General features: G+C 44.8%; 1 protein-coding gene across 1 annotated transcript; it reads right to left on the bottom strand.

The window, feature by feature from the left end:
* Nucleotides 1-17,286: 17,286 nt before the first annotated feature.
* Nucleotides 17,287-122,353, bottom strand: AGPAT4 (1-acylglycerol-3-phosphate O-acyltransferase 4). Its single transcript, XM_066590719.1, has 9 exons — nt 122,095-122,353; nt 93,316-93,553; nt 64,755-64,924; nt 41,643-41,804; nt 38,169-38,322; nt 30,536-30,638; nt 25,609-25,684; nt 20,299-20,497; nt 17,287-17,607 (listed from the first exon to the last, which is right to left on the bottom strand). Exons 2-9 carry the CDS (start codon nt 93,491-93,493, stop codon nt 17,516-17,518), a joined length of 1,134 nt encoding a protein of 377 aa, XP_066446816.1. The 5' UTR covers nt 93,494-93,553; nt 122,095-122,353; the 3' UTR covers nt 17,287-17,515.
* Between the last annotated feature and the right edge of the window lie 10,760 nt (nt 122,354-133,113).

Below are 133,113 nucleotides of genomic sequence, written 5' to 3'. Positions count from 1 at the left end.
GCCATAGTGGCTGAAAGTCCACAAATAAAATGTTCCTTTCAACAGGGTTGTATGGTATTATGTCTTGTGACTTCTAAGCTGAATAGCTGTGCACGGAAAGATTTCAGAAGGATTGTGCAAGCCCCTGATTACACTGCATTTACATAACTAACAGGTTTTGTTTTGTTGTGTTTTTTTTTTTTTGCATAAATTGCGCAGTTTACACTCAGAAAAAATTGTGCAACTTGAGTTTCATTAGCAGTGTGACGAGGACAAAGCAAGCTATTTTAGCTCTCATGAGTTGTACCTGCAAAAAAGTGTATCATGTTCATGGAAAGGCTTCCCTATAGATTTGTTATTTAGTACTACAGACTTGGATATATACTTAAAAAAAGCAAAACAAGAAAGTAGATCAATACATTTTAAATGATTAAAGTATCATTCTTTTACAGTAAGGCCTTAGTCAGACCTAAGTTTCATGCGCATTTTGATGCGCATGGCGATTTTACTCCGGTCAGACGGGCGTTTTGCTGGGACGATTAACGTGGCTAGGTGCAGATTTTTCCCGCGATTTTTCGCCCCCGGTCACGCGATTTGCGCATGCGCATCCGACATGCGATCTGCAAATCGCGCGAAAAAACGCCCGTCTGACTAAGGCCTAATCCAGCATTACATGACGACAGGTTATGTGCGAACAGACTGCTCCATGCAGCAGCGTGTAAACGCCGCTCGTCTGACTTCTGCCTGAGGCTTCTTTCCCACGAGCGCGTATCGGCCGGCCGTTTTTTCGATTTGATCTGATGCATTGAATTCCAATGCATCAGATCAGATGGACATATTTGTGAGATGTAAAAACGCCCGGCCAGCCAATCTAGTACCGGGCATCTTTACGTCGGACCCAAAACATCCTGGAACTATGTTTTGGACTGGAATACGTCGGCCGCTGCATGGGCTTCTATGGGAGCCCATGGCAGTAGGTAGGAGGGAGTTTAGCAGCGTGGCTGCTAAACTCCCTCCCTCTGTTCTCCTCCCCTTCCCCGTGCAGGCTCACCTTTCTCCCTGCTCGTTCTGTGCAATGAGGGGGTGGAGCTAAGCCCTGATCTGCCCCGCCTCCTAATGATGGCTATGGGCAAGGGGCAGGACATGGGCGGAGCTAAGCACATACCCTCTCCCCGCCCCTTGTCCATAGCCATCAATGGGAGAAGGCGGGCGGACCGGTGTTTAGCTCCACCCCGCCCCCTACCATTGTACAGAACGAACGGGAAGGAAGAGGGGTGAGCCTGCATGGGGAATGGGAGGGGAAATGGGAGATGGCCTGGTGAGGTCGGCGCATTTGCGCCGGCCTCACCAGGCCATATGAACGGGCGCACAAACATTTGATTTGTGCGCCCGTTCACTAGTTTTTTTCGCCCCCAACGTAGCGTATATTTTCATGGCCGGCCAATATGCGCTCGTGTGAGAGAAGCCTAAAGGTGCATTGCCATCTTAACCCATTAGTACTCTTCCCACAAAACAGAAGCTCTCATACAGCTACGTTGATGGATAAATAAGGGAGTTACGTATGTTTTTGTTTTGGTTTTTGTTTTGGTTTTTGTTTTGGTTTTTGTTTTGGTTTTTGTTTTGGTTTTTGTTTTGGTTTTTGTTTTGTTTTTTGTTTTTTAAAGGGGAGGAAAAAAAACAAAAATAGGCTTGGTCACTATGGGGTTAAAGAAGCACACTTTTTTTTTTTTTTTTTTTTGAGAAACCGATCAAAGTGTGTCTCGCCTCTACAGTGAGGAATCTGGTTTTGTAGCTCGTACCCTTCCGGCTGTGTAATCTGCACCTTTCTTTCGACTTCCAATCTGCATGACTAGTATTCTGACAGTGTTCTGTGTTCTACAGTTAATGGGCAGATTTATAACTGCTTTCATTAAGAACTATCTTTCTTGCTCACAGCAACCAATCACAGTGCAGCTTTCATTTTGAATTGTGCTTTTGAAAATGTAAGCTGCTCTGTGATTAGCTACTTTAGGCATCTTGACTTCTGTCAGCCACACTAACCTTCCTCTGTGTGGTTCACTAACCCAGACTTCACATTGGCCAAACAGCTAGACCACTGGATTGGCTGATCGATCAGGAACTCTGATTGCTACTGCCATGCAACTTTCATTCTGGAAAGCTGATCGCTTGACCAAAGATGGGCGCACAAGGAGATAGCTGTGTTACGCCTAGTATCTAACTCGTACCTGGTAGAAAGGACACAAGTGTTGAAAAAGAGTCTCTGGTGCCTCAAATAGAAATATGACCTTTGTCCATATTTTTTCTAATTAGGGCAACGAGATACTAGGCAATGAGCTGTGTAAACTCATTCTCTGAACATTTTATTGCTTTCTATCATGATGCTATATAAATTTTAGTCAATGTATTGCTGGTAAACACAAGTTAGAAAATAATTTCATGTTATGACATTGCAGAACACTGTGGGCGACTAGACAAATTCCTAATCCTTAGTTACACGTAATCAAGTTTTTGCCTTCACTTATGACAAAACCATGTTAGAGAATCCTCCCTCAAGGATGGGAAACCTGCTAAGTGAAAAAAGATGGAGCCTCTCCATCACATCAGTGGTTTCCTGTTCTTTGAGGGAGACCTGCACTCCTTGACCCACCAGGGTGAAAAGTAGATCATCTTAATTTTCTCTTGCCGGGCTGTTGCCAGGTAGCGGTTTATCCACAAAAAGGTTCCCAGAGACTTTGCAGTGCCGATAATGATTATGAGGGATCTTCCAGAGAGCTCCTCCACGCTCTGGGATCAGAGGCAGTAAAACAATGCACGGACTGGTTCAATGGCAGGCAGTATTCCGGAAGTGATGCGGATGTTACTTCTGACCCTAAAAACAGAAAGGTGCATGGAGTGTGACCAGAAGGAGAGGTACTTCCACCTTAAGCTCCCACTGGCCACATCACTACTGGTGGATTTCTGGTGATGTGGCTGGAAGAAAAGACCGGATTGTGAAGGGCATAGCTGCGTCCAATACACAAAAATTTGCCCATTGCCCTCCCCTTTACAAACATTTCTGCGGTTTGACAGTTAGCCTATGGATTTCGGCACACAGAGTTAGTTCAGTGTTGGACGGCCTTGACTGTTCAGTTAGTCACCGCTAGGATAGAAGACCTAGATGAGATGTCTGAAAATCATGATCCAGCTCCTCCCACTTGTGGTTTCGGTTAAGTACGAGAGTATATATAGGTCTATGACCCTGATCGTTTATGGGTGGTGGTGTCGCTTAGGTTTTGCTACAGCAAGAATGAGTGTGCATTATGTAAAGACAAGTTGTCTGTCGTTAAAAGAAGAGATTGTCACACATGTATTAAAGACAGAGCTCTCTTTAAATAAAGAGGGGGACTCTTCTGATATGCATTGTCTGAAATTAAGAGCTCCTGTAATCTCTTACGGACCAAGCTTTTTTCGTTTTTCCATTTTTATTTCCCCCCCCCCCCCCCCCCCACTCTTTAAAAAAAATCATAACTCTTTTATTTATCCATCGACGTAGCTGTATGGGGGCTTCTTATTTTATTCGTTTTGCCTCCCAAAAAAAAAACACAATAAAAGTGATCAAACAAAATGGTACCAATAAAATCTGCAGGTCGTCATGCAAAAACAAGCCCTCGCAGAGCTCTGAGTATGAAAAAAATAAAGCTATGGAACTTTGAATGCAGCAATGTAAAAGAAAAAAAACATCCAAAATAGAGGGTGTTTTATTGTGCAAAACTGGAAAAACCTAAAAAAAATAATGTTGGTACCATTGTAATCTTACCACACTGCAGAAGAAAAATCAGGTTGCTAATTTATGTTGAATGATTAAGGCATTTTATGCAGACACCACATGAAACTTAGCATGCTGTTTTTTTTCCTCCGTGAGTGGAAAATCGTAGTTGATTTCTGCTCATGTGCAGGAAAAAGTGCTTTTCCATATGCTATTGACTGTATTTGCTGCAGAGCCCGGAAGCAGACGCCCGCCTCGGACTCTGCAATGCAAATATGCCCGTGTGCAGCCGGCCTTCCGCTGTTTAAAAAAAAAAAAAGTCACAGAATTCGTGTTTTCTCTCCCTGCCCTCAAAAGAACAAATGTATAAAAGTTTCACAATACATTATATGTACCTAAAAATGGTAGTAGTAAACATAGCCACGCAAAAAAACAAGGCCTCATCTAGCCATAGCAACTAAAAAATAAAAGTTTTGGCTTTCTGAAAAGTGTTGTGTCCTTTCGGCCAAAATAGGGTATGTCCCTACTATAAAATTACAAAAGGGGCAATTCTTTCCTCTCTTTATGTGCCCCCACCCTAGGAAACAGCTGAGGGACCCTGGTGACTATCTTAGTATGTACATCCAGCAGAAGTCAGGTAACAACTGCAGCTGGTTAGAGAATGCTGTCAACTCTCAATGTATGAAAAGACAGTACCAAATTACGTGGTTTGAAGTAACCGGAACCGACAATAGAAGCAGTAGAATCTTGACAACGTGTTTATTGGAGATTAAACCAATAAAAAATATGATAAAATAAAATAAATTAAAATAACACAAATATAAAAAGTGGATGTATAAAAACAAGGGCAGATTCCGCAATGTGGTTTTGGGGGTTAGGGCTGCCCACCCCCCCACCCGTTTTATCAAGCAGTAACTGAAATATCCATATGCCACATATATAGAGTGGAGGTAATGTGGCCATCAAATGAGCTTTTGGCAGGTAAAATAAATTGCCAGAAGTGACGTCATGGAACAAGCGTGAGTGCCAGCGAGCAGAAGTTTCACTAATTCAATCCAAAAAGTGCAAGCATTATAGAAGGGATCTCAGAGTTATTATTTGGTGAATTTCATGAGATTTGGCACTTGGAGATGCATGGTTCCCAAGTACAGATGAGGAGAAAAATAAATAAAATGATGAAGGTAAAATGGAATGATAAAATATGTGCACGCACAGAATAGATGATAGCAATTAGAGATGAGCGAACGTACTCGTCCGAGCTTGATACTCGTTCGAGTATTAGCGTGTTCGAGATGCTCGTTACTCGAGGCGAGCACCACGCGATGTTCGAGTTACTTTCACTTTCGTCTCTGAGACATTAGCGCGCTTTTCTGGCCAATAGAAAGACAGGGAAGGCATTACAACTTCCTCCTGTGATGTTCCAGCCCTATACCACCCCCCTGCAGTGAGTGGCTGGGGAGATCAGGTGTCACTGGAGTATTTAAATCTGCCCCGCCCGCGGCTCGCCACAGATGCATTCTGACATAGATCAGGGAAAGTGCTACTGATGCTGCTGCTGCTATAGGGAGAGCGTTAGGTGTTATTTTAGGCTTGAAGAACCCCAACTGTCCTTCTTAGGGCCACATCTGACCGTGTGCAGTACTGTTGAGGCTGCTTTTAGCAGTGTTGCACATTTTTTTTTGTATATCGGGCGTGCAGAGCATTGCGTCCTGAGTCTGCAGTCATTGTACATAGTATAGGGACAGTGGGAAAGGTGAAAGAGATATACTGTCTATATAGGCAGTGGGCTTTTTCAAACAAATTTGGGAAAAAAAATTATATTTGGGCTGCCTGTGACCGTCCTCAGTGTACTGCGTGTCTGCTGGGGGTAGTAGTCCTAATTAATACGCAGCTAAGTGTTACAGCAGGCTTGCGCAAAACTGTTTCCTGGCTCTGCGTTGCCCGTGACATCACCGCCGTCATCCCGTCCACAGTGAAATAGTATACATATATACGCTGCCTACAGTATCTGTCTGCTGTCTCAGCTCAGCCTTTCAAAAAATAGAAGCAAAACACTTAAGGCCTACTAGTGGCATTTGGCCACTTGACTGCTTGAGCGCTGTGAATTCCAATAGCTCAGTCATACGCACCTACGTCTCACTACAGGCGTGCGCTAAATTCTTTCCTGGCTCTGCGTTGCCCGTGACATCACCGCCGTCATCCCGTCCACAGTGAAACAGTATACATTTATACGCTGCCTACAGTATCTGCTGTCTCAGCTCAGCCTTTCAAAAAATAGAAGCAAAACACTTAAGGCCTACTAGTGGCGTTTGGCCACTTGACTGCTTGAGCGCTGTGAATTCCACTAGCTCAGTCATACGCACCTACGTCTCACTACAGGCTTGCGCAAAATTCTTTCCTGGCTCTGCTGTGCGTTCCGTAAGCGAAGTCAGCCTCCAACCACAGGCCAATAAGCGGCACATTTAATTACAGCGTTCTGTTTCTGCTCTACTCGTAATACACCATGCTGAGGGGTAGGGGTAGGCCTAGAGGACGTGGACGCGGGCGAGGACGCGGAAGCCCAAGTCAGGGTGTGGGCACAGGCCGAGCTCCTGGTCCAGGTGTATCGCAGCCGACTGCTGCGAGATTAGGAGAGGCACGTTTCTGGCGTCCCCAGATTAATCTCACAATTAATGGGTCCACGCGGTAGACCTTTATTAGAAAATGAGCAGTGTGAGCAGGTCCTGTCGTGGATGGCAGAAAGTGCATCCAGCAATCTATCGACCACCCAGAGTTCTATGCTGTCCACTGCTGCAACTCTGAATCCTCTGGCTGCTGCTCCTCCTTCCTCCCAGCCTCCTCACTCCATTACAATGACACATTCTGAGGAGCAGGCAGACTCCCAGGAACTGTTCTCGGGCCCCTGCCCAGAATGGGCAGCAATGGTTCCTCTCCCACCGGAGGAGTTTGTCCTCACCGATGCCCAACCTTTGGAAAGTTCCCGGGGTCCGGGGGATGAGGCTGGGGACTTCCGGCAACTGTCTCAAGAGCTTTCAGTGGGTGAGGAGGACGATGACGATGAGACACAGTTCTCTATCACTCAGGTAGTAGTAATTGCAGTAAGTCCGAGGGAGGAGAGCACAGGATTCGGAGGAAGAGCAGCAGGACGATGATGTGACTGACCCCACCTGGTTTGCTAAGCCTACTGAGGACAGGTCTTCAGAGGGGGAGGCAAGTGCAGCAGCAGGGCAGGTTGGAAGAGGCAGTGCGGTGGCCAGGGGTAGAGGCAGGGCCAGACCGAATAATCCACCAACTGTTTCCCAAAGCGCCCCCTCGCGCCATGCCACCCTGCAGAGGCCGAGATGCTCAAAGGTGTGGCAGTTTTTCACTGAGAGTGCAGATGACCGACGAACAGTGGTGTGCAACCTTTGTCGCGCCAAGATCAGCCGGGGAGCCACCACCCCCAGCATGCGCAGGCTTATGATGGCCAAGCACCCCACAAGGTGGGACGAAGGCCGTTCACCGCCTCCGGTTTGCACCATTGCCTCTCCCCCTGTGCCCCAACCTGCCACTGAGATCCAACCCCCCTCTCAGGACACAGGCACTACCGTCTCCTGGCCTGCACCCACACCCTCACCTCCGCTGTCCTCGGCCCCATCCACCAATGTCTCTCAGCGCACCGTCCAGCCGTCGCTAGCGCAAGTGTTTGAGCGCCAGCGCAAGTACGCCGCCACGCACCCGCACGCTCAAGCGTTAATCGTGCACATAGCCAAATTGATCAGCCTGGAGATGCTGCCGTATAGGCTTGTGTAAACGGAGGCTTTCAAAAGCATGATGGCGGCGGCGGCCCCGCGCTACTCGGTTCCCAGTCGCCACTACTTTTCCCGATGTGCCGTCCCAGCCTTGCACGACCACGTCTCCCGCAACATTGTACGCGGCCTAACCAACGCGGTTACTGCCAAGGTCCACTTAACAACGGACACGTGGACAAGCACAGGTGGGCAGGGCCACTATATCTCCCTGATGGCACATTGGGTGAATTTAGTGGAGGCTGGGACCGAGTCAGAGCCTGGGACCGCTCACGTCCTACCCACCCCCAGAATTGCGGGCCCCAGCTCGGTGCTGGTATTTGTGGCGGTGTATGCTTCCTCCACTAACCCACCCTCCTCCTCCTCCTACGCAACCTCTGTCTCGCAATCAAGATGTGTCAGCAGCAGCACGTCGCCAGCAGTGGGTGTCGCGCGTCGTGGCAGCACAGCGGTGGGCAAGTGCCAGCAGGCCGTGCTGAAACTACTCAGCTTAGGAGAGAAGAGGCACACGGCCCACGGCCCACGAACTGCTGCAGGGTCTGACAGAGCAGACCGACCGCTGGCTTTCGCCGCTGAGCCTCCAACCGGGCATGGTCGTGTGTGACAACGGCCGTAACCTGGTGGCGGCTCTGCATCTCGGCAGCCTCACGCACGTGCCATGCCTGGCCCACGTCTTTAATTTGGTGGTTCAGCGCTTTCTGAAAAGCTACCCACGCTTGTCAGACCTGCTCGGAAAGGTGCGCCGGCTCAGCGCACATTTCCGCAAGTCCCACACGGACGCTGCCACCCTGCGGACCCTGCAACATCGGTTTAATCTGCCAGTGCACCTACTGCTGTGCGACGTGCCCACACGGTGGAACTCTACGCTCCATATGTTGACCAGACTCTATGAGCAGCGTAGAGCTATAGTGGAATACCAACTCCAACATGGGCGGCGTAGTGGGAGTCAGCCTCCTCAATTCTTTACAGAAGAGTGGGCCTGGTTGGCAGACATCTGCCAGGTCCTTGGAAACTTTGAGGAGTCTACCCAGATGGTAAGCAGGGATGCTGCAATCTTTAGCGTCACCATTCCTCTGCTATGCCTCTTGAGAAGTTCCCTGCAAAGCATATAGGCAGACGCTTTGCGCTCGGAAACGGAGGCGGGGGAAGACAGTATGTCGCTGGATAGTCAGAGCACCCTCATGTCTATATCTCAGCGCGTTGAGGAGGAGGAGGAGGAGCATGAGGAGGATGAGGAGGAGGGGTAAGAGACAGCTTGGCCCACTGCTGAGGGTACCCATGCTGCTTGCCTGTCATCCTTTCAGCGTGTATGGCCGGAGGAGGAGGAGGATCCTGAAAGTGATCTTCCTAGTGAGGACAGCCATGTGTTGCGTACAGGTACCCTGGCACACATGGCTGACTTCATATTAGGATGCTTTTCTCGTGACCCTCGCGTTACACGCATTCTGGCCACTACGGATTACTGGGTGTACACACTGCTTGACCCACGGTATAAGGAGAACCTTTCCACTCTCATACCCGAAGAGGAAAGGGGTTCGAGAGTGATGCTATACCACAGGACCCTGGCGGACAAGTTGATGGTAAAATTCCCATCCGACAGCGCTAGTGGCAGAAGGTGCAGTTCTGAGGGCCAGGTAGCAGGGGAGGCGCGAAGATCAGGCAGCATGTACAGCACAGGCAGGGAAACACTCTCTAAGGCCTTTGACAGCTTTCTGGCTCCCCAGCAAGACTGTGTCACCGCTCCCCAGTCAAGGCTGAGTCGGCGGGAGCACTGTAAAAAGATGGTGAGGGAGTACGTAGCCAATCGCACGACCGTCCTCCGTGACGCCTCTGCCCCCTACAACTACTGGGTGTCGAAGCTGGACACGTGGCCTGAACTCGCGCTCTATGCCCTGGAGGTGCTTGCTTGTCCTGCGGCTAGCGTCTTGTCAGAGAGGGTGTTTAGTGCGGCTGGAGGAATCATCACGGATAAGCGTACACGCCTGTTAACCGACAGTGCCGACAGGCTTACACTCATAAAGATGAACAAAGCCTGGATTTCCCCAGACTTCTCTTCTCCACCAGCGGACAGCAGCGATACCTAAACAATACGTAGGCTGCACCCGCGGATGGAAGCATCGTTCTCTATCACCATCAAAAACGGGGACCTTTTAGCTTCATCAATCTGTGTATTATATTCATCCTCCTCCTCCTGAAACCTCACGTAATCACGCCGAACGGGCAATTTTTCTTAGGCCCACAAGGCTCAGTCATATAACTCTTGTAAACAATGTTTAAACGTTTCAATGCTCATTAAAGCGTTGAAACTTGCACATGAACCAATTTTTATTTTTACTGGGCTGCCTCCAGGCCTAGTTACAAATTAAGCCACATTAACCAAAGCGATTAATGGGTTTCACCTGCCCTCTTGGTTGGGCATGGGCAATTTTTCTCAGGTACATTAGTACTGTTGGTACACCAATTTTTTTGTGCCCTCGCCTACAGTGTAATCCTAGTAATTTTTAGCCCACCTGCATTAAACCTGACATTACCTCAGCTGTGCTGGGCACTGCAATGGGATATATTTATGTACCGCCGGTGGGTTCCAGGGAGCCACCCATGCTGTCGGTCCACACGGAGTTGTAACTGCATGTGTCCTCTTCTAAAGAACCCCAGTCTGACTGGGGCATGCAGTGTGGGCCGAAGCCCACCTGCATTAAACCTGACGTTAGCTTTGCTGTCCAGGGCACTGCAATGGGATATATTTATGTACCGCCGGTGGCTTCCTGGGACCCTCCCATGCTGTCGGTCCACACGGAGTCGTAACTGCATGTGTCCACTTCTAAAGAATCCCAGTCTGACTGGGGCATGCAGTGTGGGCCGAAGCCCACCTGCATTAAACCTGACGTTAGCTTTGCTGTCCAGGGCACTGCAATGGGATTTATTTATGTACCGCCGGTGGCTTCCTGGGACCCACCCATGCTGTCGGTCCACACGGAGTTGTAACTCCATGTGTCCACTTCTAAAGAGCCCCAGTCTGACTGGGGCATGCAGTGTGGGCCGAAGCCCACCTGCATTAAACCTGACATTACCTCAGCTGTGCTGGGCACTGCAATGGGATATATTTATGTACCGCCGGTGGCTTCCTGGGACCCACCCATGCTGTCGGTCCACACGGAGTTGTAACTGCATGTGTCCACTTCTAAAGAACCCCAGTCTGACTGGGGCATGCAGTGTGGGCCGAAGCCCACCTGCATTAAACCTGACATTAGCTTTGCTGTGCTGGGCACTGCAATGGGATATATTTATGTACCGCCGGTGGGTTCCAGGGAGCCACCCATGCTGTCGGTCCACACGGACTTCACAATAGGGAGTTGTACCTGCCTGTGTCTACTTATAAAAAACCCCAGTGTGACTGGGGCATGCAGTCTGGGCCGAAGCCCACCTGCATTTAATCTGACGTTAGCTCTGCTGTCCAGGACACTGCAATGGGATACATTTATGTACAGCCGGTGGGTTCCAGGGAGCCACCCATGCTGTGGGTGCACACGGAATTCCCATTGCAGAGTTGTACCTGCCTGTGACTATTTAAAAAAAAACCCCGGTCTGACTGGGGCATGCAGACACCTTGACAGAATGAATAGTGTGTGGCACATAGGTTCCCCATTGCTATGCCCACGTGTGCAGCTCCTGATGGAGGTGGCACAGGATTGGATTTCTCATTGCTTCTGTACAGCATTGTGGGCTATCGCCCAGCCCCTTTTAAAGAGGGTCGCTGCCTAGCCGTGCCAACCCTCTGCAGTGTGTGCCTGCGGTTCCTCCTCATGGCAGACGCACTTATAAATAGACATGAGGGTGGTGTGGCATGAGGGCAGCTGAAGGCTGCGCAGGGACACTTTGGTGTGCGCTGTGGATACTGGGTCATGCGCAAAGGGGGGGGGGTTGGGCAGCATGTAACCCAGGAGAAGTGGCAGCGGAGTGTCATGCAGGCAGTGATTGTGCTTTGTTGGAGGTAGTGTGGTGCTTAGCTAAGGTATGCATTGCTAATGAGGGTTTTTCAGAAGTAAAAATTGTTGGAAGGGGGGGGGGGCCCACTCTTGCCGCTATTGTGGCCTAATAGTGGGACCTGGGAACTTGAGATGCAGCCCAACATGTAGCCCCTCACCTGCCCTATCCGTTGCTGTGTCGTTCCCATCACTTTCTTGAATTGCCCCAATTTTCACAAATGGAAACCTTAGCGAGCATTGGCGAAATACAAAAATGCTCGAGTCGCCCATTGACTTCAATGGGGTTCGTTACTCGAAATGAACCCTCGAGCATCGCGAAAATTTCGTCTGGAGTAACGAGCACCCGAGCATTTTGGTGCTCGCTCATCTCTAATAGCAATATATTAAGATAAAAATTAAATGTGGCAATTTTTAAAATTCCTTTTATTTTTTTATTTTTCTTGTGTATATTTGTTATTCTTTCTATCTACTCTCTCTCCAATATATGCTCCTGATAGTTTATTATGGGAAATTGTTGAAACACCTAGAGCAGGATAATTATAGTATATTGGTAGCGCTAGAAACAGCTTAGGAGCAGAATAGCAAAACTGATTATATCAGTAGAATAGCAATATCAAGTTGTTAGATTGGAGCCTTATTAGTAAATTATTTGAGATAAAGAATTCAAGCAGAAGTGTACCTATACTCCACTCTATAAAGATATTCTGTGGGGGGATAGGGAGAGACCCTGATGAGGATGTGAGGAGTCTAAGGACTAATTCAGCTTTTACAATATGTTGCACAGGTTGTCCTAGAGATAATCGTCATCCCTGTGCTTTTACACAAGAACAATCATCGCTAGTAAATGAAGACAATGCGGGCCGGGGATTGTTCCTGCCCGCCCACTTCCATTTGCAGTAATCAGAGAGGCCAATTTATCGTTCAGTGTAAATGTGTTAGAACTCAAACCCGGGACCTCTTGCACGCCAGTCGGCAGCTCTTGGGACCCCTGTGTCATTCGGTATCTATTTGTTTGTCCATATTGACTCCTAGTTTTCATGTCTGCAATAAATATAAAACTGCAGCCACAGTATTTCACAATATGATGATTCCCTGCACACGCGGATTGTTCTCTTATATGAAAGTAGATTACAGTTGCAGTTATAGCCGGTGACAGTGATACAGGCTCTCTCCTCTTATTTAGCTTTGTGAAGCAATGAGAGGAGCTAGATGATGATGGGTTTAGTGGATGGGATTTAGTATGTGGGAGGAGAGTACAGAGTGAACAGGCAGAGATACAGCCATGGGGATTATGGGAGATGTAGTAGAGAAGCACAGGAGGACTGTGAACAGGAAGTAACGATGTAACCAGCAACAAAAGACAGTGGGCCAGCACAATGAGGAGGAGAGCAGAAAAAGGAAAGGAAAGGTGATAGATTTACTATAGCACTGTGAGATGATTTAGGACTATTTTAGAATTTGGTCTAGCAATACCTCTTTAACTAAGGCCTCGTGTCCACAGGCTTTTTTTCACAGAACAGATCCCTAAAATCTAACTTTTATTTATTTCATTTAAAAATGGCTCAAAAGAATGACAAACGCATACATATGGCTCAAAAGAATGACAAACGCATACATATATCAGTTTCACTACTACGTCAAATTCAATGTGACCGGCACACCAGCGTACAGATGGTTTAAGCACTTGTAAAATTAAAAGTAATCCAAGGTGTAAACGCTCACCCTGGATAGATACTGGTAATAAGTTCCCAACAGATATTAACTGGGAGTACCAGCCTATATTAGTGAAGTCCACTCCAGAAAGGCGCGAGTCACCTACGGCCTGTGCCCAACACCAATATTATTAGTGTAGGACTAAAGATGGTAAATAGAATCCTATTCCATACATCTAATAGGGAAACAAGACAGGGATATGGGTCATTCCACTATCCAGATGTTTGTTATTTAGATTTTTACTTCACTGTTGGGGAATGATGTATATAAATCCCTCATATGCATTAGCATAGATGTAACACAGATATAGGTTAATGGATAGATTCGTATATTCGCTTTCTGCGACTGAGTTTGAGGTGGTGGTGACACTGATATATGTATGAGTTTGTCATTTTTTTGGGCCATTTTAAATTGAATAAATAAAAGTTAGATTTTAGGGATCTGTTCTGTGAAAAAATTCTTGATATTTTTGACCTCATTGCCCCTGTGAAAAATCATGTTTCAACGGGCGGCTCGGACTCCGCATGCGGAAGCCCGCAGCGGAATCCGACCCTGCCTGCAGCCGGCAAGCGCACGTACCTGCCCGGGTCTTTTTTTTCTGTACTGCGGATGTGTGCGGAATTGCTGGCACACATTGGCAGTACTTTTTTTTTTAAACTCCTGTTTTCTGCGGACGGCAGATCGGATGGCTTCCATTGACTTCAATGTCCGGGAACCGTACTGAAATGGAGCATGCTGCACTTTGTTTTCCGGACCAAAAGATCTGCAAAACAAATCTGCATCCTTTAATTCAGGTGCGGACGCCCATTCTTCCCTATAGGCCGCTTCCATTGTGGATCTTTCACAAAGCAAATCCGCCCATGGACATTGGGCTTTAGTCTTCAATTGCCTCACGAAGCCTCCATTTGAACCTACTGAATCTTCGTTAAAACTCTAACTCTTAAAAAACTATCCTTTTGACAGCATTACCATCAACTAGAAGAGTAATTGAGCTGCTGACCTTGCCTATCTATACTCTCTTCACATTAATTCTGGAAGATAGGGTCATTATCAGACCAGATCCAGTCTTTTGACTGAAAGTTTAATCCAAATCTTACCACTGCCAAGAAATTACTTTGTCATCCTTTTGTGCTACTGGAAATAATCAGAAAAACTAAAATTCCATTCCCTACATGCCAGATACAATATATTCAGGCTACAGCTCCATGGAGGAAATGTAGTTCCCTTTTTGTAATTTTTCAATGCCCAAATAAGGGAAAGCTAGCTACAAAAAGTTTCTTGGCATTAGGCTAGCAATCCTTCTTGCATATTCCTCAGCAGGCCAATCTCCTCCTGCAAGGCTAAAGGCTCATTCCACTAGCTTTAGCAGCAATAGCAGCTTTTTGAGCTGAACAGGCTGATGCATCCACTAACCAGTTCTTTAAGGCAGTGACCTGGTCTTCTTCAAACACTATCACCTAGACTTAAATTCTGTCTCCAGTCTGTCCTTTGGAAGGAAGGTTATATTCAGGCATTAGTCCAATCCTAGTGTGATTCCTATTCTATTCTCTCACTTGGTGCCATAATAGGTGAAGGGGAAAAAAGTAAATTACACTAACTGGTAATTTGATTTTCCAGAATCTTCTGACTGAACCCATTGATTATAATGGGTTATGTCTAATTTGCCAGAAAAAAGAAATAGCACTGCACGCTGTGCTATTTTTTTGAGAAACCACAAGCAAAAGTGTCAAGAGTCTTAAAGCATATCTAATTTTTTAGACATCTTACAGTTTTGTAATATACTTTAATTAAAAAAAATTGTTTTACCACTCCAAATCAAGCCTAAAATGCAGTATGTCCTGTGACCATGCAAACACACAAAACCTAGTAAAAGCAGCTAATAAAGATCAATCCAATAAGAATTATACTCCTTTGCCTACAACATAATAATAAATGTATAGAGCAGATTAGGTAAATATAACATCAGGAATTGACGAGATTCTTTACACACTGACTGCAGACCTGGGAGCTATTTGAGTACAAAAAAACTGAGCCTGTGAAGACAGCCCCTCCCCCACAGCTAAGAAGATGTCCCTACCACCCTAATGGCTAGAGAAGCTGAATGCCTAACAACAGGCAGTGGACTGTAGAGGGGTTACACTTTAGCCTTGATTTACAGTGGTAACATTAAGAGAAAAACAAATTATGAAAAGTATATTACAAGATTGACGTGACACCCACAGGCCAGAAGTTGCATGAAAAGCTAGGCATGTTTTTTTTAAATATGATGTTGAATTGTTTAAAAAGTTGTTGCCTCCTCAGATTGAAAAATTATTTTCACATAGGTTTGTGTTTACCTTGAGATTAAAAAAAAGTTACAGGCTGCAAGCTTCATTCATTTTCAAACCCCTTGATAAGCAGTTTGCAACCTGCTCATACAGTAGTTTCAGACGTTACTCATTTTTTGAGGACTGTCCCTCTCAGTAATACAAGCTAGATATGAGGATTGTGTGTCCAGGAAGCTGCTTTTCAAACTCTCTCATGTATCAGCATAGTTTTTTTTACTGTACAGATTTCTCCTTTTACAGCCCATGAGGGATCTCCTCTCCCTTGTGCTGACAGACAATGATGCTGGGGTGTGTGTGATTCTTCCTCCACCCTGCAGGATTTGTTGTGGAGGTTCTTTTTCTCTCCACAGCCTATGTGATTACCCTCTATCGCTATATAACTGCCCTGGGATCTCGGTCGATCTCCTGAGGCTGCTGCACAGGAAGCATAAAGCACAGACCATAGCGCAGGTATTGGTATTGGTATTGCAGGCATAGCTTCTTTTGTATTCAATGGGAGCTACACTGCAGTACCAACCTGGGCTGCAATGCTTTGGTCAGTGGTTCCTGCACTGACTGCAGTGACGGTGGCCCCAGAAATCAGCTGATCAGTCGGTATCTGAGCAACAGGTCTCCTCCATTTATCTATTGGTCATGGAATCCCCACTAACATTAAGAGAAGGGAGGGGCAGCTGACAGAGCCAGAAGCAGGGTGTTGTTGGCTCTATGTAAGATTCAGCAAGATAGCCAGCTAAGTTAAGGAATTACAATGGCTGCACAGCAGCAAATGCTAGGAAATTTGGATGAAGAGTATTTAGAAAGTTGCTTAATTTAATTGCATTTAGGAAGCAGAATGGCCAACAAGTAATACTACTTCCCCTTGGAGTTGCCATTTCCTCCAGCAAAAGTAGCAATTTTTTTGAGCCAGATCTGTGGCTCCAGATTGAAAAGAATGGTCACTGGTGAGTCATTTTAATATAACTTTTTGAGAGGGCAACTATAGGCAAAAGTCCTAGACCACATGGTGTTAGTACAACCAGTTAGTAAACACCAGATACATTAAAAAACTTTTAGTCTATTTGAATGGCTGATGCGTGATGATACATTTGGTGCATCTTTACAAACTTTTGGTACAAGTTTTATACATTTAAACCATGCCTTTTCCCGCTAATGTCTCATTTATACGGGACGACAGTATCGCTAAGGTCATTAGCGCTTGTGCAGAGCGTTTAGACAGGCAGAGTCCACCGCTGGATCACTGGGTTCTCGCTCAGCGCTCCACATTCTATTTGAAGCGCTGACCGGGGAGCGTTTACACGCAACGAGAAGCCAGCGATCCAGCCATGTTTTTTATGCTGACTGAATAAATAGTAAACGATTTTTTGGCATTTACGCGAGATGATTATCGCTCATATTTGTTTTTTTGAATGAACTGTAAATGATAATCATCAAGAGTAAATGGCCCTTAAGTCAAATAAGGCACAGAGGATTACTCTTTTTGGTGCACTTGCTTCATAGATAGGTCTAAACCTTCATGCCAGAATGTGCCACGCTCAGGTGCATTTTACAACAAGGTTTAGCTGCAGTCAGATTAGTACATCTGCCCCACAGTTATTAAGCATTTACTGCAAGGAGCAATTTAATAAAGGATGACAAGTGGGATATTGTAAATGTATAAAACAATGCATAATATGTGAAAAAAAGAATTTACGAAACAAACTAACAACCACAACTTGTCAACATTTTATTTCTTTATTTAACCTAGGCTATTCCAACATATGTATGACTTTCCAGTGTTTCCACAGAATGGCGCTGTCACGGTTTAAAAATAAAATACATCAGTTTTCATCTGTCCTGTCTGAAACCATGTATGATTTGGATTTTCACCTACATGAGGGTTAGAAGCACCCGTAAAACAATGCAGGGGTTTCCCCTTCATCCAAAAGGCCTTGGGTCAGTATTCAAAATGTTTCCCTTTCTGAGGAGGAGCAAATACTGTTAAGTTTGCTTCTGCTTGTTTTCATTGTTGCCATAGGTGGAGCCTCTGTCTATCTCAGTCACTCCAATCATGCGACGCACTCCGACAGAAACTGAAATCAAGAATATACAATAAACAGAATTATTTGTTCTTTTGATCAAACCACCTCAACAAATAATGACATTAAAGGGGTTGTCCCGCGAAAGCAAGTGGGGTTAAGCACTTCTGTATGGCCATATTAATGCACTTTGTAATATACATCGTGCATTAAATATGAGCCATACAGAAGTTATACACTTACCCCCTCCGGTGTTGGCGTCCCCGTCTCCATGGCGCCAACCGAAGCCTTCTTCTGCCTGGATTAGACGCGCTTGCGCAGTCTGCCCTCTTCTGTCCTGCTCCGGCGTGCTCGCGCCGCAGAGGTCTTCTGCGCATGCGCAGAAGACCTGTGCGGCGCAAGCACGCCGGAGCGGCCCCTTCAGCACAAGCGCGTCTAATCCAGGCAGAAGAAGGCTCCGGTCGGCGCCATGGAGACGGGGACGCCAACACCGGAGGGGGTAAGTGTATAACTTCTGTATAGCCAATATCTAATGCACGATGTATATTAGAAAGTGCATTAATATGGCCATACAGAAGTGCTTAACCCCACTTGCTTTCGCGGGACAACCCCTTTAAAGCCAGTATACAACCCTGATTCCACAAGTTATCTCTAAGGCTCTCCCCTTCGCTACAGTCAGTTACGCCAGCTTCGCTGCATTATCTGATGCACTCTGAAATCCATCGGCTTATTTCTCATGTATCTCTGCTCTTTGTAGGCCTCAGTAGTTTGACATAGCAGCTGATGAGATGGCCGTTTTCTCGCCCATTCACACGACCGAGAGCGACGTTTTTAGTGAAAAAATACATTGCACCCCGGAAATCCTTCGCTCAGCAAAAATCCTCGGGATGCCTTCCAATGCCAATATAGAGGCACCGGTGAGCTTTTCGCAGTGCTGAATGCTGCTAAAATGTCTATGGGAGCCACTGATGTATATTGGGCAAAAGATAGTTCCACAACTATCTTTCTGCCCAGCGTATATGTGTCAGCACGCATTTCTGCCGCGTATGTTCCATTTTTCACGGTTTGACGTTTTTATGTGCCATATTTTTGACCATGTGAATGGATGCATTGAAAACCAATGGCTCAGATGGTTGTGTATATATCGGTCATGCATAAAAACCTCACCGTTTGTGTGCTCGTGTGAGTGAAGCCTGAAGCTGCAAAAGTCTGTGGCCCCCTGATTTTGTATGGAGTCAAAGGTTTTTTTCCTCTCTTATTTTTTTATGGAGTCCTTGGTAATAAGGCTTAAGAAGCTGATTTCTTTAAGTTTTTTTTTCTCTTTTTGTAATAGCCACGTCTTTATTATTGGATTCTAAACATAAGAAAAGTATGTTTTTGGCTGCAAATAAGGCTATATCCAAAAATTGGGCAAAAATCACCCCATCTGAAGCACTGGATTCCAATGGGTTACTTCAGATGAGAAATTTTTTCTTTCAGACCAAGAGTCTGAGATCGAAAAATTGCATCATGTCCTAACTCGAATGTGAGTGCAATGCTTTTTTGCCATTTAAATGATTGGAAGCATATGTGATTTTTTTCACTTATATAAAAACGCATATATAGAGATTGGGTGCATTTTTAGCGCCAAAATGCATTGCAATCTCAGAAATATTGAGTGCGATGTAAGTCAGATTAGCAGGAACCTACATCGCACTCGCCTGTGTGAATACACCCTAAGGGCTCTTTCACACGGGCGCTGTGGTGTTCGGATGGCCATGTCATGGCCCCAGCGTGACCGAAAATAACATAAACGAGAGGCAGTTGCGGCAAAGTCATGGCTGCATATCCCATTTATGTGCCTGTTCAGACGACCGGGGTCTGGCGAGTATCCGCCGAGCTCAGGATACCGTCAGGCAGGGGGAGAGAGTTTAGCTCTGTTAAACTCCCACACCCTTCCCTCCCCCTTTCCGCCCCTCGAAGGCTGCCTGCATTGGGAGGGGGCAGGAGCTGGAGTGCTAATCTCCTGCCCTGTCCCGCCCCCTCCCTTTGCCAACAGTCGGCAAGGGGCCGAGAGGGTAAGGGAGTTTAGCAGAGACACCGCTAAACTCCCTCCACCTCCATTTTTCGGCAGCTCCTATAGGCTCTCATAGGAGTTTATGGGACCTGCTACCATATTCCGGCCGGAATATATTTCCAGAACTATCTTTTCCGGCCAGCATAAAAACGGCCGACCGGAATGCGCACGATATGCGCTATTTTTTGCCAACTGGCCGTTTTTATGCACCCCAAAAACGGCCATCTGAGCTGAGGAAACCAATGCCTGAGATGGGTAGCATATATCGGCCAGCCATGAAATCGGGGCCAATATACACTCATGTGAATGAAGCCTAAGGTCTCTGGCACACTAGCGTGTTTTGGTCCATGTTAATTCACGACCAGCGCACAGATCCATTATAGCCTATGCATTTCCTATTACGGTCTGTGTATCGTGTGGTGTGGCCTGCAGTCCGTGCATCTCGTGTCCTGGCCTAACAGGGATGACGGTGATGATAGAATGTCTCATGCAGGAGGTCCGGTCTCACACACCACTATAATTCGTTATTGCTTCTGTACTTTAGCCGATCCCTGTCAATTCTAACCAGCTATTACGTATTTTGTAATGTTCGAACATACTGCACAACATTGGACCAGTCTAGTCTGGGTTTAGAACTATTCCCTGATGTGAGATGCACTGCACTGATAGAGACGTGTACGATGACTTACCTATAACCATGAGCAGTGCGAACACGGCCAGTGTGAGGTATGATCCGCTGCTGAGCAGGTTAGCAAGAACTTTGCATAGAGGATAAGATAACAGAGAAGCCCAAAACAGCCAGTTGAGTAGAGTCCATGGTCTGCGGCGAGGTATAACAGCGGTGCCAGGGTAGGTCCCCGTCTTGTAGTACTCTTCCTGCAAAGCATCCTAGAAAGATAAAATAACCAGTAACAACGCTATACTTCGATACGTTAAAAAATAGTTCAGTTACCATCAGGTGGAGCTATTTTGTCCAGCTAAAACTCCACACAGCAAGAACGCTTGAGTTCTTGGGCTCCTTTACATTGATATACAGTGGGGAAAAAAGTATTTAGACAGATACCAATTGTACAAGTTCTCCCACTTAAAAAAATGAGAGAGGCCTGTAATTGACATCATACGTAGACCTCAACTATGAGAGACAACATGAGAAAACACATCCAGAAAAATCACATTGTCTGATTTTTAACAAATTTATTTGCAAATTATGGTGGAAAAAAAGTATTTGGTCAATAACAAAAGTTCATCTCAAAACTTTGGTATATATCCTTTATTGACAATGACAGAGGTCAAACGTTTTCTGTAAGTCCTCACAAGGTTGGCACACACTGTTGCTGGTGTGTTGGCCCATTCCTCCATGCAGATCTCCTCACGGGCAGTGATGTTTTGGGGCTGTCGCTGCGCAACACGGACTTTCAACTCCCTTCAAAGGTTTTCTATAGGGCTGAGATCTGAAGACTGGCTAGGCCACTCCAGGACCTTGAAATGCTTCTTACGAAGCCACTCCTTCATTGCCCTGGCGGTGTGCTTGGGATCATTGTCATGCTGAAAGACCCAGCCACGTTTCATCTTCAGTGCCTTTGCTGATAGAAGGAGGTTTGCACTCAAAATCTCACGATACATGGCCCCATTCATTCTTTCATATATACAGATCAGTCGTCCTGGTCCCTTTGCAGAGAAACAGTCCCAAAGCATGATGTTGCCAGCCCCATGCTTCACAGTAGGTATTGTGTTCTTTGGTTGCAACTCAGCATTCTTTCTCCTCCAAACACGACGAGTTGTGTTTCTGCCAAACAGTTCTACTTTGGTTTCATCTGACCATATGACATTCTCCCAATACTCTTCTGGATCATCCAAATGCTCTCTAGCAGACTTCAGTAGGCCCCGGACATGTACTGGCTTAAGCAGGGGTCACGTCTGACACTGCAGGATCTGAGTCCCTGGCGGCGTAGTGTGTTACTGATGGTAGCCTTTGTTAGTCCCAGCTCTCTGCAGGTTCCCCCGTGTGGTTCTGGGATTTTTGCACACCGTTCTTGTGATCATTTTGACCCCATGGGGTGAGATCTTGTGTGGAGCCCCAGATTGAGGGAGATTATCAGTGGTCTTGTATCTCTTCTATTTTCTAATAATTGCTCCCACAGTTGATTTCTTCAAACCAAGCTGCTTGCCTATTGCAGATTCAGTCTTCCCAGTCTGATGCAGGGCTACAATTTTGTTTCTGGTGTCCTTCGACAGCTCTTTGGTCTTCACCATAGTGGAGTTTGGAGTGTGACTGCTTGAGGTTGTGGACAGGTGTCTTTTATACTGATAACAAGTTCAAACAAGTGCCATTACTACAGGTAATGAGTGAAGGACAGAGGAGCCTCTTAAAGAAGAAGTTACAGGTCTGTGAGACCCAGAAATCTTGCTTGTTTGTAGGTGACCAAATCTTATTTTCCACTATAATTTGCAAATAAATTTGTTAAAAATCAGACAATGTGATTTTCTGGATGTGTTTTCTCATGTTGTCTCTCATAGTTGAGGTCTACCTATGATGTCAATTACAGGCCTCTCTCATCTTTTTAAGTGGGAGAACTTGTACAATTGGCATCTGACTAAACACTTTTTTTCCCCCTCTGTATGCGCTCACAAAAAGAAGAAAAAGAACCCCTTGGTAATGCTCATTGAAGTGTGCATGGGAATTATGTATAGCTGAGCACGTTATAGGCTCTTTCCATAACTGCCATAGACTTAGAGCATACCCGAGTTTTCAAGACGTTTTCTAAAATACACCCGGTTCTCCTTACTCTATTTGCAACCTGTTTCAACTAATGCCTATCAGTACCAATTAGCAGCGTGTGAGCTGCCAGGAGCTGAATTTATTCAGAGGACCGCCTGCTGTTCTCCTTTTGTTCTGACGCGGGGCTGACAGCTGAGGACAGCTGAGACAATGCAATCAACAGTCCCCGGGCAGAGCACAGCGCGCGGTCCATCTCATCAGCTGTTCTGCTGAATGACCGTTTTCAAGCCGAACTGCAGACCATTGCTCAGCAGAAAACTGAAAGATGGGGACATTTACATGCAATGATTATCGCTCAAAAGACGGCTTTTGAGCAAATTTTAAGCGATAATCGTTGAGTCTAAATGGGCCTTAAGAGTAAGTGCAAAACGCTCTCTGGGGAAGGAGAGATGTTCGAATGAAACTTTCTCTGTGTTATTGTAACGCTGATATAAGTAAGTGATTACAATATCAGAGCAAGAGGATCATTTACTGTGGAAAACTAACCCCTTGAAGGGAGGCTCTAGTACCCTGTTGTACCACCTCTAGCTTAGATACAAGATGTGATACAGGTGGCGTGGAGGTCCTAGTATCCTGTTTTACTGCCTCTATCTTGGATACAAGATGTGCTACGGATGGACATGGAGGCTCCAGTACCCTGTTATACCACCTGTAGCTTGGATACAAGATGTAATACGGGCGATCATGGAGGCTCTAGTGCCCTGTTGTACAGTGCCTAGCTTGGATACAAAATCTGATATGGGTGAGCATGGAGGCTCTAGTACCCTGTTGTACCACCTCTAGCTTAGATACAAGATGTAATACAGATGGCATGGAGGTTCTAGTATCCTGTTTTACTGCCTCTAGCTTGGATACAAGATGTGATATTGACGGGCATGGGGGCTCTAATACCCTGTTGTACCGCCACTAGCTGGGATGTAATATGTTATACAGGTTGGCATGGAGGCTCTAGTACCCTGTTGTACCACCTCTAGCTTACATACAAGATGTAATACAGATGGCATGGAGGTTCTAGTATCCTGTTTTACTGCCTCCAGCTTGGATACAAGATGTGATATTGACGGGCATGGGGGCTCTAATACCCTGTTGTACCGCCTCTAGCTTGGATACAAGATGTGATACAGATAGGCATGGGGGCTCTAGTACCCTGTTGTACCGGCTCTAGCTTGGATACAATATGTAATATGGTGGGGCATGGAGGCTCCAGTACCCTGTTGGGCCATCTCTAGCTTGGATACAAAATGTGATAGAGGCAGGCATGGAGGCTCTAGTACCCTGTTGTACCGCCTCTAGCTTAGATTCAAGATGTGGTAAAAGTGGGCATGGAGGCTCTAATACCCTGTTGTACAACCTCTAGCTTGGATACAAGATGTGATGAAGGCGGGCTTGGAGGCTCTAGAACCCTGTTGTACCACCTCTAGCTTGGACATAAGATGTGATGCGGACGGGCAGGGAGGTTCTAGTACCCTGTTGGACAACCCTTAGCTTGGATGCAAGATGTGATACAGGTGGGCATGAAAGCATACAGCTGTCATTGCCCCTCATACCACTAGTAGGCATGACCGACTGTCATAAGTGATGGCCCCCCCAGACCATCACACCAGCTGGCAGAGGGGGCAGTATGCCACTCCCCAGCACAGGCAGGATTGAGGCGCTCAACCCTGGGTCTCCAGACAAGACAGTCAGTGCCCAAACTATACCTGAATTCATCACTGAAGAAAACCTGGTTTCACTCCATAGAGGTCCAATTTTGCCATTCACAACACCACTGCAAGTGGAGGCGATGGTGAGTGGGTGTCAAAGGCAGTACACTTAATGGGTGCTGTAAGACCAAATGTCCTTCGCCAAACACCTGGAAATGGTTCTGACAGACTCAGGGGTCTGTAACGATGGCACCACCTACTCTGGATGGTGGACAATGAAACAGTTGAAGCTGCTTAAGCTTGTTGGACAATTAAATGACCCTATCTACTTGTGGTTTGTTGAATGCTCTGAGCCCGGTGGCCTTGTGTGCGCTCTCACACATACACTGGTCCCAACACCTCCTAACAGTCTGGTCAGAATGGCTCAGGTGGTGGAAAATTTATTGATACGACAATCCGGCTTATCACATTCCAATAATACACCCCTTCTCAAATTCTGTTCACTGGACAAAATCTCTTTGAATATTTCATAGACATGTCTAGTAGTCAACAAGCTCTACATGAGCAGAAAAAGAGGTCACTACACCCAAGTAGCCTCTGAGAGCCTTTTGTAGGCGAAGGGTAGAATCACTTTTAGAGCCTCAGGTAACAAGACGTTTATCCAATCAACTCCACCACTCTCATCATTTACATATCTGCCTGAGATAAAACTGCATTTTTACAGCTAAACGACAACTCTTTCTAGGTGTTTTTTTTTGTTATAAAGAGTTTATTTTGTGGAGAGCGAAGGGGAAGGGAGATGTTTAGCCACATGTATACTGCTGGGAAGGGGGGAGAGAAATGTTTGACCACATGTATGCTGCTAGAGAGGGGAGATAAAGTTTTGAGGGTTGTTAAAGTGCTGGATGTGATTAAGATGTGACAGGGAGGGACAGTAAAGCGCTAGTTGTGACTATACTGCTATAGGGAGTTGTTTTTAGCCATTTTTTGCCCCCAAAATTTGGTAAGGGTGCCCCAAGGCTAAAAAGGTTTGGAGACTGCATTACACCATGCCAATATGTCATGATTTTAGCAGCAGATCAGGGGTTTGATATATATATATAAGCTTAGAACATTGGTCTTTTACATTTAGGGCTAATGCCCATGGCCGGATTTCTGCAGCGTTTCACGCGACGGAAATCTGTGGCGTTTCACCGCGGCTATTAGGTTCTATTGAACCTAATAGCTCAATGTACATGCTGCGGAACTCCACTGCGGAATTCGGCAAATGAATAGGACATGCCGCGGCCATATGCGCGGACGGCTTCCATTGTAGTTAATGGAAACCGCCAGTCATGCTATACTTCCGCTGTGTTGTCATATGACACCACCGGCGTGTCATGCGCTGTACTGCGCATGCGCGCCGGCAGTGTCATGCAGGAGCCACGCAGTGGATATGGAGGTGAGTATGAGGTCTTTGGGGGGGGGGCTGTGACGGACTTCGCTGCTATATTCCGCTTGCGGAGCCCATCACGACCGTGGGCATTAGGCCTTAAAGTAAAACTATAAACAAAAGAAAAACATAGGGAAATTCTTACTTTTTCCTGATAGACTTTATGCAGCCATTGGGCACATTCCTGGTCATTTTCAGGTACTTCTTCTAATGGAATCCGCCTGGAAGAAAGGTAAATACAAGCACTATGAATGAACAGGAGAAGCAGCATTTCTAGTATCTATCATGATATTACACACACGGTACAATCTAATTTATTGAGTTCCACATAAAATAGTCTTTTTTCTAACACCTTTTGCATCTGTTTTTGATGAGGTTTTTTTGACACAAAGCCAAAAGTGGATCTTGCAGGAAGGAGTAGTTTAAGACCTTCCTTCAGATTTACTATTCCTTCTGAATCCACTTCTGGCTTTGGCTGATAAAGACACATCAAAAACTGTGTTTTGTTTTTTTTCTAAGAGGTGTATTTGAAACTTCCCTTAGACCGCCTTTACATGGGCAGTAAATGCTGCAGAATTTCCATAGCATTTACCGTACAAGCCATGTGGAGGAGATTTCATTCTAAGGATGCGTTCACACCTCACTAATTTGCTGCGGATTTTGCATCAAATTTTGGTGCAGATTTCACCCTTCCTATTATCTTTAAATAGAAAGGGTGAAATATGCTATAGATCAGCCCGTAAATCAACTGCATGTTAACGTACCCTTAGGCCGGCTTCATACGGGATTTGTGTGTTGCAAGATGCAGGAATATGAACTCCATTCCTTTGAATGGGGTCGTATACATGAGCAAAATTGCCGCACGTCCTATCTTTGGGTGTCACCCATTATTTTCAATAGGGCCGGCGGCGGCATCGCATCATGTGCTGGGTGCACGCGGTGCAATGCGAGGTTTTCCCATTGAAAACAATGGAAGAAACTCCACAACCCTCTACTGTGGCTATCAGCAGCGCTGGAGGATCGCTACTTCTCCGAAGTGATACAAGGTTGTTTTAATATAAAAATGCCTCAAATCTGTGGAGAAATCTCACGTTGGCGAGCGTGATATGACACTCACCCTTGTGAAGATAGCGTAAGGCGTCCTTCACACGACCATATGCGTTTTTTCATTTGCCCATATGCAGCATTTTTTTGTATAAATGAATACATGACCCGATCGAGTCCCAATCTCTTTTTGCATATTTCATGCCATTCACACAGAGCGCTGCTGCGTGTACGTTAAAACCTACGCTGAAGCAATGGAAACAATTGATCGCTATAAATTGTTCAGAATGTCTGATTAATGCCTAATTGGGGCAAACTGTGTTCTTTTTCCAGCGTAAGCAGGGTAACTGCCTTCCCCCTCCTTTTTTTTAGTTTTCATAAAAGTCAAAAGATAGTATGCGTCCGAAAACGGTTGCGTATGCCCTACTTTTCCAGGCGTGTTTTTTATGCAGCAAAAAACTGTTCTTCTGAATGAACCCACTGAAATCCAATGTTTTGCATGGTCACAGGTTTTTTTACGTGAGTAAATACCTGCGTAAATACAGTCGTGTAATAAGCCCTAAGGGTGCGTTCATACGTAGCAGAAATGCTGCAGATTTTCTTCAGCAAAAAATTAAAAGCGTAATCTGCAGTATTTCCGCAGCAAAAACGTCGGCAAAATCTGCACCACTATTGTGTATTTTGAGTCGGAAACAGCTGCGGTTACGCTTCAGCCTGCACAAAAACCTCCTCCCATCTAGGAATACAGCGCGCTGCCAGTCCCAAAAGTGCAGCCTGCGCCATCTCCCCGCACAGGTACTGACCAATGCTGTTGCTGGTTAGGTGATGTGAAAGTGCATTCAGACGTTGCTGATTTGCTGCAAACTTTAACACAGATTTTGATGCAGATCTGCTGCTGACTTAACCCTTGAATTCAACTGGAAGGGACAAAATCTGCTGCAGATCTGCGCCAAAATCTGCAGCAAACCAGCGACGTGTGAATGCACCCATAGGGCTCATTCACATGGACTACAAAATCACACAAGAGTTAGTCGCGCAAAAAAATTGCGGCTAACTCACGAGATAATTGCGTAATAAACTATTTCCCATTATCAAGTTCCAAGTTTATTTAGCAGTGAAATTGCCCATTCACACTATTGGCAGCTGCGTGTCTCTGAAAAAAGTGCTGCTGCTCTGGTAGGAGAAAGAAACATGAGAGAAAGCCCATGGGGGCTTCCCTTCATTGCTGGGGACTACCTTCATCTCAGCTGGGAGAGAGGGATTCCCCTACAGGGGAGGTGGAGGAATATCCCTGCTGCAGGGATGGAGGGATTCTCCTGCAGGGAGAAGGGGGAATTCCCCCATTGCAGGGAAATCCTCTTTCTCCCCTGCAGGGGAATCCCTCTCTCCCCACTGTGCGGATATCCCTCCAGCTCTGCTGCTAGGGAATTCCTCCAGACCCACTGCTGGGGAATTACCCCACTTCGAGGGGCAGCAGGGGAATCCCTCGAGTCTCACTGGGATGAAGGGAGTCCCCAGCGATAAAGAGGTTTCACACGGGGATCCTTTCATTGCTCCCCTCTGCGGGACAATCCCTTCATCTCCCTTTGTCAGCCAGCTTGCATAGTCTTCCATAGGAGTCTATGAAGGCTTCTGCAATTTTCTGCAACAAGTTAGGTGAAGACCTATTTTTTGATGCAACAAGGAATTTCAGTTGCTAAACTCTGCCGCTGACGTCCTACGTTCTATGCTGTGATTTTTTTGACGCGTCTACAAATTGTTCATATGAAGGTTTCCATGGGAAACAATTGCTTCTGTTAGTTGCGATTTTTGGACCCATTTAACTTAGCTGCAGAAAATCGTCCATGTGAAACAGGCGAACATATTTTATATCAGTATTTTGAGAGCCAAAACAGGCGCGGGTCCAAAATACTCCAGAAATGTAAATCTATCCATTATACTTCCCCTCCAAATACTGATGTAAAATACATTGGTCTGAATAAGCCCTGAAGCCTCATGCAGGGAAGTTTTCTCGCAGCTATTAACTGTGAGAAAACATTGTTTGAAACGTTGCTACCAAGTAAAATTGTACCATGGATTTCAATGCATTCATTTACATGGGCGATTTTTTTTTCTTGCGGCGTCAAAACTGCGACTGAAAATCGCTGAATCGCTGGTCATTTTCAGACATGATTTTTCCTTGGCCTATATTTTGACAGAAATCACAGGGAGCTTCCATATATTGCTATGGGAGCTGGAAAGAAAGGAAGGGGGAGGGAGATTACTTGCATTGGCGCTCGTCGTAGAAGACAGCTGGCTTCTATTTAGGTATTAAAGAGGAAGCCATTCTGTTGACCGCTGCTACAAAGGTGGGATGTATACACGTAACGTAAGTGTTACGGAAAACCTGCAGCATTTACAGTGACAGCTGTGTTGATTTAACAAACTTCATCCATATAGTACAGAACAAATCCACACGTGATGACAAACGATGCAGCGCAGTGTAAACTGACATCCTGCGGATTCTAAGCGACCTTCACCCATGTATGTCATACAGACAGATTTCGACATAGATACACACAGAAATATGCAGCTGATTTTTTTCAGCAGAAAATCTGTTACACGTGAACATAAAGCATAATTGCGCACGCCTCAGCGCAACATTTTTGCGCACTGAATGATGCTTTTTTGCATGTGTATCAGCATGGTTCACTGTACTTTTTCAGCCCGCAGGGCATGTTCAATTGCCCGCGACAAATGCACCAATTGAAATTACTATTTAGATCCAGATGTGTCCTTCTTTGGACGCAGTGTTTCACGCATCTCCTTGCGCATTCCGAGTATGTTCTATCTTTTTTACAGCGGCAAAAAATATGCTTATGAGAACGAACCCATTGAAATCAATGGGCACTATTCATTGCGTATTGGGTGCACAAATACTTCTGTGTGAAGCAGCTCTAAGACTCCAAAATCAGTGTCAATTTAGCATTCTGTAAGTTCAGTGAGTATCTGTGCCACTTGAATGGGAACTATGCCAGCAAGACCAATGAAGTCTGCTGCACACTGTACAGAGCTGGCTTACGGGCCTGACAAACCAAAGATGATCATCTATTGATGACCTAGTTGAAATCTAGAAAACCCTTTAGGGCCTCTTTCACATGACCATATGCGTTTATACGTTCGCCGTAGTGTCGCATGAATGAATAATTGCAGCAATCAAGTCCTGAATAGAGATGAGCGAGCGTACTCGGAAAAGCACTACTCGCTCGAGTAATTTGCTTTATCCGAGTATCGCTGTGCTCGTCCCTGAAGATTCGGGTGCCGCTGCGGCTGACAGGTGAGTCGCAGCGGGGAGCAGGGGAGAGCGGGTGGGAGAGAGGGAGAGAAAGATCTCCCCTCCGTTCCTCCCCGCTCTCCCCTGCAGCTCCCCGCTCCGTGCCGGCACCCGAATCTTCAGGGACGAGCACAGCAATACTCGGATAAAGCAAATTACTCAAGCGAGTAGTGCTTTTCCGAGTACGCTCGCTCATCTCTAGTCCTGAACTTTAGCCGCGTATTTTCTGAAATTCATATGGACCGCTACTGCGTATCGGCAAAAAATACACAGAAGCACAGAAAACCATCAATCACTTTAAAATGCTCAGAATGAACAATAATGGTTTAATCAGGCCGGCTGTCCTTTTTCCCCAGCGTTGAGCGCAGAATAACTCCCTCTCCCTTTTCCCCCCACTTCCATTGAAGTCTATGAGAGCTTCCTATGTATCTCTGCAAAAGACAGGGCAAGACCTATCTTTTGACGCGCCGTATAACATGGGTAACCGAAAACGGTCACGTATGTGCTATTTTTCCCAGTGCGATTTTGTTTTTTTACGCGCCCAAAAGTCGTTCATCTGAACAAATACATTGGACTCTAATACTTTTTTACGCTGCTAAATACCGGCGTAAATACGCTTGTGTGAATAAGGCCTTATGGTGTTATGGAGATAAATAATGATAATAAAGATATGCAGCAATATGCAAATGACACAAATGTTTTTACCAATTCTTACCTTACATAAAGGTCTGCATGGTACTTTTTCCCATTTAATACCCCAAGTAAAGTAGGATTTTCATTATTTCTAAAATTGAGGGTGGAGTCATACACTGCAGACACTGGAGGGGAGAGAAATAATCATTTCAGACTCTCTCTGACATTATTAAATGTGAGTTATTGTTTTCTTCATTTAAATGTCATTCAGAAAGGCATTACCAGGTAAGAGCAGAGCAGAGTATAGGTCTAGGGGTGAACTGTGCACGTGGAACAACCCCAGCTTTATGTCTAGAGGGGGAACAGTCCTGTAAATCACATTATAAATTCACCAGCTTCTTCCATTCTTGGTCCAGTATGTAAATGATGGCATCCCTGCTGAGTAACCAGCTATTCTGTGTAATCCTTCACATTTACATGGCCTTTATAAATGTCTAATCAAGTACCATAGCAAATAACAGTGCCAGGCTGTTAGGATTGCATGTTTTTTTCCCAGTGTTATCAATGTGGAGATCTGGCACTGCGTTGCGTGCACCGAGCACGTAGTACAATGCTAGCGCCGGCCCCACTGAACACAATGGGAGATGCAATGCGAGATCACGTACAAAGATAGGACATGCCGGGATTTTTTTCTTTAGCACAACGCGGTGCAATACTTGAACAAATCGCTCATGTGTATGACCTCTTTCAAAATCATGGGGTTCATATTCTTGCGAGATTTGTGCATCTCGCAACGCACAAATCTTATGCGATTTTCTCGTCCGTGTGAAGCCGGCCTTAGGGCATATTAACCCCTTAAATGGGGTATCCCTCCACAAAAGGGGGGAGTTTATATCCGCAAATATTCCGGAACTGATGTTAGAATAGTGCCATCTGCTGTTTTTCTGTGCCCACCTCAGTAATTGTTCCAAGGTGGTCACACATGCTCAGTCTTGCCACTCTCTCTGCTCCACTGGGCATGTAAAGGGATCTCTACTGTGGTGAGCAGCTGCTTCTTAAAGGTGTTGTCTGGATGGTGACGATTTCTTTAAATGTGGGTGCAACTGAGAATTGACAATAAAAGCAGCAGCACTTACCTGTTCGTTCTCCTCACCATCCAGCACTGCAGCTCCTGCCGTCTTTTTCGTCTTTGATTACGAATGCCTACCATTAATCATCACTGCTACTTGGTATCACTACTCAGATGCTGGGAGCCATGATGCCATGAGAATGGCACATGACCGTTACAGCGATCTGGTGGTAGCCATTCGTAGACAGAAATCAGAACTGTGAGAACAGCAGCTCTGGATCGTTGAGGGAACAAATGAGTAGGTACGGCTGCTTTTATTGTTTTACCACAGTTGTGGCCATGTTTAAAAAATCATCCACGCCTGGACAATGCCTTTAAATGGCTGTATCTTCTGTGATGTCACAATAAATACTGATAGTGAGACAGCATTATTGTATAGAAGACTGACTATGTGTAATCACCTTGGAACTTTTACTGAGGTGGACAGCAAACAGAATGACTCTTCAATAGAAACAGCAGGTGGTGCTATTCTCACATTAGTCCTGGAATAGCTGCGGATAAAAAACATTTTTAATAACTGTAAATACAAAAAATGTTTTTAATTATGGGTTGGCTTTAACTAGAAACAATTCTTTTCAGGTGGCAACCGCTTTCAAGGGGCTTCTAAGATGTTAGATTTGCATAAAATCCAGCTTCCCTGTTATAAAATAACAAATAGGCTTATACTCACCTCTTCCCACCCCTGCGGTGTCCACTGCTCGGACAGGCTGCAGTCTCACCTGGTTTATTGAACATCACAAATGCTGCAGTCAGTGACAGAGCTTAGTGCTCAATCGCTGAGCTTTGTCATTGGTTGCATTGCCTGTAATGTCCCATAAACAGACTGGGACACCTGTAAGTGTGACATCATGGGGGCGACGGGGAGCGACGGCACAGGACACAGTGGGAGTGGGGAGAGGTGAGTATAACCCCATTTGTTTTTTTAGGCAGGGGAGCTGGATTTTATGTAAATCAAACATCTCGAAAGACCCCTATAATGATATTGCTGATTTTAACCTTAAAAGAAACCTGTCACATTGCAAATGCAGTCCAGTCTGCAGGCAGTATGTTCTAGAGCAGGGGGGGCTGAGCGGATTGTTATATGTGTTGTCGGAAAAGAGTCAGTAAAACTTGCCACTTATTGATCTAAAATCTTTACTAATTTGGGGGTTAGGTGTCCAATGGGCACCCCTATAAGTGATTAAAAGCCTTCCCTGTGTAATGGTCCATTTATACATAATGATTATTACCTAGAATTTGTTATAAATTCGAAGAACTATCTGTCATTGGCTGAGCGCTCAGCCAATAGCTAAGCAGTAGCTGCTATTGGCTGAGCCCTCAGCCAATCTGCACAGCCCTTTCAGTAGGCGGGGATTTTTAAATCCCCGTCTGCTGAAAGTGCTGGACAGCAATGCTGGGGAGCCAGCAGCAGGACGCGGCTGACAGCAGGAGAGGTAAGTAACTTTTTTATTATTTTTTTAACCACTTTTTGATGATTATCGGCGAAGGGCTTATATTTCAAGCCCTTCTCCGATAATCATTCTGCGGGGCTTGTCAGAAACCACTGCTTTCAATGGGATGGGCAGCAGTGCCGATCCTATGGAAAGCAATGGGATAGCATGCCGCGGACTTCTGCCACAGCTGTCACAGCTGTGACACAGGATTCCTTCATCCCTGCGGTTCCCGCGGGGATGAAGGAAACTCCTGCCACAGCTGTGACAGCTGTCACAGCTGTGGCAGAAGTCCCCGGCATTCTCCATATCTTTTCAATGGGGCTAGCGCTGCTGCCGCTAGCCCCATTGAAAAGACTGGCGATGTCGCAGCGATATCCCAGCGATTTTTGGGTATCTGCCGGCGTTTTTCTCGCACTGCGATGCGAGACTTTAACTTTAGAATCGCATCGCAGTGGAGAAAAAAACGCCAGTGGGTGGGAGCCCTAACTCACACAGTCACTCACTTACAGACAGGTGGTCATTAGTATTCCATAGCAACTGAGGCCGCGGGGGTTTGTAGGGGATGAAGTCCGCCTGTAATCTGCACAGGGATGAAGGACCTGTGATGGCGTTACCGTCATGTGATCAGGGGCGGAGCATGTAACTCACAGACAGGTGGTTGTTAGTATTTCAATATATTATATATACAAGATCTGTATATCCTGTCTTACATATATCCCCTATTTGTCACACTTAATGGTTTCTGATGTTTAAAGCAAATGTAATAAAGAGACCAACAGGCGTAAAGGAACTTGATTACACACATATCATAGATCTTGAAATAAAGGGTTCGTCCAACACGGCTGTTTTCTTCTGTAAAGAGCACTACACTACACCTGTCCACACTAACCAGTAGCAAAGTGGGTTGACCAACCAGGACTGGGCCCCCTGTCCCCAAGGGCCCCACAGCTGCCACATGGTCTACCTCTCATGGTATATACACATTTGAGGTCACTGTAAGGTCCTGACATACATCTGTCTGAAAGATGTGCTGTAAAACATGATCCTGTGGTTCCTAAATGGCAGCTAGCCCAAAGGACTGTGACATCTTCTGATGAAATACAAAGTAAGATAGAAATTTATAAATGCTCTGAGAGGTGAAGGTAAAACTATAAGAGGACATAATGGAAATAGCTGGATGTTCAAATAAGATTCTGTAAACTGCCAAACACACTGTGATGCCTCTGCTGCATGGTCCAGCCGGACATAGCAGTAAGGCCACTTCTTCACACCCTTGGCCAGGGCTGGATTAGACTGTGTGCCTACTTTGTACTGCAGATAACAGTCATGCTGGGATAATCCTAACAGGCTCCATCTCGTCTTCTAATAGGATTGTTCAGGATTTAATCATCAACCGTTCCTTTATTCAATTATTTTCATCATCTAAATGATTATGTTCAACTGGTAATTCAGTGGATCAGATTAGGGCCCAATCCTTCAGAGTGTTAATTATCTTCTACATGTGACTACGGCAGCTGGTCATATCACATTTTGGGCAAGGCAGTGATTCTAATAAAGAAAATGTATTGCTTCATAGGCTGCAAACTTCAGTGCAAAACCACGCTGGAGCTAGGAGGAATGATATTTGCTACTTGGGCTGCTCAGATAAGAAATAAGTATCTGCAGATTTCAGAAGCAGCACCACACTGGCTCCCTGCACTTCAACTGAGCTGTAATACCAGACACAACCTATGCTAAAGAGTGGTGCTGCTTCCCAAAGATTAGCCGCCTCCAGGAAGCACTGCCTCTAATTGGCTGAGCGCCGCGGCGCTCAACCAATCAGTGCCAGTGCTCGATGAACCAATCACATCCAGAGGCAGCGCTTCCTGGAGGCAGGGATTTTCAAATCCCTGACCAGGAAGAGATGCCTGAAGACCAGTGCTGGGGACCGGGGAGAAGACGTGGCGGAGCTGACAGCGCTTCTTAGGTGACGTATGCAGCTATGGCTTTTACAGTAGGATTTCCTACTTTATAACTTGCATCGCACCGCAGGAAAACTGCGTTTTCATGTGATGCAACACATAGGAGGGCTCCATAGGGAAACATGGGCTACAATTAAAAAAATAAATAAATCACGGCTGTATGGAGCTTACTGCGATTTTGTATTCTCGCAATGTTGCAGGCTACAAAACATCGCTCGTGTGGAAAAACCCATAGGAAAGCATGGGCTCCACATACATGCTATTTGTAGCACTGTCGCATAGTGACAAAATTGTGCAATTTTATTACCTATGTGGAAGCATCCTTAATCTCATACTCGTATATTGTGCCATTCATATGTCCAGGTATATTCTCTTAGACCTAGTTTCTATCTATCAGTTGGTGCTATATTGGTGCACTCCATGCTGCCGTCTGGCATCCGTAACCGGATAGGAAACCGCTACATGAAACAGTTAAGCATCTGGAATAAAAACTGATGCGCCAGATGCCATGAGCCCGTCCCACAGAAAACGACAGGATTAGTTCTGGCCTGCAGGTTTCTCTGACGTTTCACTACATTGTTAGAGGGACAAAAAACACGGCTGGAAATATGAGATGTCTAAATTTCCATTCTACTGGACTACAAAGTTCAGTTGAAAAAGGCTAGTGAACTAATAGTACAGTTGGGCAGGGGACACAGAATTACAGAAACAGCTGACTGATTTCACAGATGTCAATGAAAATTTGGGAATATCAATTCAGTGATAATTCAATCCATTATACCAACTAAGCTGTGACAGCGCACGAACACACCTGCTTCAGGTCTACAAAGGGGCAGGCCCCTGAATCAAAGTTGTTTTTCTATGTCCTTTGTAGCAGAACTTTGTTAACTCTTTTCAGTTCCCTTATGTTCTTATGAAGTTTCTTTACTAAACAAATTCTTTACTAAAGAAATATCACTTGTTGTTGTGATGCTATGGAGCAGTTTATTTCATTATTTCACCCCCTTTCCCTTCTTAAAGAGAACCTGTCACGTTCCCACAGCGCCATAAACTAAGTTATAGTGCTGTTTGGGGATATGGCAGGGAGCCGAGGGATATTTTTATACTCATCTGCTCTTGCGATCCAGCGGTGCACGACAATCTGACTCTTTTCAGAGTCCCGTGAACACGCTTTTTCCATAGACTCATATGGAAGAGTGCACACATGGGACTCTGAAAAGAGTCAGATTTTCACGCACCGCATGATCTTCACAGGGTGACTGCACTGGATCGCAAGAGCAGATGAGTATAAAAATTACATCACCCGGCTCCGTGTCACATCCCCTACCAGCGCCATAACTTCGTTTATGGTACTGTGGGAACGTAACAGATTTACCTTAAAAGTGTGAAACAGCGGGCACTAGTGTTGATTCCTGGAAAGCCAACAGAATCCTAACACTCAACTTCATAGGGAAACAGAAAACAAGTGCAAAAATAGCCAGGATTCAGCAACATAACATTAGTTGAATAATTTAACCCTTTCCAATCCACTGCCTGATGTCTGAAGACATTATGATTTAAGGCTGTACAGCTCCGATGTTGGAAGACTTCAGAGCCTATCCAACGTGTCACTTCATGCAGTACTGGCTTTAGCCAGCAGATAGCGCTGTTCTATAATGGCAGAAAAAGAATAAGCCCCCTAGGAAAACCAGGATACAAATTGGATTGGAAAGGGTTGAACTATTGGCTATATATAGTTTCTGTCCCTAATTTTCATTTATATTTTGGTTGTTTATATAGTTTTTACTAACATGCTGTATAGGAAAATCTGCTTACATAATGCTTATATGTTTTGTTAATATTTATATGTTTTGTTCGATCATATAAACAAGTGGGCTACAGCTTGGGCACAAATAATGTGTATCATTCTAGACCCATTTTGTATTACAAAGTGTGTAATCACTGGAGCAAGAGCAAGTTGTGCCCAATATTCTCAGACGTGACTGTCGTCGCCCAGCACACAGACACTCTGTCCGGTTGCTGTGCAATGTGAGGGAGACTGCACATCTTCATGTTCTATTCTTGTGTGAGACCTGCACGAAAATAAGACATGATGTTTCGGTCTCACCCATGTAAGGTAAAGGTAAGGTAAAATCACCGACTCCTAGGTTGAGGTCACATCGTGACATTTTCTTGGCAGACTGTTTTTGCGAGGTAGTTTGCCATTGTCATCTTTAGCCCACAGCAAGCTTGGTACTGATTTTACTGACATTGGAAGGATGGAGGCCTGAGTCTACCTTGAGCTACCAGAACCATTCAGAGATTGAACCTGCAACCTTTATGTCATGAGTGAGAGTTTAGGACTGCATTAACACTCTACTGCACAAACACAAGGCTCTTCCTCACATATGTAAATACACCCATTATATTTTCATGTGAGTTTTGTGTGTCTCACAATGCACTAAACTCACACATTTTTTTGCCTGTGTGAATGTACCCTTGTACTGGAAAACCACATGGAAAGTATACCAACATTTAAAATAATTCAACCCTAGCAAAAACACATAAGTAAAAGGTCACTTTTGACAAATGGTGCTCATTGTTTTTAGTAGTTGCTGTGCTCCAATGGAAAACGTGCCTCATTGCCTGTAGTGACTATTAAGAGCTTAGCTGTCATTTCTTAAAGGGGTTGTCGGAGTTCAGCATTTTAAATAAGATGCCTTTCCCACACAGTAAAATAACTAATAGGAATATATTCACCTCTTCCAGTTCCCACTGTGTACCACATTGGTGCTGGGTCCTCCACGACTGTGTTTTCTCACAGGCTACAGTCCAGCCCGGTTTATGGGAAGTCACAGGCATTTCATCCAATAACAGAGCTCAGCAATTGAGTGCCGAGCTCTGTTATTGGCCACAGCTCCTGTGACGTCCCACAAGCAGGTTGGAGAAGCTTGTTAACCCGGAGCAGCACCGTGGGACACAGGACGAGTGAGGAGCGCCAAGTATAGGCCTATTTGTTATTTTACTGCATGTAAAAGCCATTTTATTCAAAATCCAGAACTTGTACAGCCCCTTTAAATTGCTCTGGAAAAGTTAAACCTGCATTGTGATTGGTTGTTATGGGTAGCGGGTCAGTTTTCTTTTAGACAGTTTTAATAAATGGGGCCCGAAATCTTAACAGACACAAGCAAATTGACAAGTTGCTTTCCTTACCTACATTTCTCAAACTTTGCACAGTGACTGCAAATCCTTTTGTTCTGGGCAGTAGATGATATTTCAGCTTGGGAAGGCCTTTGGCCTCAGCAACTTGCATACTGATTTCATGTTTTTTTTCAGTAAACCGCGTGCCCTCACAGTGTATTAAGAACTGAGGACAAAAGGGACAGAAATTACAACAATTTTTAGTTTTTAAGTATGTTTTTATAAGGCAATGCTTAGTTTTCATCTGTACTGCGGATGGTCTGGACAGCTCGCCATTGGACAGTGCGGAAACTGACTGCAGATTCCCCAATGTAAATCCATTTGTGTGCAGGAGGCCATAGAAATCGCTATCATTTTTGATCAACATAGGGTGCAGACCGCATCGTTTAGGTGAATTTCCAAACCATTTTATTTCTAGCTTCAAAAATCTTTAAACGAGTTTTAGGTCATGAGATTTAAAGTAAGCCAGGAGCTGTGGAGCGGTGTCATAGAAAACCAGCAAGATCTTTGGACCTTCGGCTGCCTGTCCACGGGCGCTGCGGTATCCTGTGGCGAATCTCCGCTGAGGGAGCCGCTACCTGGGAAAGGGAGCCAGCAGACGGATCTCCGCTGTCAGCCAATCTGACAGATAGGCTGACTGCAGAGAATCGCGGCAATTCGCATCATGCTGCGATTTGCCGGCCGCGAGCGGAGAATCGCTATGATTCTCCGCCCGTGGACAGAGGGGCTGCGTTTTCCATAGCAATGCTATGGAAAGCATGCATTACGTTCCCCGCGACCGCATTATCGTCGCCTGGAATGCAATTCAATAAGACCCGTAGACAGGCAGCCTAAAACTGAATTTTCGACTCCAAAACTAAAATGGTGTTCAAAGATAGATATTCAAATTGTAACAGAAGCCACAGAAAAAAATTGGACAGGACAGTGTAGCCTTGTAGCACCTGGGACCTGGGTTTGAACCCAACCAAGGACAACATGTCTGCATGGCTTTCCCCCCGTACTCCAGAACATACTGGCTAATCGGCTGTCTATGAGTCTGCCTCAGACAGGCATATTTGCGTGCATTTTTGCTCACGCAAAAATTGCAAACACAATATGCAGAGAATCCGATACAATATCAATGGGTTTGTCCTCATTTAAAATATTTTGCATGTGCATTCCTCACACATGCAAAAAAATATAGGACCTGCTCCATTTTGTGCGCATTTACAAATATAGTCTACCTGCACATATTAATATTACACTAAAAAATTATTTGTGCCAGACTAAAAATATACAAAAAATAAAATGCATGTGCCATATAGGCAGGCGGTGGTTTGAAAAAAGCTAAACAAATATGCAGAGTATACATCAGATCCACTTCAATATCCTCATTATTGCTTCAGGCCTTATTCACAAGGGTGCGGCCGGTTTCACGTGGCCAAAAAAATCCTGCGAAGATTTGTGCATTGCAAGTCGCACAAATCTTACGCGAATAAGAACCCCATTCTTTTGAATGGTCTTAAATACATGCACAATGGCATGCTCTAACTTTTCGCGTTCCTCGGAAAGCATCGCTTATTGATTTTAATGGAAGGTTTAAAGCCTCGCATTAAACACTTCCAACCCTCAATGGTGCAAGATCATCGTAATTTCACAGATGCGGTAGAAGGCGCTTTTGCCTGAAAAATGCTTCACATCCGGGGTTAGAACGCATGTTGGCAAGCGCCACATCACGACAAGATTCTCAGCCCAATATCGCGCTTCCCTGTGTGTAGGTAGTCTAAGTGTGATTTTGGTCAGTGAAAAACTGATTGTGTTTAACATGCGAGCGTCATCAAGGTGCACTCCGTTTTTCAGAAGTGAGAAAAAATGGAAGATGGCCCATTTGATGTCATTTAAAACTCCCACAGTAGTCAATGGGTGCTTGAAAAAAATTAAACGCGCTTCTATGGCATGCAAGTGCATTCAATTTTTTTAACGTACCCATTGACTTGAATGGGTGATTCTGGTCTGAGCATCACACCAGGATAGGACATGCTGTGATTTTTTAACATTGACCGTCGGTCAGTGAAAGACATCGCACATGTGAATACACACATTAACATTAATCTGTCTGAGTTCTGTCAGTTTCAAACTTGAATAGAATTTGGATGTTAAAACTGTTTGTGTGAATTAGCTCTAAGTGCCATGTTAAAGCGGTTTTCCAGGCAATTGTTATTGATCACCAATCCTCAGGACTTGAATGGGAGCTGCACCTGCACTTGCAAGGGCTGGCCACTACATCGGGGTGGGGGCTATCTGCATTAATATCATACCCTATGTGTGGGGTTGCTAATAGCGGGTGTCTGAACAGCTGATTGGTCAGAGTCCCGAGGAGCAGACTCTAGCCAATCAGTGATTGATAACCAATCCTTAAGGATAGGTCATCAATAACGATTGCCTAAAAAACTACTTTAAACCTCATAAAGAACTGAATTTGTTATAAAAATCTAGAGGTCAACATTAACAATGATCATGGATCAAGCAAGAATCAAGATACCAATTACTTCAAAATAGACCAAATACCTTAGTAAAAATGCAAGTTCATATAAATATCATATGGTCACTCACCAATCCCTGACGCATATTTAGGATCTCAGCTGAGGCTCAGCAGCGCTGCTGATTAGAGCCACCTGATTGGCTCTTTGGCACCACGCGACTACACAGCGTGCATGCGGATTGCCTTCAGCAGCCGTGCACTACACACTACAGTTAAGCAGCCGTGCACTACACACTACACTTAAGCAGCACGGGGTTAGGGTTTAGGGTAGGTTTAGGTTTATGGTTAGGTTTAGGGTTTAGGGTTAGGGTTTAGGTAACCCTAACCCTAAACCTAACCCCGTGCTGCTTAAGTGTAGTGTGTAGTGCACGGCTGCTTAACTGCAGTGTGTAGTGCACACGGCTGCTGAAAGCAATCCACGTGCACGCTGTGTAGTCACGTGGTGCCGAAGAGCCAATCAGGTGGCTCTAATCAGCAGCGCTGCTGAGCTGCGGCTGAAATCCTAAATATGCATCCCTGACAGCTGTGTCTGGACTCACCCACCTGTTTTATGTGCTTCTTCTATCTTTTTGAAATATATGTCCAATATTTTTTGTGTTTCAATAAACATGTGAATTTTACTTTGTGTATTTTTTGGTATTGCACAAATATTTTTTGCTGTGCCATATGTAGCTGTAGTGAATAAAATATTGGCTACCAGAGATTGTGTGTACCTGTGTAACCCCACATTGTGCTAAAGTATGGTAAGGGTGTCTTCAAAGTAAAACCATGCAATGAAATGAAGACTTCTGTGATTCACTATAGCCACATTCAGAGAGAGATACGGTATTACAAAAGATCACATATCCAGAAACCTTCATGCGCTCTTTCCAACAAAAGGCTATAAAGTTACGGTTCATCTGAGGGATTGGCTGAAGGATCTAAAAAGCAGTAGCAAAAATAGTATTTATTTGGACTTTACTTACCCAAAAATGTTCTGGGTAGTCCCTAAGATTTAGTAAACCTTGTACAACCGTTTTTCGATCTTCTTCCCACTTTCGTTTACAGAACACAATCTCGAGGAAATACCACATCCAGCCAATTACAGGTACATAGCATAGCTCCTTCTTTGCTAGCACTTTTGAACTCTGGCAACAAAACAAAAGGAAAAAGCAAATCATGTGCAATATCAACATTTCCTTTCAGTATAGGATGCACCTACTAAAGTTGTAAAACATGCTGAATATTTTGGATATTGCAATGTGGCATCAATGAAAATGGTTGTAAAAATTATACAGAAAATCATCATAAAATAAATAAAATTGTGTCAATACACAGGTCGTCTGTAAACACAGCGTGATGATTCAAGTTAAAGCTTATGTTCAGGTTTGAATTTGAGTTATAGTCCTTTTAAGACAGGAGTTCACTTATAGAATAAGAAAACAGAAGTTTTCTAGTGTACATGCATTACATGCCATTCTTATATCAGCGCAGTTTACCCCTTTTGGCTCAGTAGAATGGCATAGCATATGGAACAACCAGTCCTGTGTAATAGCATCAGTCATGTGACTCCCTACATAGCATACACATCATGTGACCTCTGACATTCAATCAGCAGAAGGATTACATGACATATGTGCTGGGTTAGCTCACAATCATATCCAATCGGTTAGGCTGGATTCAAACAAATTTATTTGCGCATGAAAAATGTGTGCGCACAATACGCAGAAAATAGAACCCATTGATTTCATATGAGTGTATATGGCGTGTGTAATTTGCCACACGATAAAAAGCAGCATTTGCTTAGGACAACAACACATCTTGAACTCATTAAACTAATTGGCCATTGAAATGGCTGAGAGCACGCAAAACGTGCAGTGAAAAATGCAGTTGCATGCGCAAATATGCAACACCCTTGTGAATCCGGCCTTGTGAATAGGACTAATGGTGGAAACTGATTTATGTTGTGGATACTACAATACTGTTACTGTATCTTTACAAGGCTGGCATGTTGTTAATAAAGTTAATTGTAAAAATAAGAAAACTACTGGCACACAGGTGAATCGGGGAGAACAATATTAGATAATGCTGCAGGTTGTACTACTATATACCAGGGGTGCACAACCTTTTCTGGTCCAAGCATCACATTGTTGTATTACCTTCTGAGGCATTTATGGCATATCAAAAATATATTCCCCAATTGTCTGATAGGTGCAGGTTCCACATCCAGAACTTCTTCCTGTCAGCAGAATGTGGTCCCCTTCTCCCCCAAAGAGCACTCCAGAGAGGAGACCATGCATGAATACGGATCTTTCCATGACCCGGGTAGAACGGATTCGTTGCTGCTAATGGCCTTACTTCCCCATTCCCCCTCCCTTGCCATTCGACGAACAAATTACCGACACCTTCAGTTGGATAAATTTGGCCACAGCAGCCATTTATTAACACAAACAACATAAAATACATTTTAACTTGTTTCAACATCAACCTTAATGATGACTATATCCCGATACCTGTAAAGGACCTTGGAGCCGCACCCCTGTGTCTGCCACCTACTGCCGCCTCACCCCTACAAGGAGATAGCTGTCCCGGTCACCTGCCGCAACTTGGCCGACTCAGGCGACGCTATCCCCACGAACTTTTTAACTATTTCCTCCCGCCGCAGGTCGGCAGACTCGGGAGCCCAAAGACGCTCCCCTTTTAACCTCCGGCCGCCATCTTTTACCGACCCCGAGGCCGCTAGCCAGGTCTGGCTAGCCTCTCCTCCCCCTATCAGGGGTCCGCCCTATACCCTGGAGGCGACAGGTCCCCAACTCGAAAAAGGAGAGGAACGGGGGAGGCTAGTTAGCCCCCACCATTCCCCTTACTACCTTCTACACGGGCTCCAAGGTTCCCTCCCCATCCCCCGCTGCTATGACAAGACTCCTCCTGTCCCCACCTCCCCCCCTTTTGTTCTTCTAGGGCGGGCGGGTGGGACTCTTGTTCCTTCTTCTTTTCGCCGCTCTGCCTTCTCTCCTGTCTGTTCGTTCTTATATAGGGCCTCCCGACGGAGGCCCCGCCCCCTCCCATAATCCTTTGCACCCGATGACGTCACTCCTCCCCGTTCACCCTTTCATGCCGCCTCCCGCCTACCGCTCTGCGGGCTTCCGGCTCCGGCGGTTCTTGACCCGGGTAGAACGGATTCGTTGCTGCTAATGGCCTTACTTCCCCATTCCCCCTCCCTTGCCATTCGACGAACAAATTACCGACACCTTCAGTTGGATAAATTTGGCCACAGCAGCCATTTATTAACACAAACAACATAAAATACATTTTAACTTGTTTCAACATCAACCTTAATGATGACTATATCCCGATACCTGTAAAGGACCTTGGAGCCGCACCCCTGTGTCTGCCACCTACTGCCGCCTCACCCCTACAAGGAGATAGCTGTCCCGGTCACCTGCCGCAACTTGGCCGACTCAGGCGACGCTATCCCCACGAACTTTTTAACTATTTCCTCCCGCCGCAGGTCGGCAGACTCGGGAGCCCAAAGACGCTCCCCTTTTAACCTCCGGCCGCCATCTTTTACCGACCCCGAGGCCGCTAGCCAGGTCTGGCTAGCCTCTCCTCCCCCTATCAGGGGTCCGCCCTATACCCTGGAGGCGACAGGTCCCCAACTCGAAAAAGGAGAGGAACGGGGGAGGCTAGTTAGCCCCCACCATTCCCCTTACTACCTTCTACACGGGCTCCAAGGTTCCCTCCCCATCCCCCGCCACTGCAAGCGAGGCTCGACCCTCTTGAGACTGCGCCGCCCTCCACACTGCCAGCGCTCGCTCGATGCCTTCTTGTAAACCTTCCATCCATAGGTCCATCCCTATGTCGTTCAGATGAACGCCGTCTGACCTCCAATAATTACCCGTGCCTTTTTCCAGGTCTATGTGCCGCACTGCTATGCCCCCTTTTCCGCCCACAAAACGAGAGACTTCTTTGTTTAATTTAACTCTCGCCCTGTTCAGCCCCTTTTCTGACCGTGCTCCCCTCCATACTTTTCTCGGCACTAGCTCTGACCATACCACGACTATTCCCGGGTATGACTCCTGTAACCTAAGGAAGTCATACCGAATGTCCCTCGATAGGTCCCTAAATCTCCTCTTCCCCAGGTCATTACCCCCTGCATGAATGACTAATACGTCTGGCGCTCTATCCCCTCTCACCCTCCTTTCTACCTCCTCCAAAACCTCGCCCCAGGACATGCCTCTAATGCCCATCCACTTTATCCTTGCTTCGCTGTTAGGGAACCGTAATTGCCTGCCGTTGGGTCGTGCTCCCGCTCTCTCCGCCCCCCAGAAGACATAAGAGTGGCCTAAGATCCATACTAACGCTGGATGCTCATCTGTAAAACAAAATTACCGGCATAATTTAGTAACGGTTGCTCCTCCTATTTTACTTCCCCCCCACCCCCCCCCCCACCCACCCTCACCTTTTCTTTAAAGTAGGTGAGGGCGTACATAGGATCTGAAACGTCTGGATTCCCAGCGACCTATTCTTTTTATAGCTTCCGCCCCCATACCCCTCACTGATGCCTCTGTCGCTGCTCCCACCCTAAATGAGTGTGACCCAAATTGTTGTTTATCAAACCCTGCCGCTTCCAGTGTCCGCTTAAATATAGTTATGAATTGGAAGCGAGATAAAAATTGGCCATTCTCATGGCACAGCAGGGGGCCTGTTCCAGACTGTAACCCTCCCCTATACTGCTCCCAAGTCCTCTTAGGGCACATGAGCGCCCCCGGCACCTCGCCCAATTTAATAATTTTTCCCCGACCTTGCTGATCTGTCTTTGACCGGCGGATCCGCAACTCCAGCCTCCCCTCAACTAACCTTACGTCCTCTACCTGCAATCCTCCCCCGGTCTTTTTGCTTGGCGACACCAATTCATTTATCCTGAATGCTCCAAAGAATGCCAGAGAAAAAGCTGACCTGAACAACCGTCTCTCAAAATCACTTCCGCATACCGTATCCAAAGCTGTACCCAATTTTTCTAATATGTCAAATGAAACTGGTCGCCTAGTGTCTACACTCTCCTTACCTCTCCTGAACCCCTTCAGCGCCTGTGTTACTAAAAACTTTTTTGTCACGTCACCCATTCCCCTTAACTTGAACCCAAATGCTAGCCCTGCTATAAATTGGTTTACTTGCGCCACTGACCTACCACTTTCCGCACTTCTACCCAACCAGCTCAGTAGCATACCTATTCTGTCTTCTTCTGAGTCCGTGCCCCCCTCCTTTCTAGCCCATTCTTCCCATTCGTTCCACGCTGCGCTATACGCTACCCTGGTTCGCCGAGCCAATGACCGCTCTAACAGGCCCCTCACTGCTCGCTTACCATGCTCCAAATTCGATCCGGGCACTCTCTCCCCTTCCTCTCTGCCCCCGGCGCCAATGTCCGGAACCGCTCCCACTGAAACCGAGAGAGAGCATCCGCAATTGAATTGTCAACACCTGGTACATGAGCCGCCACTATCCACATGTTTAACGACAATGCTTCGAGCACTAAGTGACGCAGCAAGTTTACCACCGGGGGGGATGATGCCGACATGGTGTTAATCACCTGCACCACCCCCAAGTTGTCACAATGAAATTTCACTTTTTTGTCCCGAAAGTATTCCCCCCATAGCATGATGGCCATCACTATTGGAAATAACTCCAATAGCACTAAGTTCCGTATCAAGCCTTCCTGCTTCCACTTCTCCGGCCACTCCCCCGCGCACCATTTCCCTTGGAAATAGGCCCCGAATCCCGTGCTGCCCGCTGCGTCAGTATATAGCTCCCAGTCTATATTATTACTAACCTCGCCCATGATTACCGACCTGCCATTATATTTTTCCAGGAAGGTAGCCCATATCGTTAGGTCTGCCTTGTGGCTGGCCCGCAAACGAATGAAATGGTGGGGTGCCCGGATGCCTGCTGTTGCTAACGCCAGCCGTCTGCAAAACACCCGACCCATGGGCATAATCCTGCATGCAAAATTAAGTTTGCCCAACAGTGACTGCAGCCCTTTTAGCGTAATTTTCTTACTTGCTAGCGCCGCGCGCACCTCCTCCCGTAAGTCCTCCAATTTTTTCCCGGGTAGGCGACATACCATCGCGATTGAATCGATGGTGATGCCCAGAAAGCTTAAACACGTAGTTGGGCCCTCCGTCTTATCGGGAGCCAACGGCACCCCGAACCGCCTTGACACACATTGTAAAGTGCCCAGCAGGCTCGCACACACTGGCGATCCCCCAGGGCCCACACACAGAAAATCGTCTAGGTAATGAATGATCGACTGCACCGCAGCCGTGTCCTTTACCACCCATTCTAGAAAGGAACTGAAAGCCTCGAAGTATGCACACGAGATGGAGCATCCCATGGGTAAACAACGATCCGCAAAGTAATCCCCTTCCCAATAACACCCCAACAATCTAACGCTTTCTTTTGAAACTGGAAGCAGTCGAAACGCGGATTCTACATCCGCCTTTGCCATTAATGCTCCCTTCCTGTACCTACGTATCCATTGCAACGCCGCATCGAACGAGGTATACACAACCGAACAAAGCTCCTGGTCTATTCCGTCGTTCACCGATGCCCCCTTAGGGTAAGATAAGTGGTGTATAAGCCGAAATTTTTTCGGCTCCTTCTTTGGGACCACCCCCAAAGGAGACACCACGAAATCTGGCATAGGTGGTTCTTTAAATGGCCCTGCCATACGCCCCAAGCTTACCTCCTTTTTTATCTTTTCTGACACCACCTCCGGGAACTCTAATGCTGACCGCAAGTTTTTTAACGAAAAGGGGACCGCATGCGACGGGGCAGGGATGTGAAACCCATCCCTGAACCCCTTATACAGCAATTCCGCCTTCTCTCTATTAGGGTACCTACTTAGATGATGTAACATCTCTTCCAAAATCACCGGGGTCGTCCCTTTTTGTAAAAGCGCCAGGGGCTTTTCCCTTACCTTTTTTAAAGCACCGTGCCGCTCCGTGGGAGCCAGCACTGCAATGGGAGCAGGCATGCCGGAATTTGCATGTTGCCCCATACTTACACTGTCCCTCGTTGTATTGCCAACAGAACCCGAGCCTGCTCCCCCCTGCTGTGCTGCCTTGGCCCCCCGCTGTACTAGTGGCCAGGCTGAAGGACCCGGCATTTCCCTGAAAGGGCTGTCCAAATCGTGCGGGGGCCATTACTCTCAACCATAGGCCTATATCTTTGTGCTCCCATCTGATAGATGGGCGCACCGCCTTACGCTGTCTAAATTGCTCATCGTAACGTATCCATGTTTGGCCCCCGTATACCCTATAGGCCTCCCCTATTGAGTCCATGTAGCAAAAAAGGCCGGAACAATTTTCCGGCGCTTTTTCACCAATCACGCTAGCCAAAATGGCAAACGCTTGTAGCCAATTAGCAAACGTCTGGGGAATCAAGCGCCATCTCCTCTTCTCTTCCTCCTCTTTTTTAAAGTCCGTTCTCTTCCCCTTGTCCAAATTAAATTTTTCCAAGGGGAGGAGGGAGAATATCTCCACATATTCGTCCTTCCAAATCTTTTCCCTAACCTCTTTTTTGAGATGCGCCCCCAGAGGTCCCTCAAAGCAGACGTATACTTCGCCCTTTGCTCTGTCGTCTAACCTTACTCCCTCCCCCTCTCTTTCTGTCTGTACTGACACCGTAACACCTGCTGCTGCCCCTGCCTCTGAACCCCCCGTTACTGCCTCCGTCTGTAGGTTTACCCCGGCGACACCAGCTGTCGCCACGACTCCTCTTTCTCCTGAAAGAAGGGGTTGGATGCTTCCTATCGCCTGTCCTGCCCCAGTCCCCCCAGCTAGGGGTCGCAACTGACCTTCCTCTATACTGGATGACGCCGCGCATGGAGAGCTCCATGCTGTGACAGGCGATGGATTACCACCCCCCCCCTGACGTCTCAAGAATTCTACAATGAGACCCAGCATTGCCGATGCATCGTTGCATATGCTAGGTGCAGATCCACTAGTCCCCAATTGTTGTACAAAATTGCTACCAGCCAGTACCCCCCGATTAACATTACTGGGCATCCCGCACATATCCCCCACATTTTCACTGATATTAGCATGACTAGACATGGAAAACATATCCCCTGCATTTTCATTCATGTTAACATTACTATGCATGTTATACCTATCCCCTACGTTGTCTGCACTATTAACATTACTGAACCTCGTATACATATTACGTACATTTTCTGCATTACTCGAATTACAAGACATACTGCACATGGAGTGTGACTCACCTGGCCGCGTGAGAGCTGTGGGCCCACCAGCCGCCGGACCTCCCGATCGAGATTCCTCTTGACCCCCGCTGTGCTGCGACCGCTCTGCTGGCCCTGCAGACGCCTCATTTCTTCCTGCCGTCCGACCCGTCGATGTACCGGGCCGTTGCGCTCCTGACTCGCTGCAGGGTTCCTCCTGTCCTGCAGCGCCGCCTCCTACTCTCCTCCTGCTCTTTGCCTGGCGACTAGCGATAGGTCCCGTCCCCCTCTCAGCACGGGACTCCATGCTGCCTGCCGCCCTCCTTTGCCTCGCTGGAGTTCTCCCCGCCTTGCTTCCCCTGCCTGTTGGTGTTGCCAGGGGAAGCGTGTTATGTGGGGGGGCCGGGGAGACACTCCGCCTCCTTTTGCCCCGCGAGGGTCCGTGCTCGGGGCTAAACCTTTCTGGTGCACGGTCCCTCCGCGGTCTTAGCTCTTTTGTGTGCCCCGCTGGTGCTGCCGCCGCCGGCCCCGCACCCTTTGCCGCACTCCTTCCCTCCATAGGAATTGAACCTGAAGGCTGTACGCTACCTGCCGTCATGTCCTGGGTTGCAGCGTTCCTCATCTCGGCAGACCTTGAAGTAGTTCCTTCCCCTGCGATGAGTCCTTGGGTTGATAGTTGTAATAGCCATTCCAGGCCTCTCTCCTCCGCTGCTGCCCGAATTCGTTCTAGGACCGCCTCCATTTCTTCAGCTGGTGAGAATTCGGCCTTTTTTCTTTTTTCTTCAATGACTTCCTGTTAGTCGCGTAGGCTCCGCCTCCTCAGGACTCCTTCCGTTGTACTATCGTTGCACCCTGGCCGGTATGTTGCTTGCCGTGTTCTGATCACCGCAGCTTGCTTTTGTGCTCTGCGCTCAGCTGTCTTCCTCACGTTCTCCCGACACTGCCGACTTCAGTGAATCTCGGACTTCTCCTGCTGTCGCCGCTTTGCTGTCACACTCTTCTTCAGCGCTCGCCGCTCCGCTGCCGACCTTCCTCTCTTCGCTGTTTGCTTCAGCGCGCCTCGGACTTCTCCTGCTCTTGCCGCTTTGCTGCCCCGCTCTTCTTCAGCGCTCGTCGCTCCGCTGCCGACCTTCCTCTCTTCCCTCTCTGCTTCTCCGCTCTCCGAACTCCGCTGGGATTCTCCTGTTGTCTTCAGCTCTTTTGACTCTTGTTCCTTCTTCTTTTCGCCGCTCTGCCTTCTCTCCTGTCTGTTCGTTCTTATATAGGGCCTCCCGACGGAGGCCCCGCCCCCTCCCATAATCCTTTGCACCCGATGACGTCACTCCTCCCCGTTCACCCTTTCATGCCGCCTCCCGCCTACCGCTCTGCGGGCTTCCGGCTCCGGCGGTTCTTTGTAGATTATGGGTTTTGTTAGAACAGACTAGCATTTAAGAACTCTCATTAAATACTGTATAACAGAGAAAGCCACATTGATAGATGGCCACTTCTCTTAAGACCCTCATACACATTACTCAAAGGTTGTCTGAACCTGGCAACAATCAATCAACACTTGCATATGTATGGGGCTTCTTAATGTTTCCCCAACATCATACTGAGAGAAAGTTGATTTGGACATGTTGAATTTAACCTCCTCCTTTTGTTCTCCCAGGAGATAAGCTGCCACCAAAGCTGGCCGAACCAAGCGCTCTTGTATGGTGGAGCTTAGAGAAACAGCTGAAAGAATATTCGTCCTCTGGCTATTGAGAGTGTATGGGCACTGTAACCCATAAATTCCTTTTAGAGCAGGGGTGCACAACTTTTTCTGATCTGAGGGCCACATTGCCATACTGAACCACTTCCAAAGGCCACAGGGGTATTTCCATCTGACACATTTGTGGTATATCCTAAGTATATGCCAGAATAAATCTAAGTACGTTCCACTTCCAGGTCTCCAATGTATTGGCAGAATAGGGGTTCCCCCCTAACTAGCACTCCAGAGAGGAGGAGACAATGTATGTGGCTCTCTCCATTGCAGATCATATACTTATTTTTGGAGTGCCAAATGAGTCAAGAGACTTTATTCTCCTAACATATGGGGGACCCAGACATGGCTATACAGTACACCCTTCGTACTTGTTCGTTTCCCTGCTATATGCCACTCCTCTTCACTATGACTACATGTGAGCAGATATGCATAGACATTTCTGTGTCCAGATGATTGGAACTGCACAGAATGGCATAAAGGTCTTACATGTGGCCCCTAGACAGCATGATGTCCACCCCTATCAAATTGGTCAAGGTACCCCCTTCACCCAAAATATGAGAGACTCAGAGATGGCTACATGTGCACCATAAGTACTTCCCAATCCCTGCTCATAACCTGTGTACCACTCCATTTCTCTCTGATATGGAAACTTCATGTGAGCAGCCACGCACAAACAAGCATCTCTATATCTGGATGCTGGGGAGGCACATATGGTCCCCGTACGGCAGGTTGTACGTCCCTGTTGTATAAGTTCTACTCCTCAGTACAACACTATTCACCTGTTACGTCCGTGGAGAGTTAACCGAATGACAGTAGTCACATAACTGTCTCTATGGGGCTTATTTACTCATACTGTTAGACAATGCATGTCACAGACAATGGGATTTACATGTCTAATAATCACTAACCTGTGACATACGACACCCAGGGGCAGACTGCAGGGTTGACTTATTTCCAGCTCCCAGAATCCTGCACTCGTGCTAGACGGAGCACAGATTGCACTCTGCCTGGCCTAGCACACCCCAACACACTTCACTGACGATTTCTGAAGGGGAGGTCATCCACCTCGGTTTCCACCAGCCTACACACAGTTAATTTACTTCGGAGTTATGGATAGCTTAAGGTGCTCGAAGACAACTAATACAGTTTTAAGCTTTATTCCAAAAAAGGGTTAGCAGTGCTAGGTAAAAATGGAGATATTTACACAAGGGCAAGAAGCATACAAATACATATGAACAGTATGAAAACAAAAAGGGATAAAATGATAGAAAATACCAATCTATGAAGTAGTTCCAAATAGTCCTGGGGCGCGAAACACATGGAACGAGGTTGCAGGCCGGCATTAGATGCCACTCTTGGGTCTTACAATTTGGGGAGGAGACCCCCCCTTTATTTTAAGGTTACATATCTGCTAAACTCCTTTTTTACATAATCGATGGGCTGCCTATATATATGCCCAGATCTTCCGAATAGAAACCTAATATAACGTTTCGGCCTATTGAAGGCAATCTATAGGGGAGCTATGGCTGCCATTTTTCACATGATGAATTTACCTACTTTACCAAACATCATATGCAACAAATGATTATCATCGCAGATATGCAATTCTGTGGGTTCTGGGGGTTGCACAGTGACGAGAGTGAATGAATCTGGTCCGTGGTACACTCATGGTTCCGAAAATATAACCGCTGTTGAGCTTGGACCTTTGCTTAATAACAGTATTAAGAATGTGTGCTGCAATGTCTGGGTTGTGTATATTGAACTCAGAATGGGAGACAAATGGCTGGGGATATAACAATTGACATGCTCTTGTAACTTGGTAACTTTGCTAACATCACAACAAAAGGTTTCCTTGCTGGTCCCAGAAAGAGCAAGTGACATCAAAGGCTTCCCCTGGTACAGGTCTGAAGGGCACCGAAATGAACATTGTTGAGCTCTACTTGTCAGAAAATACACTTAACTATCTGTCTAGGTCAACTCAACTTTCCAGAAAGGTGGCAGATTGCCTCGGAAAGATGGATGACGATCTACCATTATAATTTCATCACAGTGGAAATTTAAGGCTCATTTACACGGAGCAATGATCGACTTAAAAAAAACGCTGATCGGCGATCCATTTAGCGATAATCGGAGCATGTAAATGTGCGCCCATCGTTCAGTTTTCGGGCACTGCTAGCTGATCGTTAAATTCAAGCTAACCTAAAAATCATCACTCACTTTTATCAGAAGTTCTCCATGGGGAGTGCTCATAGCATTGTTTATGGAGAACAAAGGATCTGAGCGCAGATAATAGCTATTAATCATTCAGTGAAGGCTTCATGTGCACACTTAATTGGTACTTAAGTAGCTGAGTAGCTACTTAATACTTTATGCAAAATGATTGCTCAAAGCTGTCACTCAAACTGTCGTTTGAGCGATCTTTGAGCGATCATCGGCCCGTGTAAACCAACCTTTAGACTAGAAAATCCTAATCCCCACATTCTGCACAGACAATTCCCTCCCTTCTAAGGCTGCATTCACAAGAACGTATATCGGCTCGGTTTTCACGCCAAGCCGATATACATCGTCCTCATCTTTAGGGGGGGGGGATGGAAGAGCCAGGATCAGGAACTAAGCTCCCGCCCCCTCTGTGTCTCCTCTCCGTCCCTCTGCACAATTTGCAATGGGGAGAGGCGGGACAGGGGCAGGGCTAATTCTCTGAACTTAGCCCCTCCCCCGTCCCACCTCCTTTCATTGCAAATAGTGCAGAGGGGCGGAGATGGGGTGGAGAAGAGGCAGAGAGGGGGTGGGAGCTCAGTTCCTGCTCCTGGCTCTTCCATCCTCCCCCCCTGCACACGAGGACAACGTATATCGGCTCGGCGTGAAAACCGAGCCGATATACGTCCGTCTGAATGCAGCCTAAAGCTGTATAATGAAGTAAACACTCTATGCTCCTTTGAGAGGGTCAAAGCCAAACGAGATGGGGACTTAGAGAAGTTCACGAACCTGTCATTGTTCTGTGTTCTACAGGATTGAATGATTTGCAATGTGTTTATTCGTTGATTCTACCTCTACCTTTGTTGTACCCCTTCCCCCCTTACCATAATGAAAAATAAAGAATATATAAAATAAAAAGTGAAAGCATTCTAGATTACTGAAAATTAATTGAAGGCAATGTTTTAAATGATCCCAATAATTGGCTCCACTATGCACACCTTAGGATTACAATTCTAAAATGTTTGCCATACCAGTGACAGAGCGTGACACTACTATTAAAGGGGTTCTCTCTTTTCGGTCACTCAGTCCATTTGACATAACCTAAGCAGGAATGTCTGTAGCAGCATGGAAAGCACAATAGCACCTCAGCAGCATCGTTAAAGTTAAATACAAATGTCAACTTTATTTTTATTATGCGGGTTGTTAAAATTATGGCTATAACAAATTTATACACCCTATTTTTTGCTCTATAGGATACATTTTCTTCCTCCCAAAGTGGTGGTGATGGGGGAAGTCTGTGCATCTTATAAAGCGAACACGCCAAAATTCAAAGTGGTCGGCACTATTGCAGGATCACACATTTGCTCCATAGTGGGAAAGTTGAACAGTTCTTTCTCCTCTGCACTGCCACCTCTGCATACCGTTGATTGATGGTGAGCACTGGCAAGAACTGCTGCTGCTCCCCTGCCTCCACCAATCAGTTTCCCATTTTCCTTCTTTAAAACCTAGGTGCGTCTTATCATCAGGTGCGTCGTAGAGCGAAAAATACGGTACTTTTTTATTTATTTTTTTTAATTTTGCATAATAAAAACATTTTTAAAAGAAAAGTAACTAGTTTTTGTGTTCCAATATTTCGACAGCCATGGCATTTGTATTTTTCCATCCATGTTGCTTTATAAGGGCTTGCTTTTGGTTTGACAACCTGTGGTTTTCATTGATACTGGTTTGGGGTAGTTTTGTTTAATTTTTCGGGAGCAGGATACACATAAAAACAAATATTGTGGCACTGCTGTGATGGTTTGTTTGACGAAGGACATTTGTTCAAAATGGGTCAGTGGTCATGTATTTTAGCTGGTTGCCTGGTTATAATATGCCTCAGTAAAGTTTGGAATTTTCATCTATTATATACAAGCTGGACAAACTGGTTTGCTTGATAATTCACTGCAGTTGGAGCGGTGTCCGTGCGGACTTGTTCAAGGCCTCCTGCACACGGTAGTGACGGATTCCGATTGCGGAATTCCGCAGCGGAATCCAGCTCTGGCAGCAGCGGCGTCTGCTCGTACCTGCCATTCTACCGTTTTTTCTGTACTGCAGATGGATCTGGCGGCTCACTGTTGCATATGTGCAGTACAGATTTTTTTCGTTCTAATCTTTTTTTTTGCAGACTGGTCACAGGTCGGACGGCTTCTATTGACTTCCATGGAAGCCATCCTCGCAAAATCCGCATAAAAATGTAGCATGCTACGATTTTTTTGGAAATCGCCTGCTCGTGGTTAGCAGGCAGCGGATCTCCATAGGAAGTAACGGGCGGTATTTGCTGGGGTTTCCGCAGCAAATATCCACCCGTGAGCAGGAGATCTAACCCCTTAACAACTGCTCATACGCCTTTTTACAGCGTTAAGGGGCCTTATTTTCATGTATTCGGCTTTTTACAGTGCTGCATCAGAGGCTTGGCATGGGTCACCAGTGCCAGGGGAAGTTGGTGCTCAGATGTCAGATGACAGCCTGGTACTTGCCTAAACAGCAAGGACTGGAGAAATCACCAATCCCCACTGTTTAAATAATGCAAACCATGGCATGTAAAGAGCTAAGAGTGGTAGGAGACTCTCCCTGTCACCTATTGGACCTCCACCATGTGATTGCGGGGTCCTGATGGGTTGCTATGGCACCCAGAGGCTTGAAGAGTCATTTTGCTTATTTCACAAAATATTATATGGCTTCAGACATAAAATATTTAGTGAAATATGGAAAATGACTGTGAGCAAACATCACAACAGGTTAATCGTCAGGGGAAAGAGAAGCCTGGTTGATGAATGAACTGCATATACTTGTAGGGCAATTCTACCAATCAGCATCACTACCCTCCCAACAACTTGCATTTATTATTCTTTTTAGTCACTGGAGTAAAAGAAAATGAATGCATCCTAGATTACATTACATTTTTAAATTGCATGTTTTCCATACCAGCATTCAGCATTTTATGACAGAGCATGAAACTAATACTACGAGGGTTCTTCAATCCTTTGATTACTTCAATAATACAGTGCATTATGTAAAACTGAGAGGTTGTCTATCAGGAGAAGCCGTAGGTATGACCAAATAAGCTACGATATATGGCAGATCTGAGAATGATTAAGTCCCCAGATGCCATAGCAATCTATTGGAAGCCCACAATTGCGTCATGGGGGTGCATATGGGGTTGTATAGGGGAGCCCCTTCACTATATAAAACTACTCAGATACTGCAGTCAGTTGCTGCTAGGTGTCAGCTGTATGTCACACTCACTGTGGATGGTGAGAGCATAGCTGCTGAACCCATGCCCATTTTGCAGCACTGTAAGATGTTGAAAGCTGATACAGTACTATGCCTAATGTTGGCCAGAAAAGACACAGCATGACTGGCATTCAGTCTGGGGTGATCTTTGATCATGCATGCTGCCATTGTATGTGATAGGCCCAAAATTGGAACAGTCATAGTTCACACTCAGGAGAGCAACTTCCATGAGTTAAGTTGAGCTTGTTGCCTCTGATGGCACACCAGCTCCTGCAGGGGGCAGCATACTCACACAATGAAACCACTCCAAAAGATCACCCCCTTATCTAGACAGATTTTCAGTTGCCCCATATTGTGAATGGTACTACGTGGGCAGCATTTGTAGTTATTTGCAGAGGCGAGTGCATGGAGGCTTCAATCTAGCATACACAGCACAGCACACATCAACAGTGCACAATGTCCACAGGCAGATTGTATTTATAGAATCCATGCGGGTCTCCCGCAGCTCGAGCCGCCCATAGTGAACCATTGGGCATCCACACTTCATTTAAGTCATGTGGATTTGATTTTAAATTTAAAAAAAATTGCAACATGCTCCATTTTACCGAGGATCACGTGCGGATCTGGCCCCATTCATCTATATGGGAGCCTAGGATCCGCAGTGCATTCGCAAATACATTTAAATACATTTGTGGATCCACTGCGGATTTGAAGGGTAAAAGTAATTAGGGAGCTGGGGGAAAGGCTGGGGGGTGGGATTACGGATTTTTTCCATGCGGATGATCTGCACTGCATCCATGTATATCCGTACGGAAAAAATCTGCAATCCATGATCTTCCGCAAGGAAAAAGAAAACATTTTAAGATGACCCGCAGTGCATCCACTGCAGAAATCCGCATGAAATATCCGCGTGTGCCGGGGACATGTAATTCAGTATGCTGCACTTCATGTGCCATGTGTAGTAATACTATTAAACACCATGCATTGGAGCTTTCTGCTTAAAGGCCCATTTACACACAAGGATGATCGCTCAAAAGATGGCTTTTGATCGATCATTTTGCATAAACTACTACTTGGTACTAATGCCTATTAGTACCATTTAATAGCGTGTGAGCCGCCACGAGCCTCTATTCACGGAACAGACCACCCTCTGTTCTCTGAATAAATTCCCTTTGTTCTGCCACAGGGCTGACAGTTGAGACAATGTTATCAGCGCTCCCCTGGGAGAACACAGCGTACGGTCTGTCTTATCAGCTGTTCTGCTGAACGATGGATTTCATGCTGAATTGAAAATCATTGTTCGGCAGAAAAGTGAAAGATGGGCACATTTACACCCAACGATTATTGCTCAAAAGATGGCTTTTGAGCAAATTTTAAGCGATAATTGTTGTGTGTAAATGGGCCTTTATTCCCCACAGAGTCACACAGAATATGTGTGCTACCTGGGTAAAATCAGATGCACAGTTATACAGCAGAGTGTTAGAGATCGCCAATAATATCATGTGCAGTCTGTCAGAATGGGCTTTAGACACGATGAGGACATTTTTATCTTTGCTGAGGCAGGTGGCATGTAAGAGCTCTCGTCCTTTCAAAGTTTGCCTCAGGCAGCAGAACATCTAGCTTCACCCCATAGCATCAATAAGCCATAAATGTCTTAGACGGGAGTTCCTCTTTAAGTTGCCCTTGGGAGTGAGACAATGTGACACTCAGACCAGAAAATGTTCTCAGGCAAGTGCTTTAAAATTCTTTAGAAAGGAAGCCAAGTACAACAATCATTTAGTCCTTTTTTTTCTCTTATCAACAAGGAAAATTGATGGCTATAGTATCTAGAAGGGTCAGGTTATGTTCACGAGCTGCAGAAATTCATGTATCACGTGGATATTGTTTCAGATGTGGATATGGATTTCACCCTTTGCAATGCAAAAAAACATCTAAAGAGAGTAGAACAAAGCCGTGGCAGAAAAAAGCATTTTAAAACCCACAGAATGCTTTCAAATTTTTCCTCTGTACAGGAATGGAGTTTTGTAATTATTTAATTCAAGTGAATTCTACTAGACAGGAGATTTTCAGTGTAGAATTCAAACTGAAATCTGCAGCAGATATGTGGTGTGAGGACATGGCTTTAGGGTCTTCTCACATGGAATAGTGAGTTGGAAGGGACCTCCAGGGTCATCTAGTCCAACCCCCTGCTCAGTGCAGGATTCACTAGATTATCCCAGACAGATATTTGTCCAGTCTTTGTTTGAACACTTCCATCAAAGGAGACCTCACCACCTAGAAACATTTTGTAAGTGCTTTCACAACTTATAAGTAGAAGTCCTTCCTTTATATTTCTCATATCCTATGGAACCATTTCTGGCTTTGGCTCAAAAAACAGCATAAAAAACTGCCACAAAACCTCTGTGTGAGGCCACCTTTAGGATTTGGTGACACATAGCAGATTTTGCTACATATTTGCACCAAAATCCACAGCCTATTTTTCGTGCAGATTTTGACGTAGATCCGTAGCAGATTTCACACTTTCAATCGAAAGGGTAACGTGTGCAGTTGATTCACATCAGACGTTTTTTTTTACAGGATTTTGGTATCAATTCCGCTACGTGTGAACACACCCTTAGGGCGGTTTCAGATGGCCATATGCGCAACAATGCTCACTAGCACAGAGCGTAGTTGTGCATAAACAAGATCTTTCACCGACCGTTCAAACTACACGGAAAAGAGCAGGGGTTTGAAAAAAATAGCAGAAAGATACCGTAGTTCCTGAAAGTCCTACCTTTTCTTGCCCGTAAAATTAACGGGCAAGATGTCAATAGTGAAAACGAAACCACTGAAATCAATGGTTTTGTTTTGTCCTGTTATGCGGCCGTGATTATCATGGCCATATAGCGGGAGAAAAACATGTTCGTCTATGTAAGCCCTTAGAGTGGCTTTACATGGGACAACTATAATCTGAATAGTTGCTTGAAATTGGCGTATGTACGACTGTGTTTACACAAAGCGATTGTTCAATATTGCTGAACCAATTGCTGGTAGCATGTACGCTGCCTGAAATACAGTTTTGGCCCTGCTGGTGGCCAAAATACACATGCAGAGTTCCATACGTGGATCCGCATACAAAACTGATTTTGATGTGGTTTCTAAGTGTGGAATTCACGCTGAACATATCCTTAGGCCTCCTTCACACAGAAACAAAATGTTTTTCAACACTCCGTTTACTGCGGTTTCAGCAACGTTAGCATGTGTTTTGCCAGCGTTTTAATCTGCGTTTTCAGCACAGCTGAAACCGTAGCCAAGGAAATGAAAAAAAAAAAACAATACTCACCTCACAGGCGCCATCCGGGTCCTTCCTACTGCTATCCATTCAATGAATGGCTGTGATTGGTGCATCTAGCTCTGTTTGGGTGAGTCAATGCTTGATGAACCAACCAGAGCAATCTCTTGCTGGAGGTGGGGATTTTCTTTAAATTTAATGTAGCTAGGGCTGACTTTCGGGTAAGGGCTTATATTTCGAGCCCCCCCCCTCCCCCCCAAAAAATCAAGGGTACATTTAATGCTGCCAAAAACACGGTACCAAGTTGTTGCTCATTTCAATGGGCGACACGCAGCTGAAAATGGCCAAAAATAGAACTGGCATCACTTTCAGCGTTTGTGTAAACAGCCCCATTGAAATGAATAGGAGTGTTGTACAGCGTTTACACGTCTGTACGAGGGAGGCCTGAGTCTGCTAGATTAGGACCTCTGTTTTCAAAATTCAGCACCACACTGTCCAGATCACTTCTTTTAACCCTTTCCAAACCAATTTTGGATTCAGAGTTTACTTAAAGGCTTTCTCCTTTTGCTGTTCTACAACGGTGCCATCTGCTTGCTAAAGCCAGTGTGTGTGCGCCAGAGAGGCTCCAACAGCAGAGTGGCTGGAAATAGACAGTAAGAATACCCCGTTGGACATCTTCTGATATTGGAGCTGTACAAGCTTCAATCAGAATGTAGGAAGATGTCAGACAGTGGATTGGAAGGAGTTAACCCTAATTTCCTTTACATTGTTTGAATCCACATTTGGCTCATAGAAATGCTAAAAATCTGCCGCAAAAATGCATTTTTCTTAAGCACCTCACTGTGTCGCGGTGTTGTATTTGCTGCACTGTGGAGTGCAGAGTATCTGTAACTCCCAAAGAACCACACAGACAATGGGTTTACAACTAGCCAAGGTCAATATTCTTTAAGGCATTTTACCTCCGGCTGAGTTGCAACACTCAATCATTGTAGAAACAAACGGTAAAATTTCAACTGGATTAACTTAAGGTAAGGAAATCTATAGAAGTGTTATTCCCTTTGCAACCGATCAAATAACAGTTATTCTGCACTGCGTGATATATAGGACACCCATTTATCTATTCTAGTTCCAAAAATGTGCAGGTTAGTACTGCTGACATCAGATTTCCAAGATAGTGGAATGAGGAATGCAAGTACTTTATTAACAAGGAAACAAATTTAAATGACTATGTGTTCAATATCAGACTGGTATCTTCATCAGGTCTGTGACTACACAATGTTATAGTCTCCTCACTTACCACATATAGATATATATGCTATGACCATACAAGTCCACAAGACCTAGTAAAACAGCTAATAAAAATCAATCCTGTAAGAATTATGTTGCTTTGCCTATAACACAAGTATAAGGCCTCCCTTACACAGGTGTTGCGGTAAGTGCCACGATTTAAACTGCAGCACTTTGCTGCGTTTTACATTCATTTTTGGCCGCAGGGATGCTGTGGCTGACGACAGTATTTAGCATTCCTTGTCATTGACAAGGGGCGTTAAACACTCAAAAATAGCACATGCACCACTCAAAAATCACGGCGCTAAAAAGCACTACGATCAAGCGGCTGGCTGAGCAGTCCCATTAAAAACAATGGGAGGGTTATACTGCGATTAGCGTGGTGCTGAAAGCGTCACGCTAATCACGGTAAAAAAGGTCTGTGTGAGGGAAGCCTAAGTGTATATAACAGGTAAGGTAAATAAAACGTTGGGAGAGGAAGATATTGTGTACACACTGACTGCAGCTCTGAGAGCTATGTAAGTGCAGTGGAGTAAGCTTGTGAATACAGCCCCTCCTCCACAGCAAAGAAGTTGCTCCAAAGTTCTAGTTGCTAGAGAAGCTGAATTCTAAACAACAGGCAGTGGATTTCAGAGTCACTGCCCTTCAGCCTTGAGTTACGGTGGTAAAGCAAAAAAAAAAAATGTCATGAAAGTATATTACAAAATTGATAAAACTCACACAGACTATTAAATGATCATAACTTGTCTGAAAAGTTAGGTACACTTTAAACATTTCTAATTAGATATACCTAGAACTAAGAGATACTATTCGATGCCATCTACTGGACATGGCAAGTAATAAGGGCGCAGAAGAGGTTATTGTCAGTGTAATCTAAATGGTCTCTAAAGTATTCTAGACTAAAAAGTGACATATAGAGAATAGACTTTCATTGATTTATTCACATTAGCGTATAAACAATGCGCGTAGATAGGCAGGAGAAATAGGCTGAGCCCTATACTTTTGTGTAGGCAGCATATGCAATGCTGTCCATACGCAATACATTGCATATGAGTGGCAATTCATACGCAACCTGCTATGAAACACAGCGGGTAAATTTAAAAAAAAGACAGAGAAAAAGAAAGAGTCACACTGCGCATGAGCATGTGCATGAAGAACCCGGTCATGTGCGGTACACTCACTGCCATGCGCGATCTCTGGAATCACACAGACTGGTAGAAATCATACAGTTGTGTGAATGAGTCCTAAATGTTGTATCTTCACAAAGCCAGATGCTTGAGTTTGAAAGTCAATAGCAGTAAGACTATTGTGTTACAGGGAATGTGCCTGGATCAGAAAATTGTTAACATTTTTACATTAGACATATTTTAAGTATTTTTGGTTTAGTTTATTTTTTCAATTTTCCATGTTATTATCTAGATTAAAAAAGAAAACTGCTGAAATCTTTCAGTTTTTCCTCAGGCCACTGAATTCACAACAGACTGATGCTTCTTATTCTGGAGAGAAAGCTTCTCAGCAGTGATCCCATGATGATCACAAGCAGTTTTAAGATGAAAGGTAACCCCTATATATTGATAACATAGGATCCACCATTCTGTATAATGACCTCTGCACATGTCACGAGCACACCTAGAACACTCTCCCATAGAAATCAAGGAGACATCTCCCAGATACAGATATCTGTTATGCTTTGCAAGAGCTACATGGACTTCTCTTAATGCTGTTAGCAGTTCAGGCAAGATAGCTGCCCCGATAATTGTGTATGAAAATAGAATTAAAAAAATCTACAAAAGAGATTTAAATAAAGAATGTATTTCAGTACCTGGTTTCAATTAGTAAAAATAGGTGATGCATTCACTTTCAGAAAAGAACGACTCAGGCTGGGTCCACAAGGAACAGGCTGGGGCCACACGTGAATTTCCGTGCGGACCTTCTACACAGAAATTTTGCAGCATTTACAGTAGTAGTGAGATCTCCTGTTCTCAATTTTATGTTTTATAATCTGCTCTTCTTACAGCTATTCACTGTCTTTTTTAAGCTCATATTACTATTCTGTTATAAGAATGCAAAGCCATTTTCAAGGCTATTTTACAGAAGTCTCATGAGAAATAATTCCAATTGGCCTGAAAGAAGTCCTGCCTCTAACGTCATTGTTCTTGTTGAGTTTTATTAACCAATGATAATAATAAATAGATTATAATTTTTTACAATTGAGGCGTGTTCTAGCCTTGTTTCAAATGTCTTTGTATGTATACTTCTGCTTATTAATTGAATAAATGGTTGACTTCCAATCACTTCCAAGGTGTGTGTGATTTGTGAGCTTCCTCGAAGCTTGAGCATAAACTATTAATTTGGATACCTGAAAACGTACCAATTAGCAATATTTCGCTAACAGCAGCAAAGTGGATGACATTTGAAAATCTCATCCACAAGCTTTGGGAAAAAATCTGCACAAAACCTGTGCGGAAATTGACATGCTATGCATGATTTAATCCCTCAGCGTGTCAATTTTATTGCAGTTTCCGCTGCAGAATTCCTCTAGTCAATGAGGAGGCAAATTCTGCATACAAATACGTTTATAAAACCTGCATCACCTGCGGGTTTTGAGGTAGGCTTTCCGCTCCTGATCTGCTGCAGAATGTCGGCTGCAACAAAATCAGCCCCGTGTGAACCCAGCTTTACATTCATAATTAGTGTAATAGTAGGGTGACAGAGGCTGAAATTAAAAGGGGAAGGACGTCTGAATACCACATACGCTATTTTGGTCCTTTGCATGGAAATGTCATGATGCTGCTAGATAGAGCTTTACCTTGAATGGGGGTGCATGCTTTTACCATGTAGTTCAAGGTATATTCTTATCTGCATTCATAGTTACAGGGGTTGTCTGAGATTAGAAGGATCTGCTTTTTTTCCCCAGAAACAGTGCCCTTGCTGTCCATGGTCTTAGCCTAGTATTAATGCTTAGCTCCATCCACTTGAACCTTTAACAAACCCTTTAACTATTTAAATATTATTTAGGAAATAAGTAAATGCAATCTGAGGCTTCTGAAATTCTGTGAAAAAGCTTCATATTGATGCAAATAAGGCACATGCACTGACTGAGTTAAAGGGGTTTTCTGGGCTTTTACTGATAATGGCCTATCCTCAGGATAGGTCACCAATAGCTCATCACTAGGGATCTGCCACACGGGATCTCCGGCAATCAGCTGATCGCTCAGCCTATGGTCAGTGAAGCAGGGATGGAGACAGTACAGCATTGTCATTGGGGTTGGAGCAGAAAGTCTAATCGGTGGCTTTGCTCCCAATGAAATCTATGGGAGCGAAGCTGACTATTACACTACCCACTCCGACCCCAATGATGATGCCTGGCCTCGTTGCACTGACAGTGGGCTAGGCGATTAGCTGATTGCTGGGGACCCCAAGCGGCGGATCCCTGGCGATCAGCTACTAATGACCTGTCATGAGAATAGGTCATCAATAGAATTTGTCTGGAAATCCCCTTTAAACAATTCTCGATAACTCTTAGTATTAGGGGTTAATATACATGCACAGTAGCAAAACTAGCATATGGTGCATGCATTGTACTGTGCCTTAAATACTTACACTCAGCAACGTTAACACCAGAGGCTCAAAAGATAATGCAACTAAGAATCCACTTAGCAGAAGGAGATATAAAGAACAGCAAAACTTGACACTTCAAAAAGAAAGCATATAAGCTACCCCATGTGCTTCTCAAGATCCTGAAACTAAGTCATTATAAATGTGACCATAATATGTGAAAAAATTATAGTCCATCGGACTAAAAGCAATCTACGGGCCTTTAAAATCCACAAATGACCTTTATGTAATGTGAGATGTACAGAAACTAGCAGGCTCTAGTAATATTTTATGAAAGGCTTGACAGACAAACTCTTTCAATATTTGAATCCATATAATAGCAGTACCACAATACAACAATAAATGTAATCTAATTTTCCCTTTCTTATGTTCTTGCATAAGTGACAATTCTGCAGAAAAAGAACAGATACAAACAGACATAAAGTATACACAATGCCTGCACTTTAATGACCACTTAAAGGCATACTTACACCAAGGACACCAAATCTCTCACTAAAGTTCCAACCACAGAGAAAGTCAATTTCAAAGTTATGGTTGAGAATTACTATGGCGTTCTCTTTGCCGTACTTGCTATAGTTAGTAAGATCTGTATATAGCGTACAATCAGTGTCTGACCACCACTCCAGCAACATCACCAATTCTGCAATAGATTAGAAACAAGAATTACATGATATAGAGGCACACTTTATGTAACACAAGCTAATGACTGAATGACTCTGAAAAGGTTTTCTTGCCCTACATACATTAATACATATCTAGTAAAGTAAGTACGATTTTTTGGGAAAAAATGAAACAGCAGGATTTTACAGGCACTGATCTAAAAAAATATCCAAAAAACTCTTAAAATATTCTAAAACATTCCACAGTTGTTTCATTTGATGCAATTTAACTTTTGTGAACTTTTAGTTCATTGATAAATAATCATCTTCCGGTTTGTTTCTTTTTTCTGTTCAGTTGTGGAAATCATTTTTACAAATCTGACAACAGGAAGTTCATCAATGAGGTTATCACTTTTGAATGATCTTGCCTGAACCTGTTGTCCAACTGTCATTTGGTCAGCATGCTCATGGACAGTGACAGTTTTATCACAAATTATTGAGAAGATCAGAAATTCAAAATTGACAACCATTTACAGTTCCTGGGCAAAATCTTCAGAGCAACAAGCAGTAAAGCAAATTCACTTTGATTTATTAATACACAGCTTGTGGGTGAAAAATCCTCTTCAATGGGGTATTCCAGTAACTAAACTAAACTAGCTGATCAGTAGGGATATGACTGCTTGGTCCCCTGACCGATCATCAGAACAGGGGTCCTAAGTCCCCTAAGAGTCTGTCAAAATGAAAGGAGCAGTGGTGCACATGCTCAGCCATTGCTTCGCTCATTTTAAAAGTAGCGCTGAAAACAGCCAAGTTCAAGTGCTCCGACATCTCCGGCAAACTCATTGAGATGAATGGAGTGGTGGCTGAGCATACACGCTGCAGCTCCATTCAGTATGTCAGTCTCTCAGGAGACTCGGGACTGCCTTTCCGGTAATCAGTGAGGGTCTCACAGTCAGACCCCAACAATCAGCTAGTTATCCCCTTACCTGCAGATTGGGTATAGCTTAATGTTACCAGAATACCCCCTTAAAGTTACCTAAAGGAATTTTCTGCCTTCATTTTCACTAATGACCTATCCTTTGGATAGGCCATTAGTAGTTGATGAACAGGGGTCTGCTACTTTGGACCTACATCAATCAGCTGATCATCTGGCCCACTATCCAATGCAATGGTCTGGATGTTATCATAGGCCATCAGTACAGAAAGTGCAAGTGTGGGTGCTGGCTTCACTCCCATTGAAATCAAAGCTCCTCTCCTGGTCAAGACTGGATGTGATGTCCTGACCAGGAGATAAGCAAGAAGTGCTGGAACAGTGCGGTTCTCCCATTGATTTCAATGGGAGTGAAACTGATGCATGAACTTCCTATGCTGACAGTTTATGACAGCTATCAGTGCTGCGGACCGGACGATTAGCTGATGGACAGGGGTCCAGAGTGGCAGACCTCCCCAGCACCATCAATTACTGATGGCCTATCCAGAGTATAGGTCATCAGTGAAAAAGAGCGCAGACAATCCTTTTAAGGAACTAGACGAGATCAAATTATTGAAGGTTTTACTTAAAACTTTCATAAAAACTATTAAGTAATTCCTCGCTTTACTTCTTAAATAAAGGATGAGTTGAGAAGTAGCTGTGCAGTTCCATGATCAGTTTTTTTACATCTACTGGGATTACAGTATGGAAAAATCCTCTCCGATTTCAGACAAGAGTTAACTTCTAAGCAGTACTGCCCACATCTAACACTAGAGAACAATTCTTATTGAAATTCTAATCTGAGTTTCTATGCAGGTACAGTAAGTAAACTATTACTAAACATGTTCAACAACTTCAACCATGTTTAAAGCCAAAGCCTCAACTAGATTGTTCCTTATTTAGTTGTAAACCAATCAACGCCAAGAGAAATGCTACAACAATGAATGTCTTATCAAATGATTCTCTTGAACAGTAGGACTTGCCACCTGGACTGGATATAACTTGAGCTTCTGTGGGAGAGTGTGATAGCAGACAGCATTGTGTAGTATAAGGGTTAAATATAAGGTTATGATGGCTTATGGGCGCCGCCTCCGTCCTCCTGCAGTCAGCAACATCTTCCCTATGTCTTTTGCAGCAGACGCCACATTAGCCTTCACTCTTCTGTTGCCCATAAATTGCATGATTGTTGCCATCCCGCCTCTTATGGAGTCAGTATGCGCACCCAAGATTTCCATCCCTGGCCAATCAAGATAAAGCTCTGCTATTGTCTGTTTGGTATGCAAGGGTGTTTACTTGTTCCTACTGACTCCTAGTCTGACTCAGGCCTGCTGTACTTCGTTTTCCTGTCTTCTCCATTTCTGGCCTTGTTTCTGGATAAACCTACATCTATCCTGACCTTTGGCTAGTCATATGTCTACACAAGAACTCTACCTGTCATGACCATGGGTTTGTATCACAACCACACCCCTGCCTGCTAATCTGGTACTGCATTATGGGTACCCTGACCAGTTTCCATCAGTTGCCACAACACCAAGACTACCTCAGGGCTAATGGTCTGGGGGTCCCAATAGTGAAAACTAGATCCCAGTTGGTGGGAGTTAAAGGATAAAAAATAGGGGACCAAAGGGGCTGCACTCAGGAGTAGCCTCAAGGCAAATCAGTTTATGGCCAAGGCATTGGAAATTCTAATAAAACTTAGCATTTATTCATCTCATCATAAAATATATATAATGATAAGAGATATAAACACTAAGTTTTATGGGAATCTCTGCTACCTTGTATTTCGTTGACCTCCAGGAAGCAATCCAACTTCCCTATATTACATTCTCATGATCATTGCATATACAACATGCGCTAGTTGCCCCATGCTCTTTAGAGTACTTACAAGATTAGCCAAAATCTCCCCAATGCATATCAACTATTTAAGACACAATCAGTACCAGAGGTATTTGAAAAACCACCCCTGTAGACCTATATCTATGTCCCTTAAAAAAGTGTTACTTGCTCTACCTCTACTATGTATATTGGACAGCACACAAACTGTTGTCCGTGTGCGGTCCTATGCAAGTTGTGCCTGAATCTCTTGGGTGCGACTTGCAATTACAACCAGTGTGCACGTAGCCTAAAAGTGGTTGTCTGAATTAAAGAAAAATCTGTAAATGTTTGCCATGTTATATGCATGTTACAAAATCACAAAAAATATGCTTATCGGTTTGATCCCCTGTAGCTCAGTTCTTCCCACTGCACTTTGTTTTTATAGCTGTAGCGATGATCTGCCCATATATCCATATGACCACTGCAGCCAATCTCTGGCCTCAGTAGTGGACTACACAAGACTACTGAGGCCAGTGATTTAGGGTATTTTCACACCGCGGATTCTGCTGCAGAATTTTCCTTACCAGGAATCCGCGGCTATTCAGCCATGGATCCTCATGTGGATAAAGCCTTGTCAATGGGCAAAATCTGCATGCGGAATTTCCAACGTGTTTTCGCATGGATCCACAAGAAGAAGTGACATTGAAACGTGCTGGAAATTCTGCACTTGGATTCTGCCATTTGACATGGCAGATCCATAGCAAAAACCATGTGTGAATAGCCGCAGATTTCTGCTGCAGTTTTACAGGCGGGCTCCGCCGTGTGAACATACCCTTACAAGGACAATGTATCAGCAGAAAATGACATTTAAATCAGATTACCATGCACATACTTTGAAAAAACATTGCTAGTATGACTAGTACTGTTGTTAGTATGAAGATCTTGAAATATTACAGTTTTCACACGGGCTACTAAGACAGTCACAATAATCAGATATACCTGTTTTCTATAGCTCATTCAGAAAATTTGCTACATATGCAGGCACAAGATGATGAAAATGATCTTATGATCATTAGAGCATGGTTGATGTCTGATGGTACTGGATAGCAACACAGTACACACAAATAAGGGTCTGTATGCAGCTTACTTGTCCCCGCAGAGGGAGCTGTACTCCATTACTTACTGGAGACTATAAAATCTATCAGACTGAGATTTCTCCGTCAATTGTCTAACATTCATCTAAACTGCCACAGACTGTTCAGAAAGTATATGAGGGAAGTGTGTATCTACAATACGGCCACCCCAGAAATAAAAAAATTAATAGCTACAGCATTAAAAAAAACATTATTTATTGCCTATATATGAACATCTAATTAAAGAAACTAAAACTAATTATATGAGACATGGCCTTTAAAATAGAAGCTATCTGCATTGCAATGTCACCACAACCCCCAGAAGCAGGGAGATTTACAGTGCTCGTCTTTTTTAACTATCTGAGCCAAGGATCACGAACTGCATAGCAGTTACAGTAAGTATACGATCTGCAATGATGCCGCCATTTGTATGTCAACTTGCGCTCAGCTGTCATCCCCTATCAGTGAAACAATGGCTCTTACTTGTCATCCTGCAGGAGTCGTTTCGGGAAACAAGGAAAATAAGTAGATTGGAGAAATGATTGGCTTACATTTATAATGGTGATGATTTTGAAACTCAATATTTAATTGCCAACATAAAAACAACAAGTGATACATCATGCAGAAATAGTCCTCTAGGCCAAGTCTACATGATAAAGGTTACTGACAATTGTCTCAAATTAATGACATGAAAATTAAATTGAGTGATGTTAATGCAAATAACATTGCTGAACTTACACTACAATTACACTAATAGTACAAAAAAATCATTGGGTTTTGGTTAAAATGTGCAAAATCTCAGTCTATAACAGCACAACCTACATCAGATACAGTGGATGCGTTTCAGTGATGTTATTTGCTTCTACATGTACAGATATTTGACACATTTGTGTTCATGCACACCAATATTAATTATATTAATATTAATACATTGTATATTCTTTTATTTGCAACTTAAATGGCAAGTGTTGCTATATTCAAATGTGGTGGACATGTAGATGCTCACTGGAACTATTGCAATCTAAATTTTCAGTGGAGAAAAATCAGAAAGAGGTATTTTTTGGAACTCAATATTAATGGAAAACATTTTCTCTCTTTGGCGGTGCTATGCAATTAAAAATTAAATATAAAACTATTTTACTTCTTTAGGGTACACTCACACATAAATGCTTCTTTTTCTGCAGCAGAAAATTTGCATAATTTCCACATGAAAAACTGCACCACGAGAGCAGATTTTGGCACGGATTTTAATGCGGATCTGCAGAAAACTTCACCTCTTTTATTGAAAGGGTGAAATCAGCTGTGGATCCGCACCAAACTCTGCATTTTGATATGTTTTTTATATGGAAATTATGCAAATTTTGGTGTGGGCTTTCTGCTGAGTGTACCATAAAAAGACAGAGGCAGGGTCTGATAGGCTTCGTTACATGGCAGGCATAGAGGCATTGGTCAGGCTTCTAGCCGTCATAGGAATCCATTAGTACCTTGCAATCAAAGAAAGATCCCCCTTCCCTGTCATCTGCTTAAATGCTGCAGTTGCTATTGATTGTGCCAGGATCTGAGGTTTCTCCACATCTGGTGGTTAGAGCAGGAGCCTGGCTGTCAATGCTCAGCTAAGGCACTGTCTTAAAAAGATGGATATGCAGTTTAAAAGCCCATTAGTGAGGGCAGTAAAAAGGCATATTGCTTGTCATTAACGGGTAAAAGGGAACCTGTCAGCTGGAATATGGTGTCCAAACTGCAGACATCATGTTATAGAGCAGGAGGAGTGGAGCAGACTGTTATATAGTTTTATGGGGAAAGATTTAGTATAACTTGTATTTTATTCATTTATATCTCTACACATTCTGAGCTGAACAGTCCAATGGGCAGAGCTACCAGTGACTGACAGCTATCTGTGAATGATTCTACATACAGAGGCGGTTTTAGTGTACCATGTCTTCACTGGAAGTATGAGTGGAGACATGAGTTGGCAGAAGTGAGTTCCAGGGAACGCCCACAGCTGCTGATTGGATGGCCGGACACACACGTTCATGAGTCTGTAGCATCCTGACCGCTCTACTACTTCTGCTTTCTGCTTACTTAGCCCATGTGAGGAGGAAGACATGTATCCCACAGTGAGAGGGTATTTAGGGCTGGCTGCTCCAGTTATCATCCTTCTTCATCCTGCCAGCATCAGCTGCAACTTGGTGTACTGGGCCTTGCGCAGCTCCAGCAGGCGCTGACTAGCAGTGTGTGTGTTCTCGGAGCTCCTAACACTCAGCCATAGGAGGACACCGCTCTCAGGCAATGGAGAAGCGGCTGCTGGAGGACAACATCTGCGCGCCTTCCTTCCTGACAGCCGCCATCACTGAGCGGTCAGGATGCTGCAGGCGGTCGCTGTCACTCAGGCATTGGGGCAGCTCTCTCCTTCCACTTGAATGCCTGTCCGGTCTGCTGCCTGAAGGGGGAGTGCTGAGCCAGCAGCGTCTGCTGTGGACGTGCTCCCGGGTCGTGATGATTGCCGGTGTATTGTCCCTGTAGTATGTCTCCAACCAGAGGAGCTGCTGTGGGTGTGGCTCTGTGAAGGTGTGTGTCCAGCAGCCAATCAGCAGCTGTGGGCATTCTACCCATGCCAAGCCATGTCTCCACCCATCCTTCCGGTGTAGACATACTGAACTAATACCTACAGAGGTAACTGCCAATCACTGATAAGTTCGCCAATTGGACCACTCAGCTTAAAAACTACTAGCAATTATTAGGACTTTATAGTAGCAGTGTTACTGGTGGCGCACACACTCACAGTAGCTTGTTTACGACAAAAGACAAACACAGCTTAGCTCCTCCCACAGCAGTGACATTACCGCAGGTCCCTCAGCCCACTGGATCTCTGTGGTGGAGGTAGCTCAGTGTGTTCTGCCAGGATTGCTGAGTTGTGTAGGAAATTATAGTACCAGTGTTTCTGGTGGCGCAATGCGCCACACATCTCTGCTACATAGTACATGCACACACACAGCTCTACTACGCCCCCACACATCACACACAGCTTAGCTCCTCCCACAGCAGTGACATCACCACAGGTCTTTTAGTCCACTGGATCTCTGTGGTGGCGGTAGGTCAGTGTCTTCTGTCAGGACTGCTGAGTTGTGTCTTCTGAGATAATAACGGCTTAGTTGTTTTCTCACTGTGTTATTTTTGTCCTCCCCTTCCAAGAGCTCTAACTGTATTGTTCTTCTGGTGGTCAGACTCTGTGTTTTATATACGTTGTAGGACCTTCAATGGTGTCACCACGGGGTGGAGCAATTACATCAGCAGGAGCGGAGCATCAGAAGCACTCACTACTTCTGCTCCCTGCTTACTTAGCCCCTGTGAGGGGTAGGACATGTATCCCACACTGAGGGGGTACTCAGGTCTGGTTGTTAGTAGTTTGATATATCAATCTGCTCTATAACTGGTTGTCTGCAGTTTGGACAGCATGTCCCTTTAATGTTAGCTCTCAAAGGGAGGTGTTCACTTATTATGGATTGTTTGTCCTATATTCTGGATTTGATATATATTCCTTACTTCAGCTGGAAGGTGGTACGGTACAGTTTGGACTGAAACATCTTATTGTAATATTGTTCAATAAACATAACTACAAAGACTATATGTCAACGGTGATGGTTATAAACAAATTAAGAGGTATTTCCCACAAACACTGTCATGTTGCTCTTATAAAGATCTTACAGCTGCATCATGTTCAGTCATAATACATGGTAAGGATATTTTCAGCTGATCCCCCCCAGTGTTATCCTTTCTAGTATGCTGCTAAACATTAAAAAAAACTTGCAACTAATGTTAATTAAAAGTGATTAATAGAACAATTAAGGAAATCTTACAATGCTTTTTCTTTGACTAGGACTCTACCATAAACATTCCTATTGAGGTGTCACATATAACTTGGCTGCCTAAAGCCTCATGCCCATGGCTGTGGTGGAGTCCGCTAGCAGAATATCACAGCAGAGTCCACCACAGCACTCCCCAAAACTCTCATACTCACCCCCTGTTTTCCGCCACGTTATCCCAGGCCCTTCGAACCGGAGCGCATGCGCAGTACATCGCATGACGCGCCGGCAGTGCGGGCGGACGGCGGTGGGCGGGGACGCGTATTCACGCGATACTTCCGTTGTGCAACAGCAGAAGTATAGCATGATGGCCGGCTTTTATTGACTACAATGGCAATTAGAGCATACTGCGGCTTCTTTCACGCTGTGGAATTCCGCAGTGTGAACATTGAACTATTAGGTCCAATGGAACCTAATAGCTGGGGCATAATGCCGCGGATTTACAGAAATCCAGCCGTGGGCATTAGCCCTAAGGGAACCTGTCACCAGGTTTATGCAATCTAAACCTTGGATAGTATGAACCTGGAACAGGCATGCATATTGTGCACGTATATGTTTGCTTCTGAAATGCTGCTATGTTTCAGAATAAATATACTCCAGGTTGACGGGGAGTATGTTTATTCTGTTGAGTCATGCTTACATACAGGGAGAGCTGACACTCTAGATGCTGCAGGCAGGGACAGGTTGGCTTGGTACCGCCATCCTGACTCGGAGCACCCATCCGACTGCATCTTTAAAGTGTGTTTATTCTGAAACCTCACAATGTGTTGCACAATGATTTAAAAACTTCAAGTGTGCAGTGTGCATGCCATATTTCAACTTGAACTTGGTGACCAGTCTTTTTTTTTTTCTATTACACACTTTTCCACTGTAGCTGGAAAACCATAGGAGCCCAAGTTACAGGGGAAAACATTTCCTGTAGTAACAATAGTCAGTGGCAGAGCTGGTCAGGGTCTGATAGGACCCTGCAGCTCTGTTCTATCAGGGACCCTGTGGTTACGTGATTGCCGGGTCGTGTTGTGGAAATAACACTTCCACTTTATAATACATAGCACTCATTCAGCGCTATGTACCCAGGAAAGGAGAAGACAGAAGCTGTTAAAAATCACTTCTCCCTTCTCCTCCAGGTTTTAAACTGAAATTTACCATGCTTGGTCCTTAAGGGGTTAGCTGCCTTGCAGCTGCAAGACACATCATCTGTACAAATAAAGAGTAGGTGCTGTGAATCTTACATTTAGGGTGAAGTCACACGAATGTATATCGGCTCGGTTTTCACGCCGAGCCGATATACGTTGTCCTCGTGTGCAGGGGGGGGGGGGGGGATGGAAGAGCCAAGTGCAGGAACTGAGCTCCCGCCCCCCTCTCTGCCTCCTTTCTGCCCCTCTGCACTATTTGCAATGGGGAGAGGTGGGATGGGGGCGGGACTAATATACGGAACTTAGCCCCACCCCCGCCCGCCTCTTCCCATTACAAATAGTGCAGAGGGGCCGAGAGGAGGCGGAGAGGGGGCCGGGAGCTCAGTTCCTGCACTTGGCTCTTCCATCCTCCCGCCCTGCACACGAAGACAACGTATATCGGCTCGGCGTGAAAACCGAGCCGATATACGTTCATGTGACTTCACCCTCACAAGGACATCTGAAGAGCCAACATTTATAATGCCCCAGAAATGTCAGCGAGCAAAAGAAAAACATAAGCAGAACTCCGGAATGCTTTCTATATCTCAAATCTACTGAAAACACCCGACTTTATACATTTACCTTAGTGGAATATTTCGGGACAAGCTAAATAAGTCTAATAAAATAATTTCTCTGCATTGTCTGAAATTTTTGTACAGGTAGCATGGAAAATCATTTCTCATAACAACTTTTCCCATATCTGCAATTCCCCAATGTGGCATTGTTACCCATAATCACAGGTTAGGACTAAACTAAATTAAATAAAAATGCATTACAAAGGTTATGCAGTCTCCATTGCAAACCCTCTTATGATCAGTTAGAGACATTTAGGAATCCGCTTGTCATCCCTCTGTAATCTATTTTTCATTATGTTCCTTTTTCTGCTTCTTGAAAAAAATAAAGGATCAAAAATTTCTGCTAAAATTCAACCCAGGCTGGTGAATTAGCAGGAATGTCTGCAGATTTAACTTTTTTTTCCTAAACAAATAAAAATATGAAATACATTTTAATTGCCATTTTTTTGTTATCACCATATTGGTTCTAAAGCCAATGTTGTGTCCAGAATAAACAAAAGTGGCCACACCACTTTTCTGACTACACAACGCACATTGTACATCAGCATGGATCAGTAGCATCTCTGTGGTGGCGGGGGGGGGGGGGGGGGGGGGGAGGAAGGAATCGTTCATATGAATAACCCCAATGAAAAGAATGAAGTTCATATTCACATGAGTTTTGTGTGTCTCGCAGCTCACAAAACTCGTGCGAGATTCTCACTTGTGTGCACATAGCCTGAGGGCTTATTCAGATGTCCGTATATCGCCCCCTTTCCGCCCCTCGACACTATTTGCAATGGGACGGGACGGGACAGAACTTAGCTTTACCTGCAGAGAGAGACAGCGTATCGAGGCTGGGCATGAAAACCTGGACGATATACGGACGCCTGAATAAGCCTTGAGGTTGTATTTACACGGGTGAATGCACTATCGCACTTGTTTAATGCCCTATTTTCATGCTTCTACGATGCAATTCTGTGTTTAAAACGTGCAATTCGCATTGCAGTACATGCGTTTTTCACTCCCAGGAAAAAAATTCCATGTTTTTCCACTAGTTGGTAAAAAAAAAAACAGGCATCACACTCGCATGCAAATCGTATGGCATGTGAGTGCAATGCAATTTTTTCATGCCCTCACAGGAAATAATAGATGATTCTCGCAGTGGAATCGCCAAAACATAGGACATGCTGCAATTTTTTGATTTCGTACTATCAGTGGGAGCGAAAAATCACTCATGTAAATTAACCCTTTGAAAATGACAGGTTATTTCAGAAACACCCATGATTAGAATAAGACATAGCTGTTTGTAACGAGGGAGCCTGTTGGTACTTCATGTTACCATGTCCAAGGCAGCGTCAATCTCCTGATAGGTTTCCTTATAATCATATAGATTATGTGATTGCACTGGGAAATTTCCTCGTTTTCAGTAAAAAAAAAACTTGTTGTCCTATCCTCTTTACCAGCACAGACTCTGTTATAAAAGCTTCATGTGAGCGCTTCCTTAGAAGCCTATTGGTTGCTATAGAAGCGTGGTTTGCACGCTTCTATAGCAGCGTGTAAACCACGCACATGTAAACGAGGCCTTAGAAGGTAGCTTTGCTACGAGTTAAAGGGGTGGTCTCGCGAAACCAAGTGGGGTTATACACTTCCGTATGGCCATATTAATGCACTTTGTAATATACATCGTGCATTAAATATGAGCCATACAGAAGTTATTCACTTACCTGCTCCGTTGCTAGCGTCCCCGTCTCCATGGATCCGTCTAAATTCGCCGGCAGCTTGCTTTTTTAGACGCGCTTGCGCAGTCCGGTCTTCTCCTTTCAGCACGAGCCGCTTCAGTGTGCTCCCCGCTACAGCTCTTCTGCGCATGCGCAGACGAGCTGTCACTGCTCGGGAGCGCGCTGGAGCGGCCATTCTGTACCTTCCTCTGTTAGAGGAAGGTGCAGAAACTGGAGCTGCCGTCCGGAGAAGCCGCCCAGCTGTCCTGCCGTCCAGCCGTCCAGGTAAGTGATGGGCCGGGGGGGGGGCTGCCGCTGCGCCGGGGGGGTCTGTCGTCTGTCGTCGCTGTGATGCGCCGGGGGGGGGGGGGGGGGGGCTGCCGCTGCGATGGGGGGTCTGTCGCTAGGCCGGGGGGGGCTGTCGCTGCGATGGGGGGGCTGTCGCTAGGCCGGGGGGGGGGGCTGTCGCTGCGATGGGGGGGCTGTCGCTAGGCCGGGGGGGGGCTGTCGCTGCGATGGGGGGGCTGTCGCTAGGCCGGGGGGGGCTGTCGCTGCGATGGGGGGGCTGTCGCTAGGCCGGGGGGAACTAGCGCTGGGCCAGGGGGGTAAGTGATGGGTCGGGGGTGATGTTTACTGACAGGTGAAGGCCCCGGAGCCCAGCGCTGGGCTCCGGGGCCTTCACCTGGGCTGAGGGTCTAGCGCTGGGGAGCCGGGGGCTAGCGCCGGTTACCTGCTGCCTGGCGGTGGGTGACTGGTCGGCGGCTGCGGGGCGTCTGGTCGGCGGCTGCGCGGCGTCTGGTCGGCGGCTGCAGGGCGTCCGGTTGCCATGGAGACACAGCTGGCAGCGTCTCGGGAGCGCGCACGTCGGGCTGCAGCGAGCGACGGGGAAAGAGCCGGCGGCCATCTTGGGGAAACTTTTATAAGTTGCTGAAACGCTGGAACGGTAAGTAGAAACCAGCTAGGAAAGTAATTTACAGGGGTAATTAGTAATGTATGTTTAATTAGGGGGATTGGGCAAAAAAAAAAAATCACTGCTTCCTCGAGACATCTCCTTTAATATTCAATGATTTATATCTCCAATCTCTGTCTTTGGCCGGCTGCACACAGCTGGATTTGCATTGCGTAATCCAGAGCGGGCGCCCGCCTCCAGATTCTGCAGCAAATACCTGCCATAGCATGCAATGGAAAAGCGATTTTTCTTGCCCACGAGTGGAAATCAATTACGATTTTCCGCTTGCAGGAGCAAAAAAATAAGAAAGTCGCAGCATGCTCTATTCCTAGGGGGATTCCGTGTGGACAGCTTCCATTGAAGTCAATGGAAGCCATCCGACCCAAGGCCCTTCCGTAATCATCACTGCGGAAAGGTCACAGTATCTGCGTCATCGCCTAGTGACGGCGCAGTATTATTTGTACTGCGCATGTACGCCAGCCAGCACATCTGCAATACAGATAAGACTGTGGACAGGTACACAGGGCCAGGCCAGGCACAGGGTCGGATTCTGCTGCAAGATCCCGCATGCGGCATCCAACCCGGGCGTGTGCAGCCGGCCTTTCTTGTCTGGACATCTATTTCAAGGCACTAAACATAAATGCTAACACCAAGCTGTGTGAAACCTAACAAGTAATTAGTGAGATCTGTTAATTATTGTCATGTCCTACCATATTAACGAGTTTTCTGATTTTATGTATTTAAAGCTTAACTGGTGTATTATGAATAATCTATGTTGCTTTCCAATATACTGTACTTTGGGGAAGATTTATAAAAAATTTGAGAAAAGTGGAATAGTTGCCCAAATCAAGTGATATAAATGAAGGCTGTTGGGCAAGCAGAGGGGAATTCACAGGTAGCTATTGCATATGTAGCGACTAGAGCGACTATGAGCAAGCACGCTCGGTAAGGTCAGTTACTCGAGCAAGCCTTGCTCATCTTGAGTAATTGCCTTCTCCTCCGAGCGTGCTCGTGGGGTCAGCGTAGGAGAGTGAGAGATCTCCCGCCGCCCGCCGCTCACCCCCTTCACGTAGTGAAGCCACTGTTCCAACAGCGTTATTCTATACGGCAGCGTAGTAAACACTTGTGTATTGTACCTCAGGACCTTAGGAATGGTTGAGACCCGGTAAACTTTACTTAACCCCTTAGTGACCACCCTATAGTGTTTTTACGTCCTGCAGCTGCAGGACGTGTATGGAGGGAGGTAGCGCCGCTATCTCCCTTCATACAGCGCGGACGTCAGCTGTTTATTAGAGCTGACACCTGCGGGCAATAGCCTTTAAATGCCAATACCCTTTAAATGCCGCTGTCAATTCTGACAGCGGCATTTAATTAAATCCCCCGAATGCTGTTTGGGGGTCCCGCACGGCCCCCCCGCGGTGAGATCGGGGGATCCGTGCAGGTGTCATGGCAGCTGGGGGCCTAATGAATGGCCCCAGGGCTGCCTTAGCAGACTGCCTATCAAGCCAGCTACACTGGGTGGCTTGATAGACTGCCTGTAAAAAAGCAGTATGACGTAATGCTATAGCATTACGTCATACTGCAGGAGCGATCAAAGCATCGCATGTTAAAGTCCCCCAGGGGGACTTCAAAGTAAAGTAAAAAAAAAGATCAATAAAGTTTTTTAAATTGTAAAAAAAAAAAAAGTTATAAAAGTTTAAATCACCCCCCTTTTGCCATATCAATTACTAAAAAATTTAAATCATAAAATAAAAATATGTATTTGGTATCGCCGCGTCCGTAAAAAGTCCGATCTATCAAAGTAGTGTATTATTTTTCCTGCACGGTGAACGTCGTCCAAAAAAAAAATAAAGAACGCCAGAAATACACTTTTTAGTTACCCTGTCTTCCAGAAAAAATGCAATAAAAAGCGATCAAAAAGTTGTATGTATTCCAAATTGATACTATCGGAAACTACAGGACATCCCGCAAAAATTGAGCCCTCGCACAACTACGTTGACAGAAAAATAAAAAAGTTATTGCGCGCACAAAATGACTGCAGAAAATAATTGAAAAAAATTAAATATCTTAAAAAAAATACAAGTACTACAGCAAAAAAAAACTATATAACTTTGGTATCGTAGTAATCATACTGACCCATAGAAAAAAAATATCAGGTCGTTTTTGTTGCAGTTTGTGCGCCGTAGAAACAGGACGCACCGAAAGATGGTGGAATGTCGTTTTTTTTTCCATTTCTCTCCGCTAAGAATTTTTAAAAAGTTTTTCAGTACATTATATGGTACAATAAATAGTGCCATTGAAAAATACAACTCGTCCCGCAAAAAACAAGCCCTCATACAGCGACGTCGATGGATAAATAAAGGAGCTACGATTTTTTTAAAAGGGAGTAGGAAAAAACAAAAATGGAAAAAAGCAAAAAAGCCCGGTCACTAAGGGGTTAAACTTGAAGAAACAGGCAATTACAGGTATCATTCACGGCAGTTACAGGCAAAAGCTTAGAGGTTGGGAGGAAAAATACACAGGAACAATACAGCCCTATAGTCCACGTTATCTATATGTCATGGGGAATCATAATGTAAATTGCCACTTGTAAAAGGACCTCAAGGGACTCTTGGGACCTTTCCTGGAGTAGGATGTGAAGTATGCAGGGCTGTGGAGTTGGAGTCCAGAGTCCCATTTTGGTGGAATCGAAGTTGGTAGAAATGTACTAACCCTGGCTTATAAAAAATGAGCTAAATTTAAAATAAATAGATCAGATTTGAGGTAATCTATGAAGGATACACAACTTCTGAGAACAAATTCATAGACTGCACAAATGTTGCTTACTAACTTTCTGTTGAAAACTAAAATTTTCCCCACTTATTAAACACATACTGTATTGCATATTAACAATTCAGTAAAGTTTTGTGTTCTGAAATTGTATTCCACTGGAAAAAGAGCCAAAAACGCAATACCTGATAAGGTTCAGAGCAGGCACGATTGCCGCTAAGCAGGTACAATCGCCATAAGGACAGACACGGTGTGGCCTTGCTGTTGGCCCGTCAGCTTATGCGTCTTGGCCAAAATGCTAACACCCACATTTTATTAGTGTGTATCAATATTTCCTTTATGCAGTTTGCTATAGACTTCTGGGGGAGCCCAAGATGTCAGCCAGTGTGGCCCACTGTTGAGATACAGGGCAACCCACTGCTATGTCAGTGTGAGCTGTAATCCTGTATTGTGGGACGCACCCATCCATTGGCTGGCTTCTGAGCTATCGTTCACATTGCAGATTTAGTTGCATGCAGTCGCTCCTCCCCAATCCGGGCTGGGTTGAGTGGGTGGCTGCATACAAGTCTGCAGTGGACAGTTTAGCTCCTCTGGTTTATAGTCTGGGTTGCTGCATATTGTTAGGTTCTATGGTCATTGTGCCGACCCTACGGCCATTGTGCCGGCCTTATGGCGATTGTGCCTGCTTAGCGGCGATCGCGCCTGCTCTGCACCTTATTAGGTATTGCATTTTTGGCTCTTTTACAGTGAAATATGTTTTTGTGTTCCCCTCACCTCTGTGACTAAAATTGCATTCCAACAAATATATTTTGTGTTCTATCGAAATAGCTGTATTATTTTATCATAATAGCGATGAAAAAACGGATGTTACCATAGTCATACAGTGAATTTATCACTTAAAAACATGATTTATATATATATATTCATGCACTGCCTAGCCTTTGGCATCTATCATCAGATATTTTTAGCTTGCTAAGGCTAATTTCACACAGGGAGCATGAAACTCGGCCCGATATCCTGCGATGTCCCTACGGATGCAAGGTGTTTTTGTATCAAAAATGCCTCCCATCACTCCAGTATAGTTCCGATCGGCAAGCGTTTCCCATTATTTTCAATGGGAAACCTAGCATCACACTCACATTTTCTGGCCTCGTTGAAAACAATGAGCGAGGCGTTCGGAGGGAGTGCCCAAAGCAGGTAGTGCTGCGATTTTTTTTCCCGCACCATGAGAAAAAAGAAAGAAAGAGTGCTCATGTACATGCCCCCATTTAAAAGAATGGGTTTCATATTTGGGAATGGCCATGTGAAAGCAGCCTAACAAAGATGTGAGATGAAAATATCATTAAAGGAGATGTCTCGAGGAAGCAGTGAATTTTTTTTTTTGCCCAGTCCCCCTAGTTAAGCATACATAACTAAGCCCCCCTGTAAATGACTTTTCTAGCTGGTTTGTACTTACCGTTCCAGCGTTTCAGCAACTTATAAAAGTTTCCCCAAGATGGCCGCCGGCTCTTTTCCCTTCGCTTCCTGCAGCCCGACGTGCGCGCTCCCGAGACGCTGCCAGCTGTGTCTCCATGGCAACCAGCCGCCCCGCAGCCGCCGACCGGACCCACCGCAGCCGCCGACCAGTCACCCACCGCCAGGCAGCAGGTAACCGGCGCTAGCCCCCGGCTCCCCAGCGCTACGCTCCCGGCTCCCCAGCGCTACGCTCCCGGCTCCCCAGCGCTACGCTCCCGGCTCCCCAGCGCTACCGCCCCGGCTCCCCAGCGCTAGACCCTGACAACAGACGAAGGCCCCGGAGCCCAGCGCTAGGCCCCGGAGCCCAGGTGAAGGCCCCGGAGCGCAGCGCTAGGCCCCGGAGCCCAGCGCTAGGCCCCGAAGCCCAGCGCTAGGTTCCGGAGCCCAGGTGAAGGCCCCGGAGCCCAGCGCTAGGCCCCGGAGCCCAGCGCTAGGTTCCGGAGCCCAGGTGAAGGCCCCGGAGCCCAGCGCTAGGCCCCGAAGCCCAGCGCTAGGTTCCGGAGCCCAGGTGAAGGCCCCGGAGCCCAGCGCTAGGTTCCGGAGCCCAGGTGAAGGCCCCGGAGCCCAGCGCTAGGTTCCGGAGCCCAGCGCTAGGTTCCGGAGCCCAGCGCTAGGTTCCGGAGCCCAGCGCTAGGTTCCGGAGCCTAGCGCTAGGTTCCGGAGCCCAGCGCTAGGTTCCGGAGCCTAGCGCTAGGTTCCGGAGCCCAGCGCTGGGCTCCGGGGCCTACCGCTGTGGCCCGGGACCTTCACCTGTTAGTCAAGATCACCCCCCGACCCATCACTTACCTGGGCGGCTTCTCGGGCTGCTGGGCTGGGCTGGGCTTCTCTGCTGGGCTGGGCTTCTCCGCTGGGCAGCTCCAGTTTCTGCACCTTCCTCTAACAGAGGAAGGTACAGAATGGCCGCTCCAGCGCGCTCCCGAGCAGTGACAGCTCGTCTGCGCATGCGCAGAAGAGCTGTAGCGGGGAGCACACTGAAGCGGCTCGTGCTGGAAGGAGAAGACCGGACTGCGCAAGCGCGTCTAAAAAAGCAAGCTGCTAGCGAATTTAGACGGAACCATGGAGACGAGGACGCTAGCAACGGAGCAGGTAAGTGAATAACTTCTGTATGGCTCATATTTAAAGGGGTTGTCCCGCGGCAGCAAGTGGGTCTATACACTTCTGTATGGCCATATTAATGCACTTTGTAATGTACATTGTGCATTAATTATGAGCCATACAGAAGTTATCAAAAGTTTTATACTTACCTGCTCCGTTGCTGGCGTCCTCGTCTCCATGGTGCCGACTAATTTTCGGCCTCCGATGGCCAAATTAGCCGCGCTTGCGCAGTCCGGGTCTTCTGCTTTCTTCAATGGAGCCTCTCGTGCAGGGTGCCGGCTCCGTGTAGCTCCGCCCCGTCACGTGCCGATTCCAGCCAATCAGGAGGCTGGAATCGGCAATGGACCGCACAGAAGAGCTGCGGTCCACGGAGGAAGAAGATCCCGGCGGCCATCTTCACCGGTAAGTATAGAAGTCACCGGAGCGCGGGGATTCAGGTAAGCGCTGTGCTGTTTTTTTTTTAAGTCCCTGCATCGGGGTTGTCTCGCGCCGAACGGGGGGGGGGTTGAAAAAAAAAAAAAACCCGTTTCGGCGCGGGACAACCCCTTTAATGCACGATGTACATTACAAAGTGCATTAATATGGCCATACGGAAGTGTATAACCCCACTTGGTTTCGCGAGACCACCCCTTTAAATCAGTTTGACAATTTAAAATACAAATGGGTCATCCGCTCTGGACGTTAATATCATTTCTGGGCGTTTCTGGAGATACTTGTATATGTAGTATGCATCATCTAGAAAGGTGATGGCTTATCTTATAAACATTTCCCTATACGCAGTTCTTCCCTATTCCACAGGCGTTAGAGATCAGCAAGTCAATGAGTTAATCAGCTATTCTGTGTATGCTGAACACCTCTGGGATCACAGGTCAACTGTGAGGAATATTCTCTGCTTAACAATTATCCAACTTACGTATGAGAAATCTTTATCACCCAAGGCAGATAATAATGGGGATGATTTCATGCACATGGCTCATTTCTAACAAACCTGTTAATCAGAACATCGCACTTTGGTTTTCTAAGTCTTTAGGAACATTTAAAGTCCAAGATGTATCTCTTTTGAAAACCCTTTAAGCACCAGGCTGTTTTGTACCTAAAGGACCAGACACTTTGTAGGGATTTCACCCATGTGGTGGTTTAACCGCCCTATTTTTTTTCCCTTTAGATACCAAAATTATTTTTGCTGCATTGTTTTCTGTGACATATAGAGCATTTTTTAAAATATCTTTTTCACTGACTTTTAAAAAAATGTTTTTTAACATTTATAGTTTTTTTTTTTTTTTAATTAGTGTATTTATGCTAAATAAAGTATGTGAATGGGTTCCTCTATTTGTTTTGGACATTTTGATATATAATATGTATGGTTTTGGATTACAAGGCGCATATAGCGACGGTTTTGGTTGGCATTGGTTTTGGGTTATTTTCTTTCTTATGTATATATTGTTGGTTTATTCTGTAATTTTGATTTACTTATGTATGGAATTAGGTTTTTTCTATCTATGTCCGCCATGATGTCATATAAGACCTCTGGGGGACATTCACATGTTTGTTTTTTTTTATTTGACACTTTCCTACTGTAGCTGGGGCATCCATAAGAGCCCTAGTTACAGGGGAAAACAACCCCTGTAGTGACATTAGTCACTGGCAGAGGTGATCAGGGTCTAGTATGACCCTGTAGCTGTGCTGTAGCAGGGAACCCCGGCGGTCAAGTGACCCCCCGCCTCCCAAAGGGGAAGTTACACTTCCACTTTCTAGTACACAGAGCTCATTGAGCACTGTGTACTCGGGAAAGGAAAAGGCAGACAGGGTTAAAAAAAACCCTTCTGCCTTCTTCCTGGGCTATCAGCTGTTACTAACAGCTGACAACCCGTCATGCCTCTCTGATTGATTGCAGAGCAGAAGGCTTAAATCCCTGCCGTAATTTTACTATCGGCGGGGTTTTAAGCCCAGGACCAAGCACTGTATATTTACCGCGCTTGGTTCTTAATGGGTTAAGTCAGCCCTTCTTAAAAAGGAATGTCAAGCAATCCACTTTGCAATAAAAGAGTGATGTGACCAGCTTTAGAGTATACTTACTAAAGAGGATTCTTGTCCATTAAAAGTTGTGCCAAGTTTCCATTTAGCAGTTAAGTTGCAGAAATCATCATAATGATACATTGTACATGCACAGTATTTGTACATGCATTACCCTCCTCTGCCTATTCCCTTACCATCTTAGTACCCCCAGTGCTCTAGCAATTCTGGCCTTTTAAAACACCTCTGTGGACGGTCCTACAGCCTGGAGCTGGGAGGTACTAAAAACAATTCCCATGAGCACACTGTAGCTTTGTGTGTACGTGGCTCCTCCCACCAGACTCCTCCAACTGTATAGTTGGGCCTACTACACTGTGTATGAAACAGAACATTGAAGGTGGATATAAATCTGAAATGATTCACCTTTGTTGCATGCTATTACACGCCTTAAGCACGTTTCATCCGGCGGTGCTCTAGAAGTGCTGAACGGCTGTGGAGGAAGTCACAAACATCCGCGAACCTTCTCCACTACAAATTCATGCTCAGAATCTACAACCTCGCCCTCCACCATGCCAAACAAGTCTACTTCACCTCTCTTGTCTCCTCACTATCGCACAACCCTAAACAGCTCTTTGATACTTTTCACTCCCTTCTCAGCCCTAAAACGCAGCTCCCTGTGACGGACCTCAGTGCTCTAGAGTTGGCTGCCTACTTCAAAAAGACGATTGATGACATCCGTCAGGAAATAACTTCTCAACCCCAGACTAGCCCTGACCCTAGTCTTGTCAGCACTGCATCTAGCTCCTGCTCACTGTGTGTACTCAGACCAACAACAGAGGAAGAAGTCTCCAAATTGCTCTTCTCTACTCGCCCCACCACCTGCGCTAGCGACTCCCTCCCCTCACACCTCCTCCGAACCCTCTCCCAAGTGGTCATCTCCCATCTCACCACTATATTCAACCTGGCTCTGACCTTTGGCATCTTTCCCTCTTCTTTCAAGCACGCCCTCATATCCCCACTGCTAAGGAAGCTAACTCTTAACACGACTGATCCTGCCAACTACAGACCCATCTCTAACCTCCCCTTCATCTCCAAACTACTAAAACGCCTAGTTTACTCCCGCCTTGTAAGCTATCTATCAGAGAACTCTCTCCTCGACCCTCTACAGTCTGGCTTCCGACCATGTCCGCTGCCTAATATTCGATTCCGATCTCTCATTTAACCCCTACATCCAATCTCTTGCCCGAACATGTCAGCTGCACCTCAAGAACATCGCAAGAATCCACTCTTTCCTCACTGTGGACACGCTAAAAACGCTCATTGTTGCCCTCATCCACTCTCGGCTCGATTATTGCAACTTGTTGCTGATCGGCCTCCCCTGCACCAAACTCTACCCCCTCCAATCCATCCTGAATGCAGCAGCCAGGCTCATCTTCCTGTCCTGCCGCTACCCAGACGCCTCTGCCCTGTGCCAGTCACTGCACTGGCTGCCCGTTAAATACAGAATTCAATTTAAACTCACTACCTTCATCCACAAAGCCCTCCACAACGCAGCGCCACCCTATATTGCCTCCCTCATCTCAATCCATCAACCAGCCTGGACTCTCAAAACTAGACTGCAGGCTCCTCTAACTCAAACTTCTGATTCCCACCTCCAAGACTTCTCCAGAGCAGCACCGGTCCTCTGGAACGCACTACCAAAGGTTCCCCAGGAAATTCAGGACTCGAAAAACTTCAGGCGTGCTCTAAACAAACTCCTCTGTATGCCGCCTGATAACATGCTCCCTGTACTTTTGTCTTTCTGTATCCCCACTGTCTATGTAAGCGCTACGGAATTGTTACCATGCAGGGCGGCGCTGGGTCCCACGGCCGGCGCGCGCCGCTCCGATGTCGGCTCCGGCGTCCCGGAGCTCTGCTGTCGGGGCTCTCCCGGCGGCGTGGAGCAGCCAACGGCGTGGGCATGTCCGCCCGTAGGGTGCCGCCCGCTTTCCTCCACCTGCCATATGCAACAGGGGGACAGTTGGCTCCTCCCACTCTCCGCCCCTGGGCGGAGGCTTTAAGTTAAAAGGCTGGCAGTGACCTGAGCTCACTGCCAGTCATTGGTTCTGCTAGCCTCTAGTCAGGTCTGTCTCAGTCTGCTCTAGTTGCTCGTCAGTATCCTGTCAGTTTGCCTGTGAGCTCCATCTCCAGCCTTACTCTGCTTGTAAGTTCTGTTGGTCTTTTCCACCTGCCTCTTCTGTCGGCACTCTGTCCCCTGTTAGTAGTTCCATCTAGGTAGTCGCCAGGTCCCTAGCCAGCGCAGGGACCACCGCCCAGTTGTCCGCCTGGGGTTAGCCAGGGCGGAGGCAAGTAGGCAGGGACAGTGGGGTGCGGGAAGATCAGGGTACCCCACCTGGCGCTCGGGGGGCAAAGTGCCGTAACATAATAACTGGCCCTTAAAAACGGTTTGTCATGGAGGCGATCAGTTCCCTCACGAACCAGCTGCAGGCCCTGGTGCCTGTGATCCAGGATTTATCCACCCGCATGGTGGTCCAGGAGCAGCTGGGGGTGTCGCAGGGGTCGAACGCCGCAACCAGCCCCGAACCCAAGTGCCCTCTTCCCGAGGTGTTTTCTGGGGAGAGGAACAAGTTTTTTGTTTTCCGACAGGCATGTCGCCTGTTTTTTCGGATGCGTCCCCGTTCTTCCGGGTCGGAGGCTCAGAGGGTCGGGCTGATAATGTCCCTGCAGCGGGGCTCTGCCCAGAACTGGGCTTTTTCCATCCCCGAGGGTTCCTCCTGCCTGCAGTCTGTGGACTCCTTTTTTCAGGAACTCAGGGGTATCTTCGACGAACCGGACCAAGCGGGGTTGGCGGTTTCGCGGTTGTTGGCGCTGCGGCAGGGGTCGTCTTGTGTGGAGGATTATTGCTCCAACTTCAGACGCTATGCGGGGGATACGACATGGAACGATAGCGCGCTGAAAGACGTTTTTCAGCAGGATGCTCCTTCGGGGGTGCCGGAGGGCAGATGGTTTGTGCCAGAGACCCTATGCCCTAGAGTCATGGATGAGTCTCACTCGTCGGTTCTCGCCGGGCATCCAGGGTTCCAGGGGACGCTGGAGCTTTGTTCCAGACACTTCTGGTGGCCAGGCATGTCTCAGGAGATCCGCAACTTCGTGAGGGGTTGCTCGGTCTGTGCTCGCAATAAGAGTCGGCGGCGTCCTCCGGAGGGTCCTCTGTGACCGCTACCGGTTCCTTCTAGTCCATGGTCGCACTTATCAGTAGATTTTATCACTGACCTACCAGAATCCCAGAAGTGCACCACTATCTTAGTGGTGGTCGACCGGTTCTCAAAGATGGCACATTTTGTGGCGTTAAAAAAGCTACCCTCAGCAAAAGAATTCGCCACGATTTTTGTAAAGGAAATAATTCGCCTACATGGGGTTCCCCAAAATATTGTATCTGATCGCGGGGTTCAGTTTGTGTCGCAGTTTTGGCGTGCCTTCTGCAGAAACCTGGGAATGTCGCTTTCCTTCTCTTCAGCGTTCCACCCGCAGACTAATGGTCAGACTGAGCGGAAGAACCAAGATTTAGTGCAATATTTACGGTTTGCTAGCGAAAAGGCTCATCAGTGGGCAGAGTTCCTGCCGTTGGCAGAGTTTGCACTAAACAACCGCCTTTGTTCTTCCACTGGGGTGTCTCCATTTTTTTGTGTATACGGTCAGCATCCTCGCTTCCTTACAGCAATCCCTACTCCGTCAGTCTGTCCGGCAGCTGATGTCGCCACAGATACGCTTCGGGAAGTATGAAAAGAGGTACAGAGAAACTTGGAGGCAGCGGGGGCCCGTATGCAGTTGCGTAGGGGGAAGAGTCTGTCTGTATCTGAACCTTACAGGGTGGGACAGAAGGTATACCTGTCTTCTAAAAATCTCAAATTGCGGGTTCCGTCCTTGAAGCTGGCACCACGTTACGTGGGGTCGTTTGCCATCACACGTGTGGTGAACCCACTCGCCTACGAGCTGTGGTTGCCAGCCACATGGAGGGTTCACAGAGTATTCCATAAGTCGCTATTGAAACCTTTTGTCCCTCTGGTGTTTCTGGTGGCACATCACACTCAGAATAGCTTGATTACCACAAAAGACAAACACAGCTTGGCCCCTCCCACAACAGTGACATCACCATAGGTCCTTCAGACCACCGAATCTCTGTGGTGGAGGTAGCTCAGTGTGTTCTGTCAGGACTGCTGAGTTGTAGGAAATAATAGTACCAGTGTTTCTGGTAATGCAAGGCACCACACAGCTCTGCTACATAGTACATGCACACACACAGCTCTGCTACACCCCACACATCACACCTTGGCTGCTCCCAAAGCAGTGACATCACCACAGGTCCTTTAGCCCACTGGATCTCTGTGGTGGTGGTAGGTTGTTGTCTTTTGTCAGGACTGCTGAGTTGTGTCTTCTGAGATAATAATGGCTTAGTTGTATTCCCAGTGTGTTATTTTTATCCCCCCCCCCCCTTCCAAGATCCCTAACTGTGTTGTTCTTCTGTCGGTCACACTCTGTATTTTACATATGTTGTAGGACCTTCAATGCCGTACCAAAGGGGCGGAGCATGACATTTCCAGGGGCGGAGCCTCAAAAGCACTCATTCACATACTACAGACAAGTGGTTGTTAGTAGTTTGATTAAATACATACAGTTTTACTTAGCACAATATACGGGGTGTTCTATTTAAACCTTCCAGATTTCCATCAACAGTAATTCAGGGACCATAAACTTTCAATCCCTTATCAGTGTCTAGTTAAAAATGTTTGTGTACCTCTTGTAGCATTCCATGGCCTGACGACCCCCCAACAGTAATTCAGGGACCATAAAACTTTCGCTCCGTTATCAGTGCCTAGACAAAAAAGTTTGTTTTCTGTTGCAAACCAATCCCATCCATGTCTGTGCCTTATCATAAGTATGTATGTTATAAGTGTGTATAAATATTTATGCCTCTTCAGATCTATTCCATTTTTATCCTGACGAAGAGCCCGAGAGGTTCGCAAGCTTGCTATAACATCATGTATTTTTGTTAGCCATTAAAAGGTATCATACGTGGTTTCTCTTGCTGGGATAATCACATTTTTCCCAGATTTCAGTCACTCAATATAAAATGTAGAGGCACTCTTCCTAGACACGGGTGAGAAAATTACGCGATTTTTGAGTGATGTGAGAGTATGAGAAAATGCAGAATTTTCAAACCCATGCTATTCAATAATTTAATTCCCATCTGTGATGTTTCCTGCCCTGCAATTCAGTGAGATTTGGAAATTGCTGCCTGCCCTATCTTACTGCGTTTTGCTATTTTTCTTGCCCATGTTTCCCCATGGAGTCTTAGATTTATTGCATCGCAACACACGAACTTGCGAGGTTCGTGCGATGCGTTTTTAACATTAACAACTCCTGTTGTAGTCTATTGCGCAAAAAAAAAAATAGCTGAAAACAGCGATGCTATGTCAGATTATTTTTCAGGGAAGCATCGCTGACGCTCAAACATCGCATGAGCAAATATGCGATATTGCCTTGATTTTCTCGCGGTGATATCACACTCGCTTGTGTGAAGTAAGCCTAAGGCCACTCACACACATGCGCTTGTAAAAACACTGCGTTTTATGATGCGCTGATGTGTGTTTTTGACAGCATCTGACTGCGTTTTTAGCACAGTTATAAATGTAGACAAGCAAGCCGATAATGCCAGAACTGAGCCAACCCACAAGAAACATCCCTGAAACAGTCAGATGACGCAAATGGGCCGTGTAAGTGAGATAAGTTGAGTGCTAGCGGTGGTCGATGTGCTGCTGGCCGGGGGTTGTGGCTGACTCCAGTGTACTGCCCCGTCCGAGGCCGGAGAAAGAGGTCAGAAGGAAGAAGCTGAGGTTCTAGTTTCATCTTCTGGTGTCAAGATGGTCACAAATACGGTCGTCTGAAGGAGGCCTGACTTGCATCTTTGCACTACTATGCCACCCTTCCCCTTTAGCACGCTAGCAGTGGGGCCGTGTGTCGCTACAATATTGAGGTGCTCAGCCCTAGGTCTCCAGGCACAAACAATAAAACCAATTTTTGAGAGCTGTCTGCTCTATTTTGCCATGTTTTCATGCTTCTCAATGACCATCATCACCCATCGCAGTGATGAGGTGCGTTAAAATCTGCTGCATCTGAAAACAGCGCTAAAATCGTGACAAAACGCTGTGATCAAAATTGCAGTGTTTTGCCGGTGCCATGTGTGAGAGTGGCCTACAGGGGCATTCACATGTCCCAGATTTGATGCAGATTCTCTGCGGCAGAGAAATCCATGTCTTTTATTGCAGATTTTGCAACAAAACTGCTGCAGATCCAGTACATGTAACGCTGGGTTCTCACACGCCGGAATCCCGTCGGAAATCTCGCAGTTTTGCCGCAGGGAAAAACCGCAAGATTTACGCCACTTCAAAACCCGCAGCACTTAGCTGCGGGTTTTGGAGCGACTTGGCCGCACGCTTTTCTGTTGCGGACGGTGCTCCCATAGAGAAGAAAAAAACAAACAAAAAAAAAAAATGAACATGCTGCGGCCCGGGAATCTGCGACGCAGCGCCAGCTTTGCCGCAACAGATTCGCCGTCCCGTGTGGACGAGATTTCTGAGAAATCTCCTCCACATGGTCGGCTAATCCCGGGATTAGCGGCGGATTTCTGCTGCAAATCCGCCCTATTTGAACCCAGCCTAAAGCTTTTTGCAAAAGACGCGTAATGGCCAAATTTTATTCTTTGGCCTAGTTAATAGTATTGCATACAATAAAAATGTAGCACCTTTAAGTTTAGGGCTACATGGTGACTTTGGCTATGTGATTAAATATTGCGGTGTAGCCTTGTGACCTCACACTGTCATTAAAGTCAATGGGGTCAAAATGCAACTTAATGCAAGTTGCCAGGACTGCGACCTACAGATCACAAAAAAATCCAACCTCAGTGGATATTTTCCGTTCTGTGGGTCGTGGTAACTTGTGAGTCACACCACAACCCCATTAACTTCAGTAAGAAGTCACATTACCCCTGCATTGGGCAAACTTACCATATATTCCTAGCCTACGCCCTAGCATTCCCCTCAGAGGTACATTATAAAAGGGAATGGCTTCCCACCAAACAATGGTCAGGTGATACTGATTACTAACCAGAGATGCTGTATGACAAGCAAGTACAGGAGTGACGCAGTATACCCCAAAGGGATAGTTGTCACCTCAGCCATCGTAGGTATGCACTGTTGCTACCATGTATTAACCCCTCATTTATAACTTGTGATGAAGTGAGGTAGTTAGACAAACTGAGATTAATAAAGAGATGCTGTGTGATAAGAGAGTACCAGAGTGATGCAGTATGCCAGAGAGAAATAGCGATCAGTACACTACTATAGATGAGCGAGTATACTCGCTAAAGGCAATTGCTCGAGCGAGCATTGCCTTTAGCGAGCATCTCCCCCGCTCGAGACAGCAGGTTCGTGTGCCGGCAGCGGGTAAGGAGCTGCGGGGGAGAGCGGGGCGGAACGGAGGGGAGATCTCTCTCTCCCCCCCGCTCCCTCCTACTGACAGCCGCTACTCACCGCTCCCCCGCGCCGGCACCTGAACCTGCAGTCTCAAGCGGGGGAGATACTCGCTAAAGGCAATGCTCGCTCGAGCAATTGCCTTTAGCGAGTATACTCGCTCATCTCTATACACTACCATGCATTAATCCCTTGCTTATAACTTGTGTCAAAGTGAGGTAGTTGGCCGAACACTGTGACCATTACTGGGCCGGAGATGAGGGGAGAGACTGTGGGTCTGAGACAATAAAGAAGTAAGGTTAGGTATCGTTCCCTGGTGCAAGCACCGAGTCATGACTGACTCCAAGGGTGATGTCACATTGTGACATTTTCTTGGCAGACTGTTTTTGCAGAGTGGTTTGCCATTGACTTCCCCAGTCATCTTTTACTTCTCAGCAATCTGGGTACTCATTTTACCGACTTTGGAAAGATGGAAGGCTGAGTCAACCTTGGGATTGAACCCACAAACTTCAGGTCGTGGGCAAGAGCTTAGGACTGTGTATCTGCTGTCCTAAGACTCTGCACCACACAAGGCTCAGAGTGTTAGGGCGGCAGAAGAAAACGACTGACTGATACCAGGTAGGGCACAGAAGAAGTGAGTAATCTGTGTATTTTTTAGGTGGCACCAGGAAACCATGGGCGTAACTATAGAGGATGCAGGGGATGTGGTTGCACCCGGGCCCAGAAGCCTTAGGGGGCCCATAAGGCCTAACTTCTCCATATACTAAGCCTAGTAGTATGAATAAAGCTTTATAGTTGGATGCCCTGTTACAGCTTTTGCATTGGGGCCCAGAAGCTTCAAGTTACGCCTCTGCTGGAAACCATTGCCCCAAGCTATCTGTTAGTGAATGCCTCTCCAAAAGAAGAAGAGATCAATTGATTTTTACTGCACTTTGTTGCTTCAGAGACGTTCTCCCCAGAGGTCTGATTGCATCGGAAAGTGAATGGCTATTCTTTGTTAGGGTCAAAAGTCCATAAATACTTTTTCCAGTGTGGGTGATTTACTGTATGTTCTGCATTAAACTATAGTAAAGTGTTCAAGAGGTTATCCCACTGCTTCTGTTGTGCCTCAATCTCTCTGCACCTATTCCAGGAGGGTGACTCCCATCGCCCCTCTCCCTGAACTTTATTCATTCATTTACTCCCTGGTACTATTCATTAATGATAAAAAGATGTAGTTACTTTTTAATGTAAACCTTCACATCTGCTATTACTATATACACATTTCCTTATGCAGCACTTGCATATATATCAAACCAACCAACCGAAATTAGATAAAGTACAAAAGAGCTTACGGCTTGATACGCAGTATGCTAGTCTGCAGTTGATCTTGCGGTATAGTTGCTTGTTAAAAGGCCAAATGACAAGAGTAAAAAGTTGAATTAAATTAATGATAAGTCCAGTTCCAATAAACACGTAGCTGATAAAAAGATGACAAAGGAACTGAGATTTCAGAACTCCAATGATGTTCATTTTTCACCAGGAACAAATGACAGAAGCTTCTCAAAACCATTCAGATCGTCAGGAGAATACCTGTTTAACAACAAAAAGAAAGGTTAAAAGATACATATCAATATCAAGATGTAAAACCATACATTTTTGCATTAATTACTTCATATCATCACCCAATGTTTCGGTTTAAATTACTTTTAATAAGGTAAATTTGGCTGTACACTTTACAAAAATGAAGAATGTTACTAGCTTCTCAGTTAATATGTACTGTACAGAATACCAAAAAAGTTGGCTATTTGGGAAAATATTATTTCCATAGCTTGGTAGCATTCATTAAACCTGAAACATTTACAGGTATACATCCATATTCTGGCATCTGCTCACAATATTAGTTTCTAGTAACACGAACGTTCAGACCTCAGACTCTTACGTGATAGTCACTCAATAATTTCACTGTTCACTTGTCAACAGAGTCAAAGAGACTATTACAGGGTGATTTATTACAGGGTGTAGTCGGGTATGTTCTCTGTGTTATCATAAATTCTGTAATAATGTAGGAATACAGTTTCTATTCTCAGTTACTCAGTTTTAAGCAGTATTATAAATTCTGCTCTTAACATTTAACAATTTAAGGCCTCGGTCAGACGAGCGTGTTTTTTTTACGTGCCCATATGTGCAAAAAAAATGCGCTCCACGGATGTGCAAAATGCGCGTGACCAAAGCTCCTTTTTTTTTTTTACATGTGCGCAAAATAATGTGTTCCGGCCTTCAATGGGCAAAGTTTCATATGCCCGTTCACTGGAGCAGCTGTGCTTGTGACCAATCAGAGACAGCTCTCAGCCATTGAATGACAGCTGAGCGCTGCCTCTGATGGTTACAGTCCTCTGCCAATCAGAGGCAGCGCTTTCTGGAGGTGGGGATTTTTCAATCCCCGGCCACCAGAATACAGAAGAAGACTGCTGGGGATGGGTAGAAGAGTTGAACAGCGCTCCTAGGTGAGTTAACTTTTATTTTTTTCTACAGCTAGGCATGATTTTTGGCAGTAATTAGCAAAATAGAACCACAGCACTCACTCGACCCCGCCAGAAAAGAGAACTTGGGGGGGGGGGGAAGTGACAGAGAGAAATTCAAAAGGTTTCCTTCTCTGTAGCGAAAAAATATTCATGCAGAGCCAACAACAGGGCTTTGGACATAGGCCCCTTCTACGATCCAAATACTATAGCAAAGCTGTGGCAGCATGTAATGATGCGAAAAAAAGCTTCTTGATTAAAGGAGCATATTTTATTGTTTCACAGTTTTAAAAGAGGCGACGTTTCGACCTACAAACAAGGTCTTTTTCAAGCCAAAAAACTAGTGAAACACGGTTCAGACTCCATGTTCCGTATTGGGATGATTTTCAGGGTACAGCTTATATTTCAAGGCTCCCTATCCCCACCAAAAATCATCGTTGTGGGGGTTGCCTTCATCCCATTGCTTTGAATGGGGTGGCAGCAGCACCTACCCCATTGAAAGCAATAGGATGGTATCGCGCTCCTCTGACAGCTGTAGCAGGGGATTCTTTCATCCCTGCTGCAGTCCCCTTATCACTGAACACTGTGACAGCGCTGTCACAGTGTTCAGTGATGAGGGGTCCCCCCGCGGGGGTTAACGGAACCCTACGGTAGTCCTCTCATCCACTGTCCCCTCTGGAACATCACACAATGTCTTTATGCGCACTGCACGCTGGCGTGGGCAAATAGTAGTATTAGTGAATAGAGAAAATATGTAGTTATTACAGTAGTGCGGTTAAGAACTACTGTTGCCCAACTATTGTATTGTAGGCCTATATAGCTTTATATTTAGATTAGGAAGCAGCTAAAAAAGCTAGTGGTCCAGATATCTAAAATATAATGAGCGGATGTAACGTGTCATATGATTTGATGAGGTTAAAATGTGACATTTTTTGCTAATATACTCATCATTTGCAATTTTTTTAAGCCAAGTCAGTACTGAAATTGTAGATGGTTACACCTAGAATAGAAATGCTAACACTTATGTTTCTTCCTGAGAACAAACAACGGTGTTAAAAATAATATATTGCTGATGTTCTGCAATTTTACATAATTGTACAAAATACTATACCACCTGGATCCCATCTTTTATAAGAAAGACTAACAGGAAAACATTCAGCACATAAATCAAGACAAATAAACTCTCTTTAGATACTGTAGTGCTGCATCACATAGAATGTATAAAAAACTCATTCTGCATTTTTCTACTTGGGGTGAATGGATAGTCCAGAAATGTAGCAATGTCTGCTTTGTTCCAGCAATGTTACAGTATCTACTATTCTCCAACATGGCAAATAGAAGAATGGTACTCTACTAAGACCTTGATCACATCCCGTTAACCCGCCATTGCCACTTCCATTGTGGATGGAAGTGACAGAAGTGCTGGATCCGTTATATGCTGGACGCCAATGGCGCCCAACTGACCTGATTGGTGCCTGGCATTTTTTTCTGGTACATTTAGAAGAATCTGAAATAAAGGCTCCTAACAAGAACCTCCAACACAGTTATGAACAAGGACTAAAAATTAGTAAAATTCAACATGGTGCTTGGGTCACTGTCAATTTTCCGAACAAAGCTTTGTTTTTACTTATTTGAAGACACATGGGTATGATCAAATAAAATGTGTCCCAAAAGTCATGGCGAGGTTTAATATGACTACGTTATTAGAATGGAACACAACAGACACATGGAAAAAAGTGTTGATGAAAGACAAAAGGGGAGATTTATAAGAAAAACGGTCCTTGTTGTCCCTAGCAATCAGTCATAGTGCAGGTTTCCTTTTTACCAGAGCAAAATACAAAATGAAAGCTGTGCTGTAGTTGGTTGCTATCTGCAACTAAGACAGTTTTTCTTTTAGACCGTTTGATAAATCTGCCCCAAAAGTCTCTAAGGCCTCCCTCACACAAGGCGTTTGCAGAAACGCAGTGTTTTTCAACGCTGCGTTTACTGCAAACTCCGCTCGGTTTCAGCAGCGCTGGCATACTTTATACCAGCGTTTTGGCTGCGTTTTCATCACAGCTGAAAACACAGCCAAGGATGCTGAAAAGAAAAAAAAAGCAATACTCACCTAGCCGCTGCAGTCCGGGACGCGGACACTGGTCTCTGCCGCTGATCCGGGCTTCCCCTGCACTCACAAGTCTATTGCCGTAGCCCAGGTTTGAGAACCCCGCCTCCAGCAATAGAGTGCTGTGATTGGTTGTCGGCACTGGCTCGGGTGAGGGGGGAGCAGAGCGGGAGGAAGAGTGAGAGAGAGATCTCTCTCTCTCCCCCCCCGCTACGCTACACTCTCCCCCGCTCAACCCCGCAGCCCACCCGAGCTTGCTCGCATCACTAAGCAGTTACTCGAGAAGAGCGATGCTTATGAAAAATCGTCTATCATTTTACGTAAAAATCTGATGATAATGAAGGATCAGACATGTTGAAATTGAAAGATCAGCCAAACCTGCTGCTCTTGTCAGGACCAGCCAAGCATAGAACATATATGAGGTATACATTGGGGGTTAATAGGCTGAACTGGATGGACATATGTCTTTTTTCGGCCTTCCATACTATGATACTATGTGTCGTGACTTTTTCTGATGGCAGATATTTGTGGGAAAAAGAAGAATTTCGAATATTTAATTACAACATGTTCGTTCCTTTTTTTTTAAAAGGGAGATAAGCCGCTGACAGCAGTATTTCGCAGAGTACTGGGTGTGGGGGAAGGGAGTGTTGGGAGAAATAGCTGTCTAGTTTATATGGCCACTTTAGCATATTTGATCCCTACTTGCCTTATATCTGCCATTAAGGAGCAGCCTGCAGACCCCCACAGACATTAGATAATCAACCAATCTTGTCATTCTGTAGGTTCAGCTGACTTTGATCCTATGTGCATGGCCAGCTTTAGGGTAAATTCACACTTTGTGATATCTGCAGCAGTAACACTACACTATATGTGTGGATAGGTTTGAAGAACTCTTTCCTCATGCAGTGTAAAAAAATTCCAAGCAGAATTAAGAGGTCCGCAGCTGAGAATGTCTTTGTATAGATATAATGAAATACTTGCTATTTGTTAGACATTAAAGCTTTTTTTATTCTGGTGTCCCTTCTCCTCAGCTCACATCCCAGCTGAGGAGTCCGAACTGATGAATTCTAGCCAGCATAATTTATTAAAGCCATGAACAAAAGATAAAAGAAATCCAACAAAGAAGATCTGGTTCTTAACAAAGCAGACAACAGTGACTTGCAACATTATAAGACACTTGGTATTTATGCTTGTGCCAAATTATGAAATAAATCTATCACAAAAACAAAAAACTACATTACCCACATAAAAGCACAAGCGGTAGTATAAACAGAACAAACAGGTAACTTCTTTAGATACACTATAATAAGTCTCTTGGTCTAATAACTCAACTATTAATTGTGCAAATGTTACACATACAAAAGGATACGTTTTAAGAAAGACATATTGTACTTACTTTATTTACCTTTTATGATAAAAGATTATATTAAACTTTGATACAGTATCCTGCTATCTCTCAAAAGGTAAATTAACGTTTTAATAGAATTTACTTTCATACAATCCCTTCTTAATGCAGAGGAGGTGCCGATGTGAAGACTGCACTGAGTAACTAGTTTACTTTTTGTTTCCATTAATGCCTCATGCCAATGTGCAAACTTTGTCCCTTAAAGCGATCAGTCAGAACACAAGAACCAAGTTGCTATGCAGGGTGTTACCTAACACCTATTTTATATGACTGTTCCACAGTGTTGAATGATCATGCCAGTCTTGGTGATGTCAAGAATACTTAGAGGTTTCATTGGCCAATATGCCCAATAAAGGCATATAAGACACATAACTTAGCATATGTGGATCCGCTTTGCTACAGACTGAATTGGCTTGGGGCTAAATCTGAAGGCAGCACCTGGGACATGGTCCTCACTGCTGGGTCCCCAAGCTCTTACTCAGAGAAGTAGTCTCAGTTGTGTGGCAGCTGATGCTAAAAAACAAGGCGAAGGCGTGGTACCTGGGGATGTGAACACAGACATAACCAGGGGACTTAGCTTAGTTTGGGACAGGTAGCATAAACTTTAGTATAGGAATCAGGCTGGGCAGAACTGCACATGTACCCTTTGGGTGGCTTCATTTTTCCCTATGGAGCCTCCTTTTTATCACACAAACTTGCGATTTTCATGCGATGCTATGCGTTTTTAACATTAGAAAGTCTTATTGACTTTCCAGGTAAAAAAATCGTGCGAGAAAATCGCAAGCAGTAGCGATGTTTTAGCGAGAAAAAGCAGTTATGACGCGCCAATATTGCGATCGCCCATGCGAAACTACGCTTAGGCCAGTTTGACACTCTGGCTTTGTTCTTCCCGCTGAAGTATGCTTCCTGCACTGACCCAGACTACCTGACTACACTCCTGTTCACATCCTTAGGTACCTTGCCTAGTCCTAAAGTAGTATCACCTGTCATAATACGGGGACCAATTCCTAAGTAACGACCTAAAGACCCCACAGTGCAGCCCACATTCTGATTGATGGGTTTAAAGTGTGAAGACTTCAAGTGTCACATCAAGCTTTGCCCAAAAGCCAAACCAGTCTGTGGCTCAGTGTGATCCATGTTCATCATTCCAGAAAATATCCTATGTAATGACCCGGAGGGAACTACAGGGTAGTCAGATACTCAGGGAACCTTAATACGGGTCTATGTGCTCCTCTGGAGAGATAGAGGGTATTGTACAGGAGGAGACCGTCTTTCCCCTAGTTCACAGGTTAAAGTTATTCTGTCCAACAACAGCTTGCTTCTGATTGGCTGCTTGTCAGTAATTTCCCTAATTTGTTGAGGGGGAGGAGTTGTGAGAAGCCCAGAAAAGTGAGCAGGGTCAGGCAGGAAACAAGGCGGAGCCAGAAGGAGAAGTGCGGGAAAACTACAGGAAGTGAAGGCAGAGTCAGTGGGCGGTCATCGAGAGATGGACGAGTGACGAAGTGCAGCGCGGTACTGTAGGGATTAACAAGTTACCAGAGGTGAGGTCAGAAAAAGGATCACTGGAATAAGCACAGAGTGGAGGAAACAAACCAATTTACAGTCTCCTCAACAATGAGTGTGACTTGCCCCTGGGAATCTCAAGTCGGTGAAAGTACAGGCGGTTAGGTCTAAGTCACTCCGTACCTCTACCCAGAGATCCTTAGGAAAATCCCTAGATAACGGAGACTGGTGGTTTCTTCCATAGTAGCCATAAGAGAGAGCGCGTTGAAGAGAAGGAAAGGTGCTATACGTGTTTTTGGAATAACTGTTAAAGTTAATGCTAACTAAAATCTGCAAACAGTGAACTGTAACTGCTCATTTGTTCTGTAATCGTTGAGTAAACTGTGTACCTTTGGTTCACCACAAAAGCTACGTGGGCTCACCTCAATTATTTCTTTACCATCAATCCGGATACATCCCTCAAAGTTACTGGCATCACGTGACATTTCACCTATGAACACCTCATCATTAGCTTAATATTGCCACTGTGTGCAACCGAGTTAGGCCCTATACTGCCATTACAGGGAGGGACTGTGGAGCCACCGTTGACATCCATCTTGTTTTCTATTTCCCCGAGGTCTCACTTACAACGGCCAGTGCCGCCCTCGGACACTGCACCTATTTGCATGGGAGTGAGTGCGATATCAGTCAACGAATTCACACAATTAAATTTTTTTATAAAACAGCCATGCCCCTGATCTTCGAAAGGGACAATTAAGTTAAATAGTTCAATATGTGCCATTTTCGCTTGCAAATTCACAGGAAAATAGAGCATGCTGCATATTTTGTTTGCGCAAACTAAATGCATGCACAAAAAACATCACCCTTTGCTGGCCGGCTGGCATAGTCTCCCATAGGACTCTAGGGAGCCAATGGCGTTGTGCCGTCAAAAGATAGGAGAAGTCTGCACCAAAATCTGCATCAAATTTTCACACAGATTTGGATATGGATCCGCAGCAGACTTCACCCATTTAACTGAAAAGATAAAAGTTACAGCACATTCACAGCAAAATCCACATTGATATTGATTTTGGTGCGTATCGGCACTAAAATTTGCTGTGCAGTCTGCCATGTGTAAACATACTCTTAATGGAGGCAGGTTCACAGTTGGTGCCACTGGCGCAATTATGATGGATGTTCTTGTTGTTGCTGAAAAGTCAAGAAAAATAAAATAAAGTTATCCAGACTTTTAAATGGACTGAGTGAGCTGTTGTGTCTTCGCCGCCCCCACTCCCCCCCTCACCCCCCCCCCCCCCCACACACACATGGACACTGCGGATTTTTCGCTATATCGCGGAATTTTGTGGTACATACAGGAAATACAGTACGCCACTAGCACTTGCAGAAGCCAGATTGTACACGACACACTATTGGCTGATGGAATGTGCTCTGTATCCTGGGCGCTGATTGGCTCACTGATCGTAGCATCGGTCTGTTTGTTCACTTTTGCGATTGTTTGACTACCACTAGTTCTCTAACTTCCCGATGTCATACAAACATGAAATTTGGCAAGGCCATTCTTTAAGTCCTAAATAGGAAAAGTAAAGGGGTTGCAAATTGATTATTCAATTCTATGTGCAAAAGTTAGTGCACCCTTATGTTATGAGGCCTTAAGGGTAAAAAGTGAGGAGAGTGGGAGGGGTGGCACATTCTGTAGAGGGACATCGGTACATGCAGTCTGAGGAGAATCTAATGCTCCTCTATGTGTATACATGTTTTATTCCTCGATTCCTCTGAAGTAACCACGACTTCATAAGATTTTCTGTGTGAACAACAGGTAAACACCTGTACCAAATTAACTCAGGTGAAGCTGGGTATATAAACTAGTATATTATCTATCTATCTATCTATCTATCTATCTATCTATCTATCTATCTATCTATCTATCTATCTATAATTTAAAATAGGATGTATGTATGTGTGTATGTGCCACCATAACTCATGAATGCCTGGAGCAATTTCAACCAAACTTGGTACATATATAACTCATCCCATGGGGACAAATTTGGGGAGGATAAGACAGCCCCACTACCCGTGGGGGAGGGGATGTGAATGCCAGAATTGCACTTGAACAGATGTTTTTTATTTCATAGTTTTATCTAACACAGATGGCCTCCTCCTCATCATACACTAATATTTTACACAGATGACCTCCTCCTTCTCAAATACTAATATATTACACAGACCTCCTGCTCCTCAGATAATATCTTACACAGACAACCTCCTCCTCTGCTCCAACTACCACACAGTTTCCCACTAGCACTAAGCCACTATGTACCACCCAGAAATGAGCCCCGCACCCACTCTTATGAAAGCTGGCCAAAAGGAAATCTGCGTTGCCCATAGCAACCAATCACAGCGCAGCCTTTTTTTTACCTTAGCAGTATAACAAATGAAATTTGAGCTGAGATTCGTTGCTATTTGCAACAAAAATTACAAAGGAAGTCGGTGAGTTTTTGATTTTTAATTACGCCAGTATTATACAGATCTCCTGCTCCTCAGATAATAATATGTTACACAGACAACTTTCTCCTTCTCAAATACTAATATTACACAGACGGCCTTCTTTTCATATACTAATATATTACACAGATGACCTCTTCCTCCTCATATTCAAATATATTAAATCAGTACACACATGCATAAATTATATTATATATACACATATTTAAATTCTTCTCATGTCTAAAAATAAAATACACGGGCAACACCGGGTAATCAGCTAGTATATAAATAAAAAATATGCTGTATAATTAGTATCTATCTCCTATATATTATTTATATATGTACAGCTGGTATAAGTAAAACTTCATCAGTATATAGTGATATGGACCATGTTGGTATAACCTGGGTATCATCTGTATATAATTATATAAATATGTATATATATATATATATATATATATATATATATATATATATATATATAGGTACAGGAATAGGTGGGGGGGTGGAGCTGATATTTTATTATTCAAAAGTATGAGCTTCGTTATCACTGTGTGCTAGGAGCCTCCAATAAAATCATCAGTAACTGTGATAGGATTTTCTGTTTTCCCCTATGAAGAGTTTGTGTGGTAGAATTTGATATAATAGCATCGCACAGGAATTATGCTGACTGAAAAACTAACTAACTAACTGAAAACATAAAACCAAGTATATCTCAGGTAGTCAGAATGAGATCACATGATCATCTTAGGAGAATTACTCTAAGAAGTTTCAGATACAAACGAAAAACTAGTGAAAGTAATACTAGATAACTTATATATAATGAGGGACTAAAATCACCACGGTGTCCCATTACTGTATAGGAGTCTGAATATATTTATCCCTTTTCATAACCCAGACGACTCAAAAAGGCCACCCCCTATTTCTGCTTGAGCATCACCCTGCGAAGAGCTCTCCAAGGTTGACATCTTAGCCTACAAGACCGTAAATCCAATATTAAACAAAAGAATCCCTTCACCATCACACATTTCACAGCACACTTGACAAAGGGGTCTGTGTATTATGCTGCACCTCCCCTCAAATACAGACTATGTGAATAGCACTCTGCCATGTATTATTTGAATAGCATACTGCCATGTATTATGTGAATAGCGCCCCACCATGTATTATGTGAATAGGACCCAGTCTTGTATTATTTGAATGGCACCCTGCCATGTATTATTTGAATGGCACCCTGCCATGTATTATTTGAATGGCACCCTGCCATGTATTATTTGAATAGCACCCTGCCATGTGTTATATGAATATCACCCTGCCATATACTATATTATATAAATAGTACCCTGCCATGTACTATGTGAATAGCACCCCGCCATGTATTATGTGAATAGTATTCTGCCATATGCTGTATTTTATGAACAGTACCCTGCCATGTATTATGTGAATAGTACCCTGCCATGTATTATGTGAAAAGCACCCTGCCATGTATTATATGAATAGTACCCTGCCATATATTATGTGACTAGCACCCTGCCATGTATTATATGAATAGTACCCTGCCATGTATTATATGACTAGCACCCTGTCATGCACTATATGACTAGCACCCTGCCATGTATTATATGAATAGTATCTTGCCATGTATTATATTACTAGCACCCTGCCATGTATTATATGAATAGTATCTTGCCATGTATTATATGACTAGCACGCTGCCATGTATTATATGACTAGCACGCTGCCATGTATTATATGACTAGCACGCTGCCATGTATTATATGACTAGCACCCTGCCATGTATTATAACATACTATGTTATGTTATGACTAGCACCCTGCCATGTATTATAACATACTATGTTATGTTATATGACTAGCACCCTGCCACGTATTATATGACACAATGCAGGCAGTGGCAATAGATTATTCTGCAGGTCCCTATAGAATCCCCCTGAGCAACAGTCTGCCGCGTCCCCCTGAGCCCCTCTCCTCCATGTTGTCCCTCCCTATTACATGTCATTCTAGGGCTAGATACCCATGACATTAGTTACCATGGAGACGATGAGAGGATGCTGCTGCCTGGCACAAAGACGGCGTCATGTGCTGGAGAACCAGGGCTGCTCCATGCAGGAGCCATGAGCCCAGATGCATGCCGCCTCCTCACACACGAGGGACAGCCTGACTACACGCCCAAGCTACATGTCTGGCAGAGGCTTGGAGGGAAACTTCCCATTCATCCCAGTGTGTGGAGAAGCAGCGGAGGGGAGGCGACAGCAGCCCCTCTTGTATCTCCCATCACACCATGTCTGACCGGGGATGTGTGACCGCGGCGGCTCCAGCTCAGCCCTTCCACAACTGTCAACAGATGGCAAACATCAGCCAGAAACTGTCTAAGGATATGTTCACACGTTGTGGAAATGCTGCAGAATTTCCGCAATAAATTAACACCTATTCGCAGCTACAGCACTCCCCCTCACCTCGCAACACATCGCGCCCCGTTACATATCACAAGGCAGCTTCTGGTGAGTGCCAAGCCACTTATCAGGTGGTGCAACTTCTAAATGCCCTGACCAACGGCTCTGCGCTCAGTAGAGGCTGCAGACTTACGGGACGGGGTGCGATGAGGGGGCGCTGTAGCTGTAGATATGCAGCCGATTCCTGGTACGGAATTTGCTGCACAAATTCTGCAGAATTTCTGCTATGTGTGAATGTACTTTTACAGAGAAACCGCCTTTATTGTCTATAGCCACCAATCACAATTCAGTATTGCTTTTGGTATGCTTGCTATTGACAACAGAGATAGGTTGTTATTTTAGACAGTTTCATAGATCTCCCCTTGAAGAATGCTCAGATTTATTACTACATCGTTTACACTCACAGTATACTTGTATTCAGTAAGACTGTCTTAATTGTAGACAGTATAAAACTACACAAGACGGCAGAAGCTGTGCCAGATTTATCCCAGTAGTATATTTTTAGTGAGGTTACGCCAACTCTTGGCTAGTGCACGTTATACCAATATGTTGCGATACAATAATGCACTCCATTAATAACTGGTGCACTTTACAACTGCACTTAGCCGCGACCCTTTTCTAAACTTTTGAGTGAAGTATAAAACGTGCTAAATACATGTATGACAGCTTTTTGGCACAATTTTTGGCACAATTTGATTCTGCTTCTCCCCCTATGTGCAGTGTGCAGGGGCTAGTTTCAAATGGGCGGTCGCGATTTTGCCGTAAAAAATTAGCGTCAAAATCACATCTTTGTTCCCACGATCTTTTTTTGCATCTTTTTCTTTTTACAGGGGTTTTCTGCACTCAGCTTATAAAGCTCCAACTACATACGTCTAGGCTATATATTTCCTGACTTGCCTCTGTCTCATAGCTCAAGTATCATCTCATGCTGTTAGCCATTCCTATGTTTGGATCTCCATTTTTTACTTATGTGACTACTAATTCAGGAGATATGACATGATTTGTCAGCTGCGACTCTGCTTTGCCCTCTAATATGATAGGTCAGTCGCAGAAATATCTATATTTTAGTAACAAGTGCATCTGACTGGGACTGCAGGTTATTTATTAATTCTGTCACATTATGTCAGCATTGTTTTCTCTTGATTACACAGTTTCAGATTTCCGCTATAACTGCAGATTTTATAAAACTATGCATAAAATAGTATTTGCTTATGGTAAGTTCATAAAATGTAGGATTAGAGGTACTGCAGCTGGTTATACACATAGGGCGGCTCACACGAGCGTAATATAATAGCGTATTACATGGTGATTGGAGTCAATGAAAATACATAGATTTTTCACTGATCCATTCACACTGGCGTATTGCGTATAATACGAGCGTAAAAAAGGCCACAGCATTTTCTATTTTACCTCATATGACACACGATAGAGCCCTATTGTTCTCTATGGAAGCGTAATAAACGCTGTATATATGCAATTACATTGCATATGTGTGGCGTTTATACGCAACAAAATTGAAAAAGATAAACCAGTCAGACTGCGCAGGACATGTGTCTGAGATACGCTGTCATGCGCAAAAAAAAAAATTGCTGGCCGGTTTCACATGCGCTTTGGAACCTCCAGGTGGAGGTTCAAACGCTGAGCTAAAAGCCGGATAGCTGAGCAAGAAGGGAACTAACTCCATTATAGTCAATTAGGTCCGTTGGGTGCTATCCAGTTCCGTCCCAGGCGGAGCTGTTCGGCCGCAGGCATTCCTCTATCATGCTGCCTGAACGGAGCAAGAAAGTGAAACCCGCTATCAACGCAGATGTGAAACCGCCCTAAGGCCTCCTGCACGTAGGTGGGTTAGAGCCCGCATGTGGGATTCTTGCAGCAGAGTTCGACATGGTGCCCAGCCAGTGACCCCAGCTTACCTGTCCGGCGGTTTCTGCACATGCTGCAGATGTGCCTGCTGGCATTTCATTGCGCTTGTGCAGTATCTAAGGGGGTGGGGTTGGGGGTTGCGCGTATCCCGCAATACTTCCACAGTGCTCACTGTGGAAGAGCCGTGGGACGGACGGACGGCCTTGCGCTACCTACACAAAATCGCAGCATGGAATTTATTCTCCGAGAGCGGAAAATCGCAATCGATTTCTGCTTGTGGAGATGAAATGGTGTTTTGCCATTAAATACTATGGGCAGCATTTGCTGCAGAGTCTGGAGGCGGACACCCGCCGCGGACTCCGCAATGCAAATACGCCACTTGTGTGCAGGTCTTCCTGATACTACTTGGAAAGTTTTGATGATAAGCGATGGATGTGGCAGGAGGGCAAGCTCAAATCAGTTGTACATTCCTCACTCGACTCTGAGCCCAGGTCACAGAACAAAGCCCAGATCGGCCAGTTGACAATTTATCCTTTCAGCATATAGTCTTATGATGTAGAACGACAACCTTCACAAGCCACATCATTCTAATATCTTCAAAATATGGCCCGCGTTAGCTTGGATTCACACACTTGGATTTCTTTGCTGTGTTTTAAATAGTTTTTTTTTTCTGGGGGTTTATTTACAAAACAAATGTTATATATTACTATACACTTTACCATAACATTTACCACATACAAAGCATGTTGGTTTGTGGATCTTTGGAACTAAAATGTAGCATGCTTTGTTTTTCTGATGTTTTTACCATAAACTTCGTTATAGGACTTAAAAAATAAATAAATAAACAATACCACAGGTTTACTGTTCCTGAAAGTAAAGTTCATGCTTGGTACTTCCGGATTTTTCCAAGTTGCTTCTCCCTAGTTCCATTCTGTTGGGTTCCTGCCTCATTTCTGGTCACGCTTTTGTCGACTCGGGGGCGGCAGTTAATTTTGTGAATTTCGAGTTTGTTAAGTCTAAAGCTTCCAAATTGCAAGATTTAAATCCCAATTTACAGGTCTCTGGAATTGATGCCACCCCGCTGGCGGCAGGGTTGATAAAGAAAGTTACACCGGAACTCAGGTTCTTGGTGGGAGCTTTACATTCAGAGATCTGTACATTTTTGGTGATGGAAGGCCAATCGGTTGATGTCGTGTTAAGGTTACCGTGGTTGCAACTACATAACCCCGTTATTGATTGGGCCGCGTCTGAGCTGATACAGTGGGGTACGGGATGCAAGGACCATATGACAACTGTCCAGTTGCATTCCTCTGGTTGTGAGGTGGCTGGCCTGCCTAAGTATTTAGAAGAATTCACAGATGTATTTTCCAAACAGCTTTCAGAAGCCTTACCCCCTCACAGGGAGTGGGATTGAAAGATTGATCTCCTCCCTGGAAGTAAGATCCCTAAGGGGGGTATTTACAATGTTACGGTGCCGGAATGTGAGGATATGTAGGAGTATGTAACCGAGAGCTTGGCCAAGGGCCATATACGTCATTCTGAGTCCCCTACTGGGGCCGGTCTGTTCTTCGTGGAGAAGAAGGACGGCAGTCTCCGGCCTTGCATTATCGAGCGTTAAATATGATTACTGTAAAAATTCAATACTCGCTGCCATTGATCCCCGATTTACTCAATCAGGTTGTGGGGGCTTGTTGGTTCTCCAAGTTCGATCTCAGGGGAGCATACAACCTGATTAGAATTCGTGAAGGGGATGAACGGAAGACCGCATTTAATACCCCGTTCGGACATTTTGAATGTTTAGTAATGCTGTTTGGATTATACAATGCTCCGGACGTTTTTCAGAGCTTCATGAACTCCATTTTTCACGATATCTCTGGGTCTTCATGGTGGTTTATCTGGATGACATATTAATTTTCTCTCTTGATTGGGAATCTCATGTGGGTCATTTATATGTAGTTCTTTTGCGTCTATGAGACAGTAAATTGTTTGCCAAATTGGAGAAATGTCAGTTTAGGCCGCAGAAGGTGTCGTTTTTGGGCTATGTGATAGCTCCTTCCGCCTTTGGGGGTTTCTTCAGTTTCCGAGAATCCCGCAGCTGATGCTAGAATTGCCAAGCTTGAGGAGGTTTAGGGTGAGGTCCAACGGAATTTAGAACAGGCCATTAGAGACATGCTAAGGGGTGGTGCCAACAGACGCACCATCTCGGATTCCTTCTCAGTTGGTCAGTTGGTGTATCTTTCCTCCAAGAATTTGAAATTAAAGGTCCCCGCAATGAAATTAGCCCCACGTTTTGTGGGACCTCACCGTTACCAGAGTCATCAATCCGGTGGCTTTTGAGTTGGCATTACCAGAGTCATGGAGAATTCATAATGTTTCTCATAAATCTTTGTTGAAGAAATACGTTCCTCCTGTAAGTGGCTACAATATACAGAGGAGATCTTTAGCGTCTGACAGGTAATTAGGTGAGAGGGTGAGGGATGGAAAAATGTGTTTTCACCAGAGTAGTCCTTTAATTACAACAAATGAATAAACTAAAAACAACAGAGTTCCATGTTCATAAAAGTTTCTGATCACACTTTCCATATAAAAAAATTATAATTTTATTTGCGCCGCTGCTTTACTTAACGCAAAACATTTTTATTATTTCACCAAATCAGCTGTGGGAGGCTTTGTTTATTATGAGATGAGCTGTAGTTTCCAATTGTACTATTTTGGGGTAAGTGACTTTTTGATCACTTTTCTATTACGCTTATTGGCAGGCATGTGAATGCAAAAGAGCAATTTTGGCATTGTTTTTCAGTTTTTTCTCGACACATATTACCGTGAGGAATAGCAGACATAATATTTTTATAGTACAAGTCATTATGAATGCAGCCATACATAATATACTAATTTTTATATTTTCCCATTATAAAGGGAGTTTGTAAGGGAATAACCTTTTTTTTGTTTCTTTTTTTTTTTTAACTTTATTAAACTTCACTTAACATTTTTGTTTTTGGTACACACTTTTTTTGCCCATAAAGGCGATATGAAGTTGCAATTATTGGATCACTATTATACTGCGCTACACTACTTATATAGTGTTGTGTCGTGTACTTTTGACAGCTCAACTATCAGACCCTGCTGGAGGCAGAGTCTGATAGGTTGGCTTGCATCGCATTGCAGAGTGGCAATGGATGACAGGGGGAGCTATTGATCATTGCAATTAAGCATTTAAACGTTCGGTCACTGTTAGAGCAGGAGCCTGGCGGACAGTATTCAGGCATGACTCCAGTGCTGATTTTAAACCAAGCCATGACTAAGTTCCTCTATGAACGACTGCCTGTTTACTCTGAATGGAGGCGGGCAGTCAGAAGAGAAGCCCAGCACACACCACCTCAATTCAGTGAGCAATTATCACTCCTGTGTAAAAGCACAAGAACAATATTCGTTGGGTCATCCCAAGTAATAGTACCCTAAGATCCCTTAGTGATATCCTTAAAAACACGTACGGCTGATCACTATGTAGGTAATTAAAAGGGTTAGCCCATGAAAAATACTGTTTAGAGTTAAATGCATGGAGCAATCCGGTTAAGGTTTGGAGCCTTTCTTTTGTAACTGGTATGGACCGTTAGCATAGTCAGGTGAAGCCGGAGGTCAGTACACAGAAGCAACAATTATAGAAGGAGGAGCAGGCAGGTAGAGGAGCTTGGCTACAGGCTGGAAGCACAATAATCATGCGAGGAGGAAATGGGAGGTGATGTTTATATAGGGTTTCTTAATCAAAGGAGTAGAAAGTCATGCAGGCAGGAACAGGACTGAAGGAGCAGGGGCTAGGATAAGGTTCAGCAGGGGAGCTGTCCAGAAGGCTGGATAGTTCAGTAGGGAGAGCTGCTGCCTGGAGGGCAGGAGTTCCTGGATTCGAATCCTGACAATGCGGCTTATAATTATAATTTTGCCTGCTTTCAGCATTGTCTGAAGTGACAGCGGGCCTGGTGATCAGTGGGGATCCTCAGCAGTGGAAACCCATTAATCAACTATTGATGACCTACCTGAGGATAGGGTATCAATAGTAAAAGTTCCGGAGAACACCTTTACCTGTGAAATACATAGTTATTTATATATTTCTTTATTTATAACTAATTTTTCATGGTACAACACCTTTAAGTAATTTTAAGTTTTATTAATAGCACATTCATATTTTTGGATCACTAGTTATTAGGGATTATTTTTCTTAATGGGAGCTAGGTAAGGAAAATCCATAAAATGCTCCTTCATCTTTGTTAACACATGCTGTCTTACTTCAGCCACTTCACAACTACATTGATTTAAGAAATAGACTTCGGAGATTTTATTGAAATGTTCACATTTTCAAGAAATCTCCAAGACCATTTAGGATCAATTCAGGAGCAGTCTGAGGTTTAAAAACAAAAAAACAGAAAACCCTCTGCTGATGGACTTCTACCTCGTGCTGGACTAGACGCCTGTCAATCAGCTAATAATGAACCATCCTGTGGTTAGGTTATCAATTTGCACAAGGCGCATCACCCTACCAGGATGAAAGGGGCGCCGGGCCCTGTGCATGTACTGACTGACAGCATCATTCTGAATAGAAGTAACAGCAGTAGTGCCAAGTCTCCCCTTTCATCTCAGTATTGTAATGTCACCGACCTGATACTGGCTGTCACCGACCTGATGCTGGCTGTCACCGACCTCCCTCCTTGCCTAGTGTTTTCAGGCTGCATGAAAAATGTCCAGAATGGGACTGAATTCAGATGTCCCCCCCTTCTGCACCAGCAGGCAGTTGGAGAGCTGCTCACTTATCTTACTCCCTCAAAGAGCAGGAGGAGAGAAGACCGCACTGGGACTGCAAGAGAGTGGACAAGGAGGAAGGAGCAGAGGTGCAAGCAAGTGGGGTGGATGAGGGTAATGGAGAGAGCAGAGGCAGTTGAATAGGACAGAAAGAAACAGGAAGCAGGGGAGGCCTGGTAAGGCAGAAAAGGAAGTGTGAAGTGGGTGGTGCAATCATCAGAATAAAAATATATTATAGATGTAATCCATAGTAAAATGGCTCTAAATATTTAAACTGAACCTGTCATCACTTATGAGCACCATAAACCAAGTTATAGTCATAGGAATTGTGGATTCTGCAAATGGAAGGAAAATCGCAGCATGGTCTATTTTACTGCGGATTCCACATGTATGAGCTCCATTGATCTCTATTAGAGATGAGCGAGCGTACTCGGATAAGCGGTACTCGCTCGAGTAATTGGCTTTATCCGAGTATCGCTGTGCTCAGGGCTAAAGATTCGGGTGCCGCTGCGGCTGACAGGTGAGTCGCAGCGGGGAGCAGGGGAGAGCGGGCGGGAGAGAAGGAGAGAAAGATCTTACCTCCGTTCCTCCCCGCTCTCCCCTGCAGCTCCCCGCTCCGTGCCGGCACCCGAATCTTCAGGGACGAGCACAGCGATACTCGGATAAAGCCAATTACTTGAGCGAGTACCGCTTATCCGAGTACGCTCGCTCATCTCTAATCTCTATGGATGCGTTAGATCCACAGTGCATACACAATTAACATTACGTATGGGCGCGGATTCACACGCATGTTGCTAGTAGACCAGATGCAAATGGTATAAGGAAAGCAGGAATTCAAGGGGAAACAATGCAGGATGGAGTTGGGGAGCAACACACCATCCAGCCTGCTGTCTGCAACCTCCGCTTATTCTTCTGGGGTCTTCCTCCACAGGAAGAAGGGTTTTGCTTCTTTAAATAGTTTATACTACTTCCAAAATAAGTAGTATAAACCAGCCAGGAGAGCAGTGTCCCGTCCTGAAGACTCTCAGAACATCTCACCACAAGAGCACAAGAGAATGTCGCCCGGGCGATAGAAGGATGTTTCCAGGGGATCGAGCTACTTTCTGTCATTCCCTGCTTGCATTCGTTCTTCCGCACAGATGATATGCTGTCATATACAGTACATCCACATGGAAAACCGAACGCTTACGCGACCATTTGCAATTCGTTTCTGTCTGCATTCGCAGGTCCTCCGCAGCACTAACCTGTGCTGTCAACCGTACAAATGGAGGGTACAGTGGACACATCTCTGTGGATGTGAGCACACATTCCCATTGAGAACAGTGTATGTGCGTGCGCACAGCATTCAAAGATGAGTTTGCACTGTCTCATGCCGACTTCCACAGGTAATAGCAAAGGAACAGACAGTTGCATATTCCTCAGGTACCCTTCAATTCCATCATAGTTCATGACGCATATCTCCAGCTTGAGCAGGAGTTATGTCTTGCTCCATGATGGCTATAGATGTCATGGAGATCTCAGGGGTCCTGACACTGTCCCAGGAGATCAGCAACAGGAGCCAAGCTGACACAAATAGCCAAGTTCCTTCCAAATCTGCCAGGATCAGAGCTAGCTCTAATCCCAGTCATTTAACCTCTTAGACGCTGTGGTCAATGCTAACTGTGGCACCTATATCGTTGATAGAGGGAGGGGCCTTTTTTGCCAGCCCATCCACCCCCCTGCAATGAGATCATGGGGATCTCATGGGTTGCTGGATCTTCCAACCTCAGAAGCGTATTAGACTCTGCCAGAGGTTGGGTCTAATAGGTTGCCTGTCAGTATGAAACTGACAGGTACTGTACAGTAGACTGCAACACAAAAGTGTACTATACAAGTAATTAAGTGATCACATGGTCAAGAGAAAAAAAAGAGATCTACATTTTCCCCTTATCCATTACTTTATTGTGTAGAAAAGTTGAGTTTAAGGCCACTTTCAGATGGCCAGGTGCAAAAAGCATCCAAGATTCTCAAACACAACTAGTATCGCACAGCACACAGTAGCGGGGGCAGGGGACATTGCATGTCTTACGCTCCTTCATGAGAATGGATCAGAATAAGATATGCCGCAATTTCTATCATAAGAATTATTGGTGTGTGTGAAAGATCGCTCATCTGAATAGCACCACAAGCAATAATGGGTCCATGTGCTGTCCGAAAAAAACATAGACAGTACAAGCACAAGAAATACATCTATGTGAACGGGCTCTAACATCTGACCTAAGGCCAGTCCTGAGCTGTACAGCAGGGGTGCAACTTGCAGTTGGCTGTCCCCAACAATCAGACTGTCACAGTTTTTGGGTATGGTGGGGTTGTATGAGTACTATTTTATGGTTTGTTCATACATGTCAAATTTGAATATTGCATATCCGACATGCATTTTACTACAAGATCTGTGCAAAAAAGCTGAGACTGCCAAGAATATGCAGTATGAAGTGCTACAGTTCCATTCAATGGGGGGAAAAAACATCCTTTCCATTCAGAATCCCCAGGAATAAGTAGCATGCTAATAATTTTTGCAGATTTATATGTGTGAAAATTTTCTGAAGCATGTAAACGTTCTAGAAAGTTCTAAACAAGTTGGCAACTTCATGTTACCAGTTTGGGGGGGGGTTCCTACACAGTCCAATCAAAGCCGTCAGTTTCAGTACACAGATGGACACACCCCTTCTAGAAGAGAAAATGGTAACACCCTGATGTCAATTTATTCATAAATCCCTGGGAAGAATAGCAGAGGAACAGCACGTTATTACATGGGGAATAATACAATTATTTATTACAACAGACCTGCCAAGTGAGCACTTAGGTCCTCTTTAGTAAAGAGACCAATAGCAAATTTTGGGTTTAAAACATTTTCATATAGGGCTTTTATTTATCCAGAGTGTCTAACAGAAAATATGGCCTTAGGCTGCTTTCACCCGGTCAAAAAAATCATGCAAGATTTCTGCATTGCGACATAAACAAATCTTGTGGGAATAGGAGCCCTATTCTTTTGAATAGAATCATATACATGAGCGACTTTTTCACTGCACCCATGCAGTGCGGGAAAATATCATGGCTTGCTCTATCTTTGCATCCTGCGTTTTAACACAAGCGGATTTTCGCCACGGGAGAACACTAAAGTCACCGCGAGTCTATTATTATGATAGGTTCATCGCGGAAAATCACAATTTTTATACGCAAGTGGAAAACGATGGCAGATTTACGCTCATGTACATCGGGCTGCGCTTTCCATAGTTATCCTATGAAAAGCGTTCATTGCATTACCCGTATGCGGATTATTGCCGCGGATAACGCAATGCAGAATCGCCCGTGGACAGGAAGCCTTAGAGTGTCCTGAGTGGAGCCTGTGGGCACACAGACGCCTTCAGTCTGTGGGCCCAGAAGATGGAGGAGGCAGAGAGGATGCTGTGTGTGTCCAGGACCTAGCTCATCAGGTCCCTATGCAGTATCGCAAAAGGAACCACAAGACCATGTGTAGCGCTGAGTGTGGATCTTCAACCGTGAGTGTGCACCAGTAGAGAGTTGGTGAGTGGAAGTGAAGCATGTCCAGGAATAGAGTGCCACATATAACTTGGCCTGTGAGAATCCCTCTGGCCTCCCATGTTTCCTCTCTATCACATCATGTGTTCTCCTGCACCCGTGTCTTTTGCCAGTGGATGTAAAGTTGTTATGGTCTGTTCCAAGTTTGCAAGTTATCCTACAGTAAATGGCTTTACCGACTGTTCCCAGTAATGGCTTTCAAAAGTCAAGTCTGCGTGTATGGACTCTTTATTACATCATCTAGAACAGAGGTCCCCAACTCCAGTACTCAGGGACCACCAACAGGTCATGGTTTCAGGATATCCTATGGTAAGAACACCTGTGGCAATGTCTGAGGCACCGACAATAATTACATCACCTGTGCAATACTGGGGAAATCCTGAAAACATGACCTGTTGGCGGTCCCTGAGGACTGGAGTTGGGGAACACTGGTCTGGAATTCACTGCGGAAGACTGAACACTAGCGTCACCTGTGACAAAAAGACTACAGGTAAACTCCTGTTGGGTTTTCCCCCTTTAATAACGTGCCCTCGGCCCCATGGACGTGTCTCTGGTTACCCTCTAGGTGGAAGACGGTAGTACCACAGTGACAAGATCTAAACTCATCCCCGCCGTCTCCTAGGCTGGGGTCTGTTCCTCGGAAGGCTGCAGGAGAGCCTAAGAAATAAATGTACTTGCAAGTGAATTGTTTATTCAAGTTGTTTAATATTGTCCTAATAAAGATAATATTTTATTCATTTTCACTTCCGTGTTGTAGAGCTGTCTGCCATGTTTATGCTATGCTTAGTGATTCACATCAGTTATATGTTACATTGTAGTTCACATGATATTTTTACATCTTTTAAATCCACAGAATACTGTATACGTTATGGTTTTCCTCATATTGATTGTGGTTTTGCATAGAAGTAATACTTAGCACACTTTCTAAAGAACACAAGCAGTTCCTTAGCTTTTTTGGAGTTTGGTGGTGGTGTGCAGCATCACTACTGCTAATTTTAAATTAGGGCTAAGTATTACAAAATCCAGATAATTAGGTCCACTATTTAAACCTAGAATCATGTATTTCTGCCACATCTAACTAAATCGAGAACTGCAGCCTCCTCTGCGCACAGGATACATTGAGGGGTATACGACATCTGCACAAAACTCTCTATGGGGTAATAGACATAACTGAGCAAGTACTGCCATCTCTTTACTCCAGATAGTCCCCTAATTCCTGTTTTCATGATACGTGGCGTCCCACTTCTGACACACTATACCTATCAGACATTTAAAGGGAACCTGTCATGTTGAAAATGTAGTCCAATCCACGGTATCATGTACAGGGCAGATTTATACACATATTTGTGGGAAAAGATCCAGTATGACTAGTAATTTATACATCTACACTTTTGCTCACTCTGAGTTAAGGAGTCCAGTGGGAGGTCCTATTCCCTGATTGACAGACTTCTCCCTCTAGGAGTGTACATACACAGATAGCTGTAAATCACTAAGTAGGACCTCCCACTGGACTCCAAAGCCCAGGATGACTGCAGGTTTAAATGAATACAAGTTATTTTGCATGTGTTCTCACAAAAGTATATAGCCCTTTTGCTCTGAAACATGGTCCCTGGAGATTGAACTTCATTTTTAATGTGACAAGTTACAGTAAAGAATATGCCATTTATATCTATGGTGGGAAACCTTATTTTACTGAAAAATTATAGGGTTTGTATCAAAATCAGCTTTTATTACCTGGGTGATAAAAGTCTGATCAATCGGCTCTCACAACTGAGACGCCCAGCGATCCCAGGAATGGGGGTCCCATATCCACCTCTGGTCCTGACTGCTGGCTCACTGCACCCTCTGCAGTGAGGGGGAGACTGAATGGAGCAGCGGTTGTGCATGGGTGGTGACATACCATTCTTCTTCAATGGCATTGCCGGAGATAGCTAAGCACTTGTACTGGACTACTTCTCTCAGCCCCATTGAAAAAAATGGAGTGGCACCACACATGCACAAGCTTTGCTCCATTTAATCTGTATGGGACTGCGGTGGGTGCAGACAGCTGCACTGACAAGAAGAGGGAGACACGGGACCCATGTTCTTGGGATCAGTAGGGGTCTCGGTGCTACGATGACTAGGTGATAAAAACTGATTTTTGTACAACCCCTTTAAAAACAATTTCGCATTACTATGTTGAAGAATGTAATTATAATTACTGTATATTTGAAATGATCATTAACTTTGAAAAACATGTACTTATGTGACAGCCAATTTTAAAATTAGCAAAAGTTCAAATCATTTTATTTTTGCCTAACTAAAATCCCTCTAGAGTGCTGGCCGCTAGAGGTCTCATTTCCTTCTAACTTGCTGGTCACTGCCTGTTGGCAAGTGAAACCCGTTTCTGCTAGCACAGTCATAGAGACATATTACAGGATGTGAGGGTGGGTCTTTACTTGCAGCAGTCTCATCTATGGAAATAGGAGGGGAGGAGGAGTCGGCTGCTGGATGAAGACAGAGAATCACATGGGCGGAGACAGAGAAAAACACAAAGACGCAGCTGCAGCTTTTAGTAAGTGTTTTACCACATCGCTCCGTACTTCTCTATAATGCCCTACAAATTACTGCTGCTTCTCTATATGAGTGACAGAGATAGGGGAGCAGGATCTGCTCTACTTTTTGTGTGTAGTCTATGGGAAACATCATAACAGCTAGTCTACACCCACTATATCATGGAAAACTGACAATTAAAAATAAAGCTTGCAGAGAAGAAAACTGGTGATAAATTACATATACAGGGTGGAGCGCGGTAATTTGCTAATTTGGGAGTGAAATAAAAAAATAATGAACTTGTAAAAACTTTATTTTATATTTTATTTACATTGAACAGTAGTGGAATTTACAAATTATTTGGTTTTAAATATTGTATCTGGCAAATGTTGACCTTCGCTATCCACACACTGCTGCATACGTTTTCTGAAGTTCTCATGCACTCACTCTTTCAAGCATGTCGACTGGTATTCTGGCAATCTCTCAAAAAACAGCTTATCTCTCTGAGGGGTGATCTTAACTGGCCGGCACGCTCACCAGACTTAGCCCCATGCGATTTTTTTTCTTTGGGGTTACCTGAAGTCTAAGGTGTATTGCAACCGTCCCAACACCCTGGAAGACCTAAGAAACAATATTGACGCTGGGATTGCCAGAATACCAGTCGACATGCTTGAAAGAGTGCATGAGAACTTCAGAAAACGTATGCAGCAGTGTGTGGATAGCGAAGGTCAACATTTGCCAGATACAATATTTAAAACCAAATAATTTATAAATTCCACTACTGTTCAATGTAAATAAAATATAAAATAAAGTTTTTACAAGTTCATTATTTTTTTATTTCACTCCCAAATTAGCAAATTACCGCGCTCCACACTGTACAAGACATATAACGGTCAGACATAGTGCTACACCTCTTGTACACATGACTGCTTATTTTGAACAGTCATCTGAAAAGTTAGGCACACTTATTAAGATAGTCGTTACACTGTACTTGCTAGGAAAGAAGCACTTCGGTGAATCGTTAAACTAGCGGGGTGTTTTCATATGGCAGATGTATTGTAGACATTTCGGCAAGTGATAATCTTCCACCTTATATCTTACAAACCTCATCTAAAGTATGGAATAGTCACACACACTTCTGCACTCATATGAATGGGGGTATATTTGCAGCATGCATAAAGAGTTCTGAAAGTCCCGTTCAGATGAATAGGACAGTTGCAGAATTTCATGTAATGGCCCTTCTACACGGGCCAAGGATATCATGATTCTTGTTTGCCCAACAAAACCAGTTGGTCACATGATCACCAGCTCATTTGTGCTCGATTCTTGCTGACCTTAATGTTCAGTGTTTCACATTTCCTATGACCGATCAGTGTTCAAACTGCATGAGAAATACACAAGCTGGTGCTGGTTTTTATGCGGGCTGAAACTCATTCTCATTCGTCGTTGGCTCGTGTTTAAACTGAAGGAATATCATTCAGTTACTTACGTTTGAACGATTATCTGAACTAATCATTCCGAGTAAACGGGGCTTAAGAAATCTGCTGCATGTGAATATACCCAAATTCTGACAACAATTGGTTACAAGTGACAACAAAAGACAAATTGCAAATACACAATGTAGAACACTGTTAGGCCGCTCTCGCACTAGCGTTACTTACTGTGTATGACACGCAGGGTTTGTGCGCATAATACGTGGTAACTAACTTTACTGGCAATGGTGCCTCTCACACACAGTTCGCGAAATACGCAACCAAAGAAAGCGCAAGATGCTCGATCTTGCCGTGTATTATGCGCCCAAATAGTTTATGTGGGTTTGTCGGCACGCAGCAGTATGCAATGTACTTCTTACTGCTGTGTGCTGCCTGCACGGTAGATATGTACGCGGTATGTGCCGGCTAACGCTAGTGTGAGAGCAGCCGAACGCTGGCCATAGGTATGGGATATTTATAAACAGGCCCCTGGCAGATCCGGTGAATATGATGAGATTTGCTGCCGGTCTGATGTTCGTAGTGGTCAACACATAAGATTAACAGAAGGTGCTACTGAAATAAACTGAATCGGCCTATGTCTATGGCCAACTGTAGGGCACTGATGATGTATAGTCCAGCACTGATAGCAGGGGGAGCTAGAGAGTGTTGGCAATAAGGATGCGTTCTGGAGGCATTAGCACATCCCCAGTACAAGTGTTCAAATCCTTGTCATCACACATGACTATTATCCAGCCCCCCAACATGTGTGCTGCAGAGAGGAGTCTATGTATTATCCCTCACCTCCCCCAGACACAGACATATGTGAATAATACCCTCCCATGTATTATATGACTAGCACCCTGCCATGTATTATATGACTAGCACCCTGCCATGTATTATATGACTAGCACCCTGCCATGTGTTATATGACTAGCACCCTGCCATGTATTATATGAATAACACCCTGCCATGTATTATATGAATAGCTCCCTGCCATCTATTATATGAATAGTACCCTGCCATGTATTATATGACTAGCACCCTGCCATGGATTATATGACTAGCACCCTGCCATGTATTATATGAATAGCACCCAGCCATGTATTATATGAATAGCACCCTGCCATGTATTATATAAATAGCACCCTGCCATGTATTATATGACACAATGCTATATTATATGAATAGTATCCTGCCATGTATTATATGACACAATGCTATATTATATGAATAGTATCCTGCCATGTATTATATGACTAGCACCCTGCCATGTATTATATGAAAAACACCCTGCCATGTATTATATGAATAGCACCCTGCCATGCATTATATGAATAGCACCCTGTCATGTATTATATGACACAATGCTATATTATATGAATAGTATCCTGCCATGTATTATATGACACAATGCTATATTATATGAATAGCACCCTGCCATGTATTATATGACACAATGCTATATTATATGAATAGTATCCTGCCATGTATTATATGACACAATGCTATATTATATGAATAGTATCCTGCCATGTATTATATGAATAGCACCCAGCCATTAATTATATGACTAGCACCCTGCCATGTTTTATAACATACTATGTTATGTTATATGAATAGTATCCTGCCATGTATCATATGAATAGCTCCCTGCCATGTATTATATGACTAGCAGCCTGCCATGCATTATATGAATAGCACCCTGCCATGTATTATATGACACAATGCTATATTATATGAATAGTATCCTGCCATGTATTATATGACACAATGCTATATTATATGAATAGTATCCTGCCATGTATTATATGACACAATGCTATATTATATGAATAGTATCCTGCCATGTATTATATGAATAGCACCCAGCCATTAATTATATGACTAGCACCCTGCCATGTTTTATAATATACTATGTTATATTATATGAATAGTATCCTGCCATGTATCATATGAATAGCTCCCTGCCATGTATTATATGACTAGCAGCCTGCCATGTATTATATGACTAGCAGCCTGTCATGTATTATAACATACTATGTTATGTTATATGAATAGCATCCTGCCATGTATTATATGTCTAGCACCCTGCCATGTATTATATGACACAATGCTATATTACATGAATAGTATCCTGCAATGTATTATATGAATAGCACCCAACCATTAATTATATGGCTAGCACCCTGCCATGTATTATAACATACTATGTTATATGAATAACAACACCCTGCCATGTATCATATGAATAGCTCCCTGCCATGTATTATATGACACAATGCTATATTACATGAATAGTATCCTGCCATGTATTATATGAATAGCACCTTGCCCTGTATTATTTGAATAGCACCCTGCCATATATTATATGACTAGCACCCTGCCATGTATTATATGTCCAGCACCCTGCCATGTATTATAACATACTATATCATATGACTAGCACCTTGCCCTGTATTATTTGATTAGCACCCTGCCATATATTACATGACTAGCACCCTGCCATGTATTATATGACTAGCACCCTGCCATGTATTATATGTCTAGCACCCTGCCATATATTATATGACTAGCACCCTGCCATGTATTATATGACTAGCACCCTGCCATGTATTATATGTCTAGCACCCTGCCATGTACTATAACATACTATGTTATGTTATATGTCTAGCACCCTGCCATGTATTATATGTCTAGCACCCTGCCATGTATTATGTGTCTAGCACCCTGCCATATATTATATGTCTAGCACCCTGCCATGTATTATATGTCCAGCACCCTGCCATGTATTATATGTCCAGCACCCTGCCATGTATTATATGTCTAGCACCCTGCCATGTACTATAACATACTATGTTATGTTATATGTCTAGCACCCTGCCACGTATTATATGACACACTGCAGGCAGTGGCAATAGATTATTCTGCAGGTCCCTATAGAATCCCCCTGAGCAACAGTCTGCCGCGTCCCCCTGAGCCCCTCTCCTCCATGTTGTCCCTCCCTATTACATGTCATTCTAGGGCTAGATACCCATGACATTAGTTACCATGGAGACGATGAGAGGATGCTGCTGCCTGGCACAAAGACAGCATCATGTGCTGGAGAACAAGGGCTGCTCCATGCCGGAGCCATGAGCCCAGATGCATGCCGCCTCCTCACACACGAGGGACAGCCTGACTACACGCCCAAGCTACATGTCTGGCAGAGGCTTGGAGGGAAACTTCCCATTCATCCCAGTGTGTGGAGAAGCAGCGGAGGGGAGGCGACAGCAGCCCCTCTTGTATCTCCCATCACACCATGTCTGACCGGGGATGTGTGACCGCGGCGGCTCCAGCTCAGCCCTTCCACAACTGTCAACAGATGGCAAACATCAGCCAGAGGCCCCCCATACAACGGAGCACGTACCTCGTGTAGTCCAGAGCTGGACATGAGCAGGACGAGCGGGGGGCGGGAGGAGACCCCACTTACTACAACTACTTTCCAGTGGTCTCTAGTACAGAAGCCAAGCCAGGGAAGAGAGCCAGAGCCCGCCCATGGGTGGTAGGAACAAAAAAGCCAAGAATGGTCCTCGGCTGACGCTCCCCTCCTCATGGCACTTCCTTTTAAAGCTACAATTCCCGTCTTGTCGGAGGACCCCGACGTCTCCCGACCTGCAGCCGTCTTCTACTTCTCCTACATTATCTGCATGCCTTCTCCTTCTCGGACTGCTAGGATTCTCAGCTGCGACTCTTTCTTAAGACATTGTGTAATACAGACTTAGCTCATTTAACCCCTTAAGCACCAGGCTGTTTTATACCTAAAGGACCAGGCACTTTTTATGGGATTTTTTACCCATTTGGTGGTTTTACTACCCTATTTTTTTTATTCAGCCTTTTGGTGTTTTTCCCCCTGACATATAGGGTTATTGCTTTTATATCTTTTTTCACAGCTTTTTTCCTCCATAATTTAAATTTATTAGGGGTGAAAAGATTTTTTAAAAAGTATTTTTTTAAATAAAATGATATTTATTTTTAGGATTAGTATCTTTACGCTAAAATAAAGTACGACAATGGGTTCCTCAATTTTTAGTTGACGTCAGCAGTGAGTTATTATATATATATATATATATATATATTGTAAATTAATTTTTACTTTATATATAATTAAACTAATATAATTAAATATATATATATATATATATATATATATATATATATTTTTTTTTTTTAATCCACACTTTCCCACTGTAGCTTGGGCATCCATAGGAGCCCTGGTTACAGGATCAAATATTCCCCTATAGTGGCAGTAGTGACTAGCAGAACTGATCAGGGTCTGCTGGGACCCTGAAGCTCTGCTGTGCCAGGATGGCAGCTGGCAATCACATGATCACCGGGTCGCATAGCGGAGCTGAGTCCACTCACACACAAGTACCTTATACCACGATTACCACATCATTTTGAACACCGCCGCTTAGCGCTCCCATTGATTTCAATTGGGCCCCGTAGACGTACGCCCGAACACGGTGTTTTTCTAACACTGTGATTTTCGAGTGCTGTTTGCTCTATTTTTCTGTGCTTTACCCATCTCTTTACCCATCACAATGATGGGGTGCACTAAGACCCGTTGTCGGTTCTCAGGAACCTGCAACCAAAACCGAATGTAAAGTTGTGGCAAAACACAGAGATCGAAATTGCTGCTTTTTGCCTAGTACATGTGCCCGGGAGCAGGAGCCGGCACATGGATCTCCACTGTCAGCCTATCTGACAGATAGGCTGACCGCGGAGAATTGCGGTAATTCACAGCATGCTGCGAATTGCCGCCCGTGAGCGGAGAATCGCTATGATTCTCCGCTCTTGGACAGGGTTGAAGCACTTTTCATAGCAACACTATGGAGAGCTTTCACTGCGTTCCTCGCGGCCTGATTATCGCCGTGGGGAACGCAATGAAAATCTGCCCGTGGACAGGCAGCCTACCTCTTTCTCTCTTCACTATAAAGCGCTCATTGATTACTATGTAGCCTGCAAGAGAAGAGGCTGAATCAGTTAAAAATCGCTTCTGCCTCCTCCTGCGGGTCCATGGCTGTGACTAGCAGCCGAGGACCCAACTTGCTCCTCCTACATTATAGGAGCAGGAGCTTTAACCCCGTGGAGTAGTTTTACTATCGGTCAAGATTAATTCCAGGACTAAGCACTGTAAATTCACAGTGCTTGGCCCTTAAAGGGGTTGTCCCGCGGCAGCAAGTGGGTCTATACACTTCTGTATGGCCATATTAATGCACTTTGTAATGTACATTGTGCATTAATTATGAGCCATACAGAAGTTATCAAAAGTTTTATACTTACCTGCTCCGTTGCTGGCGTCCTCGTCTCCATGGTGCCGACTAATTTTCGGCCTCCGATGGCCAAATTAGCCGCGCTTGCGCAGTCCGGGTCTTCTGCTGTCTTCAATGGGGCCGCTCGTGCAGAATGCCGGCTCCGTGTAGCTCCGCCCCGTCACGTGCCGATTCCAGCCAATCAGGAGGCTGGAATCGGCAATGGACCGCACAGAAGAGCTGCGGTCCACGGAGGGAGCAGACCCCGGCGGCCATCTTCAGCAGGTGAGTATGAAGACGCCGGACCGCCGGGATTCAGGTAAGCACTCTCCAGTTTGTTTTTTTAACCCCTGCATCGGGGTTGTCTCGCGCCGAACGGGGGGTGTAAAAAAAAAAAAAAAAACCTTTCGGCGCGGGACAACCCCTTTAAGGGGTTAAGGTTGTTTACTGTATACATGATGACTTTTTAATTCCAGTTACGTGAAGCATACTGTAGTCACATATTTGAAAATCCTTTATTCATATATATATAGCTCCTGCAGTGATGATATAAAAGGGGCCATTTACAATTGTACATTCATGAACGTTTCACATATGCAATTTAACCCTTTCCAATCCACTGTCTGACGTCTTAAGACATTATGATTTAAAGCTGTACAGCTACGATGTTGGAAGACGTCCGTCGGGGTTCTCTTACTGTATATTTCCAGTCTCTCTGCTTTCGGAGCCTATCCAACGTGTCACCTCATGCAGTACTGGCTTTAGCCAGCAGATAGCACTGTTGTATAACAGCAGAAAAAGAGTAAGCCCCCTAGGAAAACCAGGATACAAATTGAATTGGAAAGGGTTAAGTACGTGAAAAAAAAGTGTGAAAATGCGTTCATTTTAAGCACACGTTTATGTTTTTAAAATCATATATGTGTATACGTTTTGATCCGTTTTCTATAAGAAAAACGTATACATTTTTCACTGTAAACTTTTTTTTCTAATAAAGTTTTGCAGTTCAACACTTTTTTTTCCCTGATCACAAAAACATAAGTATATGGAAACGTACAGCCCTACGTATGGATCCGTGAAACGCTGCGTTTTCATCTGATTTTTGGACAAACAACATGTATGTTTCACGGATGGGCATATGCCAGTGTGCATGGCCGATAGCAAACATTTGTAGGTATTCCAACAATATAAAACCCCTTTTCAGCTATGCAGCTAGGTGAGGACTGGGCTGAGAAATCTGTCTTCAACTTGCTAATGTAGCTGCATAACTGAGGAGGGCGCTGCAGCTGTGCCTGCACTGATCCCTATAGTGCAGGCACGCTTCTATATGACAGTTTAATAATAAATATTTGTTTTGTATTTCATTATTTTTTAACCTTTCTTTGTCCTCATGTGCAGCGCTGCTCTGACCACCCGCACTGGTGTTATTCCTCTCCGTCACCCTTGGCAACTCCATGAAGGAAAAGCTGTTCTATGCTACGGAGGGCTTCTCCCCTTCACAGCACCCGCTCCCTGCCAGACCTGATGTGTTGTAAGGCCGCCTGCATACGGGCAGATTTGGATGGCGGAATCTGGGGTGGGCGTCCGCCTCCGGGTTCCACAGCAAATACCATCCATAGCATGCTATGGATAAGTCATCGCTCACAAAGGAAAAAAATCGCAGCATGCTCCACTTTTGAGCGTTATCTGCGCAGACGGCTTCTATTACAGTCAATGGAAGCCATAGGACCCGAGGCACTTCTGGAAAGGACGTGGATTTTAAGTCATCGCTAGGCGATGACGCAGGAAAAGCAGGAGTACTGTGAATGTCCAACGGCGAGCCATGCAGGCCATCCGCAGAACAAAGAGAGACAGGTATGTGCGGATGCCGTTGCTGCCAGGGTCAGATTCTGCTTGCAGAATCCGGCTCTACCATGTGCAGGCGGCCTAAGGGTGTCAGTGCATAAGGTGTACAGTACAGCATGTCATGTCTCGATGCACTGAGCCCCTGACAGTGCAATGGGTCTGAGGGAAAAGTGGGCGCTGTGATGGGGAGAAGCTGTCTGCTCATACACAGTGCTGGGGACACAGCTGCCAAGATGGCAGAGAGAATAACACCAGTGAAAGGGACACAGAGCAGCAGGACACAAGAGGACAAAGTAGGGTTAAAAATTAATAAAATAAACATTTATTAATAAACTGTTATATAGAAAGAGCGGTCACTACTTCTCATCATAGGTTCAATATAGTTCAAAAAAGTTGTTGAGCCCAATGTACACGGGCAGATTTGATTTGCAGAGATCTGCTAATTAAGCTGCCCATAGGCAGACATTGGCACCCACAGAGCAGCTAAAAGAATGTGGTTGTGATTTTTTTTCCCGGCGTGCAGATCACTTGTGCAGGAAGAAATCGCAGCATGCTCCATCCTCTTGTGGATCCCGCAGGGACAGCTTCCATTGAAGTCAATGGAAGCCGTCCGATCTGCGGCACACCCGCTGCTGTCACTGAGGATGTGCCGCGGATCTGCTGGAAAGCAGGAGATTGAGAAACAAAAAGTTAGCACTGGCGCTCCCGGGTGCATCCGCTGTGCAGAAGAGAGAAGATACGGCTGGCATAGAGGAGACCCGCGCTGGATCTGAAGAGGTAAGATACTGTCTTTCAATGCCCATGGCTGCGGGCATGCACGAATCCTGCTGTGGGATTCAGTAGTGGAATCCGTGCGTGCAAGTGGACATTGGGCCTTACTGTCAGCTCAGCATCCCTGGAAACCTCTTAGAAGAGTCCAAGAAGTTGTGTTAGCCACAAAGATCCTTTACAATGGTATCTGTATATGTATGGCAGTTATTTGATATTCTTACTGGCTATTTAATTACTTAGATCCCGTTTAGACAGAACAATTCATTTAGAAAATCGTTAAAACAATTGAAACTGAAAACATTCAGTTTAAATGACTGAAAGACAAACGAGAATCGTGAGATTCTTGCTCATCGCTCAGTTTCAGTCGGCATAAAACCATTGCCGGCTCAGGCACTTCTCATCAGCTTATACACTAAGCCTTCAGTATGTCACATAGGAATGTGAATCACTGAACGACTAGCACACGAGAAGTGCACGATTCAGGATGAGAAACTTGCAGTTTAGAGCCCCTTCACACCAACATATTTGCACGTGCAATATGCAGAATATACAACCTATTGGTTTCGATGTGTCCATTCTCACTACACAGTAGGCTCTATTTTTGTGTGCATTTGCGAACCAAAGGTCCCTGTAGAAGTCTATGGGATGCGTGCAAATGTGCATTCAATATCCGCGCCAATTCTGTAAGAACAAGAACACATCTAGAATTTTTTGGGCTTAATAGCGTCCTGCATCTATTTGAACTGGCCATGTGAGCGTAAAAAGTATAGTAATATGTGCAAAAAGGCACATCATTCACGACGCAAATGCGCTGAGCTCATGCAAACATTTTGGCGCATACGCTCGTGTGAAAGGGGCCCTTAAATAGTCTGCATGAGCACGAACGAGCTGGTGATGATGTCACCAGCTCGGGTAAACGAGAATCGTGAGATTCTTGGCCCGTGTAAAAAAGCCACTATTTTGTTATATCCGCAGCGTTGGTCTCTGGGTAGGAAGAGGGTGCCACAGGAGGCCTACTATCAGAGACTTGTGACAACTTTGAATTTTATTTTCATAGTATATCAGTACTATGTAAACATTGTAGCACTGTTCTTAGACAACATTACGAATAGAGCTGTTAAGGCTAATGCCCATGACCGGATTTCTGTCGCGTGAAATGGCGTTCTATTAAACCTAATAGCTCAATGTTGACGCAGCGGAATTCTACCACGGAATTCCACCGCGTGAAAGAGACCGCAGCATGTTCTAATTGCCGCGGAAAAATGCGTGTCCGGCTTCCATTGTAGTCAATGGAAGCCGACCGTCACACGATACTTCCACTATAAGTACGGCGGAAATATCTCGTGATTATGCGTCACCGCCCACTGCCAGCCATGTCATCGCCTATGCCGGCGCATCATTCGCTGTACTGCACATGTGCGCCGGCTCGCCGGACGGGACTCGAGCGGCAGATCCGGAGAGTTGAGTATGGGGTCTTTGTGGGGTGACGTGACGGACTATGCTGCGATATTCTGCTGGCAGAGTCCCTCACGGCCGTGGGCATGAAGTCTTACCTGGTTTTATTGAACACTGTATGCTGACACTGTGCAGCATTTTTCTTTTGCAGTGTATAGTGGTGGCAGCTAGAGATGAGCGAACGTACTCGTTTAGGGCGATTTTGCACCACTTTTTCCGAGTAACTGACTACTTGGGCAAAAAGATTCGGGGGGCGCCGGGGAGGAGCGGGGGGTTGCAGAGGGGAGTGGGGGGGGAGAGCTCCCCCTGTTCCCCACTGCAACCCCCCGCTCCACCACGCTGCCCCCGCCCCCCCCCCCCCCCGAATCTTTTCGTCCGAGTTGTCAGTTACTTGGAAAAAGCGGTGCTCGAGTACAAAATCGCCCTAAACGAGTACGTTCGCTCATCTTTAGTGGCAGCATTATATAGCAATGTTACTATTTCTTATTTATGCAAGTGTTATTTGGCTATTGTGCTGACTCTGTATGGTACGACTCTGTTGTAACAGGGGGTCCCCGTGGTCACTTCTTCTACTTTCACTTCTCAGTACATAGCGTTCATTGAGCTCTATCTACCTAGGAAAGGAAAATGTAGAAATGGTTAAATACTGCTTCTCCCTTCTCCTTGGGGTCATAGGCTGTGACTAACAGCTGATTACCCAACCTGCTCCTGCTTGATTGCAGGAGCAGAGGCTTTAATATTTACCGCACTTGGTCCTTAAGGGGTTAAGCTATAGTCACTAATTATGTTTGTACCTTAATGGAGCAGAGTTGAAAAATGGGGAACTATTATTGTGTGGGGGCATTATTACTTTGTGGGGCACAATAGATGCCCCTAGTTCTGTTTTGGGTACAAATAGGGGCACAGAAAGGCATTGGGGAAAGCAACAGGGCAGAGTTTATTTGCAGTAATGAACCATAACTGGAAGAAGTCTTCAAGGCAGTCTTGGTATGAAGGGTAGAGGAAAAGGAATTGAAATCGTTATGCAGCGTCCCGTAGGGTGACCCCAGACACAAGGCACACATTGAGGAGCTGGGAGGGTAGAGTGGTCACTTGTCACATTGGCACTTACCAGGCTCCCTTCCGGAGGGACACATGTAGTCTCGGCCAGAGCAGCGCTGGGCCTCTTCTGGATACCCCTAGGAGAGGGATGGCCAATAAACTGGAGAACAGGGATAGTGGATCTCACGGGTGACACCACCTAAGGTTGAGATGTTGAAAACCAATATATAAAAATATCGATATATCACTAATGCTTTGGCGACACTTTTCATTGATATTGTTATGTTCGATATATCGGTAACATCGATAGTTTAAGGCGATACGATATTGATTTTTGTAAAGGAGAAACATGTCTTGCGGTCTATTGACCATACTTTCTTTCGTTAGATTCCGCCCTTTCCTTTGTGTTGGTACAGGATGTAGTTTTGCTCAAGGCACTAATAAACTTATAAACAATTCTAGAAACTTTTGGAAAGTGTGAGGTGACTCTGTTACCAATAAGTTTTGCTCCAGGCAAAACGACTCTCAGAACAAGTGGGGTCTTAGGTCTCTTTTCCACATGCGTTTGTTCATCGCATTAGCCGCAGGCTCTGGACGCTTGCATCTAATGTGATGGCTGTGGGCAATGCTTTCTAAATGAAAGCATTTCCACATGCAGATGGAGGGCTGCGCTGAATGCACGAAAGTCACGTCCAGAAAAGGAGACGCAACATGTCGTGCGTTCAGAGTCTAACGTGAACGCAGTGCCCATAGAAAAGATAGGAGGCCGATCTAACGCAATTACAATTGCGTTCGCGTTACCAGGCTCTGCATTGTTTACAAGTTGCCATGAAGACCGCTGGCCCCTCAGCGGCAACTTAAAAAAATGCAGGGCACGCAGCCCCACAAACACACACACACAGAGATCATGCTCACATCCTGTCAGAACTTTCTTTGTACTTAAAAATGCCCCCCCCCCCCCTCCTGGTCATTTAGAAGACAATCCTTTTAAAATATGGAGGGAAATATGCCAACCCTACTCCAATTTGTACCAGCTAAAGAAAATATCTTTCTGTAGTTGCTACTTCGGTTCCTGCAGAAACAATGTTTTCAAAAGCTGGTGAAATTCTGTCTGTTCGAAGGAGTATTGAAGGGAGAGCATTCGAGCAAATTAATATTTCTTGGCTCATTAGATAACGATTATTGGGGCCAATGATAAAAAACTTCTTCTCATATACCTAATTTTAATTCTATGTTTCATCTGTAATTTTTTATTTTCATTTGTAACTTTAATATATTTTCATGTTATTAATAGTTAGAAGTTAATATTACATTCAACAGTTTAAAGTTTTAAAAGAAAACTATAATTTTTTTGTTGATTGTGTTGCTTTATTAACCCTAGACCTGTTTTATTTTTATACAGCATTTAAAAAAGTCAATATATCGAAATATTGATAGTTTTCCACCGATATTTTACAATAATCAATAGTTTGTTCAGCGATAGTCGATACTATCGACTATCGATATTTTTGTGTCGATGTCCCAACCCTAACGCTACAGTTCCGTTACCCACCGATATGATCCTCGGCGGTAAATAAATGGAGCTGCAAACAGAAGTAATGTACCTCAGGTACCTGGAAACGATCAGGGCCTGGCAAAACTTTACTGGAACAACTTCTTGTATACAGGGCACAAATGACAATGACTTGCAGTGCAGGTATTAGAGAGACTTGAGAACCTCCACCTGGTGATCCCAGACTTCAGGCTGGCTGGATGTGACAAATAAATGGGTATACCTCTATGCAGTGATCCCAGACTTCAGGACGGCCACATAGGAAAGAAATAAATAAGGGGTACCTCTGCACTAGGAAGTGGTACCTGCTTCTTGCTCACGCTCTTTCTTCAATTGGGGATCACTCTTCTCTCATCTCTGGAACATACACTCTCAGGGAACCTCTCTTCTTCTTCCATTCTTCAGCACATGAGGGTTGAAGGTACTCCCATGTGGCTGGCACTCTAAAGCCTCAGGAACCCAAAAGAATCTCTGAACAATGGACACCCTTCCCGCTTTCAGGTACTCCTATTTATATTCTTACTCATATCACATGACAAGACAAATTGATACATTTACAGGCAATGCCCAGGCTTTTGCAGACACTTAACCCATCACACGCTGCAGCTGTACAATACACATAACAGAATGACTAAACACTTTTGCACAGCGCACCAACACAAGACATGACATGTATGACATTGATGGAGGGGTCCAGGAATAGATGTACTGGCCCATTACAACTACAATCAGATAAGTCATCACCTGCGATCAGTACTGCATTGTTAGACATAAACTAATATACATTGAACTAAATTGTAGTACCTAACCCAGCTGTGTTCTAAAAGTTGACTTATAGATATGTTGTTTCAGATTTTTTTGGGGGGTGGAGTGTAACATGTTTTGGGGTGTGTGTCCCTGATATTTTAAGGGCTTATTCACACAAGCCTATATACTCTGTGTATTTACTCATGCTTTTTTTGTGAACGTAATTCCCATGAATAATACCTACTTATTCCAATGGGTTCATTAACATTAGCGTATTTTTGTGGCATATTTCGGTCATGTAAAAAAACAAGGCATGTCCTACTTTTGGGCTCCTTCACACGAGTGTATGCATATGTGTTTGCCCCTACAGAGCGTATATTCGCATGAATGAATTTTTGAGTTCAGGTCCTGACCATAATTGGCGTTTTAAAATTCATTCATACGGGGCTCTGCAGCGCTAATGTAAAAAAACACGCTTAAGCGTTGGCAAGCAACAATTGGAATAAACCTTCGGAATGGCAATAAAATGCCTCATTAGGGCGAGCAGTCTATTTTTCCCTGCATTGTGCCATATGAAATATACGTCCAAGAAAAATAGAGCAGGTCCTATTTTTTCTCGCAGGAATATTTTGCGTGGAAAAAGCATGTTTTTCTGAATGAAGCAATTGCAATTCAATGCATCACATGGTAGCGTTATATGTATGCCTTTTTTTCGTGGGAAATGCCTGCGCAAATAGTCATCTAAATAAACCCTTTGTGTGTATTTACGCAGCAAAATACTGTATTAGTTCTTATTCAGACAAGCGTATGTGTATATACGTATATTCACATTAATTAATTTTTGACAACATCGAGTAATATATGTTTTTAAAGCCATTCACACCGGGCACTGCAGCATACTTGTAAAAAACGCTGAAGCGATGACAAGCAATGATCGGAAGAAATGCTCGGAAAGGCAAAAAATGCCTAATTACGGCGTGCCGTCTTCTTGTACACAGGGTAACTCCCTTCCCTCCCTTTTTTTAAGCTGTCATAGACGTCTTTGGCAGCTTTCTGTGTAACACGGCGAAAAATAGGTATAAAAGGTACGGCCAAGAAAGATAGAGCAGGTCCTATTTTTTAATGCACAAATTGTTTTGCGGAAAAAATATGTTTGTCTGAATGAAGCTATTGAAATCAAATGCATCGCTTGATCCCATTATACGTGCGACTTTTTAGCATGAGGAAATGCCTGCGCAAATATGGTCATGTGAAATAGCCCCTACTTGCATATATATGCTGCATTTTGCACAGCGTACTTATGCGACCAAAACCCACAATATACCTATGTGAATGCATCCTAAGACCTTAGCAATGCTCCTGGATGTTAGTATTGCATCAATGGGTCAATCTGTAATTTTACAAAAATCCTAAAATCCTGCATTTGTCACACTGACCTGGGCTGATATGTAGAAAAAAAACTTTGCAGCAGTAATCTCATTTAGGGCGGGATTTGATTAGTGTGGTTTTGTCCTCCAATAATCACAGCCGGGTATACCGGGACAAAACAAAAGCACTAATCTCTATGGGATTTCAGTGGTTGTGTTTTCACCACCTCTTTTCCTGGCTGTGATTTAAACTACATGCGGGGAAAATTGGTCGAAAATCTATTTTCCAGCGTCTTTTTTCAAACTCCTGCGCTCTGGCACAGACTTTGAACTGCTAGTGAAAGGGAAGGAATTCCCCT

Source organism: Eleutherodactylus coqui, chromosome 1 (genome assembly GCF_035609145.1).
Source record: "Eleutherodactylus coqui strain aEleCoq1 chromosome 1, aEleCoq1.hap1, whole genome shotgun sequence".
Lineage (NCBI taxonomy): Eukaryota > Metazoa > Chordata > Amphibia > Anura > Eleutherodactylidae > Eleutherodactylus > Eleutherodactylus coqui.
The sequence above is the reverse complement of the archived record's forward strand: the minus strand, read 5'-3'. Positions and strand labels throughout refer to the sequence as shown.

What these genes read in the sequence shown, in the direction of transcription:
- AGPAT4 (XM_066590719.1), bottom strand. Translation starts at nt 93,493, where the DNA reads ATGAACATCATTGGAGTTCTGAAATCTCAGTTCCTTTGTCATCTTTTT. An exon ending in AGCATACTGCGTATCAAGCC is followed by an intron (nt 64,925 to 93,315) that starts GTAAGCTCTTTT and finishes AATCTATTGCAG; the next exon opens with AATTGGTGATGTTGCTGGAG. An exon ending in ACTACCCAGAACATTTTTGG is followed by an intron (nt 38,323 to 41,642) that starts GTAAGTAAAGTC and finishes TTTTGTCCTCAG; the next exon opens with TTCTTAATACACTGTGAGGG.